At 34.1% G+C, this 144,179-nt stretch overlaps 12 protein-coding genes and 1 pseudogene across 13 annotated transcripts; 2 read left to right on the plus strand and 11 right to left on the minus strand.

Moving 5' to 3' along the window:
• Positions 1-6,477: 6,477 nt before the first annotated feature.
• Positions 6,478-7,713, minus strand: LOC145591690 (uncharacterized). The gene has a single exon (XM_081648196.1). The coding sequence runs from the start codon at positions 7,711-7,713 to the stop codon at positions 6,478-6,480; it is 1,236 nt and encodes a 411-aa protein (XP_081504322.1).
• A 4,703-nt stretch (positions 7,714-12,416) lies between these two features.
• Positions 12,417-17,446, minus strand: LOC145591691 (putative disease resistance protein RGA3). Its single transcript, XM_081648197.1, has 3 exons — positions 17,098-17,446; positions 13,433-15,871; positions 12,417-13,368 (listed from the first exon to the last, which is right to left on the minus strand). Exons 2-3 carry the CDS (start codon positions 15,763-15,765, stop codon positions 12,417-12,419), a joined length of 3,285 nt encoding a protein of 1,094 aa, XP_081504323.1. The 5' UTR covers positions 15,766-15,871; positions 17,098-17,446.
• A 408-nt stretch (positions 17,447-17,854) lies between these two features.
• On the minus strand, positions 17,855-28,877 carry LOC145591693 (putative disease resistance protein RGA1). Its single transcript, XM_081648198.1, has 5 exons — positions 25,524-28,877; positions 24,890-24,975; positions 24,555-24,606; positions 24,054-24,117; positions 17,855-17,958 (listed from the first exon to the last, which is right to left on the minus strand). Exons 1-5 carry the CDS (start codon positions 28,875-28,877, stop codon positions 17,855-17,857), a joined length of 3,660 nt encoding a protein of 1,219 aa, XP_081504324.1.
• Positions 28,878-32,202: 3,325 nt separating this feature from the next.
• On the minus strand, positions 32,203-35,136 carry LOC145592935 (uncharacterized). Of its 2 annotated transcripts, XM_081649454.1 has the most exons (4): positions 33,329-35,136; positions 33,005-33,149; positions 32,766-32,861; positions 32,203-32,669 (listed from the first exon to the last, which is right to left on the minus strand). In XM_081649454.1, the coding sequence occupies exons 1-2, from the start codon at positions 34,578-34,580 to the stop codon at positions 33,109-33,111; spliced, it is 1,293 nt and encodes a 430-aa protein (XP_081505580.1). In that variant the 5' UTR covers positions 34,581-35,136; the 3' UTR covers positions 32,203-32,669; positions 32,766-32,861; positions 33,005-33,108. The 2 variants fall into 2 exon arrangements, with proteins under 2 accessions (XP_081505580.1, XP_081505579.1); XM_081649453.1 differs by having other exon boundaries at positions 32,203-32,664; positions 33,005-35,136.
• LOC145591694 (putative disease resistance protein RGA1) lies at positions 34,591-36,790 on the minus strand. The gene is made up of 3 exons (XM_081648199.1): positions 36,139-36,790; positions 34,726-35,868; positions 34,591-34,595 (listed from the first exon to the last, which is right to left on the minus strand). Exons 1-3 carry the CDS (start codon positions 36,788-36,790, stop codon positions 34,591-34,593), a joined length of 1,800 nt encoding a protein of 599 aa, XP_081504325.1.
• A 2,068-nt stretch (positions 36,791-38,858) lies between these two features.
• On the minus strand, positions 38,859-44,909 carry LOC145592936 (nitrate regulatory gene2 protein-like). Its single transcript, XM_081649455.1, has 4 exons — positions 42,814-44,909; positions 41,309-41,466; positions 40,512-40,735; positions 38,859-39,743 (listed from the first exon to the last, which is right to left on the minus strand). Exons 1-4 carry the CDS (start codon positions 43,724-43,726, stop codon positions 38,942-38,944), a joined length of 2,097 nt encoding a protein of 698 aa, XP_081505581.1. The 5' UTR covers positions 43,727-44,909; the 3' UTR covers positions 38,859-38,941.
• Positions 44,910-51,332: 6,423 nt separating this feature from the next.
• Positions 51,333-69,089, plus strand: LOC145591373 (helicase and polymerase-containing protein TEBICHI-like). The gene is made up of 26 exons (XM_081647808.1): positions 51,333-51,529; positions 51,809-52,161; positions 52,458-52,701; positions 52,811-53,701; positions 54,024-54,088; positions 54,408-54,513; positions 54,622-54,822; positions 54,936-55,136; positions 56,427-56,588; positions 56,664-56,903; positions 57,109-57,321; positions 57,642-57,992; positions 58,872-59,024; positions 59,135-59,356; positions 59,699-59,917; positions 60,026-60,143; positions 60,946-62,057; positions 62,528-62,725; positions 64,381-64,640; positions 65,655-65,844; positions 65,949-66,059; positions 66,144-66,496; positions 67,255-67,363; positions 67,453-67,590; positions 68,040-68,136; positions 68,214-69,089. Exons 1-26 carry the CDS (start codon positions 51,494-51,496, stop codon positions 68,282-68,284), a joined length of 6,414 nt encoding a protein of 2,137 aa, XP_081503934.1. The 5' UTR covers positions 51,333-51,493; the 3' UTR covers positions 68,285-69,089.
• Positions 69,090-86,909: 17,820 nt separating this feature from the next.
• LOC145590796 (BURP domain-containing protein 6-like) lies at positions 86,910-89,113 on the minus strand. The gene is made up of 3 exons (XM_081647193.1): positions 89,075-89,113; positions 88,631-88,751; positions 86,910-87,973 (listed from the first exon to the last, which is right to left on the minus strand). The coding sequence occupies exons 1-3, from the start codon at positions 89,111-89,113 to the stop codon at positions 86,910-86,912; spliced, it is 1,224 nt and encodes a 407-aa protein (XP_081503319.1).
• Positions 89,114-91,106: 1,993 nt separating this feature from the next.
• Positions 91,107-93,251, minus strand: LOC145591695 (uncharacterized; annotated as a pseudogene).
• A 1,601-nt stretch (positions 93,252-94,852) lies between these two features.
• On the minus strand, positions 94,853-97,386 carry LOC145591696 (BURP domain-containing protein 6-like). The gene is made up of 4 exons (XM_081648201.1): positions 97,350-97,386; positions 96,824-96,961; positions 95,726-96,091; positions 94,853-95,674 (listed from the first exon to the last, which is right to left on the minus strand). The coding sequence occupies exons 1-4, from the start codon at positions 97,384-97,386 to the stop codon at positions 95,001-95,003; spliced, it is 1,215 nt and encodes a 404-aa protein (XP_081504327.1). The 3' UTR covers positions 94,853-95,000.
• A 2,142-nt stretch (positions 97,387-99,528) lies between these two features.
• On the minus strand, positions 99,529-102,427 carry LOC145591374 (BURP domain protein RD22-like). The gene is made up of 3 exons (XM_081647809.1): positions 102,272-102,427; positions 101,817-101,925; positions 99,529-100,808 (listed from the first exon to the last, which is right to left on the minus strand). The coding sequence occupies exons 1-3, from the start codon at positions 102,308-102,310 to the stop codon at positions 99,739-99,741; spliced, it is 1,218 nt and encodes a 405-aa protein (XP_081503935.1). The 5' UTR covers positions 102,311-102,427; the 3' UTR covers positions 99,529-99,738.
• Positions 102,428-116,625: 14,198 nt separating this feature from the next.
• On the plus strand, positions 116,626-118,174 carry LOC145591697 (replication protein A 70 kDa DNA-binding subunit B-like). Its single transcript, XM_081648202.1, has 7 exons — positions 116,626-116,644; positions 116,736-116,856; positions 116,950-117,079; positions 117,178-117,335; positions 117,423-117,549; positions 117,902-118,027; positions 118,169-118,174. Exons 1-7 carry the CDS (start codon positions 116,626-116,628, stop codon positions 118,172-118,174), a joined length of 687 nt encoding a protein of 228 aa, XP_081504328.1.
• A 14,275-nt stretch (positions 118,175-132,449) lies between these two features.
• Positions 132,450-134,375, minus strand: LOC145592937 (BURP domain-containing protein 3-like). The gene is made up of 3 exons (XM_081649457.1): positions 134,267-134,375; positions 134,013-134,121; positions 132,450-133,723 (listed from the first exon to the last, which is right to left on the minus strand). The coding sequence occupies exons 1-3, from the start codon at positions 134,309-134,311 to the stop codon at positions 132,861-132,863; spliced, it is 1,017 nt and encodes a 338-aa protein (XP_081505583.1). The 5' UTR covers positions 134,312-134,375; the 3' UTR covers positions 132,450-132,860.
• Positions 134,376-144,179: the final 9,804 nt, after the last annotated feature.

Genomic DNA, 144,179 nt, shown 5'->3' on the forward strand with positions numbered 1-144,179 from the left:
ATGTTGGTATCTATCTATCTATAATAATAACTATATACTAAAGGCGAAACCAAACATGACACGTGTCAACTTTTGGTTAAAAAATTTTCCGCCAAAACTTTTTTTTTTTTTTTTTTTTTTTTTTTTTTTTTTTGCTTTTTGGTTTTTTGTCAAAAAATCTTCTTAGAAAAGATTTAATATACGTAATACAAAGTATAATATTTTCATTCCTTTCTTACAAAAATAATACTTTTTCCTTCCAAAATAATCATTATGTTTCTTCCTTAAATATTATACTCAAATATTAATTATTTCATTATTTGATATGTTAAGTATCTTTAATTATATGTATAATTTTGGTTTCCTATCTTTATCTAATAACTACATATTGTAACATTATGAATTTATGATGCAACCAATGTTTTATTTTATTAAGCATACAATACAATTTTTTAATTAAAGATTAAATAAACAAACCTGTCAGATTTATATATACATTTATTTTTTTTGGATAAAATAAAAAATACTAAGTACGTAGGTAATTTTAAACATATATCATAACTTTTTAAGTATTTAAAATAGGAATTATATGGATTAAAAAGTATTCTTTTTATATAATATTTTTGCATCAATACACCACGGGTATTATGTTACACCACATGCCCAAAATATTACCACGGGAAATCTTATCTATAATAATAATAATAACTATATACTAAAGGCGAAACCAAACATGACACGTGTCAACTTTTGGTTAAAAAATTTTCCGCCAAAACTTTTTTTTTTTTTTTTTTTTTTTTTTTTTTTTTTGCCTTTTGGTTTTTTGTCAAAAAATCTTCTTAGAAAAGATTTAATATACGTAATACAAAGTATAATATTTTCATTCCTTTCTTACAAAAATAATACTTTTTCCTTCCAAAATACTCATTATGTTTCTTCCTTATATATTATACTCAAATATTAATTATTTCATTATTTGATATGTTAAGTATCTTTAATTATATGTATAATTTTGGTTTCCTATCTTTATCTAATAACTACATATTGTAACATTATGAATTTATGATGCAACCGATGTTTTATTTTATTAAGCATACAATACAATTTTTTAATTAAAGATTAAATAAACAAACCTGTCAGATTTATATATACATTTATTTTTTTGGATAAAATAAAAAATACTAAGTACGTAGGTAATTTTAAACATATATCATAACTTTTTAAGTATTTAAAATAGGAATTATATGGATTAAAAAGTATTCTTTTTATATAATATTTTTGCATCAATACACCACGGGTATTATGTTACACCACATGCCCAAAATATTACCACGGGAAATCTTATTGTGATATTATCTATGCGATAATATGACCTTTTTTTTAATTATATTTTCACATTTTAAAAGTGGTCATTTTTATACGGAAGAAGAAAAAAAAAAGATGTATATAGAGATATTGTAGATGGAAGGCTATATATATATATATATATATATATATATATATATATATATATATATATATATATATATATATATATATATATATATAATTATTATTTGTTTGTCAGAAAAAAAAAATAGTACATAGTTTGTTGTGAATTTTAAAACACTAATAGTCAAAAGACTATTTTTACAAAACTCATTTTGTTAATAAGCTCTTTGTACTTTGTTTGACTTTTCGTATTTTATTTTAGTAAATATTATAAATAATAAGAAAATAAATATATCGTAGTTAAATGTTTCATGTGGTTTAGAGTACTTTTTGACAATTTAATTTTTGAAATTAAATACGAATTATTATGTTACAAGCACTAACGATAATTATAATTATATTGTTACACCGATAAACGTCTTAAAATTACCGTGCATAGCACGGGAACTAACCTAGTAAGCCTATAATACAAAATAATCCCTCCTTTCCTTCTTGTTATTCCGGTTCAAAATATTTTATTTAAAAAGAAAATAAAAAAATTGTGCATGATTATTAAAATTGGTAACTGTTATCTCATACAGTCATATTCCAACAAGTTAAATAATGTTGGTAAAAAATAATTTCTAACATTACAATTTACAATCAGTAGTGTTTAGTTTCAATTAATGTAAAAGCTTCCAGTCAAAAAAAAAAAAAAAAAAAAAAAAAAAAATAATAATAATAATAATAATAATAATAATAATGTAAAAGCTTTAAATTTCTTTGAAAAATTAAGTCAAGATTGTGATCGAGTTCATATAATATTGTAAACTCCTTAGTTGACCGAATTATAGGATACCTAATGGATTGTCAATCTAGGATTTGAGACTTTGTTAGTAGAACAGGTACGAGTTATGGAGAAGTTGTGAAAAAGCTGGCAATCCAAACTCTGTAGACTATTTAAATGCATACATTAATACATTATATGGATCTATTTATAAAAGGCATTCAATAACAAACTGAGGGAAGTGGTGAATGCTGCTTAGCTCTTATCCACTGTTTTACCACCTTTGCTGCCACTCTTCTAAACATAGGGAAGATCATTAATCTTATTGATTTGGATGCTTCGACTTTTGTTGAGTCTGTAGGTAGAAAACCAGAGAATTGCAGAGAGCTCGTAGTAAATCTTCCATTCAGATGATGCAGCTGGCAAACAAGCCACTGAATTTTAATGATGGTCGAGTGCACATAAACGTCTATCATGTAGCGCTTGGCCAGGAAATGATCCTTGCCTAGGCCACTGAACAAGTTACCATTGTTAGCACTTGACTGAGAAGATTGAGATGCAGTGCAGTATGCTAGGAAAGCAGAAACAGCACTTGATTTTGTTTTACTGCCTCTACTTTCTGTTGAGGACAGGAGGTTGATTACAACGCATGCTAATACAAAACACAGCACATAACTCAGGTAATTCATGGAGCTCGACAACTCTGCATAATTGTGACTTCGAGTTGTGTTTCTTGTACTGACTTGGGGTCAGAATTGAGGTTGAAAAGCTCCCTCTATCGTTCTTCCCACAATTATGATAAGTTTTGCAATTTCATGCTTGGTGCTTCTTCAGACTCCAACTGCATTTATGATGTGCATAGCTAATATATCAGCTACCGTAAAATATGAGAAGCAGGCACATCATTTTGGGACAAAGGGAGTACAAATCACTCTACTTATAACAATTGATAAAATAATTTTAAAATACATCCATTGACAAGCAACGTTTTCATGCATGGAAGTTTGTCACATAACTACATAAGTCACAAGTTACAAAAATCATGGTTAAACACTTTGAATTACGAGAAAATACAAATTGAGCTTCATAATAAACAACAATTGTTTAACTGGTAGAAATATTGTAAATAAGAGCAAATGTTTTATATTGTTCTTGAGTAAAACCTATTTCATATGATATTATGATTTCACCCCCTAGATAAACACAAACCATATATCAAAACGATCCGTGGGTATTATGCTGCTCTCTTGAATTATTGGCTTTAAGGCCATACATTCGAATATGCAAAGTACATTTGACACTAGAAATTTACAATTATTTAGGAGGGCTGCCGAGTTTGACAAAGTTTGTCAATCTATTTTGCCATTTCAACAACTGAGCTTACACACTGATGAGTCAGATTAGTAAGTGGACATGTACAAGGAAGTAAAAAGGGAGTGTTGTGAGACAAAGTAAAGTGTCTCACAACTATTAAAAAATTAAAAAGGTACAATGAAGATAGAGAAATGTGGAGAGAGATAGGAAGAGTGAAAAAGGTAGTGTGGGCCCCACTTCACGTGCAAAACGGACAAAAATTCAACGGGACCACTACCACCGAGTCTATATTTTGTTCAACTGAAACTCTAGTTGAATCTTTTTTAGTACCACTGAGACTACATTTTATACTACTAAAAGTGTATTTTGTACCACTGAAGTTCCAGTGGTATGATTTAACGGCTCGATGAGACATCTCTAAAATGACGTATGAAATGCCTATATTGCCCTTACGAGACATAATTTCATTGTCTCACAATCCTCCGTTTGGAACACCTCCATGTAGGCATGTGAAATTGAACAACTAGGCAAGCGACCTTATGACGTCGGCAACATGGTAGGTTAACTTCGGCAACATGGTAATTGGTAAGTACAAACAACCTATCTACTACCTCCGTTAAATGTTATCTGCAACTTTTGCCATTTCGGGATGATCAGGGTTATCTGCAACTTTCCATTTTTTTTTCTATTTTTAGTAAACAAAAACGCTTGAAATCACCATTTTACCCTTACTTAAGTTTTTTTTTTTTTTAATTACTACCCTTATTATCTCCTAAACTAATCTTATTTCACTAACCTAAAACTAATCAGATCTACTCTAACCTAATGATTCCCTCCCTTTATTTTCCCATCTCCCTCCTTCTCTCTTCATTTACTGACATCCCCAACCACCAAAAATTAATTTCTGATGGTTGAGTTTCCCTTTATGTTGTTCAATCTTCTTCAGAAGATGAACCCTAGTTCATCGTTTCCCACCTTCTCTCTCCTCTTTTACCTCCATTCTTCCTCTCTTTCTCTCCAGATCTACTCCGCATCTCACCATTTTCTCAAAAAAAGAGTCCCCCACGAGTATGCCTAACCTCGATCCTTTGAAAGATGCTTACCTTGCGACAAATGATAAGGGTGAGGAGAATCTCATCAACCACTTCCTCCATTGTTTTAAAACTGGCAACCCTTTTCCTCGTGACTTCTACGAATCTGCTGAGACTGGTGGATACTGTACTCTGTACACATACATGGCTTTGGGTCAAGTCCTCAAGAGTATTGATGAGGAGGAACGTTTGAAGAAGGAGGAGGGGAAGTTGAAGAGGGAGGAGGACCCTGTTCCTATGGTGGTTGAATCTGGGTCTGCTGCTCCTGCTCCTGCAAATCTAAGCTCTGCTGCTCCTGCAGATCTGGGCTCTGCTGCTCCTGCTCCTGCAGATCTAGTGGCTGAATCTGCTTTGGGGGTTGCAGAGGCTCCGAAAAAGGCCAGATATAAGAGGCCTAGGTCACCCCCCAAGGTCAGATCTACGAGGAAGGCTGCGCGTGTTGCTCTACGAAGGATGCGTGGGCTTCCAGACCATGAGTACATCATCCTTTCTTCTGATGAGGATGAGGATATGGAGGAGGCTTCTCCTTCTCCTGCCAAGCAGCCTGAATCTGGATGCTCTTCTGTCCCTGTGGTCAAATGCTATGTGAGGCGGATGAACCGTTCGGTTCAACCCTCTGAGTGACTGCTTTCGTAACGATTCCTAACCCTAATCTCTTTAATTTACATTCATGAGTCCCTTGAGTGTGTTGCTTGGTTTGATTTGGTTTTATGCATGTGTTGCTTGGTTTGATTTGGTTTTACTGGATTATGTTGTTGGTGGGTGAATTATATGAGTCCTGTTGCCCATATGCTGGTGGATTGTTTTTTTTTTTTATGGATCTGTTGGATGAGCATGCTTGTGGCTTAATTACATACTATGTGTGGCTGGAATCTTGTTCATATTATGTTAAGTGGTTATATTGATGGTGATTTGGTCAGTAATACTCATGAATAATATGGTTATAATGAATGATAATGTTGCCTTAAGCTGGTTGTCTGATTGTAAGAGTGTTGCCTTGATCTCTTTGCCTTGATCTCTCTGTTTGTGTACTAAGAAAGTTGGAACAAGGGATTGTGATTGATGAATGATGAAAGCTTAGGTCAGTTTGGTTTGATTGTTTTATTGTGTGGTATATTCAATGTTCTCAATGATCATGTTTTGTAGAGAACAATGTCTATGGGTTGGTGTTGTTGTTATACCAGTGCATCAATGAGTCCCCCCCTTCTGCTTTTTGCCTCATGAATGTGTGGAGTCCCCCTTGTCTGTTTGAAATTCCACCCTTAGTGACTTATATGCTTCAAATGATGAAGGGACTCCATTGAATTTCACTTAACACATTTGAGTTGCTCCAACAATCTCTTGTTTGAGATTGTTGTAGAGGTAACAATGTTGTGAAGTGTAGTATTCAACACAATTGATAACCTTTCTGATGGACATGTATTTTCATAACACTTCAAAAAGTTGTCTTTGTCATTTCATTCACATAGTCATTACAAAAATTGATGCACATAAACAAAAGACTTCACATTTGACTGCCTAACATGTTAGTTCAATCTAAATCACCAAAATACACCTAACCACCTATTCATTAACAACAACATAAGAGAAAAAAAAAAAGTTAAGTGGTTATGTGTGGCAGTCAATGTTGTCAGTGTGCAAAACCTGGTTTGTGGCTTGAGTCCCCTAATCTGCATCCACTTCCATATCTTCTGCTGCATCTTGAGTCCCTTGAGTGGCTGGCCTAAACATTGTGTTTAGATACTCTACACTTCCCAGCACTATATCCCTTTGCACCTCCACCTTGTCTGGAAAAATGCCCAAATTCTCTAGCTTTTTCTTATTCATATGAGGAATTTTGTACTTGTTATCCCCTTCTGCTTGCAGTATCATGATCATGCATTTTTGCAAAGTGATCTAAATGTACTTGTTGACCTCTGGTTTGAAAGTGTCATAAGACTCAATGACCTTGTCCACTAGCTCATCCAAGTTGCTTGGAAATGATTGGTACTGTAGTGACTGAATTGACCTGAACAATCCTAAGTCTAGCACATTCAAGTCAGGTGACTGAGGTGGCTGAAAGACCAATTGAATGTTGAACCCATTTGCAGTTGTTGCTTCAATGAATTCTTGATCTCTTGGAATCTGGTGTGGTCTTGCATTATCCCATTGAATTGTGACATTTTTGCTTAGACTTTGTGGCCATTTTGAGATGATTGATGGTATGACTTTTGTGAGCAACATATCCCTAATGACCTGCATGTTCACATTTTGTATTGCCTTGGTCTCCCATGTTCCAGCAGGCCTGTTTTTGCTTGATTTTTTTGCTTGCTCTTTGACTGTAAAAGGAAAGATCCCATATTTCCCATCATGTAGTAGTTCCCCATTTCTCCCATACAATGGCTTTCCCACTACTGCCATAAACATTTCCTTGAGTTTGAATCTTCTTGACTGTTGAACTCTGTGTGGGTCTTCCTCACTTGGAAGGAGATAAAATCTCCTTTTATCTGGATTGAGATAGAACCATTTCTCATCTATGTGGATGACATGGTCCATATCTTCAAATGTAGGGTCTGAGTCCCCAATTATAGGATTAATGTGTGACAGAATCCATTTAATTCTTGCTACTTTGTGGTCACTTGTAAGAGCTGGCTTGTTGCTGCTTGTATGGGTTCTAAGCCTACCTTTTTTTTTTAAATTGTGAAGAGTAACATGAGATATCTTCAATGCTGCTGCATAACTCCTCTCTGTCTGCCTAAGGTGCAGAGGCACTGACTGTAGGAATTCATCAGTAAATTCCCTTGGTTTAGGCCCTGTTCTTCCATACTTTTTGGACCTGACATCAATCACATCACCTTGTTCCAACTGTTTTTTGATATCCTTGAAAACCCTTGTAATTGTTGATTTGTGTACATTGAATTTCTGTGACAATTCTTGCATGTAACCTCTTGGTAAGTTGCCATTGTGCATTTTGAGTAAGATTGCATCTACCATCTCCCTCTTCTTGTGCAAATCAAGTTGTTTTCTGCTTGTTGCTGCTTGAATGTTGGCTTGATCTTCTGTTTGTTGTTGTCCTTGTTGGTCATTGTCTTGCTGCCCCTGTTCTTCCATTACTTCATCATCAGATTCATCATACAAGCCATAATCTTGCATGTGTTCTTCATAATCATAGTACAGCTCTGCTAGTTCTTCTTCAGTTAACAGTTGGATCAACCTCCAAAAACACCCCTTCTTCTAACTCTGCCATGACTTTTACTACACATGAACTTTTTCCAGCTCTAGGTTGATGAAACAGGAGTCCCTGCTAGTTTTTTTTTGTGAAGAAGGGGCGTTCCTGTTAGGCTCTATGGATGATGGAGGTGCCAAGCCAATGAAGCGTTTGTCAATGTGAAGATCATGTGCAGCACTGACTGTAGTTAGGATAATTTTTTGGATATTTAGGGAATTAATCACTGTGATTAGTACTAACTTTTGGAAAACTAATGGTGTAAACTTAATATTTTCATGGCTTGTCTTTTGGGAGAAACAATGAATGCTTGTGTAATGAATGAGGCTCCTTTTATATGCCTCTTAAATGCTCTTCTTAAATGTTGAAATCTGTTTTTTTTTTTTTTAAATTTTGGTGGGAGTTTTGAATCTCCAAAAATTTCAAAAAGTTTGAAAATTTGGTGAAATTTTAAGAGGGAAATTTTTTTCCCTCAAAAACTGACAGATTTCCCCACTCAAATGCAAGTGGGGGGGGGGGGGTCAGCCTTTCTCTCTCCTCTACTTTAATTAAATCATCTAAACTTCCACTAATTTTCACCCCTCAAATTTTGCATCGTGAACCGTAATCTGCTCCAAAGTTGCAGATAACATTTAACGGAGGTAGTAATTGAAATTCAAATTAACAAAATTGCTATCAATTGAGTCACACATTTTACTCATCAATTAGTGCATTAAATAACAATTGTACAATTAAACAACACTGTAAATTGCTAATTGAAATTCAAATAAACAAAATAGCTTAGGGCCTGTTCTCTTACGTTGAAATTCAGTTCAGCTCAAGTCAGTTCAGTTCAGTTTAGTTCAGCTCCTAATTTCCTTCTCTTATAAAATATTCATTTCAGTTTAGTTCAGTTTAGTCCAGTTCAGCTCAGCTCAGCTCAATTCAGTTCAACTGAGTTCAGTCAATGAGAACATGCCCTTACTGTAGTATAATTATGAACTCATCACTTACTGAGTACAAGAACAATTCTATTGTAATACCCCTAATATTTTAGTACTCTATCTATATATTTTATACAGAAAAGTTTGATTTATTAATTTTTACTTTCTTTCAAATTTAAAAGTAAGTTATTTATCTAAAGTTTCCGGACGAAACTTGTTTTAAGGAGGGTAGATTGTAATACCCTAAATTTTAATTCTATTTTAAGTTTTGATGACGAAACTTGTTTTAAGGAGGGTAGATTGTAATACTCGAATATTTTATGATTTTATATTATATATTTTTTTTAAAAAAAATAGTTATTTTTATTTATTAAAAAACTTTTCTAATCTCATATTTTTATTTTAGAGTTCGGAAAGGTTTAAAACCCTATTTTAATTTAAATAGGACTCTATAATTTTGAGCGTATATAAACTATTTTTAAACCCTAATAAAGTTATTGTATTTTATTAAAAAAAAAAAAACAGCTGTTTTCGTTTCTTATGCGTGGGATTTGTTAACCAAACCCAAAATTGATTTTTGTAAAAAGATTCTATTTGATTCTTGTTCATTAACTTTTTGTTTTATTCTCTAATATCCATCATCATATGTATTAATTGTATTTGTATTATAAGATTAAAAGAGAAGGTGCACAATATATTTGGGAAATCAAAGCCGTGAACTGCAAGATTGCCAACTTATTTCGTCCATTGCAGTTCATTGAAAGGTAATCACACTCGGCCCTTTGGAGTTGTTTGATCACATTAATTATTATATATAATCACACTATATTTTTGAGATGTTTGTATTTTCGTATTGTTATGTGTGATATGATTTATTATTTGTACTCTTTGTATATATGATTAATTATTATGGTATTATATGATTTGATTAGATTTGAGTATGGTATTATTTATTTTTGTTGTATATATTGATTGTACAATTATTGTCAGGGTTTTAATGTTGTTGTTATAGGGAGTATTGTTTTATCAAGGTTTTAGGGTTGTTAATGCAGAGTATTGTTTTTGGGTTGAGATTTGATTATATTTGGGTTATTAGTATTTTTTTTTAAGAGTTGAGATATTGTGATCGAATTGTCATGTTATTTGAGAACTTGTGTCATTATTGAGATACTATTTATTATCAAGTATGAGGTCAAAAGGTTGAGAATTATTATTTTATTCTTGGTTTGAGGCTCGGCGTTATAGACCTTAATCATTGGCATGTTGGTAAGGAGATGGTAATCATGAGTTAAGAATGAGGTACAATCTTTATTATTTATTTTTCTATAGTCCCCTACAGTGGGAATTGACCCGTATGTGGTCTGGTTCAAGGTGTTTTCTAGTTATTGGGAGTATTCAATTTTTTGTACTTGTTGGCTTTATTCGAATTACCCATGTCCAAGGCTAGGTATAGAACAAAGAGCATGGCACACTATTAGTTACGAATTGAGTAAATGATTATTATTTGAGGTTGAGTCGATAAAGGTTATTTTTCAGAGTACAATGTGTAATGTAGTTTCGAACTACATTGTTTAATTGAGCAAGTATTGTCAATTATTTTATTATATACTCTATATACTCTAATATGTGATTATTACTCAGCTTTTGCTGACGTGTGTGATATTTTGTTGTGCTACTTGTGTTTGCGGCCATATCTTTTTCTTATGGTGGCCCTGCGACGATCTATTTTGGAATTTGTCCTAAGTGGTGAGCATTCAAGTTTGTATAAGCAGGTTTGATCAAGTGATCGTAGCTAAAGGGAACTCAAGTGATCGATTAGTATGCTATAACGAGTTTGTAAAGTTGTAAATAGCTCACTTAGTTTATTGGGTTGTAATTATTGGGATTTTGTAAGCCTTAACACTTGACAGGTTGTCAAGTGTGGCAGTAATACCTCCGATTTAGGAGTATGCTTCCGCAATTTTATTTAAAGGTTGTTTATTTTTCCTTTAATTCTTATTTATTTTCAGTTAGTAAATCGGGGGTGTTACATATAATTTATACACATTAGTATATTTGAGTGATAATCTATATTTAATATATAATCAAATATATCTTTTACTAATCCATAGTATTAACTTGACTTGAATATAAAATATATGGAGGGAGGGGGCCAGGGTGAGATCCACGAAGAAACTTGAAAATGTCATATTCCAGAAGTATAGTCTCAAGTTGAATTATTCAGGATAAATAATTGGTTGAATTGAGTTTGATAATATTAGTGAGGTTGGCAACAGAGCACAATTAGCTTCAACATCATTAGGAATGATGTTAGTAGCCATAGGAATAATGTGGGGAGGAAAAAAAATTAGGTCGAAGGAATAACCTGCTCTAATGTAGATGTACGTGTGCTAATAAGGAAACCTAAAATATAATGTACGGAGTGCAAAATAACAAAATATACTCTCCTTGAATTAAGCAATCTAAGGGGTTGTTTGGTTGCCAAAGAAAAACATGGGAATTTGGAAATCCTAAGAATTGAATTTTTTTTTTTTTTTTTTTTTTGAAGTTGTTCGGTTAACAAATTCATGGGAAATGGAAATTCATGAGGGGAAGTTAATTACCTAGGGGGACCTAGGTAAGTGGAACTTCCCATGGGAATTTCCACTTCCCTTAATTAACCAAATAACTTTTATAATTTTTTAAGTTCAATTTCATGGGAAATCAATTTTTCAAGGAATTTGCAATTCCTACATTCAACCAAACGAGCCCTAAAGTCAAATGATATGGACTAATATATGCTGAAAATCCATGAATAATATTAATTCAGAAACAATATTAAGAAAGTCAAGACTCAAGATATTATGTCGAAGTATCTTTAATAATCTCTGACAATTATACATTTTACCAAAAATAAAAAATAAAAAAACCTAAAAACAGGGACACATGGCAGCCATAGAGCTAGTGTACAAAGAGATAAACTAGAAATTGGTGATTATTTAGTACCTTGGTGACTCTGCGAGTTGTCTTTTTTGTGACTTTTCCATGCCAGTTTGGAATTTGTCAAAATCTTATTTGGATTTTACCATGAGCATGGTACACCACTACACTTGAGTGTATGATGAAAATTTCAAATCAATTCCTTAAGTCAAGGAGAGAATCGTTTTGATTGTTTTTTTTTTTTTTTCCAATCGTGTACTTTGTATTTGCACACGATGTTCTTTTCTCGTTTGTATAACTCTTGGGCGGGTGTATGATGAAAATTTCACCAAAACTCATCTGAATCTCTGTTAAAAAAAATAAAAAAAGAAAGCACACACTTAGTATAACTGGGATTATTTGTCCAGAAAACAATATTTTTAAGCTAATAAATGCGGAATAAGGACTTCTGTAGTTTTTGAGTTCAAAAACACCTTCGTAAGAACTAAAAGTCAATCAAGGCAAACTGACCAGTAATTCATCAAATACGATGTATTCTAAGTATTTATTTTTCCAATCTATGGGAATTTTACCTTTTATTTTCCCTCTAATAATCAAGAGTTTGTTTGAAGAAGAAACAAGATGAGCTAAGACTAAGAGATAAAGAGACTAAGATAATCAAGTCAGAGTTTGTTTTAAGAATTAAGAAGGAACAAGATGAGCTAAGAACAAAAGGTTTGCCATTTAAAAATAAATAAAAAGAAAGAACAAGTTGAACAAAATTTCTACAGAGTGTTGGGTTGAGGAACTTACAGATCAACGCAGGGGATATGTTGGACAAGGTGGCAATCTTGGCCATTTGGCTTCTTATATCTTTTTTGCATAACTGGACTATTGGAGATACAAAGTTTCTGTAAAGAGGTAAGGCTTAGTACTGATTGTGGAAGTGATGCCATTGCTAGACATTGCCTAATTTTCAGCTCACGAAGGAAGGAGAGGTTGCCCATTTCTTCTGGGAGTTTCTGTAAGCCACGGGAACGAATGGTTAGACTCTGAAGCGTAGTTAGGCAAGCAATACTTTGACAGAGCCCTTCTTCAAAACCATCACCGTCGATTTCAAGGGAGAGAGTTTTCGCTGATATGTTTTTCAAGCTTTTGCAGCACACTATTGATAGATGCCGAATGGAATTTGAAATCATCAAACTTGTCAATTCGTCGAAAAAGGCTATAGATACTCTCTGTAGATTAGACAACCTACTGCCGATTGATAGAGAAGCTGGTGATTCAGGACTGCGAGATAAATCCAGCTCTTTTAGCGAGGTGAAAAGAAGTGTTGAAGGTGATGATGATGACGTATCCTCGTCGTCAACTGAGGTCAAATTGCATTCAAACACCTTCCAATTGATATGATTGGTCTGTAATGACTCCAGCTTTGGTGCTAGAGGCAGAGCTGGAGGCATTGACATCAACATGGGGCAGTCATATACATCCATTTTCAAAAGACGAGAAAATGATAACTGGCTTGGCTCACCATCATCATCTTTCGATGGTCTTGTCCACCCCTTTAGAGACCTTAAACTCCCTAAAAACAAGAATTCTAAGGATGGGAAGTAGACATTGTGGGCTCCAAAACCACACTTTCTACTTCCATCTCCACCACCCACCCAGATGTCCTCTTCATCTTCTATATACTCCAGTCTATAAAGATACATAAGACGAAGTTCTTTGAGATGAGGTAGCCGACTCAAGTCAGGGAGAACTCTGCAATTATGACTTTTTATAATATTAATGCGAACGAGATAAGATACCGCATCTAACCATCTACCGTGGCATCTCAACTCCTTCATAGCCGTGAATTATAAGGTGGTAGAGATTTGGAGGCAGTTGCAAGCACATTAGCATTTTATCCATTTCACCTATATTAGGAGTAACTTCTGCTTCCTCTATGGATCTAAAATCCAATATAAGAGTCTTCAATTGCTGATTATTTTTCAAATTTGCCCTCTCTGCTTCCCGAACAGCATCACTTCGCCACTTGCAAAATTTAATTGTCAGACTCCCCATAAAAATAAACGGCGGCAATGAATCTATACCCTGGTTTTTCCCAACTATAAATATATCTAATTCTATTAAAGATGTCATTTTCCCAAATCCTGATGGCAGATCGCTCAACTTGCACCCAGTAATTTGCAAGTGCCTCAAGCAGTCCAATTTACAAACATCTTTTGGCAACTGTACAAGATCTGAGCAATACCTAAGGTTCAGTGTTTGCAAGTTCTGTAATCTTGATATGTCATCAGAAAGACATCTAATGGTACTCGATGCAAGATTAAGGTATCTTAGATGTCTCAACTTCCCTATAGAATTTGGAACCACGGAGATTTTTTTATTAGATAAGTCTAAGACACGCAAAGACTGAAATTTCAAAAACATCACTTCAAGAGATGACGCTTTTACAGCCCATCGATGATTGAAGCCAGATAGCATAAATGACCGTATCTTCCTAGCAGCAAGCAACGACACTGGAGCTTTCCATACATCATCTCCTGACCTATTTGGTACAACACTCACATGTACAACTCCATCAATAGATATTTGGTCTAAAGGCTCAACCAAATATTTCATCTCTTCACCAGCTATATCTTGAGCCAAGTCATGCACTAAATCATGCATTTTGCAGTATACATCGTCCTCTACAGCATATTCTCTCGGATCCTGAAATAAATTCCTTCCTAACAATTCCATAAAGTATTGCTCTCCGGTATCTATACTTGATGGATCAAAATATCCTTGCGCCATCCACATTTTCACCAGAAAATTTTTACTATATTCATAGTCCTTCGGGAACAATGAACAATAAGCAAAGCATTGCTTTAATGCCGGAGGCAGGTAATCATAACTCAACTTCAACACTTGCATGATGTTATCGTCTTCCTTCACTACCTTCGCCTTGGAGAGTCGAGCATCTCTGAGTCGTTGCCAGTCTCTCTCGCTGTTTTCAGAATAGAGCAGGCTTCCAACAACCCTGATAGCAAGGGGAACATTTCCGCAGCTATCAACGATTTCCTTCCCAAGCTGTGTCAAAATAGGATTACTGTCTTCTTGTCCCAATTTAAATGCAAGTTTTTTGAAAAGATTCCAGGACTCGTCTTTAGTTAGAAGTCCTAGGTTGTAGACTTCTGTTGTCCCAACAGCTTTTGCGACATTGGCAGAGCGTGTTGTTACAATAACTCTACTCCCACTTGCACCGCATTCTAGTAACATAAGGAGATCCAACCAACTATCCCTACTTTCATCCCATATGTCATCTAAGACAAGAAGATACTTCTTATCTTTGATAGATCCTTGGATGCCTGATTTAATCTGACCAACCAGGAGTCTATCAGAATCTTTATCACCGGTGAAGGATTGATAAACTCGCTTCATTACAGTATTTTGATCACCAACCTCAGGTACACAGACCCAATTAGTAAGATCAAAATGTTTCCTAACAATCTCATCATTGAAAACCAGTTGAGCAAGAGTGGTTTTTCCGAGACCCCCAAACCCGACAATTGGAATCACGGTAATCCTTTTCCCATCATCAAATTTGGGATCAAAAAGCATCTCAATAATATTGTTTTTATCATTTTCCCTACCAATGACATCTTCTACTTTCACAAAAGATCCTGTCTGCCTATTGCTTATCAAACGCTCCATTGGCAATGGCAGCCCAACAACAAGATTGGCGCTCAAGTTCAAGCTATCCATATTGGACTTGATTTCATCCAGTTCTTTCCTAATAGACTTGATCTCATGAGCCAATCTTCTATTATTCAAAAAGGGACTAGACTTTGAGAATAAGACGCCTACCTTTGCCAGCGTGCTCCTCTCAACCCGCGGATTCTGGCGATCCAGAGTGAGGACATCATCAAACAAGTCATCAGCTCGGTACAGCACTTGCTTCAGCTTCCGAAGCCAGAGCCTGATCAGCTCACTATTGTCTCCTTCTTGGCGCCTCTCAGCATCACGAACTCGAGCCTGGATAAAGGTCATGGTATTCTCAAGCTTCTTCAGTTCATCTCGAGCACCCCACCAGGAAACAGCCTCTTTAAACGCAGATTTAGCCAAGGATTCCAAGGCTTTTGCAGCTAAATTGGAAATAACTCCATCCGCCATTTTCGTGTTGGTGATGTTTCACTCACTTTTTCTCTCCCTTTTTTGTAACTTTTTATGGACTATGGACTTGAGTTTGTTGTGTAAACTTGAGTACTCAGACTGCTCACTAGTGAAAGTAGGGTGACACCAACCCTCAGTATAACAGCCATTTTTAAATAAATAAATTGTCTAGTGGTTTGGTCTTCACAATGGTAACTGTGAAGAAAGTGCCAGACACTTACCTTGTGCATGAAATAAAATAACAATATTCATCTAACAAGTTGACAAAACATCTGCATAAAAGATGGTGCTGAGCTACAGCAAACAAAGAGAAATTATGTACTTTTAAATCTTGAAAAAACATGTTTTATCAAAATTAATTCATCCACCTTCACAGCACCGTGCCAACAAAGACCTTCAAGTCTTAAGTCTTAGGGTCTGTTCTCTTTGACTAAGCTGAGTTGAACTGAATACTTCGTATTTTATAAGAGAAGGAAATTAGGAGTTGAACTGAACTGAGCTGAAGTGAAAATAAACGTATGAGAACAGGCCCTTAGTCTTAATATGGAGTAACACGGTATCAAACTATCAATTATACTAGACTCGTTTGGTTGAATGTGGGAAATGCAAATTCCTTGAAAATTTATATTGGCCTTGTTTGTTGAAAAGCTTAAAGCTGAAAGCTGAAACTATTGTGTTAGCTGATTTTGACTAACTGATTGTATTAAATGATTAAACTAACTTATTTTATTAGCTGATTGTATAAAAGTGTTTGGTAAATAGCAGGTTGCTTAAAGCTGATTGAGTATGTGAAATGACCAATAAGCAGGTACTTTATAAAGGATTTTTAAAGTAAATGAGGGTATAAATGTCATTTTATCATAATACTTGAATAAGCTATTTGTAAAAGAGCTTATTTAGTGGAATAAGCTCTTTGAATAAGCTTTCCACCAAACACTTTATGCTAGCTTATTTAATAGTTGATAAGCTAATATTGGTCAAATAAGCTAATTTTGCTCAAATAAGCTGGTTACCAAACACAACCATTACCATATTATTGGAATTCCTAGGAAATACTAAATTATGTTTGGTTAACCATGAAAAGTTCCACTAAAAGTCTTTATAGGTAATTAAATACTCTCATTTTGCAAGAAGTGAAAATTCATGTGAATTTCTTACTTCATGTGAATTTGTCAACTAAATCTCCAAAAAAAACGACACTTTCAAGTCTTGAGTCCATCGTAATCTCTTATCCCTATCACTCGTACCAAACGCCCCACAACACAATAACATATTACAAGTAATACATACAAATATCAAGAATAGAAGGACAAAGGAAAAATTTAATAGTACCAGAGTTATGTTCAGCAGCATTTTCCAACAAACGGGAACTTGAACCACGTACAATAATCCTTCGATTGAGCCCTCGTACATTTCCTCTTCATGTTTGAATTTTAAGGTGCCACGAAAAATCTCGCAAACATTCCTTTGACACTATAGAAGCTGAATTCCTGAAACAAAATTGCCCAAAGTGAGTTAGGGTTAGCTTGCAATTAGCATTACTGAAAAGCTCCATCAATCATTTGCTCAGGCCAACGCCAACCCAATTAAAAACCCTAATATTTTTTAAGGGATACCACTAATTTAATCCCAACGTAATTGTGGAAATAATTTGGACTAAAAACCTAATTATAAATTTGAGTTTGAATTGTATAGACGAATCTGAGAACAAATTTCTGGTTTCAGTTTGGAAGTTTGGGGGATAAATTCATAAATCACAGGAAACGGAGGGAAATTAAGGAAAGTTGGTTGATTTGGTGTTATTCTTTAACACAAAAAGTTTATTAACATCGGGTTTACAATATCAATATTGTAAATCAGCTTCTTTGGACTCGCACGTGAGCACCTTCTTCCTATCTTTTTCATTTTCTGAATCCTCATCTTCTTTGAGTGCTTTCTTCTTTCACTTTCTCTCTCCACTCTTACTTCCTCTTCTCTTCTTTTTTGCTGCAGTTCATTTCCTTCCATGATTTATCTCTATTGATTTTGAGATTCAAAGGTTTTTGCCTTTTATATTTATTGATTTTTGTTATTTAATGGAATTTCGCAGTTAATAAGCTTGAAGTGCATAGTCGTCGTCATCGTCATCGTCGTCACTTTGCTCGGTGAGATGGTCGGAAATGGTGGAATCGGCGAGGGTCGCTATCGGCGTTGCTAGCGAAGAAAGAATTTGAAGGTTTGTTAATGGTGGAAATGTTTAGTTTTGAGGAGAGATAAAGATACGGGATGAAAGTAGAGCCATTGGGTTAACTTTTGCATTTTGTGTTTATTTTTTTAATTTTAATACTCGTTTTTTTGTGAAAAAAAAGGGTCACTTTTGTGAAAAAAGGGTCACTTTTGTGAAAAAAAAAGAGTTACTTTTGTAAAAAAAACAGTCACTTTTGTGAAAATATGGATCACTTCTGTAATAAAAAAGGTCACGTTTGTAAAGAAAAAGGGTCACTTTTATATAGAAAAAGGGTAACTTTTTGCAAAAATGTTCGATGTACAATAAAATTATTGTAAATCGGGGGCATGCAAAAGGAAAAAAGGTTACTTTTGTTGAAAAAAAGTCACTTTTGTGAATAAAAGGGGTCACTTTTGTGAATAAAAGGGGTTACTTTTGTGGAAAAAGAGTCACTTTTGTGAAAAAAGGGGTCACTTTTATGAATAAAAGGGGTCACTTTTGTGAATAAAAAAGGTCACTTTTGTGAAAAAAATGGTTACTTTTGTAGAAGAAAAAGGGTCACTTTTATACGAAAAAGGGTCACTTTTCGCAAAATGTTCGATGTACAATAAAATTATTGTAAACCGGGGGCATGCAAAAGGGATTGATTCTTTAATATGGCAGAGTTTTTTTTTTTTTTTTTTTATATTTTTCGGCAGTGATTCTGTGACATTGTTGTCAACTTGTTAACTATCTACTCCAATTAATTTTGTACTCAGGTGATATTCAGCTTTTTATACTCCCTCAAATTTTTATTTATTTATTTATTTTTTTAATGTAAATTAGAGTTGGGATTTTTTATTATTGATATGTATCTTTTACTTAATTTTTATTCCGTATATAAAAATAAATTTCATTTAATAATCAATATATCTATACTTATATATTAAAAAGCGTTCTAACAAGTCTTAAGTTAAGAGTCTTACCATATTAGCCATTTATTAATTGTGTTTTCATGGATTGCTATAGAGTTGTTATAAAGTTGTTACATGGGTAAAATTTTGTTAAGTTAAGAGTCTTACAACACTAGTATATATATTAAAACTCAATGGAAAGACATGAGCACATCATGACTAGGCAAATGATGTGACGCCATGTAATTTCTTGAGTAATTCTTACAACCCTAATTTAAAAGGATGTTTAAAGTGACTAATTATCACCATTATTCTCTTAATAAGTAACTCTCATAACCCCAATTTAAGAGGATGTTTAAGGTGATTATTCACTTCCTTTGATGCTTGAGATTTTACTTCTATGTTTTTTCACGTATTTCTATAAATAGAAGAAGCCTTTTTTCCGATTTTTACACTTGAAAAATATATCAAGTACAATAGTCTAAACACATTCTGTATTGGGCATAAATTACTTGACTCAAACCTTCCACCTAAAAGTGTCTTTGTGTAGAATTTGTGTGTCGTTGTGTAGAAGTGGTGTGTTAACCATAAGCTTCGTGCCCGCGAACAAGCACCTTGGTTGTGCCGGAAATCCGTTTTCATGTCACTGATTTGCATCACAACGCACCGATATTGTTCCATTGTTTGTTAGATTTTCTTTATTATCTTACTTAAATATTTTTATACAGTTTGTACTAGGCTATTCATTTATTTACAACAAATGAACCAATTTACTCTATATTTGTATTTTATCACATACTTTTTTTTTTATCATAAATCCTCATTTATAATATACATATAATGACCCGGGGCATTGTCCGGGCCAAAAACTGGTAAAAGATAAAAATAAAAAGTAAAAGCTAATCTAGAAAAAAGAAAGAAAACAAAATGTGCAATTGGGAATTGCCTAAACTTGCCAAATAATTAAAGAACAACAAGAACTAATAAAGCATGCCAACAAATAAAAAAAAATTGGGAAATTCTCTTTGGTGAACTCCAAGTTTTTACTTTTCCAAGTGGTAAACGTTCTTAAATTTTATTATCAATGGTAAACCTAAATTATTGATTACCATTGATAAGTGTTATTTTAATAAAATTCCTTAACTATAGTTAGTTTTATTTTTTAATAATTAAATTATTATAGAAGTATTTTTCAAAAAAAAAAAAAAAAAAAAATCACCAAACCCCTCCCCCACCCAACCAGCAGCCCCGACCACCATCCCTCCCGACCACCAAACAACCTCCCAGCCGAACCCTCGACCACCGAAACCCCCACCCGACTAAACCCCGACCACCGAAACCACCACCTGACCTAGCCCCGACCCCTAAAAACGCCACCCCGATCCCCAAAACAACAACAAACTCCAACAAAACCACCGCCACCCCCACTGCAAAACCCTAATTGCAACGAAACCACCCCCACCTAATTTAAATTGGCCGGTCGCACTCCAAAACCACCACCTGACGAACCCATACCGCCCCTCCCCCTACCATATCCACCCTCTGAAACACCACGTCGAACCCTAAAATTGAAAGCCCCAAAATCGATTTTTAGGGCTTCGATTTTGGGGTTTTAAGGTTTCGCGTGGTGGTTTTTGGATGGGCGGCGGCGACGTGAGCCTGGGGGAGGGGACTTGGGCTACCGGCGAAGTGGATTCGGGTCAGGCGTCGGTGGTTGCGAGGAGGCTAGGTGGGTGTTGTGGGGAGGCTGTTGGGCTAAGGTGGCTCATGAGTGGGGGGTTAGAGGTGGTGGTTTGGGAGATGACGGGATGAGTCAGAGGTGGTCAGGCGTCGTCGGCGCCGGGGGTTCGGTAGGGGTGTCGGCCGCCGGCAGGGGGAGAGGAGGCTTGGCAGTGGGTGGGGGAAGGGGTGGTTGATTTTTTTAATTTTAGTATAATTTTAAATTGTTAAAAATAATTAAAAACCTAACTATAGTTAAATATTATTGTTAAAAAAGAAAAAAAAACCTAACTATAGTTAAATTTTTAATAAAATATAATAATTAATGTCATAAGTAATAAGTATAAAAAGTTAGAGTTTACCAAAGATAATTTTATAAAACTTTGTTTACCACTTAGAAAATGAAGAAGTTGAAGTTCACCAAAGAGAATTTCCCAAAAAAATTAACATTTCAATTAAAAATTCAATGAACAACAAATAAAAATTGAAATTTGAAACAAAATGTGCAATTGGAAAAGGCTAAAGCAAGCCATATAATCAAAGAACAGCAAAAATAAATCAAACCCACCAAAATTAAAGAAAGATAAAATAAAAAACCTGATCTTCGACACGATCATATTGAGGTAAGTAACTAGGTTGAGCTAAATAGGTTCTAAAAGGAGAGAAGAAAGGCAAGTTTATGAAGTGAACTTGTGGATGGTAAAACCCCTTTAAACCTCTGCATCTCTCTGTATTTGGAGGTTTGAAGATGTGTGAAACATTGTGGCTTCTGTTGTTAGGTTTAGCCGTTTAGGGTATGTTCACTTCAACTTAATTTCAGTTCAGTTCAGTTTAAAACAGCTCCAATCAGCTCAGTTTAGTTATGTTCTGTTCAGTTCAATTCAATTCCTAATTTCCTTCTCTCATAAAATATTCAGTTCAGTTCGATTCAGGTCTAATCAGTTCAGTTCATTAAATATGAACATGCCCTTATTTTAGTGGATTCTTCTCTTTCCTTTTTCCTCTCGCCTCAATCAGCTATGCAAGAAGCCTAGAAGCGAGGATGTGGAAGATTTATTGGATCGCGTCATTTTACTTTGGATTTGTGCTTACCCGCAATGTTTAAGTTCGTTCATTTGTATTCCAATCTTGATCCTTTGAAGCCAATTCGGGTCAGCGGATCGAGTTCAGGTTTGAGTTTGGATTTAGATTTGAGATGATTTTTGGTTATTAAAATATTTTTGAAATAATTGAAAAAAGATGTTTTAATACTAGTACGAGTAGTTGTGTAAAAGCTTAATGATACTCAGTATATAGTCAAATTGGGTTGAATTTGTGTTCTGCTCAAATTAGGTTATGATTTTTTTAGTACAGTAAATCCAAGTCGTGTTATCTGATTTGGGTTGAAAAGTGTGAGACTGTGAGTTTAGTCACTTAAGTGTGGATCTGAATGTATGACCATATTAAAATGGAGTAGGTTTTTTTTTTTTTTTTTTTTTTTTTTTTTTTTTTTTTTTGGTAAAAACATTGCAATAAGCATGTTCACCATGTGTTTTGACCTTTTGTACAAAATACTTCCTCCCTTCTTTTTTGTTTGTACCATTTGAAATACTTTATTAAAGAGAAAAAAGTATTTGTTCATGATTATTAAAAATTATTTTATTCGGTTAAAAAGATTTAACTCATACACTATCATACTCTAATAAATTAAATAGGGAAATTATCAATGGTACACCCAAGGTTCGGGCTTTTATCAATGGTACACCAACTTAGTTTTTGTTTATCAGCGGTACACCCAAGGTTTCACACGATTATCAACTATACACTTAACGTTAAACAAACGTTAAGTAAAGGTTAAGTTGGGGTTTAATTCGATTTTTTTAACCTAAAAAATTCCCTCCTTTTTTTTCCCTCTTCATTTTCCCTCCTTTATGTACTCTACCTACCCACCCCCTCTTCCTCCATATATAGTTTCCCTCCTTTCTGATTTTCCCGACCTTTTCACACACAAACATACATATATCTACTCAAACACACCCAATTCGAATTATTTGTGCAAAAAATACAACAATAAAGCAACAAATAATAATCACAGGCACATTGTGCATAATTTAAACCATAATTCGCTAACAATTGTACATGGAAACCAAAATTCAACCATTTAAACAAAAAATTCATAGACTACCAAAACTAGGCGAAAGTCAGAAAATCAAAGACTCAGATGAAAACTTACCTTAAGCGATCAACAATGAAGTGCAGAATTTGCTAGAATTTTGTTCAATTCGCCCATATCATTATGGAACCTCACAGCAGCAGAAAAAGGGGAGAGAGTGAGAAGGAAGAAGAAGATGAACGATCTTCTGACTTAGGAGTTTATAATATAGGTAGTTGAGGTTTGAAATGAGCGATTTAATGTATTTGGAGTAGGGGGGCAAATTAGTCATTTCTTTTTAGGTGAATTAACCTATAATTAACCTTTAATTAACGTTTGATTAACGTAAGGGTTACTGTAGATGAGTGTATTAAACCTTGGGTGTACCGCTGATGATAAACAAAAACTAAGTTGGTGTACCATTGATAAAAGCCCGAACCTTGGGTGTACCATTGATAATTTTCCAATTAAATATTGTTGGTAAAAATAAAAGTAGTATATTATTCTACTCCGTAGATTATTCTACTGCATACACTATATGATAACATTGTTCTTAGCTTGTTAAATAAATTCAGAAAAAAAAAATGGATCTATTTATAAAAAAAAAAACATTCAATAACAAACTGAGGGAAGTGGTGAATGCTGCTTAGCTCTAATCCACTATTTTACCACCTTTGCTGCCACTTTTCTAAACGTAGGGAAGATCAATAATCTTGTCTTCGGATGCTTTGACTTGTGTCTGAGTATGTAGGTAGAAAACCAGAGACGAATTGCTGACCTTGTTACGATTTTTCCATCCAGATGATGCTGCTGGCAACCAAGCCACTGAATTTTAATGATGGTCGAGAGCACAGAAAGCAACTATCATGTAGCGCTTGGCCAAGAAATGATCCTTGCCAAAGCCACTGAACAAGTTACTGTTATTGGCACTTGTCTGAGAACTGAGTGAACTGCAGTGCAAATTTTCATCAAGGCAGAACAGGTTCCCAAAGATAGGAAGAGAAAGAATACTTGGTTTTGTTTTGCTGCATTTATTTTCTTTCAAGGACATGAGGTGGATTATAGTTTTATAACTTTATAACCCATTCTAAAACAAAACACAGCACAAAGCTCAGAAGTAGAGCTCTCCAACTCTGCATTATCGTGACTGTGGCTTGTATTTTCGTTATTGACTTGAGTAGTGGAGCTCCCTGTATGCTCTTCTTCCCACACCATGACAAGTTTTGCAATTTTGTTTCACGGATTCACCTATTTTCATGCTTGGTGCATCTCCATTTTCCGACTGCATTTATGATGTGCATAGCTGGATAGCTAGTGTATCAGCCACTTCATATACTACCTGTATCTTGGTAAGAGAACCAATCCAAAATTTTCAATGGTTCAATCAGTGACTGCAATATGATCTATATGATGAACAACATCCCCATTATCATCAGTTCATTATACCAACTCCGATTTATGAACTTTTCAAAGATAACTTCTTTCTCCCAATTCCCAACTTAATGGCTTCCTTTATTCTAGCTTGTCTGCTCATGTCCTTCCCATCCACAAAAGAATTTAAATTGATCACATGTGCTGTGGATTTTGTTTATGGCGATATTTTCCAACAACTCAGATAGCAAGGGGAGCATATTCCCCCTTCAGTGTGCTCCTCGCCATTCACCATTTCTGACAGTCAACGGTGATGACCTCGGCAAGAAAGTGATATGCCTCGGCCTCCCCATCCACTTCTTAAGCACATAACAAGTGAAATGATATTGCAAAGAGAAGCTGAGGCATATCTCGTGAAGATTAATACAGTAATTTAATACATACAAAGGAAGGTCTATATAGTTTATACCATACACACCAAATGATAAACATGGGAAACACTCGCAGCAGTAGGAAATAATCTACATTGTGAAATATCAAACAAGCTACAAAGTTCATACTGAAGAGACAATCAATCATATATACAGAGTACCTTATTAATTTTCCGGTGTTGTATTTCATCTACACTTATTTACAGATTCAAATGTTCTGTCACAAAAAGTTACAAGTATACATAACTCATAAGCAAAGACTTTGAGTTACTAGCTTAATATCTATGGACCATAAATTACAATCTCTCTGTAATATTTTACAGTTTGATTCAAGTCCTAGAGCCTTATATAGTTACATTGATGAAGTATGTACCTCTGTGGCGCAGCAAGTTGTCTTGTTTGTGAATCTGCTATACAGCTAGAAAAGTGTTGGGAACCTTTAGTTGTTGAAGTCCGAATCTGTCCAGAGAAAACTTTGCATCAACCAGTTTATGGATTAGTACTTTGTATATTTTCCCATTTTTTTTCGTCCAAAAACACTACTGCATTATAAGAACAAAATGCCTAACACGTGTGCTGACTAATAATCCATACAATACAGTGTACAAGTATATTTATTCTCCTACATAGGCTATAGTAATTTTTTTGGGATACTTGCTCCAGACAACTTGAAATTTTTTGAAAAAGATATAAATTACTGAGTATAATATTAATCTGATGGATCAAAAATCCATTCTTCATATTACATGTTTAATGCTTATAAACTTTTAATTGCATAATATCCATTCTTGATTATAAAATTAAAAAGAAAGCAATTTCAACTAAATTTCTACAGTTACACGTAAATCACTAGATATTAAAATTCGACTCCTGACTTAAAAGGCCAACAGTTGAATATTCCATATATATATACTGTATTTCACATCACAATAAACACTCAATTAAAGCCATCATCACATGAAAAATAATACAGAGACTGTTTAGGGTTGAGAAACTCACAAGTGAACCTTGGGAATATGTTGGAGAAGGTGGCAATCTGGGCCATTCGGCTTCTTATATCTTTTTATCAGATCAGGACAATTGCAGATATCAAGTATCTGCAAAGAGGTAAGGTCTAGTAATGATTGTGGAAGTGATGCTAACTTTGGACAATTACAAATCTTCAGCTCATGCAACAATGAAAGGTTTCCCATCTCTTCTGGAAGTTGAGTCAAGTTATCAAAGAATCCAATTTCAAGTTTCTGAAGCGTGATTAGCCAAGCAATACCTTGCGGGAGCTCTTCTTCCGAATCTTTACCACCAGATATTACGAGAATCTCAAGGACAGATAGATTTCCCACTGATATGTTTTTCAAGCTTTTGCAGCTTGTAATTGTGAGATGCCGAACAGAACTTAAAGATTCTAATATCAAACTCTGCAGTTTCTTGAAATTGCTTATGCTTAATTTCTGTAGATCAGACAACCTACTACTGATTGTCAGAGAAGCTGGTCCATCGTCAATCAATGAAATATACAGCTCTTTTAATGAGTTGAAAAGAGTGGATGATGATGATGATGGTGCTTCCTCGTCAATTGATGTCAGATTCAATTCAAACACCTCCCAATTGATTTCTTGAGCACTTAATGACTCCAGCTTTGGTGCTAGAGGCAATGACATCAACTTGAAGCATTCATAAACTTTCAATTGCAAAAGACGAGGAAACAACAACTTCCATGGCTCACCAATATCATCATAATCCTTTGATGGTCCTGTCCATCCCTTTACTTCACATAAATCCTCCAATTGCAAAACCTCTAAGGATGGGAAGTAGACATTGCGGGTTCCAGAACCACGCTTTCTACCTCCACCTCCACCACCCGCCCAGATGTCTTCATCTTCTAAATACTCCAAGGCACGAAGACCAATCAGAAAAAGATTTTTAAGATGAGGCAGCTGGCTCAAGTGAGGCAAAACTCTGATATTATAGCACCAATAAATTCTAATGGAAACAAGACTAGATAGCCCATCTAACCATCTACGTGGCATCTCAACTCCTTTGTAGGATAAAATTTCAAACTTTTTAAGATTTGGAGGCAATTGCAAGCACATTAACATTTTATCCATTTCACCTAAAGTAGGAGTAACTTCTGCTTCTTCCATAGAACTAAAATATAATTCAAGACACTCCAATTGCCGATTATCCTTCAAAGTTGCCCTCTGTGCTTCCACAACAGCATTGCTTCGCCACATGCTAAAATCAATACGCAGAGATCCCATAAGATTTAAGGCTGGCAAAGAGTCTATACCATTGTTTTTCGTAACTATAAAATTATCCAACTCTTGCAAAGATGTCAATTTCCCAAAATCTGATGGCAAATCACTCAAACCACTCAGATGATGTGTCAAGTGCCTCAAGTTGGCCAATTTGTCAAAACCTCTTGGCAACTTATCCAGTAGGACGCAACCACAGAGGTCCAGTGTTTGCAGGTTCTCTAATCTTGTTACGTCATCTGGAATACTTCTGATACAATCATTCCATGCAAGGCTAAGGTATCTTAGATGTCTCAACTTCCCTATAGTATTAGGGACCACGAAGATCTTCATATCCATTAAGTTCAAGACGCGCAGACACTGAAATTTCAAAACCATCATTTCAAGAAATGATGCTTTTATAATACTCGTATTATTAATCCAATCGAAGCTAAATAGCCTCAAGGACCGCAACTTCCTAGCAGCAAGCAATGACACTGGAGCTTCCCATCCAGCATTTTCCAGCCATTCAACTTCAACACTCACATGCATAACTCCATCAGTAGTTATTTGATTTGACGGCTCAACCAATAGCTTCATCTCTTCACCAGCTATATCTTGAGCCAAGTCATGCACTAAATCGTGCATTTCGCAGCAAATAATGCTCCCTTCTTCACTAAATTCCGGATTATAAAATAAATTCCTTCCCAACAATTCCATATAGTATTGCTCTCCAATATCTGAACTTGATGGATCAAAATATCCTTGCGCCATCCAAAATTTGACCAAACGATTCTTATAATAAGAATAGTCCTTGGGAAACAATGAACAGTAAGCAAAGCATTGCTTTAATGGCGGTGACAAGTAGTCATAACTCAACTTCAACACTTGCATGATGTTATTGTCTTCCTTCAACTTTGTCTTTGAGAGTCGAGCATTTCTGATTCGTTGCCACTCTTTCTCGCTATTTACAGAGTAGAGAAGGCCTCCAACAACCCTGATAGCAAGGGGAACATTTCCACAGCTATCAACGATCTCCTTCGCAAATATAGTCAAAATAGGATTACTCTCTTCTTGTTTCAAGTTAAAGGCAAATTGTTTGAAAAGATTCCAAGACTCCTCTGTTGTCAGGAGTCCTAGATTGTGGGCTTCTGTTGTCCCAACAACTTTTGCAACATTAGCAGAGCGTGTTGTAACAATTACTCTACTTCCACTTGCACCACATCCTAGCAAATTAAGGAGATCCAACCAACTATCCCGACTTTCATCCCATATGTCATCTAAGACAAGAAGATACTTCTTATCTTTGATAGATTTTTGGATGCCTGATTTAATCTGACCAACTAAGAGTCTATCAGAATCCTTATCACCGGTGAAGGATTGGTAAACTCGCCTCATTATAGTATTTTGATCACCTACCTCAGGCACACAGACCCATTCAGTAAGATGAAAATGTTTCCTAACAATCTCATCATTAAAAATCAGTTGAGCAAGAGTTGTTTTTCCGAGACCCCCAAACCCCACAATTGGAATCACAGTAATCCTTTTCCCATCATCAAATTTGGGATCAAAAAGCATCCCAATTATAATGTTTTTATCATTTTCTCTTCCTACGACATCTTCTACTTTCACAAAAGATGCAGTTTGCCTATTGCTTATTAAACGCTCCATTGGCAATGGCAGTCCTGCTACAAGGTTAGCACTCAAGTTCAAGCCATCCATATCTGACTTGATGGCATCAAGTTCTTTCCTTATAGACTTGATCTCATGAGCCAATTTTCTATTATTGAAAAAGGGGCCAGACTTTGAGAATAGGATGCCTACCTTTGCCAGCGTGCTCCTCTCAACCCCAATATTCTGGCGGTCAAGAGTAAGGACATGATCAAACAAGTCATCAGCTCGGTACAGCACTTGCTTCAGCTTCCGAAGCCAGAGCTTGATCAGCTCACTATTCTCTCCTTCTTGGCGCCTCTCAGCATCACAAACTCGAGCCTGGATAAAAGTCATGGTATTCTCAAGCTTCTTTAGATCATCTCGAGCACCCCACCAAGAAACAACCTCTTTAAAGGCAGGTTTACCCAAGGAAACCAAGGCTTTTGCAACTAAATCGGAAATAATTCCTTCTGCCATTTTCGTATTATTGGTGTTTCACTCTCTTTTTCTCTCCCTTTCTAACTTTTTTGTGAATGATGGATGTATTCTGGACTTGGGTTTGTTGTATAAACTCTATGTGAGTGCTCACTAGTGACAGTAGGTGAAACCAACACTCAATCTCTCTTTTTCTAAATACAATTGTTTAGTTAATGAAGTTTTTAAACATATTAATCATAATTTAATGGTTTAGTCTTCACAAAGGTAACTGTGAAGAAAGTGCCAGACATTTACCATTTTCATGGGAATAATAAACAATATTCTCTAACAAATTGACAAAACATCTGCATACAAAAATTTTGAAGATTCAAGATTTATCAAAATTAAATAACCAAAGACTTTTAATAGTATAATACTACTTGTATTATCCCTAACCAATTCACAATCATTATTCATTATCCTAATCTCTTATCCCTATCACTCGTACCAAACGCCCCGCAACACAATAACATGTTATGAGTTATAGTTAGAGCTGTCAGTTTTTGACCCGAACCGTTAAACCCGACTGTTTCGAACCGATCCGAAAAGGAACTGAACTGTTTAAAACCCGTATTTTGGAAACCGAAAACTGACCCGACCCAATTTTTTTCCAACCCGAAACTGAACTGAACCGAATTTGTGCGAACCGTTACAAACCCGACTCGTTATCAAGCCAAACCGTTACAACCCGAAACTGAAAGCAACCCAAACCGATTACGTTTAAACCCGGTAGTAACCCGACCGGTTTTAAACCAAAAACCGTTAAAACCCGATAAACCTAAATCGTTCCAACCCGTAACCCGTTGTGACCGAACCGGTTATAATCCGTATGTAACCCGTTGTGACCGAACCGTTTACGACCTGTAACCCGTTGTGACCAAACCGTTTAAAACCTGTAACCCGTTATGACTGAGTCATTTACAACATGTTACCCAATATGATCTAATCTGTTTCAACCCACTACTCGATAAGCCCAACTTATTTATGACTTGACTTGATTATAACATGACTCGTTCCTACCCGTTATATGACTAATTCGACTCGATAATCATCCGACTCAATTTTAACACGATATGATTTGATTAGAAACCCGCTTCGAATTGGGTAAACTCGTTTTCAAACCAACCAAGTTCAATCTAAACCGATTATAACCTGAAACAATAATGATTGGACCCGATTTCACCCGATCTGTTTTGAACCGAAATCCATTTTCGAACCAACCCAGTTAAACCCAAACTGATTATGACCCGAACCAATTACGACCCGTCCTGATTAAGACCCGGACTGTTTTTAACCGAAACCCACATTAAATGGGCTAAACCCGTTTTCAAACCGACCCGGTTCAACCCAAATTAATTATGACCTGAACCGACTAGAACCCGACCCGATAAGGACCTGATCCGAATAGAAACTACAATTAAAAAATCCAAACCGAACTGACCCGATAATTTTCAAAACCGACCCAAACCGACCCGCTTATTTTTTCAACCCGTTATAAACTGACCCGTTATAACCCAAAACTGATAAACCCAACCCAAACCCGAACTGTTTAACCGAATTGACACCCTAGTTATAGTGTAATACATAAAAAAACCAAGAATAGCAGGACAAATGTAAAAAGATGAAAGTACCAAAGATATGTTGAGCTGCAGTTTCCAACACACGGCAACTTGAACCACGTACAATTATCCTTCAATTGAGCCGTCTCACATTTCCTCTTCAATTTTGAATTTTAAGGTGCCACAAAAAATCTCGTAAAATATTCCTTTACAACAATTAAAAGCTGAAAAACATTGCCTAAAGTGGGTAAGCTTGCAATTAGCATCAATGAAAAGCTCCATTAATCACTTGCTCAGGTCAACGTCAACCCAATTAAAACCCTAATATTTTTTCTGAGATACCACTAATTTAGTCCTAACGTAATTGTGGAAACTATTTGGACTAAACACCTAATTAAAATTTGAATTTGAGTTTGAATTATTTAGATGAATCTGGGAACAAATTTCTGAATTCAGTTTTGAAGTTTTGTGGAAGAACAGCAGAGAAAGGAGGGAAATTGGGGAAAGTTGGTTGATTCGGTTTTTTTTTTTTTGGTTCCCACCCGGTTCACTTTGGATTAATTCGGGTTCAAGCTTAGTTCTGGGTAATTGAATTCCCTCCCCTTCCAATTATTGTTGTGTGGGGGATTGAACACGCGGTGTTTTATGTAATTGTGAGTTTGTGACATTGTTATCTACAAACTATAGTATTACCTTTGTTTTTATTTAGTTGACACATTTTGACTTTAGCAATATTCACACACCTCTCTTAGACTGTATTTTTTGCTTTATACGTAATGAAAAATATAGTCATGTGAGATCTTGTTAGATTCGTCACATTATATACTTTCAAAATATCAAATTTTCATAATTTTGGTTATCGATAATTAAAGATATTAATGATTGAATAAGTGCATTGACAAACGTGTCGACTAAAAAGAAACGGATAAAGTATTTGTTAGTGTACTATGAAGTAACTATTTATTTTTTTTAATTAAGGTAATGAAAATTCTCTTGTAAGTAGAGTGGAAATTAAGAAACTCACTTGTTTGGGGTAAGAGTTAAACCCTCTCATTGATAAATAATACTCCGTAGGTATGTTGATGCAATGGGAGAGCCGGAGGGGGACTTGGGCAATGAGGTTATACCTACTTCTACTATACAGTAATGTGCATTCGTGCAGACGACATACGATGGATATAGCTTCAGGTAAGAGTCGATGCAATGGGAGAGCCGGAGGGGGGACCTGGGCAATGAGGTTATACCTACTTCTACTACACAGTAATGTGCATTCGTGCAGATGACATACGATGGATACAGCTTCAGGTAAGAGTGTAAGACTAAATTTTTTCATTATAAATCATTGTATCTTATATTTCATTATGGGACAGAGTAGCTTATTAAATTATACTTCGTATAAATCGTTGCACCCTAGTAAAAACGCAATTTAAACTATGGCCTTACGTCATTTTCAAGCTAGATATAACAAATCACAATTATCATTCTGAAAGTCTATACGGCAGAGTATTAATTAAACTATAGTTAAAATATGATTTGATATTTTGATGTTGCATATCTATTAAAACATAAAGAACAGTTAGTGCAAAAATTATGTCATGACAGATTGACAGCCATTATCATATATACGCCACATTTGGAGAGGCTTTAATCACCAAGCCAGTTCTTTAGAGAGAAATAGTTTATTGCTCTATGGATTATACACACTTATAACAACTGATTCAATATCAAAAGTTTAAAAATCCACACATCGAAAACCCATGCAAATTTTAATATATGAAGTTATGTCACTAAAATCAGAAGCTAGTCACTTGACTTATGTTTGTACATACAGCAAAGAGTGATTGGATTAAACACTTTGAAATACTGGCTTAGGTTCATATAATAGATTATACAGAGTAAATTTGACACGACCAAATATATCGTCTGAGTTGAAGCTACATGTGGCTCGAACAAGCTGACCACATACACCACGACAACCCCAACACTAGCCTGTGATTAGCATCACTGTGTAAGCTTTCCCCAGCTTCTAGGAAGGGTTGAAAAGTTCCACCAATCATTTGCTCATCAGGCCAGTAACAAACAGGGGCCTCAATTTCATTTCACTTGTTTCGAGCTTGGTGTATTTGCCGTTGCATGCATCAATGATGCACATAGCCTGACATCTCTAAAGAGCACTTAAAGTCGATCACCATCTTCACTTCAGTACCTAGCTACAGGCTACAGCATTCCTGCACTAGTAACTCAGAAAATTACTCAATAAACTTCAGCTAATAAAAGGCAGTAGGCGATTCATGTCTGAAATTTTAAAACTATAAGCTTGCAGGATCACCTGAGTGAAGATATCATGGATTACTTTTCCTCTGATTTGAGAGTATTGAGACTATTTTACAAGAAGAAACTTATTGTAATCAGCATATGGGAAGAGCTGCAATAAACAATACTAGTAGCAGTTAATGATTAATAATTTCAAGAGACAAATCTACATGAAAAGCCAAACAACAAAATGATTAGGGAATACAATAATGATAATTCCTGCTTGAAAGAACCAGGGAAGACTGGGATGCTTACAGCAGAATGAAATTGTCAGTCATGGAACCATTGTCACAGCATTCACCAATTGTACTGTGGTAATTCATCAGACCAAAAAAGCAGCCTTGATTTGGTTATCTCAATTAGCCATTAACTGTCCAATTGCAAAGTATCTGTGGAGCCTCTATTTAATAAAAAAGTTATTGATTTATTTACAAATATGTCATGTAATAAACACACTTTATTTATCACTAAATTAAAGTTAGATATAATAATAATAATCAAATATGACTAATATGAGTAATGAATAAAATACGAGTAATACAAAGACAAAGTGTAGGAGTGTGGGACTAAGAAACTCACGGAATTCAACATCGGGAATGTGTTGGAGAAGGTGGCAATCTTGGCCATTCGGCTTCTCATATCTTTTTTTCAGATCTGGACAGCCATCTATGTAAAGCTTCTGTAAGGAGGTAAGGCCTAGTAATGATTGTGGAAGCGATGCCATTTTTGGACAATTAAAAATCTTCACCTCACGAAGCAAGGAGAGGTTGCCCATCTCTTCTGGGAATTGTGTCAACTTGCCATAATTTGCAATTTCAAGTTTCTGAAGCGTGGTTAGGCAAGCAATGCTTTGAAAGATCTCTTCTTCAAAATCATCACCCACGATAAAATAATCGCCCCAGATTTCCAGTGTGTCATGGACGGAGTGATCTCCCACTGAAATGTTTTTCATCCTTTTGCACCCTTGAATTTTGAGATCTCGAATGGAATTCGAAGATTCTATCATCAAACTTGTCAGTTCGTCGCATTGGCAAATTTTTATACTCTGTAGATTAGAGAACCTACTACTGATTGATAGAGAAGCTGGTCCATCTTCAATCTTAGAAATATCCAACTCCTTTAATGAAGTGAAAAGAGTTGTTGATGATGAAGAAGCTGGTTCCTCATCATCAATTGACGTGGAATTTATTCTTTGAGCCTCTATTGACATGAAGTTGGGGAAGAAATGTGATGTCAGTTGCATAAGACAAGGAAACAACAACTGCCTTGATGATGGTGGTGAAGCTGCTTCCTCATCATCTATTGACGTTAATTTGGATTCAAACACTTTCCAATTGATACCAAAAGCGTTTAATGACTCCAGCTTTGGTGCTAGAGGCATTGAAATCCACTTGGGGCAGTTTCTTACTTCCAATTTCAAAAGACGAGGAAACAATAACTGCCTTGGTTCACCACCGTCTTCCTTTGATGGTCTTGTCCACCCCTTCAGAGATACCAAATCCTCCAATTGCAAGATCTCCAAGGATGGGAAATAGACATTGTGGGCTCCAGAACCACATTTTCCACCATCCACCAAATTGTCGTTTTCATCTTCTACATACTCCAAGCCTTCAATTCCGTTAAGATGAGGCAACTTACTCAAGTGAGGGAGAGCTGTGCACTTACTGCACAATAGAATATCAATGGAAACAAGCTTAGAAAGCCCATCAAACCATGTACGTGGCATCTCAACTCCTTGGTAACCTAATACTTCGATAACTTTAAGATTTGGAGGCAGCTGCAAGAACGTTAACATTCTATCCATTTCACCTAAATCAGGAGTTACATCCATGGATAGAAAATTAATCTAAGAATTGTCAATTGTTGATAGTCTTTCAAATTTGCCCTTTGTGCTCCCACAACAGCATCACTTCGCCACTTGTGAAATTGAATTCTTAGATATCCAGTAAAATTCAAGGAAGGTAGTGAATCTATACCATAGTTTTCCCCAACTATAAATGAATCTAACACTTTAAGAGATATCATTTTCCCAAATCCTGCCGGCAAATCACTCAAATCACTCCCAGAGATTCCCAAGTGCCTCAAGCTTTCCAATTTACAAAAATCTCTTGGCAACCCTCTAAGATTTAGGCAACCCACAAGGTTAAGTGTTTGCAAATTCTGTAATCTTGTTATGTCGTTAGGAAGACATTCAATATCAAAATTTCTTGCAAGATTAAGGTACCTTAGATGTTTCAACTTCCCTATAGAATTTGGGACAATGGAAATATCCATATCCTCCAAGTCTAAGACACGCAAAGATTGAAGTTTCAAAATCACCATTTCAAGAGATAATGGATTAGGAATAACAAAATTATCTCTAAATACTATCAAAGACCGCATCTTCGTAGCAGCAAGCAATGGCGGAGGAGCTTCCCATGATCCATCATCTTCTGTCTGTAACATTTGAATACTCACATGCACAAGTCCATCAGCAGAAGGTAGATGATCTAAAGGCTCAACCAATTGTTTCATCTCTTCACCAGCAATAATTTGAGCCAAGTCATGCACTAAATCGTGCATTTTGCAATATTCGTCACCATTATATTCATCTTCTCGGTGATCTTGAAATAAATTCCTCCCTATCAATTCCATAAAGTATTCTTCTCCAGTTTCTGTGCTTGATGGATCAATATATCCTTGCGCCATCCACAATTTAACCAAATGAGTCATACTGTATTCATGGTCCTTTGGGAACAATGAACAATAAGCAAAGCATTGCTTTAATTCTGGTGGCAAGTAATCATAGCTTAACTTCAACACTTCCATGACGCTATCACCTCCCTTCCCCTTTGCCTTAGAGAGTTGATGAGTCTCTCTAATTCGTTGCCAGTGTTTCTCACTATTTTCAGAGTAAAGAAGACTTCCAACAACCCTAATAGCAAGGGGAACATTTCCACAACTATTTACGATCTCCTTCCCAGTCTGAACCAAATTAGGATTACTCTCATCTTTCTCTGATACAATCGCAAATTTTTTAAAAAGATTCCAAGACTCCACTTCTGTTAGAAGTCCTAGATTGTGGGGTTCTGTTGTCCCAACAGCTTTTGCAACTTTAGCAGAGCGTGTTGTTACAATAACTTGAACCACAGCCAAGCAAACTAAAAAGATCTAACCAATGATCCCGACTCTCATCCCATATGTCATCTAAGACAAGCAGATACTTCTTTATCTTTAATTGTTTCTAGTATGCTCGACTTAATTTGATCCACTGAGAGTTGACTACTATCCTTACAATTACTCAAGGACCGGTAAACTTTTTCCAATTCTTGGTTCTGGTTATTTACCTCAGGTACACAGACCCATGCAGTAAGATAAAAATGTTTACGAACCCCCTCATCATTATAAACAAGCTGAGCAAGTCGTTTTCCCAAGACCCCCAAGCCCCACAATTGGAATCACGGTAATCCTTTTCCCATCATCATTATTAGGATCAAAAAGCATCCCAATAATAATGTTTTTATCAGTTTCCCTACCAATGACATCTTCAGTTTTCACAAAAGAGGCTGTATCCCTATTCCTAAGGATTCGGTCCCCTATGCATAGTGGTTCATCTCTATGTTCAGGATAGGGATTCAATCCTAAGCCAGCAATGTCTGAACTAATTTCATCTAGTTGTTGTCGAATAGACTTGATTTCACGAGATATTTTCCAGTTAAAATAAAGAGTGCCAGACCTCGAGAAAGTAAGACAAACCTGCTTGCGCTTGTTAACCTCCATCAGCTGTTTCTGGCGGTCAACAGTGAGGACTTCATCAAACAAGTCATCAGCTTGGTAAAGCACCATCCTCAGCCTCCGAAGCCACTCTTTGATGGCATCGTTTCCATCCTCTTCCTGGTGCCTCTCAGCATCTCGAAGTCGAGCTTGGATCATCTTAATGGTTTTCTCAAGCTTCTTCAGATCATCTCGTGCACCCCACCAGGAAACAGCCTCTTTAAAGGCTGGTTCAGCCAAGTAACTCAAGGCTTTTCCAGCTAAGTCATAAAGAACTCCCTCTGCCATTCTCTCTCTCTCTCTTTTTATTTTTTTTTATTTTCTCTACCTTATGTGAATTGTAATTCTTGTAAATGATAATGAATGAATTCTGAACATAGCTTTCACCTATATATATAAGCTCTATGTAAAAGTTGTGAATCACACTATTAAGTATTAACCAATAACGAAGGGTAATCTCTTTTTTACACTTGGAATAAACAATTAGAGTAACGAACAATCATTTATGTTGATTTATGCGCAAGGAAAAATATTACTTCACAGGTATTACTAAAGGAACGAATGTTTAGATATGGGAATAACATTTCTCTAAAGGTATTATCTAAAGAGTACTCTGTATTTTGATTCTATGTTGAGTCATTCGATATCCTCCGATAAATTTTTTCATCGTAATTTACATGTCTTTTGAAAATGTCTATTGAATCTTTTTTATTTTATTTTTTTTTTTGAAACAACATATTTTTAAAATTATGATAATAAGACATTTTGAATCATTTCTTTTAGGGATGTCTTTTTATTACAACAATACGTCTCGTTCTTTATCACTTGTAAAAATAAAAATACTTCGTAAATAGAAATAATCACATTCGGCATTCACATGTAAATTATTTTTCATACTTTACCAATCAAGCAACAAATTGGGACGGGTGAAGTAATACAAAAGGAGAGAATATAAAGTATAGAATATCTTCTCCGGAATAAATCGCAAATACGCGTACCTTGATTCAGTAATGCTGTAAATTTTCAGTCGACATTTCCTCAAACACCTTGCGTGCATTCCTTTGAATACTTTGATGTTGGGGATTGAATATTGTTTTTTGCTGCCCTTCATTTCTCCTTTTGTGCATCTTGCAACACAATTCTATAATGTAGCAAAATGATGGTAGTAACGAATCATAAAAGGTTAAAAGTTATGGATGGCTTGGAGAATAAAGTAAGGGGAAACAAGTAACATCCAACTATGAAAATCTAACTTGTATTTACTCTATACTTCTGTAATACAATTAAGGGGCGTTTGGTTCACGAAATATAGGTATGAGGTATGGGTTTAGAATGACTAAAACCCATACCATATGTTTGGTTGTCAAAAATATGAATTTCAAACCCATATCTCAAACCCATGAGGTATAGGGGTTTAGAAACCTTGGGGGGAGGTGGGTTTGGCTCATTCCATTCCCTTAGGTATCAAATAAAAGGAGAAAAAAGTGAGATATTCCATTCCAGAATTAAACCAAACACATGGTATTAAGTATCAAGTTCCAACCCCATACCACCTTAACCTTATTCCTAATTCCAACCCCATACCACTCTCTGAACCAAACGCCCCCTAAGATATATAAAATATTATGTTACTGAGTATAATAAAATAAAATCGATTGCTAACTTCATATAGTGACTCCAAATAGGCAAGATATTGTCCGGCTCCAAAAACTAGAGCGCGTACATTTGTAATAAATGGTTTATATATAAGAAAATTTAATACAATATATAAATTCCTTAAAATAAAGATGCATTTTGTTGATATGAATAGTACTCCTATCAAATCCTTTTTTAAAGTAAAACTATATGCAGATCTAAAGTAGTCAATGTATAGTCTTAAAAAATGAAGTACCTTTTATAAACTTTTTCTTATTAATAATTAACATTTGAATCATGGATTAGTAAACATGCTCAAAGTGAAATGTATCGCCTAAGATAATTAGATAAACAAAGAGTGTATTCTTTTACTTAACATTCAAGGGTTTGAACTATTTCACTCAATGTTTCTTAGGTTAGAACTATATACATTTTCACTCAATGCCTATTGGGTTTAAATTGTACGAACACAGTATGTTTTTATCCTCTGTGTTTTTGGGTTAGAACGGCACATTCTTTCAGATAGTGAGGTGTGCGTATTATTGTTGATGACCATTTTAAATACTTCGTAAGTGTTTAATAAACATTGTGCAGTCGGGTGCATAAACTAAACATTATCTAAAAGTTACCCTTTTATAAAAAATATACTACGCACCTTCACATAATCACACCTTTACTGTCTGTAGGTAGACTCAAAGATGCAAGATTTTGACGAAACAAAAGCAAGTCAAAACTCATTCTTACCCATTAAAATAACTTATACAGAAGCACAGATAATACAACAGTCAAAATAGTTTTACATTGTCAAGAAGGAACGCCATTAGAACTTTGGGAAAGTACAATGGCCCTCAGTTTATTATAAGCATCATAACAGGCGTGAGCATATTCTGACAAAGCTCTAAACAGCTCGGGCAACCGTGTTTTAAGGGTTCCAAGTGACTTCTCTCTAACTTGAACACAATGCCTCTGATGTTTTTCCTGCTCTTCCTCTAATCTCTTTCTTAAGGTCTCTACCAAAAACTGTCTCTCTGATACCGGATCTTTGCCAGGCCCGTCTTCACCTCTCTCAGGGTCCATTGCTTCAGGACCCTTTCGCTGCATGTGTTTATGATACCAATCCTCAAAAGCCTGATTCTTTCTTAAGAACTCCTTCCTCGTCTCTTCACATTTTTCCTTCAGCCTCATCTCCTCCTCTTGGTGCAATATGATGGTCTTGATCACAGCACTAAAAGATGAGATGGCGGTTCTGGTGACCTCATCGGGGAGCTTCTCTAGTGAATCGTGCCATGCATGGAGGAGGGTTTGAATTGGGGGGTGGTGGGCTCGGGGTGGGGAAGAAACCTTTTCCTTGAGGTTGCTTTCAATGGGGATGAGGTTTAGCTTCAACCAACTGTTGAGTGATCGAACATAGTGTTTCTGCTGTTCTACTAGAGTCTCAAATCGTTCTAGCCATTGTTGAATGACATTGGAGAGTTGGATGGTGCACTGATAGTGGGGCTTGCTAGTTTCCCGGGGAGCAAGCAAGACATCGAGAGATTTTAGTTCTGTAGAAACCTGCAGCTGGCTATCATGGTGTACAGAGATATCCTCCCACATCTGAGCCATTCTGCATTGATCATCACCAGAAGTCCGGCAAATTAGCTAATTATAACTGTCATTTGAAAAATAGATACCATAAACTATATCTTGGGAATAAGGTTTTAATCATTTGTTTGTTCATCTTGCCCACGTGTTAGAGAAAAATGAATTGAAACGATTACAAGGTAATGTAACATAATGGACTGGAGGTGAAGCAGCAAACTCTAGTATATAACGCAAAATTCAAGTGGGAAAATAATTAAGAGATTTTTTCAAGATACTCTGAAGTCTGAAAGTGCAAGACATCTATGATCAACTTGAGGTGGACTCTTAAAATCATCAAAATTGACAAGGGTGAAAAATTTGGTTTCCACTTCTAACGACATAATCAACTATACCTTTAAAGGGTTACTAGGGTAGTAACATATCAAATGTTTAATAATTGGCATTTGGCAGCCCAACAAAATCTAGAAATTCAAAACACCACATGGCAAATCTTGGCCATTTCAAACCTTATATGTACTGGTTCTCTTCTTTTAATGGTGTGCTCTCTCCTATCACTCATACGAACGAGCAAGGTTAATAGTTTTCTAAAAGGAATCTGAGGTTGATTGCTGTATTGAGAGAACTAGTCGATGTAAGATCTCTACAGGCTAAAATCCAATCAAACATCTCAATGTTGTCATTAATCTCAACAGGAAAGAAGCAGATTCATTGACCAAGCAACATAGGTGGCAACCTCAGATAGTGTATGAAAGATCCATGGTAAAAAGAATGCTAGGAAAAAAATATATACCTGTCAACTAACTCAACAAGTTTTGGGTACAACTGCTGATCTCGCAAATCATTTACTTCTGATACAGTTGAGTCCATGGACTGCATGTCAACAATGTATCGAGTGTGCAAATGACTAACGGCTGCTTTTGTTTTCTCCAATGAATCTGCAGTAGCACCACGTTTTTTCTGTCTATTAAGAACTGAAACCTTCCTCTGATACTCCAGCTTCATCAGCTCACCAGCCTAACAGGCAAAAGCAAGCAAAAACCATCATGATCTCAGAAGTATCACGATATCATACTGATAAAATTATACTGTACTCCTGTGGCTTAAGAGTGAAACACAAAAATGTTACACTAAACACAGGTGCATCAGATTAAACCTTTGTTAACTTATACTTTTGTTAATAATATTAAACTTCAAAATAGCACATTTTTTTTCCATACCAGAAGGGAGCTCATAATTATAGTAGTTAATCCCACAGATAGTAACAAGTTTCAACTTCAAAATTTCCAAAGGTACAAGGCTACAAAGCAGCAAGTTGCATCAAAGGCTTAACACCATGATTCTGTAACTAATTTGTTTGAAAGTCTCTTTTATTTCACACATTATACCAATATGCCAAATACAGCATGAGATTTAATCAGAGTTTTCACATGGATATTAGCAACTGGCTTTCATGCCAAGATTCTGTGTGGACCCCACTTTGATTAGAATTGGTTGGGTTCACTTTTATGTAATATTCACCACCACACATGTAGATATGACTCATATGAGATATCATTCATATCAATTATCTTGACATTAGAAATGTACCTTAACTTCTTCATATAGCTTTTTCTCCCATGCCAGCAGTTTATCCAAGACAGTGGCAAGTGACTCACTGTCATCGGGGTCAGTTTTTCCCCCATCAGGAACGCCCTTTGATGACCACGTAATGACGCGCATAACTCTGGCGGCATGATCAACAGGAACTGGAAATAGATTTTTAAAGAAAAAAAAATTATTAGCTTATACATAGTACATTCATGATTCATCAATAACCAAGAACTAGATCAATTCAATATAGGAGACTACATACAACTACAATGCAAAACAGCTCAAAAAAAAACACAGTTTATGTTGTTGGCTTTCAGCTTCTGGGGATAGTTGATGTCTATTTCCCATTAGTAGCAGCAACTAGATTTGAGCATAGTTAATATATATTGACATGCAAGCAAACTCAAACATTATTAAATATAGGGATTTAGCAGCGACTAAGTAATAAAGTTGGTCATTTTCGGATTTTCCAACTCCTATTAGCATTACCAGTTACCACAGAAAAACAACAGAGAGAACTAAAAGGGCCAATCATCAAAGCAATCTCGGTGTGGCTGACAAATGACCTAAACAAGGATTCTCCAAGGGTACAACAATTTTTCGGAGACAATGTAAATGAAAGATTAGGAATTGATAATGATGTCAATCCTCGTGACCAGTACCACATCCTCATTTACCACTTAAATGTAGCTCACATATGCTAGCTGAGATACAAGAAATGCATTGAGAAATAGATGAGGTATCAGCAAGAATATTCCGAATATGTATATAGAAGGAAGACCTTGACTAACATGAATTTCATCATAAACTGGATGTTTTTTACCAGAATAACAACACACCCTCACCAAACATGTACTCTTATCAACCTATTTGGTAGCCCAACTCACCAGAAGCTCAAGTCCAGGCTTTCTGTTAAGTTAAAGATATGTGAAGTTCACGAATTAATGATGCTCCTTCACACAACTTTGATGGGAAACAAAACACATTTGAGAAATACCTTCAACTTATAATAGAATATGAACTTCTTTAACTAGAAATGAGCATTGTCTAAGTTATATTTGGAAGACTCGAAACACAAGTATAATAACTCAAAAAAAGCCATCTCCAATGAAAATGCAGCAGGCTGCAGGTTAGATTTAATTTTTATCTGAGATTATTATAATTGCTAGAAACAAGTATACAAACAGATATAAACAAAGGGCACAACAAAAACAATCAAACGAAAGTGAAGACAAGAAATAATTATATTGCCACTAGATACTACAATCTCCCAAAGAAATATCAAACACTAATCACAACAAGCCAAGTTAATTGATCAAAAAAAAAAGCCGCAAAACATAATCAAACATCCAACATTATCAAGTATTATTGTTTGACATAAACTAATTAATTAAAATTCCATAAAATGGGACCACAGTCAACCACAATATATAATTCTCTCAACAAACCACAAGAACAAAAGGAACCAAACAAAATTAAAGACAAAGAACAAAGAATTAAACCTTTATTATCAGCAAAACTAGATTGATATTGAAACTTATGAGCTTCCAATAACTTAGTAACATTCTGTGCACACTCTGAAGCCTTAAGAAAATAATCATCAATTAATTCCAAAACCTTCATCAAATTAACCTTATTACCACCAATATTACCACTAGCATCAACATTCTCCACCTTACTACTCCCCATCAAAGCCTCCGACGGCGCGGAGTTAGAATGCATAAAATGCCTAACCCCGGCCTCGGAAGGCGGTGGGGGCGGCGTCTCCATCCCTAATTCAACCACCACCTCCGCCTTCTCGGCGGGTTTAAACCGATTTCTCACATTCTCTTCCTCCTCCTCTTCTCCTTCCTCTTCATCTTCTTCACCTTCTTCATCAATCTCATCTAATCCAGCACCACCCATCATATTATTATCATCTGACAAAAAAAAATAATCCCAAGCCATCCCTTTAATAGCACTCTCCTCCTCCCCCCTCCCAACCTTCTCATCCTCCCCACCACCACCACCGCCACCGCCACCGCCGCCTTCCACCTCCTCCAACGATCCCATACTCGAAACGCCGCGTTTCGAAGCCGAAAACTCCGGCATTGTAACGGACCGTTGGAGGGGGGAAGGGGTGAAAACGGGTAATGGAGGGGGAGGAGGAGGGAGCGGCTCTTGTGGCGGTGGCGGTGGTGGTGGTGGGGGCTCGGCAGCTGACACCGGCGGTGGTGGGGGTTCTGTGTCAGATGCCGTCTCGCCGTGCCCGTAATCGCTTAGCGCTGAACCGGCGTTTCGAAGGGCGATTGCGTAAGCAGAGTGTCCTACAACAAAGGCGCTTCGAGCTAAAACGGCTTCTTTCATCAAGATTTTGCGGTCTTTGCAACGGGATACTGCTTCTTCATTGTCTATTCTTGACTGAGCACACCCCATTTCTTGGTTTACAGTGAAAATGGGGTTTAAAATCTGAGCTTTACTATAAAAATGGGAGTTTTTTAGTATACCCAGATGAAGAAATTGACGGTTTGAGTTAAAACAGGTTGAGAAATTTAAGTGAAAATGGGTATTTATAGGTAAAAAAACAGAGCTTTTGAGTAAAAATCAGAGCTTTTGAGTAAACCCAGATGAAGAAATTAACGATTTAAGTAACAAAAAAATGAGAAATTTAAGCGAAAACCCAAGTGGGAAAACTGAAATTGAAGGTTTTTGGGTACAAAAGAAAGTAACTTTAGAATTTTAAAGCTTAAAATAGAGTTTTAATGGAGGTGTCTGGTTTAGAGGAGAGAGAAAGAGGGAGGAGAGAGAAAGAAACTGACAAAAACAGTGAAAAAATGGTGGTGATGGGAAGGAGAAAGCGGTGCAGAAGGTTATGGAAAAGCAAATCTTAATTCTTGTGTTCTTGAGTTTTAAAATTAGTAACGTACACATTTTTTGAGGCAAGAAACGGCGTCGTATTGAGGGGTTTAATAAAAGTATTTTTGTTGTTTTAGGGAGTTATGTCATAAAAATGGTGTGTTAATTGCTCAAATTAGGCAAATAAAAATGGTAAATAGTGAAATTTGTTGTTTTACCAAATAAAATTGTAACTTTTTCTTTTGACTAAAAACAAAATGGTACTAGGGATATAAAGGAAGTGGGGTGCTTATTTTCAACCAAATGGGGTGTGTAATGAATGGTGTGGTACACCCCCAACACCATTGTCACTTTGTTGAAGTATAACATAGATATATTTGGTACTTATGATTTTTGTCCTAAAAAAAATTAAAAAAAATTAAAAAAAAAATAAAAAAAAAAAAGTGAAAAGGAAAATAATAGGAGCTCATAGTTTTAAACTTTATTAGGAAGTATGAACAATAAATTGAAATTGATAGGGGTGAAAGTTCGGTTTTCGGTTTGGTTTTTAGCCGAACCACCATAATTCGGTTTCTTGATTTTGCAAACCACACCGCACCACTTTAGCTTTGAAACCGAACCAAACCAAACCACCTAAATTTCGGTTTTCTTAAAAAAAAACCGAACTGCACCGAATTTTCATATCAAACATCATAAACATCAAATTTTGCAAAAAAATCCAAACCAAAACACACCAATTAAAACCAAACCAAACCCATTTATACAAACATAATAAAACAAGTTTTAACCCAGATCCGCAAACATTCCTAGACATAATTACTATAATATCGAATTGCTATAATTTCGAAAAATTTAAGATAAAACCCTAATTTCATTGAACTAAAAATTGGAACAAAAATCATCGAAATATCAGAAAAAATTGGACAAAAATTAGTAGAAAAAAAAAAACACAAACCAAATTAAAAGAAAGAAAAAGAGGACAAACCTCACATTCCACAGAAAAAACGTCGAATTTGGGTTTTTAATGGTCAAATTCGACCATGAAAACTCTAGATCTAGAGTTTTCATAGTCGAATTTGACATGAAAAACCTTTAGTTGATGGTGTTCGAAATCAAAACCTTTAATATAGTTGATGGTGTTCGTTAATGGTGAAGCGAATTCGGAATTTATTAATCAAAAGCTCGATGTTTTCGTTAATGGTGGCGAGGAGAGACAAGAAAAACGAAAAGAAAAGAGGAGAATGAGACAATGAAAGCGAAGAAGAGGAGAGAGAATGGGCAATTGGGCGAAATCCGGGAAAGAGGAGAAGAGGAAAGGAGAGAGAAAGGGTGGAAAGAGAGAGAGGGAGGCTGAGAGTGATTAGGGTTTTCTTATTTTTCATTATATACCTAGGGTATTTAGTTTTGGGCCAGGGGTTTTGTAGGATTGGGCTTATAATTCGGTTTTGTTCGGTTTTACAATTTCCCGAACCGAAAACCGAATTTTTTTTATTTTTGACACCGAAACCGAACCACCCTCCCAAAAAACTGAACCACATTCCTTATTTGGTTCGGTTTTTCGGTTCAGTTCGGTTTTACACCGATTCACTTTCACCCCTAGAAATTGATATGTGACATGATAGAATATTGTCTTTATTAGAGGTGATCAAAGTTAGCACAAGCCTATTATGGACGAGTTTTGAGCATAATTTTTCGGCCTCAAATTGGGTCGGGCCCGGCTTAAGCCCGATTTTATTTTTTTTTGGCAGGTTTGGAAATACGTTTTTTATGCATTTTTAATTGATTTTTTTGGTCATATCCGAAAAGCTCGCACGGCTTGACCATTGGATTTAGCTTTGGGCATAAAAATCCAGCCCGACCCATGAAATGGGCTAATTTTTGGCTTTGGCCCGACCCGCCCATTGATCACCTCTAATCTTTATACAATTAGTATTATGTGCACCATGGTGCACCTAGAAATAGGTGCACCTTGCCCACACCCAACACAAGAAGCCCAAACGAAAGAAGCCCACGAAGTGTTTTTTCTTTTTAATTTTTTTTATTTTTTTAATAATAGTTCATCCTCTCTCCAACCGTCAAAAATATTTAAGTTCAAAAAAAAAATGTCATATCTATTTTTATTTCATTTTAAAAATTTTCTCTCTCCTCTCATAAATTAAAAACCTTCCTCAATGAATTCTTTTGTATTTTCTCTCTCCTCTCACCATTTTTCCCTCTCTAAAAACTTCAATGTACCATGACAAAAGACAAAAAATACATGAAAACACCTTCAAAAAAATAAACAATACTTAATTTTTTTTTATTTTCCTATATTTATGTTAAATAAATTTGCTAATATAATTCAACAAATTATAAAATTGAAACTATATTCTACTATATAATTATCTTTTTGACTTTTTTAAATTTTTTTTTTTTTTTTGGTTGAAAATCAAAATTATTTGCTCCTACGGAAGAGGATAAAGATGTGTAAGTAATTTATTGTTTAAGTTCGCAATCTGTTTTTAAATTGTACAATAAGTCAAATGTTCAACATCTGAACACCAAAAAAAGAAGGAAATTCGATGATGTATCTAAGAAAAAATCAATTGTTAAAAACTTCTGAACCCCAATTACAAACCACTGAACACCCTACAAAGCCTCTTAACCCCTACAAAACTTTTGAACTCCAACCACAAACCACTGAACACCCTTCATAAACTTCTGAACCCCTACAAAAACCTCTGAACCCAAACCATGCATAAACTACTGAACACCCTACGAAAACCTCTCAACCCCCTCAAAAACTTCTAAACCACAACCACAAACTACTGAACACCCTACAAAAATCTCTGAAGCACCCTACAAAAACTTTTGAACCCCAACCATAAAACACTGAACACCCTTCAAAAACCTCTGAACCCCCTACAAAAACTTCTAAACCCTAATCACAAACCACTGAACACCCTTCAAAAACCTCTGAACCCCCAAAAACTTCTGAACCCCAACCATAAACCACTGAACGTCATACAAAAATCTCTGAACTCCTTACAAAACTTCTGAACACCAACCACAAACCACTGAACACCCTTAAAAAACTTCTGATCTGAACCCTTACAAAACCTTTGAACTCCAATCATAAACCACTGAACACCCTTCAAAAACCTCTGAACCTCCTACAAAAACTTCTTAACCACAATCACAAACCACTGAACACCCTTCAAAAACCTCTGAAAACCCAAAAACTTCTGAACCACAACCACAAACCACTAAACACCGTACAAAAATATCTGAACCTCCTACAAAACTTCTGAACCTCCTACAAAACTTCTGAACACCAACCACTGAACACCCTTTAAAAACTTCCGAACCCTTACAAAAACCTTTGAACCACTGAACACCCTACAAAAACCTAAACTTATGAACCCCAAGCACAAACCACTGAACACCCTAGATGAACCTCTGAACCCCCTACAAAAACTTCTGAACCCCAACCACAAACCACTGAACACCCTTCAAAAACTTCTACACTTGAAGACACTGCTCAGAATGTCAAATGTTTAGATTTATAAATTATAAAGTATAGAATGCCAAATTTTTTAATAAAATTAAATATATATAGAGTTAAAACAAAAATAAGTTCATAAGTAATTTATCGCATGTTCAAAATTATAATAAAGATGTTCGAAATTTCAAAAATACATGTTATGTGTTTACAGAAAACGTATCATACGTTCACATTTTTAACTTAAAATGTTCAAAATACTAAAATATAATCAAATACAAAATGCACAATTATCACTAAAAAATCAAAAGAATATAAAAGCTACATATTTCGAAACTCAAACCTAGCCATGGTGGTTTAGAAAATGAAATCTCATGAAAAATAATCTCACCAACGTCTTAATCACCTTCTATTTGACGACGACGCCATTTTTAGCTTCACTTCATTGTAAAACTCCATTAACAAAGCTTCAAATCGAAGGTTGAAGAAAACAAAATTTGAATTTAATCTATTATAATGAAGAAATTCACTCTATGGTGATAAACAATATGAAAGAATTCAATTAAAAGGATGATGAACGAATTCAAGAAAAAGAAAAATAAAATAGAGAGAAAATAGAGGAGAGAGAAAATAAAAGAGAGGAAAAAAAAATCAGAAATTAGGAAAGTATGTAGAGGAGGAAAGAGAATAGAGAAAATATTTTAATTGGTGGTTCACATAGAACTATATGCACCATGGTGCATCTTATAATTTGCCATCTTTATACAAAAAGAGATAAACCCACATTACTCAATTTGAGTAACAAATTGTGTAACTCAAATGACAATTCTGTAAATACTGTTTCTTCTTTCCCTTCTTCCTCCTCCTTCCTTTCTCAATTATAATGACAAATTTTCAAGATATCATACAACAAGCGAACACCACAACAAACACAAAGCCAACCCCACCATTTTCGACGTCCATTTCCTACGGCTTTGCCGTCGAATTCAATGAAAACTCTAGGTAAGAATGGTGATAGAAAAGAGCATAGGTAACCCAAAAGGGTAGGTGTTTAAAGTCTTCCTACGGATCTAACCACAAAGTTTTTGCCACCACCACCATCATCACAGTCTTCTTCTTCCCAACGCCATCACACTAGTTGTAAATAGTGTAGGGTCATATCAACTCTTTAGGGAAAGCTTATACTTTGTGGCAACAATTTTATCATGGTGGTAATGATGTGCAGTTTGTAGAATAATTTAGAGTATGGAGACTAATCTCATGGTTGTAAGATTAATTTGCGAGGGTTCTCGACGAGTTGGGGTTACCGGATGGAGATTTCGAGGGTTTTTTAGGATTTCCAGGGATTTTGGACATGTGACCGGAAAGAGAGAGGGATAAGGACAAGTTGGCCGGAAAAGGGAGGTTAGGGTGAGGGGGAGAGAGTGTTTGGAAGGTTGTTTAGGATTTTTGGCGGGAGGGTTGGTCGGAACAGCGGAAAGAGAGTGGAAGAGGGAGAGTTTGGCTGGAAAAGGGTGGTTAGGGGGAGGGGGAAGGACTGGCCGGAAATAGGTGGGGTTGTCGGATAATTTCGACTTCCGAAATCCATAGGGGACTCAGGAGTGGCTTTGGGAAGGTGGGCATGGGTGGTTGCTGGAGTTTTTATTTTATTTTTATTTTTAGAATCCTCCTTTTTTTTGTTAAAAAAATTGAAAAAAAACCCTAAAGAACAGGTAACCGATCAGTTTGGCCTAATAAAATAAGATGCCCCCTAAAGTTGGGATTAATCAGCTATAATCAAAAGGTGGGATAATAGACGAAGATCGGTGAAAGATTAGATTAGAATCAATTTTTCCTTACAAATAGTGCACCAGAAACGATAAAATATGTTTAGAAATTATTGTTTTTGGTTGGCTTTTTAGGTATGAAATCTCATATTAAAAGAGTCTCTAACTCTACTTCATTCCTCTAACATTTCATACCTATCTCATCCCTTAAGATTCACATTCCATTTCACTATTAAAATTCATAAATAATTCCATGATGTAAACCAAACAATTTCAAACTAGTTTAGCTCATATCCCATACTATGAGATGTCATACCATTTCATTCTAGTTTAACAAACCAGACAACCCTAGAGAGAATTCGTGGTTTAGCAGAAGTTTTATAGGAGATGCTACTAGTGAATAATGTATATAAAAGATAGTAGAAAATATTTAATTGTAGTTAAAGAATGGACTTTACTAATATTCTACATAGTGACCCTCTAATATTGCATTTTTCAAGTTGTGCCTCTTCTTTTTGGAAGTTACACATTGTAACCCTATGGTACAATTATTAACTATACAGTGGTCTTACTATTATGTAGCCGATAAAGCGAGGTTACACTGTTATGTTCAATGACCGTTAGCGGGGCCCACTATCCACCTACTAATTTTTTGTTTTCAATTTAAGTGATGAAATATGTTGTGTTAAAAGTTTGTGTTAATTATTATGGTTTATATTGAGCTCGGATTTGGGAAAAAAAAGAAAAAAAAGAAAGAAAGATTGCAATTATTGTTCATTACATGACATTATAGACTTAACATAGATTCCTTAGTTCCTGCCCTCAAAAAAAAAAAAAAAGATTCCTTAGTTCCTTACATCTTATTGCGTTTTTACGTGAGGTCCATGTGTCCAACCACTTATCCACACCCGTCAAATTCCGTGGTGGTCATAGGAGACCCTTTTTTCTACCATCTTCAAAATCAACTTTGACATTTTGATTTGTGGCAACTTAATAGAGGCAGGGCTACAAATGCTAACACTGAAAATGGCCCGGTGCAATTTTGTTCAATTGGGCACTAAAATCATTTTTTTAACAAAAAATATTTTCCAAATTATAAAGTTTGTGATAAAATTGTGTAATAAATTATTGATAACAAATTTTCTCTTTATTTTGTAAAAGTAAATTTCAAAAACTGGGGCTCTTCTATAGTAATTTTACGTAGGGGCCCTATGCAATCGACTACCCTACACATGCTTAGAACCACCCCTGCAACTTAGTAACCTATATCATCCTTCATGAACATTGATAATAACATCGTCTTCATCCCACACACCTTTACTTGAACCAACATGAACTTTAATATACTACCCAAGTATTTGATGAAGTAACAACACTTAACACCCGAGTAGTAAGTTGATGACAACCCAAAATATTATTTCCTATTAAAGGCACTACACTTCATATTCAATTCAAAGCTAACAATGTGTTACAGGGAAAGGGGAAAAGCGAAGGGGAAGGGGTGGAGAGGGAAGAATATAAAGTTTTCCTTCAAAATCTCTCTAATGTTAGTGAGATTAATTTCTTATAATTTAATTCCTCCACTATATTTTTCTCTTTCATAATTCATTTTCTTTCTCATTTGTTATCCAAATTAAACTTAGGGTCTGTTATTTTACATTGAAATTCAATTCAGTTCAGTTTAGTTCAGTTCAGCTGAGTTCAGTCAATGAGAACAAACCCTTAACCAATCCATCCCCTCTTCTTCATTTCCTTCAATCCAAAATACTCCCTCCATTATATATTACTCGTAACAATTAAAAAATTAATTAAAAAAATTCAAACATCTAGCGAGAAGCAAACCATGTATTTCCCTCGACGAAAAAAAAGTCTTCCCTATACATTTTCTCTTTTGCTAATTTGCTCTACACTTGGACTTGGCTCCTTGTATATTGGGAGTAGGGACACTACACACTAGTTTGGTAGAAGATGGCGGTCTTTTTAAGGATTTGAAGTTTAAATGTCATCTCTCTACACTCACTCTCAAGGTTAACACATTCTCCTCTCTTCCCGACAATCTCCGATTTAGGGTTCCGGCGAACCCCCAAATTCAATTTGATTATGGATTCCGACGCACCTCGAACCCGTATTGATCAGGTCTTTCTCTCTCTTCTTGTCAATTTCAATTGTTATGCAATTCTTCGTTTATATGCTGTCAATTAGTCGATTTATTGAAGTATTAATGCTGGGAAATTGAACAAAGTGCATTTTTTTTAGTTCTATTATGAATCAAGATTGGAGGGTTTGGAATTGTTTCCCTAAAAAATTGAATTTGTAGAAGATTGGAATTGTTTGACTTGGATGGTCTCCCTAATTTGTGTTATTGTTGTCGTCAATGAATGCCTAGTTTATGGAATTTGGGGTTTGAATTTACAGTTTTTTGCGTCGAAGAAAAAGAAAACATTCTCACCTAAGACTGCTAAAGATTCATCTCCTAGTGCAAAAGGGACATTGGAAAATTATTTGGTGACTTCACAGAATGATTCTGTGAAAAGAAGTTTGGCATTGGAGATTGATTTATCTGCCAAAAATGAAAGTAAAGAGACCCTTTTGTCCAGTGGTGGTAAAGTTAGGGGTTCAATTTCATCTGGGGCGGTTCCTAGAAACGAGTCAGGGGCTGGAAATGCTAGTGGTGAAGCTGGTGGACGGGATAATTCGGACCAAGTTCAAGCTATTGAGAATCCGGAGCTTAAGCAGTTTCCTATGGACGTTTTGTCGTTGTATTGCAGGTGATAATTTCAACTGGATGCAGTCATGTTTTACATTTTTTGAATTTAAAAGGGTTAATTAAAAATTATGATGTTTGTAGTGTTTTTGCATTTTTGATTGGTTGTTTTGAGTATTGATGGTTTTTCGGTTGTAGAAAGATAAGCTCTTTGATTTTTGAAAGTTTGCTTGTTTCGAGGTCTTTCGTTCAAAGCTGTGTTTCTCCAGAAATGAGATAATCATGTATGGGATGGAGGGGTTGATTCTAAAGGAAAACTGCACAGTTTGTTGATATTTTATCATGTTGTATCATATGTAGCGGAATTCAAGCAAGCTCATTGTATGAGAAAAATATAAATGAGCATAAAAGATGTGGGAGTCCATCAGTTCTTGTTGGGGAAGGTGCAGCATCCAAGAAAAGGAATTATGCTGCTGAAAAAGAAATCTCATCGCCGGATCATCAGACTCCGAGTTCTGATAAAACTCACAAAAGGGCTCCTGGTCTTGTGACATGCAGTAATTTTTCTGAAAAGGTGGAAGGAGTTTCCAACTTTGTCACAAAGGTGAGATTTATCTGGTTGTAACTATTGCATTTTTTTTGGTTGGTGCAATTGTTACCTGACATGCTTTGATTTGATGTCACACTATCTAATGTCCTTATTTTCACAATAGGTTGACTGTGATGAAGATTCCTCTAAGCAGCAATCTGGCTTAAGAAAATGCAATAAAGCTACAAATTCCACGTCATTAGTGAATGACTGTTCCACGCCTGCTGCATTTTGTAAAAGTTTGAGTGCACGTGAAACTCCTGTATCAAGTCGTGGAAGCTCAATATTTTCACCAGGAGAAGCATTCTGGAACGAGGCTATTCAAGTTGTTGATGGTTTGTGTGCCCAAACTGCTAACAGTTTTTCCCAAGTTGCAGAAGATACAAGTATCACTATCAGCAAGAGACAAGATGAAGGGGCCTCCTGTCATTGTGTTGAAGGGAGTTCGAATAATAAATTTGATGTACCAGTTGGTACTGATGCTAGCAGTTCTAAGATGACTGAATCAACCACTATATTGCCGGACAATTATGGGGAGCCTTTGGAAATAGAAGCATCCCCATTGCCTGTTAAGCATTTTGATTTCTCGTGTGATGACAAAATTGCGGACAGAATTATGCCAAGTAATTTTTCTTCAGTAAAGAAAGAAGATTATAGTGATGAACGTGCTGTATGCAAATTTGCAGATCTTGATGGGCCACTAGATAAGAATGCTGTAACTGGCAGTAAAGTTCAGTTACGGGCATTAAAGCATAAAGTATTGGAGGACGCAGCTCCAGTACATGGAGCTGAAAAGAGGAGGCATAGTTTATTTAGCCTCGATAGTGAGAAAAACAATTCCGATCTGCAAAATAGGGAAAACGCGGAATTAGTGGCTCCTGGTGTCTCTGATGGATCTAGTACTCCTTCAAGTTCCATGCCATTGGAAGATCGTTTAGACCTCAGCCACTGGCTACCTCCTGCAGTGTGTAGCATCTATAGACAAAGAGGAATAGCTAAACTCTATACTTGGCAGGTAAGGCTTGTTACATTGTTCATTGTTCATTGTATCCATCTCTTTGTTAAATAGCCTGAAGGAAGACAGTGGAAAAAAAAAAACTTATTTTGATATTTTGTACAATGAAGATTATTTTCTTGGTAAACCAGTCATGTAGTTGCCTGGTCTTTTTTTATTTTATTTTTTTACTAGCTCTGATATAGTGATCACATATGCAGTTAGATAAATAGGGTCTTTCTGCATTTTAAATTTTTATAGTGAATTTGTGATTGTTAACTTGATCTATACGTTCCTAGAACTGTTTCCCCATGTATGTACTGACTTGTGCTGTACTTTCTAGGTTGATTGTCTTCAAATGGATGGTGTTTTGCAGAAGAGAAATCTTGTTTATTGTGCATCTACAAGGTAAGCAATCATTATTATGAAAAATTTATCTTGGCGAAAGGGAGTTTAGGTGTTTGTTAGATTAGATGTCATTACAGGGATATAGATGCCATCTGCATGCCAATTGCCAATCACGCTGTTCTCTGTTTTAAACAGACCTAAAAGATCCCTTTGGCATGATAAAAGAAACTAGAAAACCACCTGCTATATCATATAACAGTTGCATTTACTGTATTGATTCAAATGAACAGTAGATGATGATTTTGTTGTTCGTTATTAGCTCTAAATGTATTACATGTGTTATTGGGACTTTATAATTTTCCTTCTCCTTCTGCAACAGTGCAGGCAAAAGTTTTGTTGCTGAGATCTTGATGTTGCGACGTGTCATTGACTCTGGCAAAATTGCCTTGCTAGTGCTGCCTTATGTTTCTATCTGTGTTGAAAAGGTTATCTTTGAACTGTTTTTGTTTTATTATTCTGTACTTTTTTTTAAAGGCAGCATCATATGGATTGGCCATCCCTTTTCTTGAAGCATGAATGGTTATCTTTTGCAGGCAGAACATCTTGAGGTCTTACTGGAGCCCCTTGGCAAGCATGTTCGCAGCTATTATGGGAATCAAGGTGGCGGGACACTTCCTAAGGATACATCAGTAGCTGTCTGTACTATAGAGAAGGCCAACTCTTTAGTTAACAGATTGCTGGAAGAAGACAGATTATCAGAAGTGGGAATTATTGTGATTGATGAATTGCACATGGTTGGTGTTACTCTTTAGTGTACTACTGCACATCTGCACTTTATGTTATTTTTATGCCTCCTTTTTGTAAACCTAGTCTAAAGTTAATTTATGTAGAATTTGTTTTGCACTAGGTTGCTGATCCCAGTAGGGGATATCTGTTGGAGCTTCTATTGACAAAGCTTCGTTACGCAGCTGGTGAAGGTAATGGTGAATCATGCAGTGGAGATAGTTCTGCCACAAGTAGTGGTAAGGGTGATATAACTCATGGTCTTCAAATTGTTGGGATGAGTGCTACAATGCCAAATGTGGCAGCTGTTGCTGAATGGCTTCATGTAAGTATCACTCATCACTGTGTGTTTCCAATTGGAGTCGACTCTAGTCATGTGCATTAAACTTAATCATACAGCATGTATCATTACAAAAAAGTTGACCCCCTAGCTTTTCTTTGGTCTCTTAAGTGAAACATCATTTATTTGTTTTGCTCGCTCTATGTGTGTCTGCTGTTGTACAATCGAGGGAGGCAACAGAGTTAAAAGTCGTAGCAAATTTGGACCTTGATTCAGCTATCCTACTAGCCTTCAGATTAGTTATGCCTCGTTTGGTAACAGGTTGTAAACAATGGTAATGGTAATAAGTTTAGATGTAAATTTTTATGAAAATCCATATTTATTCCCATGAACGCTTAAGATGACCCCCAAATTTTCTGTTTTTCACCTAATACCACCTCTCAAGTCTCAAGTGGTAATGGATGGTAATGGAAAAACATGAAAAAACGCATGTTTGGGGGATGAGATTGTGCTCTCATGGAGATTATAGGTTGTTGTTCATACTAAATACACTTGAATTCATTTCCATTACTGGCTACCAAACAAGCTGTAAGGGTTTAAGGCTGAATGTGCTTGATTCTTGGTCTCAGACCCTAATTACGGTGGGAAATGTATTGGGTTGCACTAGCGATAGTAATAGTAGTAGTGAATTGGGTTGTACTAATGGGCAATGAAGTCCGGTTTCTGTCTTTCTGATGCAGCAATGCTTTAGCAAGTAGCATTACTTGTATGATTGAATCACTTGTCTCACTAAGTTTCTGGGCAAGTTTTCTTGTTGGATGCCTCTTATATTTTGCTCCTCCCATTCCGATGATTAGGAGAACAATATGATAAAACTTCATTATTTATATTAGCCTTGTTGTGGCAGTGTATAAAAAGGGTGCGCCCGAGACACGAGAAGATTTCAATGAGGCGTAAGGACTACCCAAGGAGCAACCCCCCCCCCCCCCCCAAAAAAAAAAAAAAAAAAAAAAAAAAAAAAAAGAACTTTTATCTATTTATATTAAGTGAGCCTCACTTCAATAAGGCGCTGAGGGATTCCGCCGTATTAAGTGAGGCTCACTTTGTTGATCTATTGATTAGATGATATGGTACAGGGATTGAAGTCTAAACCCCTGGTCTAACTAAAAAAAAATAGCTGTTTGACTTGGTCACACTAGAAAGATTTATTGTTTTACTTTGTCACTCTCCACTCTCTGGATTTTGGTTTCTGAGACCTGTACAGATGTATTCTTATCAAAGAAACAGTAACTTAATAATTGTTCGCACCTTATTTCTGCTTTCCTGTCCCTTTAGGCGGCATTATTCCAGACTGAATTTCGTCCAGTCCCTTTGGAGGAATTTATAAAAGTGGGTAATAATATCTATGACAAAAAGATGGAAGTTGTCAGGACAATACCTAAGTCAGCGGATCTCAGAGGCAAAGATCCAGATCATGTAGTGGAATTATGTAATGAGGTATCTTATTATATTCACAGTTGAGGTTTCCATGTGTTACACACTTTTTTAAATGATGGACTGAAATATTCTTAGGTTGTTCAAGACGGTCATTCTGTGCTCATTTTTTGTTCAAGTCGGAAAGGATGCGAGTCTACAGCTAAGCATATCTCATTGTATCTTAAAAAGTTTTCTGCCAAAATCCAAGAAGAGTCGAGTGAATTTAATGATGTACTCTCAGCCATTGATTCTTTGAGAAGGTGTCCTGTGGGTTTAGATCCTGTGCTGGAGGAAACTCTCCCTTCTGGTGTCGCTTATCATCATGCTGGCCTCACGGTAATTACTGTAGTACACTGTACATGTGCATATAAATGAGTGGCAATTGTTGTCTTAAGCTTATATATGGGTATGATGACTCCTGTTTGTTTGGTACAACTGTTATAACATTACAGGCTTTTTTTTTTTACTGATATATAGTCTGAGTTATTGACCAATTTCAGCAGTTGGCTTTCTGAAGAGTTGCATGTTATACTTTGTACAGGTTGAGGAAAGAGATATTGTTGAAACCTGTTATCGTAAAGGCTTAATACGTGTCCTAACTGCCACATCTACTTTAGCTGCTGGTGTTAATTTACCTGCTAGGAGAGTCATATTTCGGCAACCCAAGATTGGTCGTGATTTCATTGATGGGACACGATACAGACAAATGGCTGGTAGGGCTGGTCGAACTGGTATAGATGCGAAAGGAGAAAGTGTATGTTTTTACATCTTTTTGCTTGATCACTATTCCAATACGTTTGAGGCCTAGTTATCTAATTTGCTCATGAATATTCTTGTTTTTCTGGAGTTGTGTAGTTTTACTTTGGGGGAGAGAGAGGGAGGGTAAGAGGGGCCTCTAATGTTTGCTAATTTGATTTTTATGTGTGACGACTTCAGTTAATGGTCCATTTGAAGTGTCCAACGTTTGCTTAGCTTTGCTTTCAGACCCTAGTAAAATTGTACTTGCATATGTTTATAAACTGAATATGCCTGTTGGACTGTTGCAAATGATGTACCTTTTTTTGGCTGAGGCAGGTTCTTATATGCAGACCTGAAGAAGTTAAGAGAATAAAGGCCCTTTTGAATGACAGTTGTCCACCACTGCAATCTTGTCTTTCAGAAGATAAAAATGGAATGACTCATGCTATCCTTGAAGTTGTGGCTAGTGGAATTGTACAAACAGCTAATGATATTCACCGATATGTGAGGTGTACTCTCCTTAATTCTACAAAGCCATTTGAAGATGTTGTCAAATCAGCACAAGATTCTCTTAGGTGGCTCTGTCAGAAAAAATTCCTTGAGTGGAATGATGATACTAAACTATACAGTACCACTCCTTTGGGACGAGCAGCTTTTGGCAGTTCTCTGTCTCCAGAAGAATCTCTTGTAAGTACTGTCAATTACCTGAACATCTAGCCATCTTCTCTTCCTGTTAGACTTGCAAACCTTACTAGGAGTTGGCTTCTCCTACTGAATAATTCAAAACTGATTTTATAAAAACTATCTGGTCTTGACCCTGAAAACTGAAATGAACTGCTGACCGAAAGGTATTTAGAGTTGATTCTGACCTTTGCCTGTGCCTCCTCCAGCAATGACTCAAAATAATTCGTATGTTAAAGTTTGCTCATGTTTTTGCATGTCTACAATTTTGAAATGGTTCATTACATTTCTTTGTAAAGGGAACTTTTTATGTTTACATATTAATAGAATCAATACACTTACGCTTTGGATGGTTCATCAAAAGAATATTGATCTGAGCTGAAATTATGAAAACCTATATCATAATTGAAGAGCCAAATACCTGACAACATAGACACAGTAAAATTGTCCAATATTGACTGGATTATACATTTATATCCTTTCCTGTAGTGATCCACCCTGAAATTAACTGATCCGCAACATCACACTTAATTTACGTCTGAACTGAAATAGAGTTGAACTGAACAGCGTACAAAGTAGGCAAAATCGATCATATCTAGAAGGCCTTGGAACAGATCATTTTGACTAGGTTTCCCGGAAATTGGACAATTCAAGGTAATGATTTTGTTAGTGAAAACTAAGAGCTGCTGTTGAGGTTTTGTATATAAATTCAAATATCAAGATAAATTTGAACTTCTGCTCCTTCATTGTTTGACAGTTGATACTGTTGCTGAAAAGCTGTTTCTTTTTTTTAGTATTATGTTTTATTTCTTGTATTTTTATCCAGGCTGACTTGCTTACCTATTTGTGTTCCAAGTTTCTAAAACCTACTTCTTTCTGCTGCAGATTGTTCTGGATGATCTATCACGTGCAAGAGAAGGATTTGTTCTAGCATCTGATCTGCATTTGGTTTACTTGGCAACACCAATAAATGTAGAAGTTGAGCCTGATTGGGAATTGTTTTATGAAAGATTTATGGAGCTTTCTTCCTTAGACCAGGTACTTTGGGATTTTTTTTTTTCTTATATAGACGCCATTCTTGGATTGAACTTGGCTCTTTTTTTGTACATTGTTACTTACATGTTTTGTGTAACTGTCTTAATATATAGTCAGTTGGCAACCGTGTTGGAGTTATTGAGCCATTTTTGATGCGAATGGCACATGGGGCACCTGTGCGTACTGCAAGTCTATCTAGAAATGTTATCAAAGGATTGCATAGCCGAATAGATTCCCAACTAGGAGTTTCAAAAAGCAATACCCTCTCCGATGAGCAGTCTCTTCGTGTTTGCCGGCGTTTTTATGTTGCCCTTATCTTGTCACGATTGGTACAGGTAGTCTCTTTTGTCATTCATGTTTATTGTGGGATTCCCCTTTTTCTTTTCTTTGCTCTCTGCCTGGTCTTTTGTGCTATTTTGGGCTTGTGTTTTCTTGATGACATGTTTTCAATGTAGCATGTTTTATCACCGTCCTTCATTTCTCTCAACTTAAAGATTGATATTCACATTCTCTTTTCTTTTGTTTTTTTGGGTATTGAATATTATTTTTAGGAGAAGTAAGAGTTTGTGTTAGGTTTTTCTTTAATATCTTTCAGTAAAATAGACCTTTTATCTCTTCATTTCTTTGCTTATGATGTTTCATCTATTAATTTGTTTGTATATCAATATGTGGTTAAGGAACTACCAGTTGGCGAGGTTTGTGCAGCCTTCAAAGTAGCACGGGGAATGGTCCAAGCTTTACAAGAGAATGCTGGAAGGTTTGCATCCATGGTTTCTCTATTTTGTGAGAGACTCGGTTGGCTTGATCTGGAAGGCTTGGTTGCCAAATTTCAAAATCGTGTTTCATTTGGAGTGAGAGCAGAGATAGTAGAGCTTACTACTATTCCATATGTAAAGGTAGATATTGTGATGTGGCTCTGTATATATTGCTGTGGACTTATTATTCATTTTTTCTATGTGCTTTATAGCCAGCTATCTCAGATGTATTTTCTTTTATGAATCTAGGGCTCTCGGGCTAGAGCATTATACAAAGCTGGCTTGCGTACTCCTCTGGCAGTTGCTGAAGCCTCTGTTGCAGAAATAGCAAAGGCTCTCTTTGAATCATCATCTTGGGCTGCGTCAGGTGAGACTCTAAACTAGTTATGGTCTTTTTGGTGGACTATAGTGTCTTTATCTGGTATTCTGGGTGTGTGGATAAGTCAAATTACTTTTTCAACTAATCTTCCTTTTCATCTTAGAATGTCTTTCCCTGATTTTGTGGAATCTATATGAGAATTTTTTCCGATATTATTTGCATCACTTTATTATGCCAAAATCAGATCAAGTAGCAAAAACTTGCAATTATTTTCAAGCTGTTATATCCTTCATTTGTGCAAAATGCTTTGGATGTCATTTATCCTTACATAGTCACTGGGTTGTATTGTTTGCTTTATATAGTATATGAAATCACTTAAATCTTTTGTAAACCATACTCACGCATGATGAATGTATTGAATGACCTCTAGTCTGATTACCCTATTTTGTAAGATTGTACAATCAATTAAAGTTTCACAAAGCATATTTACTCAACTAGTTTTTTAGCAATTTTGTAATATTATTATAATATGGTACATGGAAGAATAATTTCATTTGTCCTCTTTTCCAAAGTTTTTACATGTTTAGATATCTTGAAAGTAGGTAACAGGGTGTTCTTTAAAAATTGTAACATTCAAGTTTGGGCATTGATTTCTGACTAACAGGAATTGAACATTGATTTGCTAATGGGCCTCTAGTCTGATTACCCTGTTCAGTTCAATTTGTGGGAAATCTTTCTGGGGGAATTAAGTGCTTGCTTTTCTGCTATCAAGCGTTCCGAAATTAATTTTCCTTCTTCACCTAGATACAAAACCTTCTGATTCTTATAATGGGACTTGACCAAATTTCAGAAAATCAAGCACAGCGGCGTGTTCATTTAGGAATAGCAAAGAAAATAAAAAATGGTGCAAGGAAAATCGTCCTTGATAAAGCTGAGGAGGCGAGAGTTGCTGCATTCTCGGCATTTCAATCACTTGGACTGAGTGTTCCTCAACTTTCTAATCCTGTCTTGCTACCTGCTTCTGGTGAAGCGACTCACTCTTCTGGAGAAAAAAGTACTAGTAGCTCTTCTCACCATAAAAGAAAGCATTTCTCATCTGAACTGATTGAAAGACAGGGGATTGAAGGTGCTCCAGATTCTGATGCTGGGAGGCCAGCAAAAAAATTAATAATTGGCTTGGAAAATTCAGCTGAGGGAAAGGCAGTCAATTCCTTGCCTGGTGCTTGTGCAATTCGTTCTTCTTTTACATCAGTTGAAGATGTTCCAGTCGAGGCCACAACATCCTCGCCTTGTTTGGGTCAGAATGATACTATGGCATGTGTAGGAGCTGTGATTGAGGGAGACCGGAGACAAGAGAGAAATAATGAGTGCACTGGTGGCAATAAGCAAGGTTGTAATGAAAAAGGTCCCATTAATGTAGCCAGTGCAAGCAGTTTAGATGCCCTTTTGGATCTTTGGGAATCTGTTGGAGATTTTTATTTTGATATTCACTTCAACAAAAAGTCAGAAGCAAACTCTATGATTGCTTATGAAGTACTGGGCATTGCCATTTGCTGGGAAAATTCACCCGTGTATTATGTAAATCTCACCAAAATTTTACAGAGCAGCAGTTTTGACTCATGTAACAATGAAAGTTCTGGGCAAATTAATTCAATTGATGCAAACATTTTGTCAGTTACAGAAATTCTCCGGTGGAATAGGATTGGTAGTTTACTAGGGAGGACTAGTCTTCGAAAATTCACTTGGAATTTGAAACTTCAGATTGTAGTGTTGAAAAATGCTGTTCTTTCATTGAATAAAAACAGCTTGAGTCAGACAATAAAAAGTACAGCCATTGAACTTGTTGACGGATCTTTCTTTAGGTTGCCTAAGGTTATTCTGCAAAATGGAATAGACATCTGTATTGTAGCTTGGATCCTTTGGCCTGATGAGGAGAGGAGCTCCAATCCAAATCTTGAGAAGGTAATTCTTTGTTGCACTTCCTTTATGTCAGTCAGTCCCCTCCAAGTAGATTACTAAATATGGCTGATGATGATGTATCACTCAGTCTCAGTGCAATATTAATTTTTTTTCCTAATGTTTTTCTTTGCTATTTAACAGAAATGAAAGAGAAGCCATTGTCAGTTTCAATTATTTTGATTATCTATAATTCTATAAAATGCACTTTAGTATGTATTTTGAAACAACCATGAATTTGAGCTCTGTGATTGATGACAAAAGGTCACTGCATTTCACTATTTTCACAACTATATTGTTATTAATTGTAGCTTTTCAGTTTCTATATGACACCGACACTGAAATTGTCTAGTGTTTCATGTTATGTGTCAATTATGGGCTCTCTTTAAGTTGGAAGCTCTTCTATCACACATTTACTGGAGGCTTGGTTTAATCTCTAGAGCTGTGCTTATTGTTCTATATCCTCTGTTAAACAGGAAGTTAAGAGGCGTTTAACTAATGACGCAGCAGCAGCAGCTAATCAGAGTGGAAGGTGGAAAAATCAAATGCGAAGAGCTGCACATAATGGCTGCTGTCGCCGTGCTGCTCAAACGCGGGCCCTACAATGTGTTCTTTGGAAATTGCTTGTTTCTGAAGAACTTGTTAATTCACTTTTGGGAATTGAACTTCCGTTGGTAGGGTTTATATTTGCAAGCTAATTTTTATTAACTTTTAATTTTAATTGGTTGGATCTACTGGTGTTTAATTTCCGTTCGTTAACTCATTTAACACAATGATAAAATACGTAAAGTCAGTGTTTGTTTTTGTCCTCTGAGGGATTTCTTTCTTCTTGACATACTCTCCTTATTTTCTTTGCTTCTTTCACCTTTCTGTATGGATCTTCACGAAGCCCTTGGCATTAATAATTTAATATGTAAGGGTCTTCTTGAATACATGTGCTGTTGTACTTCATAATTAGTCAAAGCCTGTGTCTGTTTAACTATCTATGTTTTGTTTTACTGTTAGGTAAGTCTATTTGTTAGCAGATTTGTTTGACCATATACATGGCTAGTTATATCTAATTTATATTTTCTTATTTAGTTATTTTTTCACGGTCTTCTTTAGGTGCAGAAGCCATATAAAATTCATTTTTTTTGAAGACTTGGCTACTTAAATTAACTTAAACTATAGGGTTTGAGCAGATGTTACAGGCAATCTGTTGTGGACTTGAATTATGATTGTCCCCGTGCCTTTGGAATACGATTGTCATTTACTCAAGGGTCAGAAGCTGTGTCAGAATTGAAAATGTTATACAATCTGTTGCTTTGAGAGGGTTTTGTTTTTGTGCTAGCTGTTTCTGTGTGATTGCAGCTTGGATGGCCTAAAATTTAGCAGTAGTTTCTTGTCACACACTCACACTAGATAGAGCTCTTAAAATTTGCAATCCATTCTCCTTTATGGTTGGTATATAGCCTACAAACCCCTTCCATACCTTCCACTAAGGTAGGCGGAGACCAGAGAGAAATAAGCATCGACATTTATCATTACTTTTTATATGGAAGGTTGTATCCAATTGGGTTTTGTATTAGGGGATTTGATTGGGTGGTATAGAACACTGATACAATCCTGTTAAGGGCTTTTAACCAGGTTTGGATGGGGGTAAAAACAATTATGAAATTCCAAGTAATATTGGTTTTGTAATTGGAGGTAAGTTTGCTGTAAGCCAATGCTGCAAAGAAAGGGTGAACTATCAGGGAGATGTCTCAGTAGAATTCAAGTTTCCTTTGCTCTCAGACAATCACTAAATATGCTAGGTGGATTTTTTTTTGTTTAACTTCCATGGCAAAAGGCCCAAATCTTTGGGGAGGAGAAGATTAGCATGGAGTATCTCTTCAGGCAAGCCATAGTATAAATTTCTGCTTCTCAGACGGTCTTAGCTGCCACATCCACTTCTTAGCTTGACCAGTTGGGCAATTTCTTGGCAGACCAAAGGATAGACTAGGCATCAGAAAAGTTGAAGTATGATTAAAATCCCAGAGAACATAAAGGATGGTCTTTTGATAGTGGTAGTTGGGATTGACATGGTGGGGATTTCCTTATTATGATGTGGAAAAATTTGCTCCAGGTGAGAGAGTTCCCATCCCATTTACTTAGAAATTTAGGGTAGGATAATTTTGTCGTGATGGTTGTTGATTGGTCTTTTTTGCTACTTAATCATATTGAAATTTGGAGTTTTCTCTATTATTATACCATTGTATAGAATTTGATTTTGTTTTGTATTTTTTTTTTTTTTTTTAATTTTTGTTTTTAATTTAAACTTTGTAATTGTTTATTTATAATTCCCCTGCAGGTTCATGTCCTTGCAGAAATGGAGGACCAGGGAATAGGTGTTGACATGGAAGGTTGCCTCAAGGCACGGCAAGTTATTAGTAAAAAGCTTAAGATTCTTGAAAAGGAAGCTTACAAACTTGCTGGCATGGTATTTTCACTGAATATGCCTGCAGATATTGCAAATGTGCTCTATGGACACTTGAAGCTTCCAATACCTGAGGGACATAACAAAGGAAAACAGCATGCCAGTACAGACAAACATTGCTTAGATGCGCTAAGGTACCTTCTTGGATCTAATCGTTTATGAGTTGGTTAACTATCTTTGAGGTTCTCTCTCACTGGTTTTGTAGTGAAATTGTAAGCTTTTCACTTTTGGACAGATTTTTTTGGCTGTATAATTCATTTTATTTTTTGTTTTAATTGCCCATCGTCACTAGTGTCTCATTCCTTCAAAATTTGTTGCTATTTCTTTTCTACCCTATTGTCTATATAATCTTCCCTATGGTAAACCCTTCTAAACATAGGGAATACTGTTTTGCTCTGAGATCTACTATTTGAAAATGGTGGTCTTTTAGAGTCTTTTCACTCTTTTAGTTTTAGCTAACACTTTGATGGTCATAACTTATAAGATGTATACTTGATAATGAATTTGAAGGTTGTGTGTCATTCACAGTGGTATCATGATATAAAGTGTGACTCTGATCCTTCAAAGCAGTATTTTCTCTTACGAGGTCTGCAAAACCGTGCCTTCAAAATTTATTTTCTATTGATTGTATTTGAATGGCTACTTTCTGTCTGCCACCATAATTTACAAGGAGACCTTTGTATTGCTGTCTATGCAGAGGCAACACTCTTAGGGATGATGCTATATATAATTTTGTGGGCAATCTATGGTAATGAAAGTAGTGATAGAAACAAGGTTTTTCAATCAGACTTTGCCCTTGAAACATTAATAGACATGGATGTGTGTTTTTTTTTTTTTTTTTTTTTTTTTTTTTTTTTTTTTTTTTTTTTTTTTTAATGTGTGTGTGGGTGGGTGGGTGGGTGGGTGCGTGTGTGTTAGACTATATTCGTGCAGTAAATGTTTTTAAAATATGTATATTGCTGCTATATACTTCCTCCAGAAAGAAAATAAGTTGGCATTAGACATGGAAAGATAGGAGAGAGGCATTAATCGATGCATCACTTTGTGCATATGTTTGATCTTAACAAAATGTTGAACTTATAAGACATTACCAAGTACTTTCTATATGCTTATCTTTCAGTGAATTATGCTAACTTTCTAATTTGCAGGCTTGAACACCCTATTGTTCCAGTGATAAAGGAGCATCGGACATTAGCAAAGCTACTGAATTGTACTTTAGGATCAATATGCTCTTTAGCAAAGCTGTCTATGAGGACACAGAGGTATACATTACATGGCCGTTGGCTCCAAACATCAACAGCTACTGGACGACTTTCAATGGAGGAACCCAACCTTCAGGTTCAGTATCCTTTTTCTGGTTGAATTTCTGTCATTTGCTCTACTTTCTTTGTCATTAGCATTCAAAAATTTAGCTGAATTGTTGGTGCATGGAAAATTTGCAGTGTGTTGAGCATATGGTTGAATTTAGAATGCATCAAAATGGTGATGGTCAATGTGATTCTGATGGTATAGATTATAAAATCAATGCGCGGGATTTTTTTATTCCAACTGAGGTGAGGCAGATGCCTATATTATTTCCTTTTGTTTACTTCTATCCGACTATCCTAGTATTGGTAGCAATTGACGTTTTCTTTCAGGAAAACTGGCTTCTCTTAACGGCAGATTATTCTCAGATAGAACTGAGGTTGATGGCTCACTTCTCTAAGGACGCTTCTCTAATTGAACTACTTAGTAATCCTCATGGTGATGCCTTTACCATGGTAGCATCTAGATGGACGGGCAAGCTGGAATCCAATGTAAGCTCTCAAGAGCGAGACCAAACCAAAAGACTAGTATATGGCATTCTTTACGGCATGGGTGCTAATTCACTTGCTGAGCAGTTGCACTGCAGTGCAGATGAAGCCAAGGCGAAGATTCAAAGTTTTAAAAATTCTTTCCCCGGCGTCGCTTCTTGGCTTCATGAAGCTGTTGCATTCTGCCGTCAACACGGGTACTAGATTATTTCCCCCCCTCCCACAGTTAGTAATTTGGTATCCATTGTTTTTATCTTGTCTTTCATTCTGCACTCATTTTGGACAAAGAAGATTTTCATTGGCATAAGAATGATGTCCTTGTATAATGAATAGGAGTAATATAACTACTATCAAACAAAGCAAACAATGATTTCCTCCCTCTTGGAAGAGTAATGAAGATTTCTTCACTTGTACCTCATTTGAAGGGCTATAAATAAAATCTTGAGTAATTTTGCAAAGAAAACTGTGTAATCTATGTAGTAATTTCTTCTGTGTTGAGATTCAAGGTTTGGCTAGAAAGTAGATGACTTAGCTTCTGTGTTAATTTTAGTAACTAGCATGCCAATATCCTGCTGTATATTTGTGTGTAACAAATTGGTTATATATATGGCCCTTAATCAGTGTTAACCCGTTCTAATTAGTTTTGCTCCACATGCTGTATTGCTGTCATAGTGTATCCGGCATCCTGAGTTTAAGGGTTCGTTGTGATGTTAGGAAAGTTTAAGAACATTGTTTATTTTTTTTCCTTCTGGCCTTCGTGGAGGATATAAAATTATAACCATTTTTTTTTTCGCCATTGTTTTGTTCATTTCCAAAAATCTATGTTATTAATCATGTGAAGCAGTAATTCATCTTTAGTTTCATGAGCCCTTAATTTAGGTCCTGCCACTGCTCCCCTTAGTTTCCACCTTGTCAGACATTGACAAGGACCACTTTGTCCTTCTTTGTGGTGCAGATATGTGCAGACTCTTAAGGGTAGAAAACGTTTCTTATCAAAAATACAATTTGGTGATGGTAAGGAGAAAGCTAAAGCGCAGAGACAAGCTGTGAATTCTATATGTCAGGTACCATCTTCTATTTGCTTGATCAATTCTGTTACCTTGCTTAAGGGAAAGGGAATTTATATTCTATAATCGGCATCTTTATTTAACAGGGTTCTGCAGCTGACATAATTAAGATTGCAATGATCAACATATACTCTGAAATTGCTGGATGCGAGACACATAGTTCTACAGATGCACATGTGACAAAATTTTCCATGCTCAAGGGACGTTGCCATATTCTTTTGCAGGTTTGCCATACATATTGAATGGTGTTTGATTTATGAAATCTGGAAATTTGAGTTAATAAAAGTACCTGAGAGTTGGGAGACTTTTTGTACATTTGTTGTACTAAAAAATTCTCTGTCAGAGTACCATCAATTAGCCTAGCAGTCTGTAAAATTGAACAAGACATTTCACATCTTTGGATCAATTTGGTTACTGACATATAGCCGGCAACCAGTGGGGTGTGTTTGGCTGGAGTATCTTGTTGGCACTCCCCATCATGCTTGACAGTAGCTCTTGTTGTCATATATGCTTCATCATCCCTGTCATAATTATGCTTTTACCTGTTTTTCTGTCATCATCATGCTTGTTACATTTTATGTCTTATATTATGTACATGGTTCTATACTAATGTTATCAATCTTCTGAGCATGTGTTCAAGATATATCATTCAAATGTTTTTCTTCACTGCCAGGTGCATGATGAGTTGGTTTTGGAAGTTGATCCGTCTGTTTTACGGGAAGCTGGTTTATTGCTGAAGACAAGCATGGAGAGTGCTGCTTCCCTCTTAGGTTTGCGTTGACGATTTGCATGATAGTAATATTGTTATCCAAATTTTAATACTCATCAGTATTGTATCGTGTTGCAGTCCCTCTACAAGTGAAGGTGAAGGTTGGCAGAACTTGGGGTTCATTGGAGCCTTTTAATGTCAATGACTAAAGAGGATAAGGCTGCTTTATATTCGAAGTTTCTCCATCTTGCCGGCAGCCAGTGGGGTTCAATTGTGGCGGGTGTATCTGGTTGGGTTTCAAAGGAGGTTAGATTTGTTCAAGAGATGAAGGAGAAACACCACCATGTGCCCTTCCATTGGCTGGGTATGGCCATTGTCTGGTGTGATCTCTGACCAGATGAGGCTAGTTGAGCTTGAGGCCTTGCGGGCTGAGAGAGATGGCTTGAAATTCAGGGATATTTTGCATGGAGGCAGTTGGAATCATTTGTATGGAGCTATTATTTGGAGCTGAAGGATTGGAAATTTGATTTCTGTTATAGCTCGTCCTCCATCGAGATTTATGCAGAATGCCTTCTGTGAGCCATTTTGCATGAGACTGTCTTTAACAACGTTGGACACCACAGATCTTCATGACCGTCTGTAATCAGTCTCGTTTCGTTGATGAGTTGCTGCCTTATTGGTTGATAATCAGATGCCTCAAGGGATTTCCCTGGGAACTATCTTGCTTTGTGCGTACATGGCTTTTTAGAGAAAAATGTCTGTCGATGCTGGAAGAGTCGCAGATGATTGACTTGCTCTCAATGTTGATATCTATGGATGTCTCTTAGTGATCTTCCACCTGTTGATCATCAATTAATTGCTGAGGTATTGTCATTATCCTCTTCATTTGTATATTTAGTGTAAAACTTTTACTGATGACAAGAAATATCTTTCAGACAACTATTCTAGTTATCAAAGCTGGCAAAATAAAGAAAAGTTTGAATAAAGATTACTTGCGTTCTTATGTAAAATGTAACATCGATTTATATCTGAGCCTATAAAGATACTTAGATACATAAATTTATCATTGAAATAAATTTTCATGTATTTTTTCTTGTCTATCACGTACTTTGTCTTCATAATCTATTCTAAATTTTATTCAGCGTGGATGGAGAGTGTAATGTGTTATTAGGTATTCAATCTATCTGGTTTCAGAACAAAAAAGTATTCAATCTATATACTAGTATAATGTTATTAAAATTCAAAGGGATAACATGCTACCGCCATGTGTCATCGTCCTTCCGTATTAATTGGCGCCACATGAACGTTATGTGTCACTTTATGTGTCATTATTCATCATCTTAAAACTCTTTATATGTGTAACCTTTAATTGTACTTAATTTTCCCACAAAATGTAACTCCTAAGTAATTGTGCAATTTTCTACAATTTAATTTGTAAGACTTTAATCACACACTAATGGTCATTGCCCGGGTCAATAATTTGTTTCTTTATTACAAACTAATCCTTTGATATACCTAGTTATATTTTATCTTTTGTAATTTGTAAATTGTAGTAGGTTGGGAAACTTTAGTGGATTCTTGATTCAATTTAAATTTTGATCCAATTATTTATGAACATATAGGCAAAAAAAGGTTTGGCACACCAAACCTTAGATTTAAAAACATGCATAAACCCTGAAGTTATATTTCACAAGAAGTTTAAGGGCAAAAAATGACCAAAGTTTGTATTTCTACTTTTCTTGATCAAACAAGCTACACCATGCCATAGTTGTACAAATATGCATTACACCCCGACTTCTGGCAGGTGGCAAACTTCATTCCTAATAGCTAGGAAATGAATGATGTGATTTTACGCATTTCCTTTCGAAATGACGACCTATTTAGCAATCCATAATACATCATCATCAAGTAGAAAATGGCAAATTGCGCATGTTTTTGGCTCAAATTGAAAGGATAGCGAATGAGCATGGTCATCTGAGTTTGAATTTTTGTGGCAAACTGCTGGTGCATTCAAAGTGGAGCTGTCCGAACCCACCAAAGTTGCTATGTACACATCCATGTTCTCTCTCTTTTGGCAATAGAACACATCACAAGGGAAAGGGATCTTATGGCAAGTTACCGCTTGAGCACCACATGGAAGCTTCTTGATACCTGTGACTTTGTACTCCATATTGATATCTTTATCTATGTTTGCCGATATTGCCTTAACTTGCGATCCTATCGTAGAGGTGGCAAAATCAACCATGGATTCCAAGGAGTAACAACACTTATCACCACCTTGTTCGTCCTCGCAATATTGTAGTGTTTCGTTCATCATGGTGGCCTCTAGTGAGTCTTGTTTTAGATTGAAATGTTTTAAGATTGCGGGTAAGTTAGCCAGGGAGAAATGTAGTTTTTCAACCATATCTCGAGATATAAAGGTGGTTGGATTAGTTGACTTCATGAAGTGGAGGTTCATTTTCTTCCCAAGGCTTAAGTCACTCTCGGAAAAGAAGAGAGAAGCAACAGCATCCACAATACTAGAAATGTCTTGTTTCATGGTTTGAGAGCCTTTGAGTGTTTCAATGGAGGAGGATTTCTCCATGCCTTTAGGTGATTCCATAGGTGCTCCGTAGCTTTTGCTCATGTCTGTAGCGGATGATCTGGGAGGGCCGTAAAAACTCTTACTAGAGCCTGAAGCATGGTTTGAGGATTGGGTGAAAGACTGACTGGATGATTTACTAGAGGCATGGTTGGATTGTTTATTAAAGGCATGATTGGAAGCATTGCTAGAGTGTTGTCCAGAGTTTTGACTTGATTCTTGGTTAGATTGATGTCTTGATGATTTCTTATAACCCTCACTAGACTGTTGCCTTGATTCAAAGTTGTGGCTTGAATGGTGTTTGGATAATTGGCTAGAATTTTTTTTCCGAGGCTTCCTTAGATGCTTCATTAGTTGGTTGGCTTGAGGCTTGTTGTGAAGCTTGGCTAGAGTGTTTGTTTGAGGATTTATTGGATGATTTACTAGAGTGATGGTTGGAGGATTCATCAGATGAATGAATAGATTTTTTGCTTGAGGCTTGATTATATCTATTATAAGAGGGTTTGTTGTATAATTGATCAGATCCATCATCCGAGTCTTGTCTTGAGGACTTACTTGAGAATTTCCTTGAATCTTCTCTAGAGTGTTGTTTTGATTATTTTTTATTAAGTTCTTGGTGTGAATGTTGTCTTGAAGTTTCACCAGATGCTTGCCTAGAGTTTTGGCTTGTGTCTTGGTTAGGTACTTGACTTGAGTGTTGGCTTGAATTTTGCTGGGATGTTTTGCTAGAATCTTGACTTGAGGCTTGTTGAGCATCTTGGCTAGTTGTTTGGCTCGGGGCTTCTTGGGAATATTGACTAGAGGGTTGGTTTGAGGAATTATTCAATGCTTCATTAGAATGTCGGTATGAGGATTTACTAGATTCTTCACTAGAGTGTTGGTTTGAGGCTTCGGTAGATGATTGGTGAGAGTGGTGGTTTGAGGTTTGATCAGATTCTTGGCCAAAATGTTGTCCAGATGCTTGATTTGTTCCATTAGTTGAGTGTTGATCTGAGGATTTATCAGAAGATTTCAAGGAATCTGTATTACAGTGCTTTTTTGATTCTTCACTTGATATTTTTCCTAAATCTTGCCAAGACTGTTGGCTTGAATTGTGGCCATTTGAGGAGTGTTCAGATCCTTGACCTAAATCTTGATTAGATGTTTGATTGGAACCTTTATTAGAGTATTGGTTTGAATGGTTACTTGAGATTTGTTCGGATCCTTGATTGAAGTGTTTTCTTGAAGCATTATTGGAATGATGGCTATATGTTTTACCAGAATTTTCATTAGAGTGTTGGTTAGAGGATTTGTCATAGGCTTGGCTAGAGTGGTTATTTCTTGAGGTTTGTGAAGATCCTTGACCATAGTGTTGACTTGAGGATTTCCCGGATGCGTGCTTGGCTAGAGTAGTTACTTGAGCCTTGTGAATATCCTTGATTAGAGTGTTGGCTTGAGGATTTCCCGGATGCTTGGCTAGAGTAATTACTTGAGCCTTGTGAATATCCTTGATTAGAGTGTTGGCTTGAGGATTTCCCGGATGCTTGGCTAGAGTAGTTAGTTGAGCCTTGTGAATATCCTTGATTAGAGTGTTGGCGTGAGGATTTCCCGGATGCTTGGCTGGAGTAGTTACTCGAGCCTTGTGAATATCCTTGATTAAAGTGTTGGCTTGAGGATTTCCCGGATGCTTGGCTAGAGTAGTTATTTGAGACTTTTGAAGATCGTTGACTAGAGTGATGGCTTGAGGATTTCCCAGATGCTTGGTTAGAGTGTTTGCTTGAGCCATATTCAGATCCCTTACTAGAGTGATGCCTAGAAGTTTTATTGGATTCATCATTAGCCTGTTGGTTTAAGGCTTCTCCAGAGGCTTGGCTAGAGTTATTTCTTAAGGCTTGTTTGGATCCTTGATTCAGTTGTTGGCTAGATTCCTAATCATATCCTTTATTGTCTAATCTTGAGGAATTTCCAGATGTTTGGTTACAGGAGTGAGTTGAGTTTTGATCTGATGCTTGGTTAGAGTGTTTGGATGCTTGGTTAGAGTTTTGACTTGAAGATTTATCAAATGACTTTTTGGTTTCTTCATTTGTGTTTTGGTTTGAATCTTGAGTTGAGGATTTCTCAAAAGAATCACCTTTTGCTTGACTAATGTTTTTGTTGGAAGCTTGACTTAAGGGCTTATCTATTGGCTGTATTGATGCATGACTTTGATTATGACTTGAAGATTTTGTAGAAGACTCATTAGAAGCTTGGTTGGAGTTTTGAATTGATGAATTCTCAAAAGATTTCTTAGATGCTTGATTTGTAGAATTATTAGAAGGTTGTTCAGACTCGTAATTAGAATCGTTATTTGATGATTGAGTTGGGGACTCTCTAGGGTATTGTTCAGAAGCGTGATTTGTGTAGTCCGTATTTGATTCTTGGTTTGATGACTTAGATCCTTGTTCAAATGCATGTTTAGAAGATTTGCTTGGTGCTTCACCTAATGCTTGGCTAGAGTTTTTGCTTAAGGTTTTTTCAAAGGCTTTGTTGGATTCTTTTCTTGATGGTGTATTTGGCGATTTCTCAGCTATTTGATTTGTTCCTTCATTTGAACTTGATGTTTTATTTGACAACAAAGCTTGATTTGAATCTTGATTAAAAGATGTATTTGGTGATTGGGTTGATTCTTGGCTTGTAGGTGTTTCAGGAGATATGTTAGAAGCTTTATTAGATTTTTGATCCGACTCCGATGCTTGACTTGAAGCTTTACTTAAATCTTGTCCAGAAGAATTTTCTGAAGATCGGCTTGATGATCCTTTAGACGACTGACCATTATCTTGGCTTAAGCCTTTTTTTGGACTTGGTGCTTGGCTTGATTCTTGCCCCGTATGCATATTAGAATATTGATTAGATGAGTTACTTGAAGCTTTAGCAGAATTTGATGTTTGACTTGATGACTCTGATGACCCTGATTCATGACTTGATTTGTGACTTGAAGATTTTCTAGATGTGTGACTTGAAGATTTTCCAGAAGCTCGACTTGAGGCATGGTGTGACCTTGAGAATTGGCTAGACGAATGGCTAGAATGCTCACTTGACCACTTGCTCAACGATTGACTTAAAGTTGATGAAGAACCAAAATTTTCACCATTTGGTGTTTCAGTGCCAGTATTAGCTCCACCATCTTCCATTTGTTTATTTGTGTTAAAATTCGAACCTCCAGAACCTTTAGGTCCAACATAACTTTTAAATTTAAGCATTGAGTTGCCATCCATTTGTGCATTACCTTTTAAGCTGTTATCTTCTACAAAAAGAAATAAATAAAAAATTATAAGATATGTCAAAGTTTATACAAGCATTATTTCTGTAACCGAACAATTTTTTTTATTATTTTCTTATTTTTTATTTATTGTTATGAGTTCAATTAACTTCAATTAAGCAAGACCTTCACAAATTAAGTAAGACCTTCACAAATTAAGCAAGATCAAGTTCAATTAAGCAAGAACTTCACAAATTGATTATATATTTTTAGTCTTTTACCATTAAACATTATCCTCGACATCTTTATTATATTATATCTATCAAAGTAAATAAGAAATTCAAATAAGATAGAAATTAGAGGAAACAAACAAGTAAGAATACCTTTTAAAGAATCTGTAACAGCCTTTGGCATTTTTGTATTTTCTCCTAAATGTTGTTTCCAATATTCTTCTTGCTTATGAAAATTGGTATAAGAACTTGACTCGGATGACGTATGAGACTCTGAAGAATATTCTGAATTGCTGTTAGTATTTTCCATTTCACTTTCTGATTGTGAAAATGTTACATGGCTTGTCATTATTGTTAGCTTCAATATCAATTAATAGAAAGTAGAAAAAAAAAACAATTAAACAAATGACATACTTTTATCAATTGTATTAGTTAAAATCGTTATTTAATACTTCCTCCTTTTGTTAGTTCTACCATATTTTGTTTTTGAGAAACAGTTCTACCATATCGACCGATCATTAATATCTATAACTATCTATCAGTAAGAAAATTGTAAATATTTGACGTATGCATCGAGATAAATCTAATAACAATTTGTTTTACATGTTTATGTAGGATATGGTTAGAGTGAGTATTATATAAATAATGAGGTAGAACTAAAAATTTAAACGGAGAAAAGAAAATTGAGATACAAAGATAGTGTGATTTACATGGACAAAAGTGACAATCAGAAGGATGCGTGACTCCATTAGAACTTTCGCAACTGGACTAAAGAAGATTCAATTATATATACATGTATATATGATGAAGAAATTAGAATAAAATTGAAATTAAGTTATACTCTTTATTTTTACTTTGTTTTTCTTTTTATATTTTTGGAATGTAATGATAGTGAGAAGAAATTAATGTGACTAAGATTTGAAGACACAATGAGACATAGTATTTATATAATTTTCAAGTGAAGTTACTCAATAATTCTCTTCCATTAATTTATTCAGAAAATTTTGGCCAATGGCATGGTTATGAATTTGTTAAATGTATTCTATAAATAAATATTGGGTAATCTTAAAATGGCAAGACTTTATATTTAGGAAGGGATTAGAAGGAAACCACTCCTTTTACGAAAGAATAAAGGAAGCACTGCCATGAAAACAGTAATTTGTTTCTTCTAGTTATTAATTTTTAATCCATTAATAACATTAATAGATACATATATATTTTTTGTTTTTTTTTTATTACAATTTTTTTTGTTTCATCAGTATGTCTAAAATTTTGACTTTTTCCTATTAATAACCCCCCCTTTTTTTTGGTACTGTTCTTATGTATTTAGCAATATTAATGGTCAAAGTTGATATGTGTTGACCTGCGTAAAAGTTCAAATATTGGCCCAATTATGCTCGGCATGGGGGGCAGCGGAAGGCATACATGTCATACTTGGCCTCAACTCTATATATCTATAATGCCTCGCCCTACAAGAAGTACAATGTTGATCTTAAGTTTTGATGATGACGTAAGGAACCTAAGCAAACCCATAAGGGTTTTAACATGTGTCTATTAGCTTTGATGTATTTGACAGGTTCTTATAGGCAACGAAGTTCTAGAGTCAGAATGGAGCATGGAACAAGTCTAAAGAATGAGCTATGGACGAGTATAGAAGACAATCAGAAACCAAGTTCCTTGAGTGAGGAACTGAACTCCAGAGTCGAAGCTTCACTGAGTTCCAAGAAGTCTATTGTATCTTTATTGTTTATTTTAGGCTTCTTGTATATTTGCTAAGTACATTGTTAATTGATAGGATTTTAAGTGGATTTAATTTCAGTTTATAAAGATTTTATTTTCCTTTGTTTAAAAAGATTCTATTTTATTTTCGGAAAATTATCTTTTAAGAAAAACTATCTTATTTATTTTAAAGATTTTCTGTTTTGATTTTATCCTAATATTTTGGAAAATCTGACTTGGTAAAACTAATTTTGTAAACGTCTTTTTACTGAGTCAAGGAGGTTGAGAAAATAAAGGAACCGCTTCCTTATTGTGTGATTCAGCTTGCTGCCCAAGCCTCCACGAACTGCACTTCCTTATTTCATGGAAGTTGTGGTGTAGTGGGAGTTAAGGCAGACGTGAGGTTCTTCAACTGATTTTCTCTTGTATAAATAGGATTAGTTTTCTGTTTTGAAAAATACACTTGAGCATTACAATTCTTAGCTTTTCTAAAAAGAGTCAAAAATCCACTTAAGTCCTTGAGTGTCTTTGTACTTAGCATCTTAGAAGTTTTAATCTTGAGTTGTATTGGGGTAGAGTTTGGGTAAACTCTAGAGTGTTTGAGTTGCTTTGAGTGAAGCAAGGAGAAAGAGAGAGATTAGAGTGCTCAATTGATTGAGGGATCAGTTGAGGAGGAACTTAAGTTCGTAGAGGAACTTGAGTTTAGAGTCTTAATTTGTAATAGGTTGTTTGCCCTATTATTATTAAGAGTTGAGTTTAAAATCCCTTGTGGTCGTGGTTTTTCTTCTTGATTAGGGCCAAGAAGTTTTCCACGTAAAATCTCTCTTGCACTTTAAAGTTTTTGTTTAAGTTTATTTAAGAATTTCGCAAAAATTACCCTAGTTCCTCCACAATACAATTCACCCCCCCTCTTGTATTGTTCATTCGAGTCAACAATTGGTATCAGAGCTAGTTCCTCGAAGAAATCAGGAAACCCTGACGAGTTAAGTTCCTGGAATCAAGATGAACAATCGCGAGAAACTGGAAGAAGGTTACTCTACGCAGCGTCCTCCTATGTTCAATGGAAAATTCTACACCTATTGGAAGAACAGAATGGAGATTTTTATCAAAGCTGACAACTACCAGGTTTGGAGAGTGATCGAAGTTGGTGATTTTGAAATTACCAAAACTACGAGTGAAAATGAGGTAGTACCTAACCCATGTCTGAATTTGATAAGGAAGATTTTGAGAAAATGGAAACTAATGCACTTGCTGTTAAATTACTTCATTGTGGTCTTGGACCCCATGAACACAATCGTGTTATGGGTTGTAAAAATGCTAAAGAAATTTGGGATTTACTACAAGTTACCCATGAAGGTACTAACGAAGTAAAACGCTCTAAAATTGACTTGCTTATGTCAAAATATGAACGGTTTGAAATGCAACCAAAAGAATCAATTCAGGAAATGTTAACTAGATTTACTAACATCATTAATGAGCTTGTTTCTCTTGGAAAGCAAATCCCTATTGATGAGCAGGTCATAAAGGTTCTAAGAAGCCTCCCTCAAGATGAGAGATGGAGAGCCAAGGTAACAACCTTACAAGAAACAAAGGACTTCACAAAGTTCAATATTGAGCAACTTGCTGGTTCCCTCATGACTCATGAGTTGCACCTAGGAACAAGCAACAGTGAAGGAAACCGAGGAAAAGGCTTGACTCTCAAAGCTGGAGAACAAGAAGAATCTGAAGTCGATGAAGAAGAGGCTGCCATGCTGGTGAGAAGGTTCAAAAGAATGTTCAATCGAAACAACAAGTCAAGGAACTTCACCAAGAAACCCTCTACTTCAAAAGATGACTCTGGTTGTCACAAATGTGGATCTCTAGAACACTTTATTCGTGAGTGTCCACTTTGGGATACAGAGAAAAGTAAAGGGAAGGCAAAGGAACAAGTTAAGAGCAACAACAACAAAACTCCTTTCAACAAAACAGACATTAGGAAGGCTATGATTGCTGCATGGGGAGATTCTGAAAGTGAAGATGAAGAGGAACAACCTGAAGAAGAAACAGCTCATATCTGTCTGATGGCCAAACGTGATGAAAAGGCCTACAATGATGAGCTTGCTAAAGAGGTATTCCTTGATCCTAATGTACTTAAGACTTATACTAAAGATGCTCTCATTGATTTAGTGTTTGAATTGGAAGATGACTGGACTCACACTAGTATACGTCTAGGAGAATGTCAAAGAGCTCTCAAAGTCTGCAAGGAACACAGTACGTGGATTGAGAATCAACGAACTGATGTTCAGAGTAGATTTTTTGAACTCTTTGACAAGAATCTTCTCTTAAAAGAAATGAATGAGAAACTCAAGTTTGAAAATATCATGGTTAATGTAGAACTGACTCAATACAAACTTGCTAATGCTGAAGTGTCTCCAAGTTCCTCATCTGAATCTTTGCCAAAATTTAATGAGGATTTTGAAAAATTAAAATATGATCTTGACGAGTTAAGAATTGAAAAGGCAAAACTGGAGAAGGAACTTGAGCTTCGAAAAGAAAGAAGCATTAGTCAGTTTGGAATTCCTAAGTGGATTGAGAATGCTCAAACCAAAAGAACTGAAGGTCTAGGATTCATACGTTCTAAGCATAAAGGCAAGAAAAATTATGTAGACCTGCCTAGTCATGAAGTTTGTACTTTCTGTGGTAAAACTGGTCATCTTGTTGCTACTTGCAACAAGAAGGAACAAACCGTTAACAAGAATGTTAGGCAAGTTTGGGTAAAGAAATCTGATATTGCTTCAACGTCCAAGGAACCCAAGGAAACCCAGGTTCCTGAACCTAACCATTGAGTTCTTTTGCAGGTCCTAGTGAGGAGGAACAACACGTGGTACCTCGACAGTGGTTGTTCAAAACATATGACAAGAGATAAATCAAAGTTTCTCTCACTAGAGGCCTATCCAGGAGGAACTGTGACCTTTGGAGACAACAAAAAGGTGAAGTAATTGCTAAAGGAAAAGTAGGAAGGTCCAGTTCTCATTCAATAGAAAATGTACTTTTGGTCGAGGGTTTGATGCACAATTTGCTGAGCATATCACAATTTTGTGATAAAGGAAACTCTGTAAGTTTTACCTCTGATTTATGCAACATCATTAATGATAAAACAGGAAGGGTTGTTCTTGAAGGAACTAGAAAAGGGAACACATACATTGTGGATCTAAATTCTGTTCCAAGGAACAACCTTACCTGCTTGAGTGTCATTAATGATGATCCTTTTGTAGGAGTTTATAGGTACTACGCAGTGGAAATAAACATGAATCATATTCATACAGTACCTAATCCAAGGATCTAATGCATAACACATAAAGCACAAATAATCGTACCTTTGAAGCGTGATTCCACGTGCGATCGAGCAAGAACAAAGGGAGATAAAGAACCCCAAGCGTGATTCCTCTACTTAGTCCACGGGCACAAGTTAAACCTCCACTAATGCTAGTTAGTTGTGATTGAACGCTTCAATCAACCTTCAACGGAGAAGAGAGACACGAGCTAACCACAAACCACCACGACGAACACCACGAGCCACCATGAGGGGCGCCGCACGTACGGACGTGAAGGGGAGAGAAGAGGGCCGTGTGTGAGGAGAGTGTTTTAGGGTTTTTGGGATTGGTTGCCTTGATGTCAAAATTCACAGTGTGTGAATTATGACTGCTTGCCCCAAACCCTAGGCATGGATCTTATTTATAGATCACATCTCTAAATAAGAGCCCATGTCAAAAGCCCAAAACCCTTATCCAAAACACACTACTCTAGCCCAATACTCTACATGGTATGTCATAATCTCATGAGGCCCATTAATGGGCCTCTTACTTGTTTAACCCAATACCCTTGTTGTGTGACCTCATAGGATCCATTCTATAAGGCTTTAGGCTATTCAACTAACCCAAAGATCAATGATCATATCTAGCACCAGATATTGACGACCCTATAGAATGAACTTATTATCTCCATAATAGTGATCCTTGATATATCTAGTAATTGCACTTATCGAAGACACAATTCCTTCACCTTTATTATGGCATAAACGTTTTGGACATGCTAGCTTCTCACTTATGGATAAACTTAGATTAAGGAACTTGGTTACAGGGTTTCCCCCAGTCAAGTTCCTCATACAACATATCTGTGATGCATGTGTGAGAGGCAAGCAAGTCAGGTCTTCTTTTAAAAGCAAAAACATGGTCAGCACTACAAAGCCATTGGAGCTAATTCATATGGATTTGTGTGGTCCCATGCGTGTTCAAAGTAGAAGTGGAAAGAAATATGTTTTAGTTATTATCGATGATTTTTCTAGATTTAATTGGGTGATTTTTCTGTCTAGCAAAGATGAAACTTTTGATGAATTTGTGTCCTTTGCCAAAAGAGTACAGAAGACAAGTGGAAATCAAATTATCCACATTCGATCAGATCATGGAACTGAGTTTGAGAATTCAAGATTCGATGACTTTTGCAAAGAAAATGGCATGGATCATAACTTTTCAGCCCCAAGAACTCCTCAACAGAACGGAGTTGTTGAAAGGAAGAACAGGACTCTAGAAGACATGGCAAGAACTATGCTCATAGCAAGTGGTCTTCCAAGGAACTTCTGGGCTGAAGCTATTAATACTGCATGTTATATCATTAACAGAGTTATGATGAGACCAATCATCAATAAGACTCCTTATGAACTGTTTAAGGGCAGAAAACCCAATATTTCTCACTTTCGAGCTTTTGGATGCAGGTGCTTTGTTCATAATAATGGAAAAAGGAACATAGGAAAATTTGACGAAAGAAGTGATGAAGCTGTGTTCCTTGGCTATGCATCAAATAGCAAAGCTTACAGAGTTTACAATAAAAATACATTGTGCGTAGAGGAAAGCACTCATGTGATATTTGATGAATCTAATATGTTTATGAATGTGCAGGAACAAGACAATATTGATTATGAAATTGGTATGATTAGAGACAGGGAAGAAGAGGAAGAAACCTCCAAGCAAACCAAGGATGTAAGTGAGGAACCTGAGCAAGAACATCAAGAAAATGCTGAAGTTCCGATCCTAATCAAGAAACCCTGGAGGAACAAGATCATGGAGAATCAGGCAACGAGGAAATTGTAGAAGAAACTGAAGAAGAAGTGCCTCAAATAGGAGTTCCTGCCAGAGAGTTTCAACCAAAGCCATTCAAATACCAAGGATCTCATCCAACAGACCTTATTATAAGTGATATTGGTAGAGGAACTCAGACCAGATCACAGATGAGGAACTTCTGTGCCTTTCAAACCTTCCTATCCATTATTGAGCCAAGAAATCATGAAGAAGCGCTAAAGGATGCTGACTGGATAATTGCCATGCAAGATGAACTCAATGAGTTTGAGAGGAATAAGGTCTGGCATCTTGAAGAGAAACCTAAACACAAAAAGGTTATAGGGCTCAAGTGGGTATTCAAGAACAAGCTGGACGAATATGGAACAATTGTAAGAAACAAGGCAAGACTTGTTGTGAAGGGATATAATCAGCAAGAAGGTATTGACTTTGAAGAAACTTTTACTCCTGTTGCTAGATTAGAAGCTATTAGAATGTTAATTGCTTTTGCCTCTTTTATGGGTTTCAAACTATATCAAATGGATGTTAAGTGTGCTTTCTTAAATGGCTTTCTTGAAGAAGAGGTGTTCGTGGAACAACCTCCTGGTTTTGAAAATCCCCAATTTCCTAATCATGTCTTTAAGTTTGATAAAGCTCTTTATGGGCTGAAACAAGCACCTAGAGCTTGGTATGAAAGGCTCTCTAAGTTCCTTCTTCAAAATGATTTTAAAAGAGGTAAAGTAGATAAAACTCTGTTTTTAAAATCTGAAGGAACTGATTTACTAGTTGTTCAAATATATGTTGATGATATTATTTTTGGAGCAACTAACGAAAACTTGTGCAAGTACTTTGCTGAGCTAATGAGTGGTGAATTTGAAATGAGCATGATGGGGGAACTCAACTTCTTTCTTGGATTACAAATCAAACAAACAGAAAAAGGTATTGCAATTCACCAACAAAAGTATGCCAAGGAACTACTGAAGAAATATAACCTTGACCAAGCAAAGACCAACCATACACCAATGGGAACAGGCACAAGATTAGATGAAGATCTACAAGGAACTAGTGTAGATCAAACCAAATACAGAGGTATGATTGGATCCCTTTTATACTTAACTGCTAGCAGACCTGATATTGCATTTAGTGTTGGCTTATGTGCAAGGTTCCAATCTAATCCTAAGGAGTCACATCTTACAGCAGTAAAAAGGATCCTACGATATCTCAAAGGAACTGACCATCTTTGTCTCTTCTATCCTAGAAGTGATACTTTTGATTTAAAAGGTTTTGCAGATGCTGACTATGCAGGAGATTTGGTGAATAGGAAGATTACTTCAGGAATGGTTCAGTTTCTCGGACCATGCCTAGTTTCTTGGGGATCCAAGAAACAGAATACAGTGGCCTTGTCAACTGCTGAAGCTGAATATGTGGCAGCTGCTGCCTGTTGTTCTCAAGTACTATGGATAAAACAACAACTAAGAGACTATGGTATGAAGTATAATTGCATTCCTATCTATTGTGATAATACTAGTGCCATATGCATTTCAAAAGATCCAGTTCATCATTCTCGTGTGAAACATATTCACATAAGGCATCATTTTCTTAAGGATAATGTGGAAAAAGGCTTAAGTAAGTTAGATTTTTGTGAAACTGAAAATCAGATAGCTGACATTCTTACTAAGCCTTTGAGCAGGGACAAATTTGAAAAGATGCGCATGGAACTTGGTATGATACAATTGAGTTAAGAAGACCTCAAGTTCCCCCAAGGTATAAGTCAATCATGCATGCATTGTATGTATCTAACACAATATGTATATGTGAAAACATAGTCCTACGCATTAGAATGTATGGCAATGCATATGGGATTGTGGCTGTATGTGAAGAAATCAAATTGCATTAGGCATGTCTGTGTTATTACAAACTATGTTGATTTGTTTCTAGTTCCTCCGAAATAATCTATAAGATTTTATTCTATCTTTTTGTGAATTAATTAACTAGTCAGTTGATTAATTTTATCTACTCAAAATCTTATCTTTTAAATTATTCCTCATTGCTTATCTTTTAAATTTCAAATTCACTCCTCGAAATTGTTGATTAAATACCCGTGACTGTTTGCATTCAATTCAAAGTTCCTGATCATAATTTTATTAACCTAAACCCTTCATGTCAAAACACATTAAAATCTGACCAAGTGAAAAGTTTATGCCATCCTTCATCAATCGACACCTACCCCATTCAATTAACCTTCTACACCATTCCACCGACCAATTTCACCCTTCTAAATTCAACCACTATATAATGAAGCCAAACCCTAACCACTGTTCCTCACCACCTCACTCCGTAAAATACACACTCATTTTTAGTGATACCTCTCTAATTCCCATGGAAATCTCACCCAAAATTCAAAACTCTCCTCAAAAAGAATCACCCATGGAAATAGAGACTGAAACCTCAGTCAAAACCGTTGCTGAAAAACCCCGAAACAAACCCATGGCTCGCAGTGATTCGAAAAAGAGAAAGATCGAGGTTGAAGAAGAATTGGACTATGAGGAACTGGGTGAACCAATTCAGGGGGAAAAGTCGAAGTCCGCTGCTGTCAAAAGACTTGAAGCCAGCTCTGAGCGTTTCATTCCTGGGTTTTGTATAAATTTAAAGTGGTGCGAATCGAGTAAGTACTCTGAACTTCTTGATATACTTGAAGCACAAAATTGGATTAAGCTGTTTAGTGAATGTTATGACAATGTGATTGCGCATGCACCTTTAAAGGAATTTTGTGCGAATTTTAAGAATATAAATGGTGTTTGTGTTAGTAAAGTCAAAAACAAGAAAATTAGTTTTGATGCTGATGATTTAGCTGCTGTGTTTGGAACCCCTAATGAGGGATTTGATAAATATTTTAAGGGAGAAACTGAATTAAGTGTTGAGGGTGTTCCCATTGAAAAGATTGTTGAATCAATAGGGGGTAAAGCATCCAAAGTTTGAACCAACCATAACCTGTTTTCACTTATTCAAAAACTGCTGTTTATTTTTGTTCATCTAGCTATCATTCCTAGAACCCAGCATAGGCACGAGGCAAATCATCTTGATATTGTGCTTATGTATTGTCTTGAAAACAAAATACAGATAAATTTTCCTTCTTTGATGATCCAGCACCTCACCCATTGTCTTGCCAATCACTTAAAGGTTGGATGTGCAAACCTAATAATCACTCTTCTTGAAAGTTGTGGAATTTCCATGACTAACTATGAATCCCTTAAGCTTAAGTCCAACCATTATGTTCAACCCAAAACACTTGAAGCCCGAAACCTAACTGTTGTTGAGGGAACTACTCAATTTCTCTCAAAATCCCTTCCTAAACCTAAACAGGATGAGAGTAGTTTGAAGAAAAAGGAAGATGAAGAGTTGGATAAATGGTTGGAGGAAGAGGACAGTGAGAAAGAAGGTGAACAGAAAAAGAAAGAGGTGATTGTGATGTCTAACCAGAAGGATACTCAAAGTTCTGGGAAGAGAAAGAGTACTAGGTTGGCTATAAGGCCAAGAGGGAAGGACAAGGCTGAGTCTGCTGCGGTGGTTGATCTGAGTGAAGAGAGAAACAGTGCTCCAGGGGATCAAGGTGTTCTTGAAGAGAAAACTGGTTCTCAGGGGGAACAGGGCATCCTTCAAGCTTCTGTTGAAAAAACTTTTCCTACAGGTTCAGGTTTTGCTGGGTTCAGCACTGTGAGTTCCACCTTGGAACTTAAGGCTCTTAAGGAGATGGTGCACAAACTAGTTGATGCTTAACCAGGGTTGATTCTAAGGATTGAAGCTCTTGAGAAAGTAGTGTCAGACTTGGTGAAAGCTTCCACAGAGCTCACCTCAGCAATGCACCAGAACACATCCACTCTCTCCAAAGGGCAGGCTGACTTGCTGAAGAAATTGGAGGACTTGGTCATTGAAGAGGTGCCAGAGAAGGATGCTGAAGAAGAGACCCAGTCCTCTGCCCCTAAAGCTTGATGTTTTTAAACTTTATTTTCTGGAACTTGATCTGATTTGAACTTGTTTCTTTTTGCTTCTTTTTGGTCTGTAAACACTTAAAACAGGGTATTTTCTTTTGTTTTGATGTTCTGGAGGAACATCAATTTGTTTATATGGATGTTGCCTGCTTGCTTTTATGACTATTTGCATACTATTTCTGCCTATATGTGCTTTGTTCTGTGCTTTGGACACAAACCATTAAAATGGTGTTGTGTTTAGATATATGTATTTGTATGCATTAATTTTGATGAACGCCAAAAGGGGGAAAAGAAGGCAAACTCAATTGTTGACAAGCTCTCCATCCGCTTAAAATAGAAGGTATAACTATTACATTTCATTCAGTTCCTTGTTTAATTTTAGCTAGTTCAAATTTTTAGTTTTTCTTCTTCTGATTGTCTTTTACTTTTTATTCTGTGAGTTTGCTTAGGTTTGTCATTCATCAAAAAGGGGGAATATTGTTGATCTTAAGTTTTGATGATGACTTAAGGAACCTAAGCAAACCCATAAGGGCTTTAACATGTGTCTATTAGCTTTGATGTATTTGACAGGTTCTTATAGGCGACGAAGTTCTAGAGTCAGAATGGAGCATGGAACAAGTCTAAAGAATGAGCTATGGACGAGTATAGAAGACAATCAGAAACCAAGTTCCTTGAGTGAGGAACTGAAGCTCCAGAGTTGAAGCTTCACTGAGTTCCAAGAAGTCTATTGTATCTTTATTGTTTATTTTAGGCTTCTTGTATATTTGCTAAGTACATTGTTAATTGATAGGATTTTAAGTGGATTTAATTTCAGTTTATAAAGATTTTATTTTCCTTTGTTTAAAATGATTCTATTTTATTTTCGGAAAATTATCTTTTAAGAAAAACTATCTTATTTATTTTAAAGATTTTCTGTTTTGATTTTATCCTAATATTTTGGAAAATCTGACTTGGTAAAACTAATTTTGTAAACGTCTTTTTACTGAGTCAAGGAGGTTGAGAAAATAAAGGAACCGCTTCCTTATTGTGTGATTCAGCTTGCTGCCCAAGCCTCCACGAACTGCACTTCCTTATTTCATGGAAGTTGTGGTGTAGTGGGAGTTAAGGCAGACGTGAGGTTCTTCAACTGATTTTCTCTTGTATAAATATGATTAGTTTTCTGTTTTGAAAAATACACTTGAGCATTACAATTCTTAACTTTTCTAAAAAGAGTCAAAAATCCACTTAACTCCTTGAGTGTCTTTGTACTTAGCATCTTAGAAGTTTTAATCTTGAGTTGTATTGGGGTAGAGTTTGGGTAAACTCTAGAGTGTTTGAGTTGCTTTGAGTGAAGCAAGGAGAAAGAGAGAGATTAGAGTGCTCAACTGATTGAGGGATCAGTTGAGGGGGAACTTAAGTTCGTAGAGGAACTTGAGTTTAGAGTCTTAATTTGTAATAGGTTGTTTGCCCTATTATTATTAAGAGTTGAGTTTAAAATCCCTTGTGGTCGTGGTTTTTCTTCTTGATTAGGGCCAAGAAGTTTTCCACGTAAAATCTCTCTTGCAGTTTAAAGTTTTTGTTTAAGTTTATTTAAGAATTTCGCAAAAATTACCCTAATTCCTCCACAATACAATTCACCCCCCCTCTTGTATTGTTCATTCGAGTCAACATACAATTTTGTGAGTTAGACAAAATAGAGCTGAAGCACCATCTAAGCATACAATGCATACACTGATACACAGTAGTACATTTACACTCTATATTACAAGCAGTAGTAGAGATACATAATATTGCAAATTTCTTATTGCAAACGTTACACTAAATGGTAAAGAGAAGTAAGGTGAATTTGCATTGCTTTGTTAAGGAGGCGGCACAAAGCCTACTTAACATGCTCTTTCAAATTCAATCCACAACTTATTTTTTCAACAAACAAAGATAGAATATGAAGCAACAAACTAAGCTCACATACAACATAACATCATCAACACTAACAAGCTCAAACATACATTATATTAGTACGCGAATTTTGTCACTTAGGCACCCATATAACTGTATCCTCAGCAGCCGGAAAATGGCAAATGTGTGTACTTCCCGGCACAACTTTAAGAACAATTTTCGCGTAATTGTCCAAGAAATCATTTGTTTCCTTGTGACAAGCAGCTACTGCCTCTATATTGCTACCATCTTTTCCTACTAAGGACACCATGTAAGACCTTAAGGTCTTTGTCCTATGGCAGAAAAACACGGCGTAAGGGTAGCCCATCTTGTGGCAAACTACGGTCTCATGATCATTTTTTACTAGTCTTTTCACCCCATTGATTGTGTACTCCATTTTCGAGTCTTTCTTTACTTGTGATGTAAGTGCTTTCACATTTGTACCAATCATGGAGATAACGTAGTCTACCATGGACTCGAGTGAGGTCACACATTTCTTCTCCACTCCTTCGATTGTAGGCTCCTCACAAAGCTCGATTCTCTTCGAGAGAACATAGGCTTCATTTGATTTAGGGTCCAAGGAAAGAATTTGGAGAGTTTCGGGTATCTTTTTAGATGAGAAAGGGATCTTGTTGGAGAGCTCTCGAGGTAGGAAGAAACCCTTTTTAATGCTCTTTTGAAAGTGCAAGGTCATTTTTGTACCAAAGCGAAGGTTTTTCTCTACAAAGAAAACTTGATCTTTGGTTGCACTATTAGCATTATCATCAACATGGACTGACTCTTTGGTATTAACAGATTTTGCGTTGTAAGATAACAAACCAATATAGCCGTTGGTAGATGCTAATCCTTTTTTATTGTAAGATAACAATCCAATATAGCCATTAGTAGATGCTAATTCCTTTTTATCACTGTAAGATAACAAACCAATATAACCGTTGGTAGATGCTAATGCTTTTTTATTATCGTAAGATAACAAACCAATGTAACCGTTGGTAGATGCTAATGCTTTTTTATTATCATAAGATAACAAACCAATGTAGCCGTTGGTAGATGCTAATCCTTTTTTATTATTGTAAGATAACAAACCAATGTAGCCATTGGTAGAAGCTAATGTTTCTTTTGTACTTCCTTTAAGTGGCATATTTGTTGGTTTAGCTCCTGCATTAGATTCAAATCAAAGAAAAAAAGTTAGACCTAGTATGAAGTAGTTTATTTTTATGGTAATTTTATCATAGAACAAGGTAAAAAAAGGATTTACTATACAATGCCTCTGATTTTTCATTGATACAACTATATAAGGTTATTAGAATTTATTCCCTTCAGATTTTTTAGAAAAACTTGTTAACTATTCTAGCCCAAAGAAGACTATATCACATCAGATTAGAAATATGATTTCATTTACTCTATATGTAGTACTTGTAATATTAGTACTACCTCCGTTACAGGTTATGTGCAATGATTAGACATGTTTCCTCTCTATTTTATGTCAAATTATTGCACATAACCTGCAAAGGAGGTAGTATATCTCTTTGTAGTAGATATTGCTATCTACTAATCCAAATCAGATTATATCACATCAGATAAAAAATATTAGTAAAATTATTGTTCATCCAAGGTAAAAAAAAATATTTTGTAAAGAAAAGGTTTTATTGTACTCCGTGTTAAAATTAGCTAGGGAATGAAGAAATCACTTCTTGTATTTCAAAATAATTGCAAGTGTGTAACAAGTTGACTGTCACAACGGTCAATACATTATGAAACAAAGGGAGTAAATAAAAACAAATTAAAGAAGCTGTATATAAGTAAGAAAGAAACCAGATGGGGGTAGTATGTTCTTGATGGATTGGAGCATGGGAGTGTAAGGCAGCTTAAGCTTCCAGTAAGCTTCTGGAGAAATTGATGCAGGAGCAGAGTTTCCCACTTCCACCAGTGCAAGCTGAAGCAAATATATTTCAAAAATGTTAAATAAAAATTCGTTATATGAAGACGAGTTAAATAAAATTCCACGTTTCTAGTCAAAGTAGCATATGTGTAGTGATAAAGTCAAAGTGTTACACTGTTACAAGTAAAAAATGAAGGAAATATATATGGTTCTAATTTGTTACCAATATTAAGAAAGGTGACAAATTATTGATCTTTATATCCAAAGATAGAATAAATTATTATTAGTTTTGAACAGAGAACTCCATTTGATTCTTTAACACCATCAAGAGGATTATAATAAAAGTAAGCAATGCATTTGCTAATTAGAGCACTTACAGTTAATAAAGAAAATAAGAGCAGATGAAACTTTGCCATTAAATAAGAACAACTTTTAAGCTTATATTATTCCTAATATTTTGAGAGAAGATAAGATAAGAAACTATTGTAGATAGAATTGCAGACTACACAGGGTATATATAAGCTAGGAGTACTTTGGATTCGGAAGAAAATTAATATATAATCCCTCCGTTTCTTATTGTTTTTTTTTTTTTTTTTTTTTTTTTTTTTTTTTTTTTTTTTTTTTTTTTTTGTGAGACAAAATTGGTCAAGTAAGAAAAACAATAAGAAACAGAAATATATACAATATAATATAAATACAAATTTGATGATGATCAGAATGGTACAAAGTTTTTATAAAAAACATAATAGTGATAGAGAAAACAAGTAGATAGCAATATAAGTATATAACAGTGTGACCATGCAAGTTACGTTGTAGTACAATTTCAGTTTAATGAAGGGGCAATTATTAATTTTGGACAAAATTACTGAGATGTGTGATTAGCAATTATTATAGAGGGTTGTATTATATTTAGAATTTTTTCGTTATGAGGAGCTACACGATGAACAAGGTATGAGTAAGCTTGATATTAGGTAAAGTTTACGGTACGTAGTTTGTTTGTGTCTCGCTCTGTCCCGAATCATATCTAACTCAGCTCTGTCCCAAATCATACATATGTAATTTCATACGCATAAAAATTACTCGTATAAAAACTTGATATTAATAATATATACAACAAGATGAATGATCTTTCTTTTAACTCAAACCATTAACTCGATTCTTTTTGTTTTACTCACTTACATTATCCAACCTTTTAAGTTTTTCCCATTTTCCTTTGACATGTTTGTCAATGTACATTTTAAAGCATTAATATCTAATTATATGTTAATATTGATATCTTAAAAGTATTTATTAAAATGATTCAAATAAGATTCCACTTTATATTATGTTTTAATCGAACAGGAATCTTAGAGAGACGTTCGGTAAGATTCGTATCATCATAAGCTAAATTGGATCTTTTTGTGATTAAATAATATCTTCAATCTTCATCAATCATACACAAAAAATATATAAAAAAATATATGTCTACTGTCGTCCAATATTTGTTTAGTATACCTTGGTCTTTATGGTCTTTCTTTTATTTATTTCTTCAAATACCTAAATTTGTCTGCACAACACTTTAATCGGATATGTTTGCCAATATAGATACCTAACTTTTACCATAAACATATTTGATCAGTATTCCGTAATATGGATTATACGGAGTAGTTTAATGTACATAGGTATTAGCGTATTACATAAATTCATAACGTACTAATCCCACAGCATATTGCATGTAATAAGTGCGTTTATACATACATAAGATGCATTCTTAAAAGTCTAAGCCACTAACATATATCTTCAAGCCTTTTAAACAACATTTTTATTGACTTATTGTACAACTGTTTGTACCACTTGCATGAACCAAAACTTTTTATATGTTTGTGTTATGTTCATCTTAGAAATTTTTAAGCGAGATTGTACTATAACATATACAACCAATTGTACCAACGATATTGAATGAGAATTGAAACTTAAAACGAAACATGTGAGAGGTAAAGCTCACTTCGTCTTGGCCAATCAAATTCATCAAATTAAAGTTTCAATTCTCACATTATAAACAAAAAAGTGAAAACCCCTTAGCTTGTGACTTTCGTAAAGGAAATTACTTTGCATGAAATGCCATCTTCCTATAGGTATTTAGATTTCACACAACAAAAAGAAAAAAAGAAAAAAAAAAACACTAGTAGTACATTAGTACTCATTTACTCAACAAGCAATGGAGTTACACACATATCACGCGAATTGCGAAGTGAAGCCAAAATAGGTTCATATATTCCTTCCAAATTTTACAACTTATTTCTTCAAACAAAGGGAGAACTTAAATCAACTACCTTGTCTAGCTAGTTAAGCTTAAGGTCACACACAACATCAATGGTTCGATCAACACCAATTACATACAAGCGTGCTTACATGTACGTACTTGCAACTCTACTTGGGAACCCAAATGACGGTATCCTCAGCAGGTGGGAAATGGCAAATATGAGTACTTCCCGGCACAATCTTAAGCACATTTTTCGCGTAATTGTCCAAGAAATCATTCGATTCCATATGACACGCGACAACTGCTTCTATTTTGGTACCATCTTTTCCTACTAAGGAAGCCATGTAGGATCTTATTGTCTTTGTCCTATGGCAGAAAAACACCGCGTAAGGGTAGCCCATCTTGTGGCAAACTACCGTCTCATGATCATCTTTCACGAGTTTTTTCAACCCCTTGATTGTATACTCCTTGGTTGAGTCTTTCTCTACTTGTGTGGTAAGTGCTTTCACATTTGTACCAATCATGGATATAACATAGTCTACCATGGACTCGAGGGAGGTCACACATTTCTTCTCGACTCCTTCGATTGTAGGCTCCTCGCAAAGCTCGATCCTTTTCGAGAGAACATAGGCCTACTTCGATTTAGGGTCTAAGGAAAGGATTTTGAGAGTTTCTTGAACTTTGTCGGATGAAAAGGGTATTTGGTTGGAAACTTCACGAGGTAGGAATAAACCCTTTCTAGTGCTTTTTTGGAAGTGTAAGGTCATTTTTTTCCCTAGATAAAGATCTTTCTCTACAAAGAAAAATTGATCTTTAGTTGCACTATTAGCATCATCATCATCATCAACATGGGATGACTTGGAATTATCGACATGTATACCTTTTTTATTGTAAGCTAACAATCCACCGTAGCTGTTGGTAGTAACTAATCCTTGTTTATTAATATCGCGTTTTTTATTGTAAGCTAACAATCCACCATAACTATTGGTTGTAACTAAGCCTTGCTTATTATCAATGTGTTGACCTTTTTTATTGTAAGATAACAATCCATCATAACCATTGGTTGTAACTAAGCTTTGCTTATTATCAATGTGCTGACCTTTTTTATTGTAATCTAACAGTCCACCATAGCTATTGGTTGTGACTAATCCTTCCTTATTATCGAGGTGTGAATTTTTTTTATCATAAGATAACAGCGCCCCATAACTGTTGGTACTAACTAATCCTTGTTTATTATCGAAGTGTGGACCTAATTTATTGTAAGCTAACAATCCACCATAACTGTTTACCGTCACTAATCCTTGTTTATTATAAGATAAATACTCGGGATTATTGGAATCCAAACCTTGTTTTTTGTAAGATAAATAATTTGGATTACTCGAGTCTAATCCTTGCTTATCATAAGATAAATATCGTGGAATAGAAGAAATTAGGGACTCTTTGCTATTGTAGGATAGTAGTCCAATGTAACCATTTAGGCTTTTCAAAGAAGCTTTGCCGTGAGATAACAACGTATCCATTGGTTCGCCTCCTTCTGCATAATATTCAATGTAATAGAAAAATTAATACGAAGTTCTAATCCAAATAATAAATGAATATACAACCTCCATTCTTTTTTGTTCATGTTTACGTTTTTTTAGTTCCCAATATAACTTTAAACTAACGGAAAAAGTAAAGTTTGGAATATACATTCGTAACATTTCAAACACAAAGAGCAAAAAAGAACAAGAGAGTATTTATTTGTAAAAACAAAATTTGGCTATGTAATTGAGAATTTTAAATAATAAGAAGAAAACGGATGAAGTAAAAAAAAACGGATGAAGTATTAATTAAAATGAAATAGATCGAGTATTGAGATAAACCTGATCTTGGGGGTCCTGCCACGATTGATTGCTGGATATATTTAGGCATGGGTGTGTAAGGCAGCTTAAGTTTCCAGTATGCTTTTGGAGAAATTGATGCAGCATTTCCCAATTTCACCAAAACAATCTAGACAAATAATAACATATAGATAATTATGTGAATTATACAAAAATTATACGAGTACTTCGTATATTATTAAATAACATAATTTGAATTTGTTGTGGCCTTCCATGTTAGAGGATCAAATTAACCAAAAAATTAAGGTGATAGTTCAAGTTCAGGCCGGATTAGTTATTATATCATGAATTTAGGAAATTATTGTACATAGATAAACAATTTAGATACTAATTTTTCTTGTGTCAAAAAAAAAAAAAAAAAAAATCTACAATTAATATGCATAGAAGACTTACCAAGAATAAATAAGAAAGGAGTAAGAGGTAATTTGCCATTATAACAACTATGGAACTATATATGTTGGAAAGTGTTGTTACAGGGAGTTTAGAGGAGATTAGATTGAGGCTTTTGTGAGTAGATCTAGTATACTCACACTGTTATTTATAGGAGTTATGTTACACATTGATATATCGATTCAAAAACAATTTAAGGGTTTAATTATATAGAACCAAATATAATAAGTGTTTGGTTGTGAATTACATATGCTAGACAGTATATAAATTGTTTTTAAAAGACTAGAGAAAACCATGACAAGTAAATTATGCATGTAACGATCCCATGTCTTGAGTATCACTTCCTAAATTTCTAAACAAATGATTAAATTAGTTGATATCCACATGATCACACATCATAGTAGTGTAATCCGATTGTCTTTAATCAATCACTTATCCCCTTCCTGATCACGATCACACATCATAAAATAGTTTTTCACTTTTGTTATCAGTTTTCTAAATTAAATACTCCGTACTTATGAGTTAAACTACAATGATATCAAACGATCCCTAAGAAAGTCGATCGATTTGTAATTTTTTTTTTTTTTTTTTTGGGTATTTGTACATTTCCATGGTTCAATAATCTATCACATTGGTCCGTCATATTTTATTTTAGATTTTTAGCTCTATAAAACAAAGTTGTTTAGATCAAGATGTGCTTATTCTGTGATAGTTGAGCAATAAACTGATTTCATTAAATTAATTGAACAGTATCACTGAATAGGCATCTTGATCTAATCAACTTTTTGTAAATCGATAATTACAATAATAAACTATGACGAACAAGTTGTCACAAATAAACCAAGATATGTGATCAGCAGCTTAATCTAAATTATGTGTATGACGGACATGCATGACGATTTATTTGTCGCCTTAATTTTGTTTCACATTATAAAAAGGCAATGATATGACAAAATACTAAGTAAGCAATTTATACATATGCGGGTTTTTTTTTTTTTACAAAAATAAAATTAAATTGTAAAATCAATTTTATAAATAAAAACTTACAAGGCATGTGCAAAAGAAATTTAAATCTAATTCATATCCTTTATTTATTTATTATTCTTTTGGTGTACTAGTATATAGATTGTGGATATCTTCAATCTTTGAAAAGATGGAGATCAAATTTTATACATTTATATTTAATGGTTTTTCCCTTTTCAAATTTGATTGCATTTATGTGAGACAGTGAGAGCAAGGAAAAATTTAATTATTGGTAGAGCTTTTCTCTCGATTCTAGGAGATCATGTAATTGATTCGATCTTATCACCCGCCCTAATAGCTTTCTAAACACCCAAAAAAATTAAAACCCCTTAAAAAATAGTGTTAGGGTTTGTTGTGTTTGAACTTGCTACTCGGCAAGGCCTAGGCGTAGGCGCAAGTTGAAACTTGAACAAGTCATGGGCAACAAGCTAAGGCACAAGTCACGGACACCAAAAATACATCAAAAAAAAAAAAATGGCTCAATGGGTACATCTTGGCTCGTCTTAGGGGAATTTTTGGAGAGACAAGGTACAATCATGAGTCTAAACATATACGAGAAAGAATATAATGAAAGTAATAAAACATTTGTTATTACATAGAGACTCTTGTCTCATCATCATACACATATAACTAGGCAAGTTATAGGTTGTAAACATGCTTAAAAAAATGCAATTCCAAATCAAAAGTACATATAAATCTTCAAATAGAAAAAAAGGAAGGAAAAAAAAAAAAAAAAAAAATCTAAGTCCTAATAACGTAAATTATAGTCTAATTTGATATCCATACAATGTGATCCTCAGGCAAGAAATGGCAAATAGGACAACTTCCAGGCTTGACATTAAGAACTTGAAATGCCAAATGTTGTGGATTCCAAGCACTTGTATCTTTATGACAAATAGCCATTGCCTTAGCCTTTGATCCATCCTTGCTAATCAAGGTCACCTTATACGCGGATGTGCCCTTACTCTTGTGGCAATAGAACACGGCATAGGCATACCTTTGCTTGTGGCACACCGCGGCCTCATTATCTTTAGCCACAATCTTCTTTGCTGCAATTGTATAGTTCTTGACCTTGTTGCCAATAATTTTGGCCTCGGTTGACATTGCCTTAACATTTTTTCCTAGAGTGTTTTTCGCGTAATCAACCAAGGACTCTAGGGAAGTGGCACAATACTTTTGCTCCCCTTGGATGCCCTTGTGTTTGCACCCTTCAATTGTTTCCTCGATAACCTTTGCTTCTTCTGTGTTTGGTTCGACTTCAAACTCATGAAGGATGTCAATAATCTTGTTTGTAGAGAAGGGAAGTGTTTTCGCCTTTTCTCTTGGTAAGAAAGTGGCGTCATTTGTTCGTTGTTTGAAGTGCAATCTCATCGAGTGTCCAAATTTCATGTCCTTCTCTAAGAAAAACAATGAACGGCCTGGTTCTTCTTGAAATTGTTCATCTGAATTATTGCTAGAATAATTGTTACTACTAGAACTAGAAGTGTTACTACTACTAGAATGTGAATGTGCATATCTATAATCAAATGGATTAAATCCGGGATGTACTCTAACGTAAACAGGCTTCTTTTCGTGGCCTGCATTGACCGTTACTCCTTCCATCCCTACGTTCACGTCGGCTTTTCCTCTTCCAGGCTTCCCTGTGTGGACTCCAACTCCATTCGTCGGCCCTACGTCAACGTCGGTGTGACCGCCCCCATTCTTTCTTGTGTGTACCCCGACTCCGGTCATTGAGTCAACGTTCACATCTGCGTCACCTCCTTCGTGCTCGTGGTGTCTATGATGATGTCTGATATGCCTTAAGGCCCTTCCATTGGCATGGAGGTGAACTCCGCCTTTTAACTCATTTATGTCTTCTCCTATTCACATAAAATATATAAGTTTCGATAAGTTCACATAATACAGACAAATAAAGATATCATCATAAAATTATTAATAAGAAATTAGTTATAAAATCTTATAATAGTATTCTAGAATTTATAATTTTATTTTACAAGATTTGGGGACTTGCTATTGCAAGAGGTTGGACAAGTGGAACCAAGGGTTGTTTACTTGTTTATAACATGTACTTCATATTATTTTATAATCTGGTCAAGAAACCCAAGATAAATTATAAAAAAAAAAAAATGTTTCTAAGGATGTACCTATGTGTTTGTTATTTTAATTTGGGGGGCGCCCCAAGCAATCAGCTTGATTGACAAAATTTGTCAGTCAATTGCTTTTGTGAGCCCCTCTTGCCAGACAAATTGACAGACAAATTGACGGAGATTTATAAGACGTTAGCTTTCAGTCTCATTTTTTTTACAAATTTTTTTTTTTAACCCATCTTCTCCAAACTACCATCTGGTCCACCACCATCACATATACTACCATCGGAACCCCATCACAGCCACCACCATCACATCGACTACCATCTGAAACCCATCACAGCCACCACCATCTCTCCTCCTTCCGCCGATCAAACCCACAAAGGCCTTCCACATCCTCATCTTCTTCCCGTCATCCTCCTCTTGTTCCTCAACAATGGCCGCTTCGCGGCAAAACAAAAAGACACCCTACTAGAAAAGAGTGTAAATTAGGGTCATAGCAACCCGTTAGGGGAATTCTTTCATTCGCATCAGCATTTTGAACTGCCATAGGCGGTGGTGGTGTGGAGGAAGAAGTGGGTTTTTGGGTTCTGGTTTCTGGCGTGGAGGAAGAACTGGATTTCTGGTTCTTGGTTCTGGGTTCTGGCATGAAGAATGGGAACAGTTAACGACATTGATTATCTAGCGTTATCCCAACGTTTGTCAAGTTATGTGTGCATTGACAAGATTACCCTTACTATTATGACTGAAAAGACAAAATTGACCCCTAATTTGCACAAATTGTAAATCAGGCTTATCAACAAGAATTTCCTCTTTAATTTGTAAGGGTATAACGATGCATGAACTTATGTTTACAAGTTTTATATATGTTAAATTATATCCTAAAATCTTTAGCTTATCTTGTACTAAAGACAACTCCATATTATACATGTACTATTATATATGTATTTCAAGTTTTCAACTATAGATTAATTTAACATATACTAGTATCATTATTATTACAAACGTTTTAGTATTGAAGAACAAATACCTGGCTCAGACAATGAAAGCTTAACAGCCTTTGGCATTTTAGTATTTGGCAACATTTTCTTCCAATAAATTTCAGATGGTAGAGATGCTTGGCTTAATACTACACCAATCTGTGGGGGGAAAAAAAAAAAAAAAAAACAGCTTAGCAAGAAAGATTTTTTTTTTTTTTGCACCATATTATTATTTAAAATATATATATCTAGGGGTTTTTTTTATAATATTAAATAGTCATAAAACATTGATAATAAAAATAACTTAAATATATATATTAACATACAATGATACAATATTATTGCATTTCAAAAAACTAATTAAATTGCATGCTCAAAAAAATTAGTAAAAAGGATTATTATATACTTATATGGCAATTTAATAATGAACTTACAGAAAAGAGGGTGAGGATTGGTAGAATATACAAATCCATCAGGAGAATATAAAACTCAACCTTAAAGAAACACAGAATATTAAGTGGAGAAATTTTCTTGCAATTCTTTATGGGGAAAAATGAAAAAGAAAGATTTTGTATTATAACCAGATTATTATTATTATTATTATTATTATTATTATTATTATTATTATTATTATTATTATTATTATTATTATTATTATTATTATTATTTTGGTCTATGTATTATAATAAATTGTAGTTAAAGCTTGTGACTTCTTTTAAATTTTTTTTTTTGTTTTTTTTTTTTTGTGTTTTTTTTAAAGGAAGTGAGAGTGGAAATGAATTGAAGTAGCTAAGATTTGATGATACAATAACATAACTTAGGGCCTGTTCTCTTCCGTTGAAGTTCAGTTCAGTTCAGTTCAGTTCAGCTCTTATGTCTAATGATATTGCTAATGATATAAAGCCAAATTTCATTCTTTTAAGCTCTTATTACAATGACGCAACAAATAATAATAATAATAATAATTATTATTATTATTATCAATAAATAATAATAATAATCATGAATAAATAATAATAATAATAATAATAATAATAACAATAATACTAATAATAATAATCAATAATTAATTATAATAATAATAATAATAATAACAATAATTAATATTAATAATAATAATAATAATAATAATAATAATAATAATATCGATACAATTCATTGTTCAAATGGTTCTATTTTTTTGATACACATTTCTATTGTTAATCTTATTGAGAAAATTAGAGTACTACACAACTTAAACTAATTTTCATAGTCAGTTAGTTCTTCGTCTTCTTCTTGTCCACCAAGCTCCTCCATTACCTCGGCATTCCTCTGAACTGACTCCCATATCTGATCAGTTATTTCTTGTCGGACAATATCCATAGCTGTTTTTCTGCTACATGTAAGTGTTTTGTGTTCTTTTGTCATAATACTATTTTATTTTAAAATTAAATAGTATATGTGTTTAAAATATTTAGAGGTTTCAAGTTTTTAATATATTTTCCATAAATTTATAATTATATTATAAATTTTATAATTATGTCATATGAAATAGTACATTTGTATATACACATAAGTATAGTAATATATAATCAAAGACCACTAATCCGTAGTTAAAAATCACTAATTAATCAATTCAGTTCAGTTCAGTTCAGTTCAGTTCAGTTCAGTTCAGCTCAGTTCAGTTCAGTTCAGTTGATTTCAGTCAATCAGAACAGGCCCTTAGTATATATAAATAAAGTTTGTGAAGCGAAGATGTTGAAAGTACGCATCTACCACTTGTTTATTATTGGAAAGTTTCAAGAATGAATGCATGGTTAAGGATATGCGAAAATTGTATTGTTCTATAAATAATATACATTGGAGGATAATTTTATATGGTAAGAATTTATATTTAGAAAGGAACCATAGGAAAACATTTCTTTACGGAAGGGAAACAAATAAAAGAATAAAAGGGGAAATGTCATAAATATTGGCAAGCATTTTTCTAGAATTTTACTAATATAGTTGGTAATCGTTGAAAAGAGAGAAAAAGTATCGGAAAATAATGTTAAAAGTACATAAAAATAAAAGAAAAATGATGACAACTCATCAAAAAGAATGTAATTTTGTCAAAAAAGTACTTTCTTTAAATAAAAATAGGTCATTAATTTTGGCTACCCAGAATTGGAATGTAGGCCACTAAATAAGGGACGGAGGTAGTAGTGATTAATGCTTATTCAACTTTTAAAATTGCATATATCATTCAAGTTAAAAAAAATGAAATTTTAGAAAGTTTAGGAGGTAATTAACATCAATACAGTATTATATGTTCTTATAACAAATGCATCTTAATTATTCAATATCAAACTAAGTATGCATGTAAATATAGTCCATAACAACCAGCCGTAGCCAAATTAAAATACACAAAGTATAACTCTTCAAGCCTCCATATGAAAATAAAACTAATTTCTCATAAGTCTAGTTGTTAGGAACCCATACAATGTGATCCTCGGGCAAGAAGTGGCAAACCGGAACACTTCCTGGCTTCACATTAAGAGCTTGGAAAGCCAAGTGTTTCGGGTTCCAAGCACTCGTATCCTTATGACACACAGCCATTGCCTTAGCCTTTGATCCATCCGCGCCCATCAAGGACACCGTATATGCAGATGTATCCTTAGTCTTGTGGCAATAGAACACGGCATAGGCATATTTTTGCTTGTGACACACTGCGGCCTCATTGTCATTAGCCACCTTTTTTACCGCGGTAATAGTATACTTTTGGACCTTGTCATCAATAGTTTTGGACTCAGTAGACATTGCCTTAACATTCTTCCCTAGAGAGTTTTTCGCGTAATCTACCAAGGACTCCAAAGAAGTTGCACAATACTTTTGTTCACCTTGGATGCCTTTCTCCTCACACCCTTTAATTGTCTCTTGGATAACCTTAGCTTCATCGGAGTTAGGCTGAACCGAGAACTCCTTAAGTATCGCCGGGGTTTCATCAGAAGAAAAGGGCAACGATTTCGCCTCTTCTCTTGGTAAGAAGGTGGCTGCATTAGTACTCCTTGTGAAATGCACGTTCATTGATTGTCCAACTTTCATGTCTTTCTCTAAGAAAAATAAAGCTTTAGTTGGATCATCATGAAGTTGGGCCTCAGAAGCTGCATAATTGTAATTAAATGGGTTTGGGCCTGGGTGTACTCCAACATAAACGGACTTCTTTTTTGGGCCTGCTTTAACAGTTACTCCTCCTTTGCCAACTCCTACATCTGCTCCTTTTCCGGGCTTTCCTGCGTGGACCCCAACTCCACCTTTTGGGCCGACATGGACGTCAGTGTGTCCTCCATTGGGCTTACTAGTGTGTACTCCAACACCACTTTTTGGGCCAACATTTACATTTGTGTGACCATTGGGCTTTCCTGTGTTTACATTGACTCCTTTATGAGGCCCAACATTTACTGCGGTTCCTCCTCCTTGTTTGGATCTTGTGTTAACGTGGACCCCACCTTTCCCAACATTTACTGATGTGCTTTCCTCTTCCATCCATTCTACAATTCAAATTAAAAAACATAATGCATACGTTCATAATTAAATCTTCTATGAAGTAACTTAGAATTCTAATACAGAGTAAAAATGAACGTAATGATCAAAGTTATACATTGACAAGTGTAATTTCAGTTGAACCAACATGGAAAAGGTGAGAGCATACACTATTTAGTGTGGCTGGGAGATATTACACTATTTAAAAGTATGTGGTGTTGATTGAATGATTGATACTTCTTGTTAATGAACTTTTCACTCCAACTTAATTTCAATTCAGTTCAATTCAACTCCAATAAGCTTAGTTCAGTTCAACTTCTAATTTTCTTCTCTCATAAAATATTCATTTTAGCTCTATTCTATTCAGTTCAATTTTGTTCAGTGCAGTTCAGTTCCAATCAGTTCAGTAAATGTAAACAAACTCTAAGTGCTTGAATTTGATTACTATTCCAAAAAAAAAAAGTACTTGATTTTAGCCCTTATATTTGTCAATAGGAACTTTGAGCAGTGATTTATTTGATTATAAGTAATAATCAATTATAAAGTATACATAGAGTCGATTTAACAAGTATCCACATGACTGTATATACTAACTATTGATAAAATATTATTAATTTGCCTTATGATTTGGCTTATAATGACATCTTACCTTCCTACATACATAAATAGAAATTATTCAAGCTTGACTTGTTGGTGTAGCTCTAGTTCTATCGTAGTGTCATACTGTACCATATATTGTGACTAATTTGAAAATATTGTAATAAAAGTTTTGCCATATTATATTACTAGCTAGTTCTGTCTCTTTCCTCTTTAAATAATCCATTAATTACATCCACTTCTTAATTTCCAAATATATTTTGATCAAATTATTAGAAGTAACATAGTACTTATAGTTAAGTGACATGACTAGCGCACCCGTGTACATAATAGACATTTTATCAGTTAAAAATACAAATATAAAAAAAAAAATAACTAGTCTTTTTTAATGATGAGAGCAATAGAAGAACAATCCATACCAGGCTTAGGCAATGAATTCTTGACAGCCTTTGGCATCTCAGTATTTGGCAAAAAAAATTTCCAATAGATTTCAGGTGGTAGAGCTGCCTCACTAACCATCAAAGCAATCTGAAAATAGAAGAAAATCGAAAGTACGAATTAATAAATATTAATAGCCAAAAAAATTAAGGTTTTGCTAGTAAATAATAAATGAAATTTTAATCAGTTTTATTAAAAATATTCCAAGATAATTTGAATAAGAAAATCATAATAATCGCAGTTATGATAGGTTGTAAATAGACTAACTACTTACAATAAAGTTCGACCCAATTATTATACAAAGTATATTATTATAATTTAACATAATATCGCGATATAAAGTGGGTGCTAACAAAACAATAAAATGCATAAAATAGAATACTCCGTAAAATTAAAGAAAAATGAAAAGTAGTTTAGTTTAATGAATCAAACTTACAGAAAGGAAGGCGAGGATTGATAGTAGACGAAACTCCATTTTGAATATTATTGCAAAATCTAATAAAGATTCCAAAGAAAGAAATTAAGTTGTATTGTATTAGATGAAGAAAATAAAAGTGAAGGGATCTTGTATTTATAATATGAAATATAGTTATAGTAAGAAATTAATTATGGTATGTAAGTAGTATCTGAATTTTCTTCAAGTGACACATCAACAAAACATTAAATGTAGTCTCAACTAAATCAGTTTGCTAGTAATGAATATGATGGAGCAAAAAACAGATGGGAGCTAGGAAGTTTGTATTTTTTTTTTTTGAAAAATATAGTGTCACATTTAAATGATTTGTGGGTTGATGATTTAATTTTGTGAATGTAATGTAAGGCGGCTTATTTCATATTCTTTGGACTTTATAAAATGGATTTGAAGTTTTAACGACCAACTACTAAAGATTTATTAATAGGACAACACTACACTAGGATTGTAGGAGGTTGGGGTGTTACAAGTTTGTATGTTATTCTTGAAGGAATAATGTGTGTTTAGACTACATACTAGCGGTTTCTTTCTTTATTTGCATTGATAAATTGATTAGAGGTGGCAAGCTAGGATACATGGCATGACATGATGAGTATGAACACAAAACTATTACCACAATTTTAAAATATGGACACGTGTACGGTAACAAATATAAAATACATATAATACATTTGATAAATGCATATATCACTATAGATTTTGTGTGTGTGTCTGACACATATTTGACATTTTTGAAACTGAGAGATAGTTTAAGTGGTTAGAGCTTCCTTTCTGATTTCAAGAGATCTTAAAATCGATTCTCACCCTGTCCTTGTGGCTTTCTAAATATCCCTCCAAAAAATATATCTCTGTGTCGGTGTCAGGCATCAGTTTGGTACATGTACTACACTTGGATAGTTGGATGTGATATAAGTGCTTTCTATATGGCAAATACTTCATACGTTGTATGGTGTTCACATTCTTCGCATCATATTTGATAGATTTGGGTTATATTTAGGTGATGAGATATGCAAAACATGTTAGGACTTAATGAGATGCAGTGATATTATTCTATTATAGGATATTTAAAATTGTGTTTACAAGGTTAATTAATTGGAATTAATCTGCTACGAGGTTAGTATCATACACAATAGGAAGGATATAATAAAGGTACGTACAACAACCATGAGATTGAAGCCTTTCTTTCTTTACAATCTTTAAATGCTACCGAGTTTAAGTCTAGTATAACTAATTCATGGTTGGTTGAACAAAAAGCTAGAGTTGCCCTCTTTAATTTCTCTCCACCATGTATTTCCTTTTATGTAAATTGCACAACTAAAGAACGACATCATTTATAATCAGTTACGAAATATTTGGATAAATGATTTACTACGTATTTTCTTTTCACCTCCTTTAAGATATATACGTATTTTTTTTTTAATAAAATCGGTTTTAAATTAAGTAATTTGTTTGTTTTTTGTAATTTGTTTATTGGATCGCACATATTATGGAGTGCATTATTATTCTATCACTAATTAATTACTACGTACGAACTATGAAGCATATATTATTGCGTGCATATAAATCTAGTGCTTAGTAATTAAGTGGACCATTATCATTTGGTTTGCTCCTACCTTTTACCAATCTATTAATTGAAGGAGTACTCTTTATTGCATTAACGAATAGAGAAGACACAAATTTTAACAAACAACTACTTAATTTATTGTGCTGTGCTACAATGTCAACAAAGATACATACTCGTAGGATTGAATATACTCCTGTTATTTTCTTGCACGTAATTATCTAACTTAAGGGAGAAAATAAAAATAGATATCATTACTACTCTTACAATACGATCTACTTTAATTGGTGTTCTTTCGTCTTAACAAATAATAAAACAGACAATAATCAAAGACTCGATCATTAAGCTAAATAGTAATAATAATAATAGTAGTAGTAGTAGTAGTAGTAGTAATAGTAGTAATAGTAATAATAGTAGTAGTAGTAATAATAGTAATAATAATAATAATAATAATAGAGATACTATCCCATAGTAGTAGTACATTTTTGTCCTTTTTTTTATTGTTATTTCTTTGTTTCACCAATATATATATATATCAAGAGGGAGAAATAATAATTTTTTAAAAATATCAAGAGGCCAATAAGCTCTATCTCTTTACTTTGTCTCAAAAAGCTTAGCTTAATTATTTTTATATTACCAATAAGTGAAGCTAAGGCTACCAATATACTTATTCATCTACTCATCTTAGATCTTAGGGGTGCCTGTTTCGGGGCATTTTAAACTCCTATTACTGACAAATGAGATACCAATAAGTGGCCCAATTACAAGCCAGCACATGACATCTTATTCAGCTATAAAAGGCCAATACAAGCATGACCTGTGGCCTAAGATAGACAACAAATAAAGAAGGGCTCAAAGCCCATAAAGGAAGAATATCTAGTATAAAGCATAAAGTAAATTGAAAATTCATTGTTTTACATGCGTTTAGATTGTAGTACCATCCTAGTGTTGCATTCAGAATCTATCTCCCGAGGGAATCCATGCCCCACTTTTAGGTATTCCAAAAATCCCCAAAACATCAAATTAAAGTACATTTTTTAATATTAGTATACAATGAAAATATTGTTGAATTCTATCATTAAAAGCTTTCAAAATGTAATTTTATATATTTAATTTGCAGGCAATGACTAAGAGAAAATTTAAAGGACCCTATATATTTTTGAATTTAACCTAGCATTTGAATGACTATTAGAGCATATAATCCTATTTCTTTTTCAACACCTATATCATGACTAAAAAAATAAAAAACATACTATTTTTTTTTTATTTCTTATGCTTTAATATAACACTAGGTAACAATTGATATACTCTTTCTAAAAAAAAATTAGTACATATATAAATTAAGAATAAGACATCGATATAAATGAATGAACCAATATTACAAAAAATGTAAATTTATTGAATCATAAAATAGTAGCTTAAATATATTGAACGAAATCACAATGTCCAAAATATTATTCCAAACCCTAGGATATAAGTATGTAGAAATGTAGGATTCAACATAATTATTGGTGCATGCAACCAACAATGCAAGTTAATTGTAAAATAGCGATCAGAGGTATATAATACAATTATATGCCCCTTGTATTGTATTTCAATCTATTCAGCTTTAACTAATAGTTTTCTAGATGTTTGAGTAGACGACGGGCTAGTTGGATCTTGGCATGTGCATTTTCCTGAGGATAAATTGCTTGAAGAATTTGAAGAAGAATTGTGTGATGAATGGCTTGATGATCTTGATTCATGACTAGAGAAATGAGTTGAACTAGAAGAATGCTTTGATCTTTTAGTTGAAGATTTATCATAGGCTTTGGTTGATCCATGTGTCAAAGTTGCTCCCGAATGGTGTCCTGTGGCTTGGTTGAGAGACTTTGAAGTTTTACCATAGGACGACTCTTTTGATCCTTTTGTGGAAGATTTTTCAGATCCTTGGTTATATGATTGACCTGAAGAATTATCTAACGAATTATTAGATTCTTTTCAATTCCCAAGATTTGAACCTTGTGTTAAAGAATTGTCGGTTGTTTGGCTAGAAGACTTACCTGAATTTTTATTATAGGTTAGTCCTGATGATTCACTTGCTCCTTTCTTTGAAGATTTTCTTGATAAATCTTCTGAGGATGTGCCTCCTTTATTACTTGATCCTTGTTCTACAGTGTTCTTTGCTGATTGATTGACTCCACGTGTTGAAGAATAGTTACTATTGTTGCTCGAAGTTTTTGCAGAAGATTCACTAGCTTTATTGCCTGGTGTATAAAATTGGTTATATTTCGTATTATAATTATTTTCCAAATAAATGACTAAAAGTATATGATAAAGATATAATAGATTGAAGATTAACCTGACGTTTGTTGACCTTCTCCTTGTTGAGAAGATTTCTCCGACGATTTGCCATATGACTTGTCAAAAGCTTGGCTAGGTGTTTTTCCTAAAGACTCGTTTGAATTTTGATTTGTTGTAGAAGATTTATTAATTGATTCTTTGCCTGAGGAATTTTCTGAAGACTTCTTAGATCCGTGATCTAAAGATGTTCTAGAGGATTTAGTATTTTGTTCAGATGAGTTTTCAGACGATCTGTTTGATCTTTTACCAATGCCTTGGTTTGTGTTGGCTTTTGACTCTTGACCTATACTTGAATTATGTGTTGTGCTTGAATGGTTAACATTGCTATTTAGTTGTGATTTACCTTCGCTAGAGCTTTTATATTGGTCAGAGCCCGAAACTCCCATATTTACACCATTATTGGAGCTTGAAGATCTTCCACCTTGTTTATAATTGTTGGCGTTGCTATCTAATTGTGATTTATCTTGGCTTGAGCTTTTATGTTGGTTTGAGGACGAAACTCCCTCATTCACACCATCATTGGAGGTTGTAGATCCTCCACTTTGTTTATTCTTGTTAACGTTGCTATCAAATTGTGATTTACCTCGGCTTGTTCCTTTATTTGAACTTCCACCATTTACACCATAGTTAGAGCCTACAGAACTTTCAGAACTTTTATCCATATTCCCTTCACCTGAACCTCTTACATTTCCACCTGTATTGACTCCTACATTAACTCCAATATGTTTGTCAAAATTAGAATTGCCTCCAAATTGTGCATTACCTCCTGATTGCACATTAACTTGCGATTTCCCGTGGCCTTCGAATCCCCCTCCAATATGTTTTTCAAAATTACCATTGCCTCCTAATTGTGCCTTACCTCCTGATTGTACATTAACTTGCGATTTTCCGTTGCCTCCAAATCCCCCTCCAACATTTTTGTCAAAATTACCATTGCCTCCTAATTGTGCATTACCTCCAAATCCGCCTCCAATATGTTTTTCAAAATTACCATTGCCTCCAAATTGTGCATTACCTCCGAATCCGCCTCCAATATGTTTTTCAAAATTACCATTGCCTCCAAATTGTGCATTACCTCCGAATCCGCCTCCAATATGTTTTTCAAAATTACCATTGCCTCCTAATTGTGCCTTACCTCCTGATTGTACATTAACTTGCGATTTTCCGTTGCCTCCGAATCCCCCTCCAATATTTTTGTCAAAATTACCATTGCCTCCTAATTGTGCATTACCTCCGAATCCGCCTCCAATATGTTTTTCAAAATTACCATTGCCTCCAAATTGTGCATTACCTCTGAATCCGCCTCCAATATGTTTTTCAAAATTACCATTGCCTCCAAATTGTGCATTACCTCCGAATCCGCCTCCAATATGTTTTTCAAAATTACCATTGCCTCCAAATTGTGCATTACCTCCGAATCCGCCTCCAATATGTTTTTCAAAATTACCATTGCATCCTAATTGTGCCTTACCTCCTGATTGTACATTAACTTGCGATTTTCCGTTGCCTCCGAATCCCCCTCCAATATTTTTGTCAAAATTACCATTGCCTCCTAATTGTGCATTACCTTCGAATCCGCCTCCAATATGTTTTTCAAAATTACCATTGCCTCCAAATTGTGCATTACCTCTGAATCCGCCTCCAATATGTTTTTCAAAATTACCATTGCCTCCAAATTGTGCATTACCTCCGAATCCGCCTCCAATATGTTTTTCAAAATTACCATTGCCTCCAAATTGTGCATTACCTCCGAATCCGCCTCCAATATGTTTTTCAAAATTACCATTGCCTCCTAATTGTGCCTTACCTCCTGATTGTACATTAACTTGCGATTTTCCGTTGCCTCCGAATCCCCCTCCAATATGTTTTTCAAAATTACCATTGCCTCCTAATTGTGCCTTACCTCCTGATTGTACATTAACTTGCGATTTTCCGTTGCCTCCGAATCCCCCTCCAATATTTTTGTCAAAATTACCATTGCCTCCTAATTGTGCATTACCTCTGAATCCGCCTCCAATATGTTTTTCAAAATTACCATTGCCTCCTAATTGTGCATTACCTCCTGATTGTACATTAACTTGCGATTTTCCGTTGCCTCCGAATCCCCCTCCAATGTTTTTGTCAATATTGCCATTGCCTCCTAATTGTGCATTACCTTCGAATCCGCCTCCAAATCCACCTCCAAATCCACCTCCAATACGTTTGTCAAAATTAGCATTACCTCCAAATTGTGTTTTACCTTGCGGTGTCACTTGGCCTCCGTATCCGCCTCCAATTCCACCTCCAATATGTTTGTCAAAATTAGCTTTGCCTCCAAATTGTGCATTGCCTCCAAATTGTGCATTGCCTCCAAATCCGCCTCCCCCTCCACCTCCGAGTGAAACTTCCTTACTTCCACCTGCATTGAATCCTCCTCCTAACTGGTGATTGAAGCGAAAGTTGCCACCTAATTGACCTTGAAAAAAAAAAGAACAAAGATTTAGATGTGTTAATATCACCTAAAATCAATATAAATGTTTGTAATTTGTAGTAAATAATACAACTAAATCTTATAGGACCTTATAAATTACAATATTTTTTAACTGAATTCATAACTTCCATTTTTTTTTCTTAAACCTCATAATTTCCATTTAAACCTGCTTGTAAATTAAAATGCGAGGGAAAATAAATTAGGGGAGTAACAAGTAATTAAATAAAGTAATTAAACATATTTTCACTAATTCTTACCTCCATGATGGAGGCCCCCTCCTAATATGGCTGGAATAAGAAATGTTGCTTCGGCAACTGTTATTGCAATCTACATAAAGTGGACAAAAAAATTTAAGAAATTAGTAAATACAAAGAAGAAGTAACTAATTATATCATTAACAAAAAATAAATAAAAAAAAAATAAAGAAGAAGATAAAGAGCATTACATAAAGAATAGCAGTGATCTTTAGGAAGTAAGACGCCATTGAATTTATTCTAAATGATCAAATTGTATACGAAAAATTGAAGAAGAATAACACTACTCTTTTTATATTTTCTACTTTTTTTTTCTTGTAATTTTTATTTAATAAATGAGATGATATTAAGGTAAGAAAATTCAAATTTTTTTTTTTTTGTGAGATAGAGAATTAGGATGGGGGTATATAAAGGCATTGGGAAAAATGAGATGAGTGATTCTCCACCATACGTTAATTTGCGGAAAGTTTTAGGATGGATGCATGGCTAAGACTACAGTGTAATTTACAAAGAAATGTAACTGTATTTTTACTCAATTTAGTAATTAAACTAAAAATAGCTATTGATTTTTAGAGTTAATGAGTAAAATGGAGAGCAAAAAAATTGGGAAACTACAACTAATTCAAAGAAGAAATTCCAACAGTTGGGTAAGGGTGAGATATTATTATGGGGTGAATAACACGTAAAGAAGGAATAAAGAAAAAATAAAATTCAAATTGCGTAAAGTAAAGTATATTTTAATTGGATTTATGAAGACTTTATTTTCTACTTGGTATGAATTTAAATAATTTGTATAAGAAATTATTTTTTAGATTAGTGAATAAGATGTTTATTTTTCCTTGCCTAGCTAATTATTCTCGTTCCAAATACCAATTCATGCATAAATAATGTTGCTTGAATCTACATTTAACATTTTATTAACTTGTCATGTGGTTCCTAGGCCATGACCATTTGATATAATCATGTAAAATTAACTTGACAAGTCAATGATCATGGTAAACTAGGCCATGACCATTTGATATAATCATGTAAAAATTAACTTGACAAGTCAATGATGATGGTAAACTAAATACCACCTCTGTTTTTTATTATTTATAATAAAGGGATATTATTAAAAAAAAATATTATAAATAATAAGAAACGGAGATGGTAACTTAATTACTCGTTGTTATTCATCTTACATCGAAAAGTTAATTATTAGATATAAAATATTGTGTAAATTTGTAATACATTGGTGCACGTGACGAAGTATTCAAATGAGTAGTACTTTTCAACTCTTGGATTACAAAGAGTTAGACACTCCACTATCACCACTGTGACTAGAGGTGTCAATTCGGATAACCGAATGAAGTTTGGGTTGGGTCTATTCAGGTCGGGTCTGTTCGGGTCGGATATGTTCCGATCAAAATTATCCTTTTAACTCGGATCGGGCCGAATCGGGTCAAATTCGGGTCGGGTCAAATTCGGGTCATGGTCTGTCGAGTCCGGGTCGGGTCAACTTCATATCGATTCACTTTCGGTTCGGATATATTTGGATCGGGTTTAAAACGGATTTAGCCGGGTAACTTCGGGTCGGATGAATTTGGGTCGGGTTGATTTCGGTTCGGTCAAGTTATGTTCGGTCAATTTCGGTTCAATTCCTTTTTGTGCTTGGCTGGATTTTGGTCGAGTTGACCAAATTTATATCCAAATAAGGTTATTTTTAAACTAGAGATATTGTTTAGTTTTTACCTTATTATTGGGTCAATATGATTATTAATAATTACGAAGCACGAAGTTTTAGTTTTCTCATTTGATCAAGTTATGTGTAATTTTTATCTTTGAGGAAAATTGAGATTGAATAATTATCGATAACTTATCATACCTATATAAGTGAGAAGTGAGACCGAGCTAGTGATATATTGACGAATAATAGTTACATATATATGGTGATATATACAAAAAAGTATGTCATTTTTTTTTAGGTTATTACAAGTTTACAACTCTTCGATCATCAATTGTATAATCATATGAGGCTATAAGTTCTGTACTATTAGTTTAGTTTATTACTGATTCAATTTTTTAAAGATATTTGTTAAAGTTGTTAGAATTACTTTATTACTAATTTAATTTGTATATTAAAAACTTGACATTATACATATTGATAGTTAATTGTTACTATGTAAATTCTTTTTATTTAAGCATAAATTATTGCATAGGTAAGTAGTGAGTATATAACGTGCGATGTATAACGCCTATAATTTTACAATAATGCACAATTGTACTCCGCACTTTTAACAAATAACTTCAGTTTTATCAATATAACATATTTCTAACAAGTTTAAAGTAATATTAATTAGTATATTACGAATCATATGAGTTATCAAACTAAACATTAAATGATCTATAATATACAATAATTAAGTCTATAAGGGTGTGTTCTATTCATCTGATTTTCACTAACCTGACTTATCTTAACTTACCTGAACTTATATGAACTTACTAGACCTTATTAAAACTTATTATTTTAGTCTTAATTTGTACTTGGGTAACCTTATTAGAACTTATTAAATATGAAGTGAACTTATCACACCTGAAATCGTAAGTGAAAATAAGGTGAACAGAATAGATCCTAAGTTATGACAATATATATACAAAATATGAAGTATATGAAATGAATTTTATCACGAGTTTAGTTAGCAGGAAAGTAAAGCACAAATATACAATCTATGTTGATAGTGAAAATAATAGGGAGTGTAATTACGGATTTTTTAATTGGTAATAATAATACTTTTGCTACCTCTTAATTATGTTTATTAATTGGTTGTAGGTGTTAGAGAAAAGAATTATTAGTTCATTAAATATAACAGAATGGGAGGAAATTCATTAAAAATGACAATAGGCTTTAGGGAGCATTTAACTAGAGCTTTACAAGCAAATCAATTAACTCCCGCTTAATGTTTAGGTTTATTAGATCTTGTGGCATTTATTAAAGCTTAGAAAGTAAATTAATATAATTGATGTATACATGAAGTAAACTAGACTCCGGATTATTTCTTTATAGTCAAAAAGTTAACTTATTAATAATTAGTAAATATATAGTATAAGAACTTGAATAAAAAAAGTAAATAATTAATTATGATCGGGTTAAATTCGGATCGGGTAAAAATAATCAAATCGAGTTAATCGGATCGGGTTAATATCAGTTCGGGTCAAAACAAATCGGATTAGATCGGTTATTTTTCGGGTCAATTTCGGATCGGGTTGAGCTCGGGTTGGGTCAAATCGGTTCGGTTTGAGTTTAGGTCGGGTCAAATCGGATTCGGGTTGAGTTCAGGTCGGATCAAATCGGTGCCGGGTTAAGTTCAGATCGAGTCAATTTCGGATTCGGGTTGAGTTTAGTTCAGTTACAGATCGGGTTTGGGTCTTGAATTTCTCAGATCAAATCGGATCGGTTACAGTTCGAAACGGATAGTTTTTTTCGGGTGTGAAATTAGGCAAAGTGGGGTGAAATTAGGCAAAGTGAGGTGTAATTAGGAAAATAGGGGTCATGTGCGTCGCACATGTTGTAAACACGTGGTCAACGCCGGAGAATGGTGAGTCAATGTCGGAAAGTGGGTTTTGGCTGTCTTGAACAAAAAAAATAAATTAAAAGGTTTTCTTTGGCCAAAAAAAATTTAAAAGGTTTTTTTGGACAAAAATGTCCCTTTAAAAGGTTTTTCCTAACAAATTTTCCTATGGTTAATCATAGTAACGAAGTGTGTGACTCACTAAATTGGGTAATGAAAAATAAGAGAAATTGTCGTAGTACGGGTTTATCAATTATATATTACTAAAAACGAATCTAAGGGATGCTTGACAATGCATTATTATTTAAAATATAAGTATTATATAAAAGGTTGCATTTAGATTATGACTTTTATTTTATATAAAATTTGAAGTAAACTTCGTGAAATATCAACTTGCACATTTTAAATACTTTGTATTATATATTTAAATATTAATACAAAATAACATATTTCAAGCGGTTTAAAATTGATCGAATTGATTCATTTTTTTAAAAATATATAATTATTATATTTTTATTATAATTATTCAGCATCTGTGCATAGTACCGGGATTAACCTAGTTAACTTATTAAGTGCGAAACATAATGATACTTAGTGTTTTTAAATAGCAATTTAATGTAATTAATATTTCCTCCTTTATAGTATTATTTTAATGATAATTAGACTTTTTGCACTAAACATAATCACTTCGATCTGATTTACCGTATATTTTAGGGCATGTTCACATTTACTGAACTGAGATGAGCTGAACTGAACTGAACTGATTGGAGCTAAACTGGACTGAACTGAATAGAGCTTAAATGAATATTTTATGAGAGAAGAAAATTAGGAGTTGAATTGAAATGCACTGAACTGATTGAAGCTGAACTGAAATTAAATTGAATGAACAGGCCCTTAATATGTGCTATATGAATTTTAGTCATTCGGCGTTTTGTTAGATTCGTCTCTTTATATACCTTCATTATTTTTTTGACGGAATAATATACCTTCATTATGGTGACTTGTTAGATTCGTCTTTTAATATAATTTCATTATGTGAACTTTTTTTTTTCTTTTTTAATAATGTTAACTACGAAGTATTATATAACTATTATTTCAAAAATTAATTATATAATTAAAGATATATCTTTAACATAAAATGTTTTAGAATGCGTAATTTCATTCTTGTTATAAAATTACTAAATTGTAAGAAAAATTTATATATTATAATTATAGTTAGAGGTGGCAATGGATCCTGAATCCTATCAAATACCAATGAACCGCCCAGGTCTATTTTATAGTACATGGATCTCTAATTTTTGGATGCGGCGGAAAAAGAATCCGGATTCAATTTTTAATAAACTAGACCTAAATCTAGAACCGATTTGAATTCAACCCATGAATTCGACCCATGAATTCACTATTTTAATTTTTTTGATATCCTATTTTTTAGATATAGATCCGGTGGAATGATGAAAGGCAAATGCCAAAAACTTTATTTTTTCTATAGAACCCGTCATTAAGGTGCTGTTTTTATAATTCTTCTTCTTCAAAAAAAAAAAAGGTGTTATTTTTTTAACAAATTTAATTCAAGGTAATATTTGACCAAAAAAAAAAAAATTAAAGTATATGGTACCGCGTCACAAATAATAACCTTAAAAAACAAGGTTTATCATAAGAATTTTGCCTTTTTTTTTTATTATAATTTATTGTGAGAACTGTATAGGCGCAAAAAAGGGCAATAATATAAACATGAGTTGATCCTAAGTTTTGGGTATCACCCGCTTCCCAAGATTTTAACCAACAAAGATACACCCTTGGTTTTTATCTAAGTGCCCCAACTTGACTTTGTAACTATTCACATATACTGTTTTGACTTTTGATCAATGTTTGTGCTTTATATGTAGGATAAAATATAATTAATGAATGCTTGTTAGAATCGTCTTAAAAAATGATTTTCAAATATCAATTTTTTTTTTAATTGGTATTTAATAGGGCATTAGAGGGAGTCGTTAATTGGCATCCACTGAAAAATGAAAGGGGACACTTTTTTTTTTTTTTTTTTGGGCGTTCTATTAATTACGTAAATATCAGATTGGCTCATGTCATGAGATGTGATAAAGTTTTACATTAGCTATTATTGGCCTACTGAAACTCTTCTCCTTTATCCAGCCTTGGGACTGGCAGCGGAGACGGAGTTTGATTGATTGATTGTTCTATTAATTACATTGTATTACATTTAACCCATAGCAAATAAGAACTTGTAAAGTTTTTGTATTACCCCCAAAACTAATGATCAACCTATCGAAATTGATTGTTATTGAATAATCTAATATATATAAATAAAGTAGGCATTTTTGGAGAGTATTGGGAGCGCCATGTAAGCAAAGGTAGATTTTGGACCAATGAAAAATTAGATTTCTATTTTATTTTAGAATTAAAAAATTCACTCGCCAACTAGATAAAAGTGACGAATAAGATTCGATATATCTCCAATTTTAATGCCATGTAAATAATTATCTTATTTAATTGCATGATAATATAAAGTTATAAAATTCTTTGAAATATCTTTAGTTTAAATATCATATGATAGTAAACACCTACTACATTAAAATATAGAATTTTAGATGGTTAAAAACTATCTTCACCAAAAAGAGCCATGCATATCATATGATAAATCTTCACCAAAATAGGGCCGTGCATATCATATGGTATTAATCATTCATAATTTATCAATATATTCTATGATAATAAATATCATTATTAAATATCAATATAAGATGGCTGTAGCATCACCAACCTCGGTTTGAATCCTTCCAGCCACACTCCTCAGCCAATCATACCTCATTCTCACAAGCTCCGGACTCTTGCATTGGAATAAAATATATAATTTTATTTTCAATACAATACAATACAATATTATTTTCAATATTAGGATTTGATAATCATAACTATCAATATAAGATAAATTTTTTTTTTAACAATAGCCCAATAATATAACTTAAAAATACTTATAACCATATCTTAAAACATATCTACCATTATACGATAAATTTTTGTTACCTACCATTATAAATTGACGATCATACATCACCAACAAAATTTCGTATCAATACAAAACCAAATCAATCAAATTTTGTGTTAGTAATTGTGTCAGTTGTAGATCATCAATGGCTGGGTAATTCTTTGCTCTTTAAAAAAAAAAATTATATTTGTATTTGTTATGTACATTGTATTTATTTTGGGATTTTTGTTTTTACATACAGATCAAATTTAATTAGAGAATTAAATTCAAGCAAAAATGATTGGAAAATCAAAGTACGTGTTTCTCGCCTGTTTGACGTACGTACTGAATTTTCGCAAACAAGATAGCTTAATAAGTTTGGATATGGTCCTATTGGATGAGGAGGTATTTCTGATAAAATATTACCTCTATTAATTTTTTTTTAGAGGGATATTAAATTTTTAATTGAACCTCTTTAGTTTTTATTATAACTAATTAACTTAATTTCTTATTTTTAATAACAGGGTGATTACATTCACGCCTCAATCAAATCCAACTTTGTTCAACCCTTTCGTCCGAAATTGATTGAAGGAAAAGTTTACACCATTAGATACTTTTCAGTCGTTCCAAATAAGAATCAATATCGCATTGTCAGTGACAACAAAATAATGATTCAATTTTTTCAAAACACTGTTGTGCGAGCTATTGGAGATGATGAAAAAATACCAATGCATAGATTTGATTTTATACAATTACATTCTTTAGATCAATTTGGCAACAACTATTCACTTCCCGGTAAATATATTGGTTTATTTTATCTAAACGTATAGATTGTTTTATATCAATTTTATTTTTTCTAATATTTCAGTGTTGTATTTTTATGTTAGACGTAGTAGGTATGGTTGTAAACGAAATTGGTGATTCTATCGAAATAGAAGATAAATGGTATGATTGTTTTTTTTTTAATTATTTTTTACATAATTCTTCTTACGTATATTTATTATATTTATTTTATGTGTATCCAATATTTTTTTTTTTTTGTAATTAGGGGAAAACGAGTTCAAATTAAGCTTTGGAATAAAGTTTTTACTGAGTATACAAAACAGAAAAACCAACTCAATGATTCACTAAACCTTTTCCTATTATAATAACGTCAACGATGGTGAAAGAGTTTAATTGTAATTTTAGTTTATTGTTGTTTATTATTTTACTAATTATTTTTTAATTATTTTTCTATCTATTTATTTTTTATTATTACTTAATATGTAGGTAATTTTAATCTAACCTCTTCGTCATCGACCAAAATCTATACAAATGTAGAAGTTCCAGAGGTTCAGTTCTTAAAAGATATTTGGAAGTATGATTTCTATCTTTCAAAATTCTTATTTTGGTACATAGCGTATGCTTTTAACAATAAATTGATTGGTCCAAATTAAAGTTATAGTTTATATTTCTTAAGTAATTTTTTTATTTTTTATTATAGTGAAAAAACAGAAAATAGTACTATTGGAAAACTTGAGATACAACGTACTTCTACGGACTCACAAGAAATTATCTCCAAGAAGATTGATATCTCAACTCTTATGAATCACATCCAAAAAACCGTTGAAAAGGTATTATATTAAAAATGCTATTTCAATTATTTTGAATCAATATTTATAGATTTAATTTATATCATACAAAATAATTTCTAATAATTTTGTAAATATAGGATTTAATATTCTACTGTAAGGCTAAAGTGACTGATATTATGGGTGAGAATGGTTGGTATTATATCTCATATCCGGTTTGTAAAAGACGAGTCACTCCAAGATTGGCGGATTTTTTATGCATCCTTTGCGAAAAATCAATTGAAAGACCAATACCAAGGTTAGAGATCTATGAATAGTTTATAATTTAAATGTTAATCATATTTAATTTAATTAGCTATTGATTTTTTTTATAAAATGCATATAGGTATCGTTTGGAGCTTGGTGTTGAAGATCATAGTGGTTCGACCATATTTGTTATATTTGATGAAGAAGCTAAGAAGTTAATTGGTCAAGATGCGAGTACTATTTTTGAAGCTCATATATATGAAAAGGTTATCCTTTTTTAAAAACAATTATATATTATAATGATCATTCAAAATATTGATTATATAAATATTATATTTATTGTAAAATCATTTTTTGCAGGCTAATAACAAAGATGATGCTAGCGATAATGACGAAGAATCAGAAATACCAATGATAATTAAAAATATCATTGGGAAAGAATTGATTTTTAAAGTTAAAATCACTGCATATAATCGTAAAACATTGCGACAAACCTTCACTGTGATGAAATTTTTTGAAACAATTATCCTTGAGGTATGTTTTAACTTTTTAAAATTATTAAAATTTTATTAAATTTTTCCAAAGAAATAATTGTTATACTAACTATTTCATATAAAGGATGACAAAGAAGCTACAACAAATAAAGATGAAGATACAAGTAAGGATAATGGAAAACGGACTCATAATGAATCTGATAGGAAAGATGATAAAGATTCAAGCAACAACACATTTAAAAAATCAAAGGTATCTATCTAATTTTTCTCAAAATTAGCTATTTTATTTTTAAAATAATAAAGGTATCTATCTAATTTTTCTCAAAATTAGCTATTTTATTTTTAAAATAATATACTAATTAATTGTTTAAAAAATATATTTATATTGCAGGCTTAATTCCATGATCAACATAACAAGTTTCATAGTGCGAAGGGATATTCAAGCTTCGAAATTATCATCCATCCATTATGTAGTTTTTATATACTTCATTAAATAATCATTGGTTATTTTAGAATTTCATTATTAAGTTAGCCATTAGACTATTTAGCAATTTCTTCATATGATTTTAAATTATTATGTACTCCAATATTTTAGATTTTACTTTTATAAGAGATCTTATACGTTTTATTATTAATTATAAATTTGAGGTATTAAAAATTTGATGTGCAACATTTAGTAGTGATATGAGTAATTTTTGTTATCCCATATCCTACTCAAAGTAAGCTCGCCACACCAAGGAAACGTAATTTGACAATTTGTATATACTCAAAGTAGTACAATAAGGCTGTCACCATTTTTAATTTATTTGACCGTTCAACCATAGTATATATTTTAAGATAAAAACTAAAAAGGTGAAAAAAATTAAAAGATAATCTATAATCTAATCCTAACCCAACTTTAATAAAATAAGTATCAAACTTAGATTTTTATTTTTTATAAGAGATCTTATACGTTTTATTATTACTATCATACTCTATAATCTAATCCTAACCCAACTTTAATAAAATAAGTATCAAACTTAGATTTTTAACTTTTATAAGAGATCTTATACGTTTTATTATTACTATCATATTTCGTGTATTGGAGATTGATATCTCAACTCTTATTTTTTACAACTAAATAAAAAAAAAAAAAAAAAAAAAGAATGGGTAGTTCTCAACTTTAAAATAAAACCAAAGAAATTGATACCAATTTGCAATTTACTCTAAGAGATACCATGAACCAAGATTTCATTAAAAAAGCTTTGCAAAGAGAAAGAAGGAAAAGGAGACGATTGATACTCAATGAGAAAAAAGCATGAAGACAACTGCATATAGGACCAGGTAATTAATATAAAACATAACTTGCTCTTTCTAATAAAATTAATCAACGTATTAATCTACTGTGACTTGATGTATTTGTAAAAAATTTTGTTAAGTAGAGAGGGGGGCAATGGGAATGTCAGGAAGTTGATACAAACATCAACCACAGCTCAACATGATGAGGGATGCAATGGAAAACGAAAATACTGCGAGGAACAAAGACGGGAAAAGAACAATCTTGCCACCAACATTCTTCGGAGACATAAGATACATGTACCAGAATTATATAAAAAGAATAGACACTACATGCTACACACTTGAGATGGAAAAGGAGAATAGAGTAATTTTGCCGGCATCATTCACGGGAGGACCAAGATTCATACACCACAATTACATAAGCAAAATATACTCTCCATAGAGGAGATGAAAATAAAATCCGTATGAAACTAGCAGTTTTATTTCTAATTATGTTATTAATAAAAAGTAATATTTAATAAGTTGAAATAATTATATTTTTTCTTTGTAAAGAATTGCAATATTATATCGACTAAATTAATAATTCATCTCTTCATTATTTTAAATGTATTTGATTAATAAATATTGAAGAAAATAATTAAAATAAAAAGCTAAAAATAAACCCGTGCATCACATAATTATAAATAATAATACAAAAAGTAAAAATACTAAAATAATAATAATAATAATAATCTATAAACTAACCCGTGCATCGCACGGGCTTCACACCTAGTCTTAATTAAAATAGGCATAGCTTCACCAACACATATGATACAAAATAGTTTAAAAACGTAGCTTAGTTTGATCATCTTCAAAAGACTAGACTTTCAAGACTTCTAAAATCTTGTGTACTTTAAAACTTCAAACTAAAAATAATTGTCTTGGAGGGTCAATGATCTTTAAAAGATTACATACATTGCATTCAGATCAACCAAAATCAAGATATTCGCCCTTAAATTAATGTCAATATTCTTTGCAGTAATTCTGTTTCATATTATTAGTAATAAAGGAATATTTTATGTCTTGTAAATAATATCCCTACATTACAAATAATATGAAGTGAGAGTGAGGGATAGCTCAAGTACGTGGCTAGAGTTCTCCTCCAAGTTCCAGATAATTTTGGGACCGATTCTCATCACTCAGCCTTGTGACTCTTTTAACATAAAATAAATAAATAAATAAATATGAAGTGAAAATAGAAAACAAAAAATTCTTATTTTATCACTGAGATAAGTCAAGTTTTACTAGTATTGAAAGATAACTTCCCTAAATTTCTAAAAAAAATACTCAAGTAAAATATTATCTAATGCTATTCTAGCTATAAAACTTCATAGTAAAACATTTCCTATTGAGAAGTGATCAAAAGTTTCCTTGATCCTTTGAATGTTTGTTTACTAGAAGATGTGTGGCTTCTTGATGACTTCGAGGTAGAATGAGATGATGTTGCTTTCCTTGAACTCTTGTTCGAGTTTATTGTAGAACCTTTGCTTGATGATTTACGACTTGCTGATTTTTTAGAAGATTTTCTAGATACTTTACTTCGCGATTTTTTAGAAGATTGTTTTGATTCTTGTCTTGAAGTGCTTCTTGTAGATGTTTTTGAAGTTGCCCTTGATTTGTATCCCTTAGAACTTTTAGAAGATTTTTCTAAAGAATGTTTAGATGCTTCACTTGAAGATTTTTTAGACGATTCCTTAGATGCACGAGTTGATGAACTCTTGGTCGAGTTCTTTTTAGAAAATTGAGATGATGTTTGGTTAAAGTACATCCCGGGATAGTTACCAAATGAAGAGTGTTCGCGACTAGAGTTATTGTTGGCTGCTTCTAACGACGGTATACTGATGGGTAATTGGTTAAATTCGCGACTTAAATTACTAAAACGTAGATCAGAGGATTTGTTCAAGGGAGGACCAAATGTGTTGCCTAAAGATATATTGAAAGGTTGATTATTGAGTCCTTTGCTTGTAGTGTTTCCAAAGGGTAGGTTATCAAATGTGTTGTTCAAAGGTGTTAAAGGATGATCATCAACTGAAGACATGTTAAAATTTTGGTTGAATTCAGATGTTTTTCCTTCTGACTTTTTCTCCAATGATTTTGGAAAAGATTGATTGAAATCTTTGATTATGGAGTTTCCAAATGGTTGCCCCGAACTTTGCTGGCCTGAAATTTTGACCAAAAAAGATTAAACCATGTTGTATATATTTTCTCAATTAATGTAATTAAACATTATAATACCGTGTGGCTCCTTTTTATATTTTTTTACAACTTTGAGGGATTATTTGTGAGATATAAAATATTCTAAAGTTGCAAAAAAAAATATGAAACGGAGGTAGCAATGGACAAAAATTTATCTCAAATCTTAAGCATCATACGGAAATCAGTATTAAAATAAGCGAATTGGCATGCATGCATGCTTACACAAGGATATGTTAAGACATTTCGATTTGCATTGAACGTGTGTGAACTTTACTACTTCCCTAGTTTTAACATACATATGCATTATCATTTCTAGAAAAAAATGGCTTAAAATAATGGTAATTTTTTATTATTATTTTTCAAAAAGAGGTATATATTGTACTAGTTTTTGGATAACTAAAATGTTATTCCTTCCATTCCCCAAAAATAAGTCATGGTTGGTGATTTTAGAAAGCAATGCTAGATATCGCATTCTTCAAATAGTAATAGTTATATGAAAGTAGGTAAATATTGTTGTAATAAGGGTATAGTAGTTGTGTGGAAAGTATGTAGGTATGTATGAGGGAAACAAGTAAAAAAAAAAAAATTATTACTCCATATTATTTTTATCGAAAAAAATAATTAAAACGTAATCATTAATTGAGAATACGTAAAATAATAAACGTAACCCTGTTTTAAGAACAGAAAGAGTATTTAAATATATTCATTAACCTTTCTTATCCTGAGCATTTGTTAGACCCATGCCAAATCCTCCGAAAGCAGCTCTAGGGGCTAATGAGTTTCCTCCAACACCCCCTCCTGCAATTACACCTCCTATAAAATGTGCTTCACTCATTATTATTGCTATCTGCAAAAATTAAAATAAAATCATTAAAATTAGGTATATATGTATAACTTTATCATCCAATTTCGAATAAGAAGAAAATATTATGTACTCTATAATTATTTTACATAGAAAGTATTATTTTCGTATAAAATGAAGAAAATATTAATTATGTTTTACATGGAGAAGTGCGAATATGTTTAAGCTGTGTGATCCCATTGAAAGTACGTAAGAATAAGTGGATACTTCAATTTTGATAGAAGAAAGGCGTTTTTTTTTTTTGTTCTTTATTTTATTTTTTTTTCCTGTTTTAGGAGAAATTTGGTACAGTATTAGTAGTAAATAGGAAGAAATTAAAGAAAAAAAGGGCAATGAGAGTATTTATACCATTATCCAAGTTTATTAATTGGAGGGAGAAATTATCTCCACCCTTAGTATATTATTGACATTAATGCAATGGCCTATAGTTTTGATAAATTATGTTCCACAAAAATGTAACTGTACTTGTTCTCTTTTCTAAATTAAACATACCATATATAGTACTAATAGTAGGTATACATGGAAGGAATTAAGAGGCTAGTAGAGAGCATAAGAAAATTTACTATTTTAGGGAATAAGTAATTGAAGAAAATAATTGCAACAGAAATCAACATAACATTTTTTTAGACAATTAAATACGTACTCCATATAATTTTGTTATTACAAAGGGAAAAGATTCCATGTAAGCTCAGTATATGTACAAAATCATCTTGTATACCAACAATTAAATTATGCTAAGTAAAAGTCCAACTAAGTATGTATTTAATTAAATACGAGATGGTATTTGTTGCAACAGGTTCCAGTTTAGGTTCTTAGTTTTTGGAGTCGAAACCTATAGAATACCTAAAAGTATCATTTAAGTTCAAATTATACACCAATGCTAACCTATGTAGGTTCCAGTTCTCACTTTTCGGTTATTATTTTGAAGAACTTACTTGTTGCAATAGGTTCCGGTTTTAAGAATTTTAACAAGGTACTTGTTATGCTCATATGTTGTGAGTATCGGACTTTTTTTTGTGTGTTCCACCCGGTTCACGACCCTTTAGTTAGGCTAATCCAAATTCAGGGATCAGTTTTGATTTGGTGGTTAAGTTTCAGTCCCCTCTCAATTGTTATTGTAGGGGATCGAACACGCGAACCTTCCTACCAAGTGCAGTCCCAATCACCACCACACCAACAGACAATTAGTCTTAAAAAGTCTAATTATGATCCTTTTGTAAATTATAATTATAACACAAAATTAAAAAAACTTCCCATGCATAGTAAAATCTGCACCTTCTCTCCTTCCTAGTGTGAACTTAACGGCTACACGCTATCACGTTGCATCACTTAGATAATTTGGAATGATATTTTTTTTTTTTTTTTTTTTTTGTGAAAGGAGGAGAATGATATTAATGATGTTGAGGAGATGTTTGAGAAAACTAGTAGTTTGGAAGGGGCTGTCGTATGTATTTGATATGAAGGATAAAGCAAATGACCTATTCAAATTGAAAGATAGATTATTATAGCTTAGTGCTGCTTTTTTGTGTTCTACAATAAGGGTAACAAATACTTTTCTGTTATAATATATTAATATCTAGTGATGATCCTCATATATGTGAGGTTAGTTAGTCTTGGGGTGAAGGAGGTAGCTATTAGTTTGCATTTGAACATTGCGGCTAGTGCAATTACTTTTTGTTGTCTGGTTTTGGAATCTAATTAATATAAGAAATGTGAGGGCCTTGTTTAGAAGAGGATATATATAACTTTGGAGAAGGCATATGAAGAATTTAAATCCGCATATGAGATTGAACCAAATAACAAGGAAATTGGGAAGGAAGTATCAATCAATCAAAGCTTTAATCTTATAATTGAGAAGAAAATTCGGAAAGAAATAGCAAGATTGGAGAAAATTATCTTTAGGAATCTTGATGGTGAAGAGACTAAGACCCTGTTTGATTCACCTTAAAAAAATAATATTAAGTAAAAATAATTTCAGTTCAATAAAAATAACTTCAGTTCAGTAAAATTAATTCCAGTTCAGTAAAAATAATTTCAGTTCAGTAAAAATAAGTTCAATTCAGTAAAACTCAGTTTTCTTAAAGAATAATTATAATAGAAAATCAGTAAAAATAATTTAAGTTCAGTAAAAATAATTTCAGTTCAGTAAAATTAAGTTCAATTCAGTAAAAATAAGTTCAGTTCAGTAAAAATAATTTCAGTTCAACAAAATTAAGGTGAATCAAACAGGGCCTAATTTTGAGGAGAAAACGATACTAAAATAACCCCAGTGTCAATTATCAATGAGTTCCCATCTCATCAGCTTAAATCTCACTAGCTTAAATAAATGAATAATATAAATATTTTTTAATTGGGATAAGTGAGTATTTAGTAAGTTTTAGAATATATACTGTGTGAAAGTAGAGAGAGTCTTGTATGAATCTAGATGATCAATAAAATAGTAACTGAAAATTAATCAAAATATGATATAGTTAAGAGAATATTAAAAATGAGTATGAGTCTGAGAATTGATTCAAGCTATAGGAACAATAAAAAAAATGCTTAGGCTCTAATAATTCGAGTTCTAGAGGATTCTAATGACGCTTAGCTTGTTGGTATTACTAAGACATCAAGATGGTATCTGTTTAAATACCAACATAGAGTTCTGGTGATACCAACAAATCATTTTGCATGCATTTGTTGGTATTTAATGAAGATGTAATTTAGTATCATAATAATAACAATGGGCATTATTAAATGATCGATGGAGTCCAAGTTGATCTCAGAGATTAACATTCCAGTTTATCTCCTCTTACAACTTTATGCATTGATTTATGTGTCACTTCGTTATTTTCCTTTTTCATTTAAAAAATGAATAAAATTGAATTGTAAGAGAAGATATATTCACATATTTATCTCAAAAAAAAAAACTTGAATTTACCCTTATTAAAATCCACTAAGGGTTTGTTCTCATACGTTGAAATTCAGTTCAGCTCAGCTCAGTTCAGCTCCTAATTTCCTTCTCTTATAAAATATTCATTTCAATTCAGTTCAATTCAGTTCAGCTCAGTTTAGTTCAATGAGAACAGGCCCTAAGGCTCTAAGACTCAAGCTTATTAAAGCACAAGCTACTAGAACGTTAATAAAGTTACAGCTCCGTATTTTTTTTGTATTTATGTTAACCTAGAATAATATCAAACTAAGTTTATAAACGCATGACAAGATTCATTTAGTAACATAAGAAAATAAAAGTAAAGTTGCACATATATTTCACATATATAAACTTAATACAAAATCAATATTACAGGTGCTTGATAAAAACTTCAATTTATGTTATTTACTTTGTATATACTCGATTTTGTTTAAAATAAAGGAAAAGGTCAAAAGAGTTCTGTTATGGTCCTTATTAATAATATACTCTGATTTGTAATACTTTTGGGAAAAATTGTTAGGAATATTATGACCTTTCCAAACCGGTTCATTCTCTTTTCTTTTTCCATTTCCCTCATCGACTGGGAGTTCAATGGTCCGCTTAAAATATAATGATCTTTGAATTATCTTGGAATATTACGACCTTTGACCCTGATGTGCCATAAATGGGACGCAATCGGTTGGTGACCTGTTTAATGGGTTAAGAGTGACACTTGTAGGGGTGAAAGTTCGGTTTTCGGTTTGGTTTTTTGCCCAAACCGAAACCGAACCACCATAATCCGGTTTCTTGATTTTGCAAACCACACCGCACCACTTTAGCTTTGAAACCGAACCAAACCAAACCACCTAAATTTCGGTTTTCTTAAAAAAAAACCGAACCGCACCGAATTTTCATATCAAACATCATAAACATCAAATTTTGCAAAAAAATCCAAACCAAAACACACCAATTAAAACCAAACCAAACCCATTTATACAAACATAATAAAACAAGTTTTAACCCAGATCCGCAAACATTCCTAGACATAATTACTATAATATCGAATTGCTATAATTTCGAAAAATTTAAGATAAAACCCTAATTTCATTGAACTAAAAATTGGAACAAAAATCATCGAAATATCAGAAAAAATTGGACAAAAATTAGTAGAAAAAAAAAACACAAACCAAATTAAAAGAAAGAAAAAGAGGACAAACCTCACATTCCACCGAAAAAACGTCGAATTTGGGTTTTTAATGGTCAAATTCGACCATGAAAACTCTAGATCTAGAGTTTTCATAGTCGAATTTGACATGAAAAACCTTTAGTTGATGGTGTTCGAAATCAAAACCTTTAATATAGTTGATGGTGTTCGTTAATGGTGAAGCGAATTCAGAATTTATTAATCAAAAGCTCGATGTTTTCGTTAATGGTGGCGAGGAGAGACAAGAAAAACGAAAAGAAAAGAGGAGAATGAGACAATGAAAGCGAAGAAGAGGAGAGAGAATGGGCAATTGGGCGAAATCCGGGAAAGAGGAGAAGAGGAAAGGAGAGAGAAAGGGTGGAAAGAGAGAGAGGGAGGCTGAGAGTGATTAGGGTTTTCTTATTTTTCATTATATACCTAGGGTATTTAGTTTTGGGCCAGGGGTTTTGTAGGATTGGGCATATAATTCGGTTTGGTTCGGTTTTGTTCGGTTTTACAATTTCCCGAACCGAAACCGAACCGAAAACCGAATTTTTTTTTATTTTTGACACCGAAACCGAACCACCCTCCCAAAAAACCGAACCACATTCCTTATTCGGTTAAAACCGATTCACTTTCACCCCTAAACACTTGTCACTTTGTAATAGGTTAGGTTTTTTTGCTTTTTTTTTATTTTTTTATTTACAAATTTCTTGTAATAAAAATTAAACCCACAACCACCACCTTATGTCGGAGCCACCCTCCCACCCCCACCCACGTCAGCCCGACCACCATAAAACCCCACGTAAGCGCCACCCGACCCCTACCCTTGAACCGCCGCCTCCTCCTTTCCTTTAAATGCAATCTGCAACCTCCTAACCTTCATTCTACACCTGAAAAAACCCAACACCGATCAAATTAAGGACATGACCTTGGGGGCTTTGAGGTGGGGCATGGTTTCGACGAGGGGGTTATGAAAAAGTACGACGAAGGGGGAGGAAGTGCTGGAAGAGGGTTGTTGCTCGATGTCATGGGAGGGTGCGGTGGGTTAGCGGAGGGAGGAGGTTGATATGATTTGAACCCGACAGGCGGCGGAAAATGTGATGAATGGGGGGGATTATCAGTGACAACCGGCGGTGACTAGGTGGGGTGTTGTATCGGCGTCGGTCGGCCGGCGGGGATGGGGTGAGGTCTGCAGATACGGGAAGGGGGGCTGGGTTTTATCTATTTTTTCCTTTTTAAAAAAAAATTAAATTTTTAAATCATTTTTAAATCTTTACCAATCCAAACGTGCCACGTGTCTAGGTTAACCTGTTTAACAGGGAGATAATTTTTTATCCTATTTATGGCATATCAGGGTCAACGGTCGTAATATTCTGGGATAATTCAAAGGTCGTTATATTTTGAACGGACCGGTGAAAGGTCATAATATTCCTGACAAATTTTCCATACTTTTGTTATATAAACTTAAACTACTTTTTTTTTAGATGCAGTAACATTTTTGAAATATATATCTGCCTCATTATTATTATTATTATTATTATTATTATTATTATTATTACTACTACTACTACTACTTCTATTACTATTACTATTACTATAAATAATAATTATTATCATTATTATTCTATTACTATTATTATTGTTGTTGTTGTTGCTACTGCTGATGCTGCTATTATTGTTGTCGTTGTTGTTATTATTAATATTGTGATTGTTGTTGTTGTTATTGTTGTTACTGTTGTTGTTGTTGTTATTGTTATTCATATTATTGGTAATAATAATAATAATAATAATAATAATAATAATAATAATAATAATATTATTATTATAATAATAATAATATTATTATTATTATTATGTTTATTTTTGTTTAGAATAGGTGTTTTCACTTAAAAAATCCCAAACAATTCTCAAACAATCCAAATAAACATGATTTTATCGCCAGCAATGGCCTTGCAATTGGCCAATTTTGGTTTGTTATGTGGAAAGAGTGTTAGAGTGAGTAAAATGGGGTGAAAATCATGGAATACACATCATGATAAATAAGTTCATTAATTTAGTTCAAAATGCATGCATTATTCGATACAACAAGCACGTCATTTAACATACACTATTGACATTTAATAAACATTCAATTAAAAAGATAGTGTACGAGAAGGAAAAAAAACAATAATAATTTCATTTCTCGATCTCTTACATAAAAGTGGTCACATGCAACTTAACTAGCTACCCTCATTGAATAATTAAGGTAGCTCACAATCTCATAAAAAATGACATTATCAATAGTTATAACTTTATGAATTCATGTCCCTTTTGGATTTAATCTAATGCTTATCTCAACCCTTGGCTTAAACTTGAATCCTCAACATTTTGACTAAAATTATTGGATGCAAAAACCCCAAACTTATTTCTCAACTTTGATCGAGTTCATTGTTCATTGTAGCTAGTTGGCCATGCCAAGTCCCTTAAGTTGCCCCTGCCGCTTGGCTTAATTTTGTCCTTCTGTTTTACCTGCCCCAAAATCGTCCTTGTGTCCACCGAAATTGAACCCTTTAGAACCGTAAGCTTCCTTGTTAAATTTAAAGTTACCACCAAAATGTGCTTGGCTTTTTTCTACTCCTTGTGGTCCCCCCATTGCATGGTTGTCAGGATAACTTTTTTCTTTCCTTCCTCCAAAATCAAACCCTCCAGATGCATGAACATCCTTTTTAAAGTTATAATTGTTGCCCGATTGTGTTTGGCCTTTACCTAACCCTTGAGCTTTTCTTTCACCTGAAAGATCCTTATTTCCTCCAAAATTGAAGCCTCCTGAACTTTTACTCTTTTTATCAAAGTTAAAGTTGGCTCCCATTTGTGTTTGACCTTTAACTGCTCCTTGATTTTGACCGGTTGTCGAGCTAGATCCACCAAAGTTAAATCCTCCTGAGCCTTTAACTTGTTTATCTAAGCTCGAATTAGCATCTGACTGTTCTTCCCCTTTACTTGTTGCTTCAGTTTGTCCATTTGTGTTACCTTCCTTATGTCCACCGAAATTGAACCCTTTAGAACCGTGAGCTTCCTTGTTAAATTTAAAGTTACCACCGAAATGTGCTTGGCTTTTTTCTATTCCTTGTGGTCCCCCCATTGCATGGTTGTCGGGATAATTTTTTTCTTTCCTTCCTCCAAAGTCAAACCCTCCAGATGCATGAACATCCTTTTTAAAGTTATAGTTGTTGCCCGATTGTGTTTGGCCTTTACCTAACCCTTGAGATTTTCCTTCACCCGAAAGATCCTTATTTCCTCCAAAATTGAAGCCTCCTGAACTTTTACTCTTTTTATTAAAGTTAAAGTTGGCTCCCATTTGTGTTTGACCTTTAACTGCTCCTTGATTTTGACCGGTTGTTGAGCTAGATCCACCAAAGTTTAATCCTCCTGAGCCTTTAACTTGTTTATCTAAGCTCGAATTAGCATCCGACTGTGCTTCCCCTTTACTTGTTGCTTCAGTTTGTCCTTTTGTGTTACCTGCTCCAAAATCTTCCTTTTGTCCACCGAAATTGAACCCTTTAGAACCGTGAGCTTCCTTGTTAAATTTAAAGTTACCACCGAAATGTGCTTGGCTTTTTTCTACTCCTTGTGGTCCCCCCATGGCATGGTTGTCAGGATAATTTTTTTCTTTCCTTCCTCCAAAATCAAACCCTCCATATGCATGAACATCCTTTTTAAAGTTATAATTGTTGCCCGATTGTGTTTGGCCTTTACCTAATCCTTGAGCTTTTCCTTTGCCTGAAAGATCCTTATTTGCTCCAAAATTGAAACCTCCTGAACTTTTACTCTTTTTATCAAAGTTAAAGTTGGCTCCCATTTGTGTTTGACCTTTAACTGCTCCTTGATTTTGACCGGTTGTCGAGCTAGATCCACCAAAGTTTAATCCTCCTGAGCCTTTAACTTGTTTATCTAAGCTTGAATTAGCATCCGACTGTGCTTCCCCTTTACTTGTTGCTTCAGTTTGTCCTTTTGTGTTACCTTCCTTTTGTCCACCGAAATTGAACCCTTTAGAACCGTGAGCTTCCTTGTTAAATTTAAAGTTACCACCGAAATGTGCTTGGCTTTTTTCTACTCCTTGTGGTCCCCCCATTGCATGGTTGTTAGGATAATTTTTTTCTTTCCTTCCTCCAAAGTCAAACCCTCCAGATGCATGAACATCCTTTTTAAAGTTATAGTTGTTGCCCGATTGTGTTTGGCCTTTACCTAACCCTTGAGCTTTTCCTTCACCTGAAAGATCCTTATTTCCTCCAAAATTGAAGCCTCCTGAACTTTTACTCTTTTTATCAAAGTTAAAGTTGGCTCCCATTTGTGTTTGACCTTTAACTGCTCCTTGATTTTGACTGGTTGTCGAGCTAGATCCACCAAAGTTTAATCCTCCTGAGCCTTTAACTTGTTTATCTAAGTTCGAATTAGCATCCGACTGTGCTTCCCCTTTACTTGTTGCTTCAGTTTGTCCTTTTGTGTTACCTGCTCCAAAATCTTCCTTTTGTCCACCGAAATTGAACCCTTTAGAACCGTGAGCTTCCTTGTTAAATTTAAAGTTACCACCGAAATGTGATTGGCTTTTTTCTACTCCTTGTGGTCCCCCCATTGCATGGTTGTCAGGATAATTTTTTTCTTTCCTTCCTCCAAAATCAAACCCTCCAGATGCATGAACATCCTTTTTAAAGTTATAGTTGTTGCCAGATGGTGTTTGGCCTTTACCTAACCCTTGAGCTTTCCCTTCACCTGAAAGATCCTTATTTCCTCCAAAATTGAAGCCTCCTGAACTTTTACTCTTTTTATCAAAGTTAAAGTTGGCTCCCATTTGTGTTTGACCTTTAACGGATCCACCAAAGTTTAATCCTCCTGAGCCTCTAACTTGTTTATCTAAACCCAAATTATTAGCACCCGATTGTGCGTCACCTTTACTTGTTGCTTCTGTTTGTCCGTTTATTTTACCTGCTCCATAAACTTCCTTGCGTCCACCAAAGTTAAACCCTCCAGAACCGTGAGCTTCTTTATTAACTTCCTTATTAAAGTTCAAGTTACCACCGAAATTTGCATAACCTTGAAAATTGACATAGCATATAAAGATTTATATGAAGAGTTAGATATAAAATCTTAAATGTAAAGTATATCACGTACTAATAAATTAAATATTACTATCATTAATAATTTTATGGAGGTGTCTTTGTATTCAAAGAGCTTAAATCCTTTTTTGTTTCTCTATTGAATGTTGGCAAAATATGAAAGGTTATGATCGAAAATGTGGAGAGTAAAATTACTAAATTAGCTAGTATGAAGTAAAGTACCAAGTAAAATCTTAAATAGTACTTGTATATACCTTTTTTTCCAAAGTGTCCTCCTGGAAATATAAAGGTTGCTTCGGTGGCTATTATTGCTACCTGCATAAAACAAAAATCAAAACAATGTAAAAAAAAACGCATTAATCAAGTGAAAAGAAAATATATAAAGTTTTTTTTTTTTTTAATTTGAATAAAGATATTGTAACTTACATAAAGAATAGTGACAATTTGTAGTATGTATGACTCCATCGGAAATTATTCAAACTGAATAATAATTGATATACGAAGATTGATTTAAAGAATGGTGAAACTCTTCCTTTTTTTGTTTTCTAATTTTTTCTTTTTATATATATATATATATATATATATAATTATGATAATAAGCTAATTAGAAACTTTTTAATTTATGTTTTTTGGTAAGAAGTGAATTAAAATGGGGTATTTAAAGGCATGAAAATGTTGTATTGAGTGATTTTTAACCATATGTTTATTTGCGGAAAGTTTTACGATAATGCATGACTAAGACTGAGTTGTGATTTAGTTCACACAAATGTAACTAAAATATCCTCAATTTGATCACACACGTGGTAGTATGTAACTATGATGAGATCTAGCTCACAAAAAACGTTACAAATGTAATTGTTAGAATAATATTAGTTGATTTTAGGGAAAACAATCTAAGACTTATGGAGAGAATAATAAGGATGACCAAATTCATACTAATATTATTTATTTATCTATCTATTTTAGGTAACCAAGTGCAATTCGATTATTTTTATTTACATATATATATATATATATATATTCTGTAAATTAAATATAGAAATCACTCATGCCACTTGTCACATTCTTTGATTTAATCTTTCATGGTTGTATCCAAGGTTAAATAACAAAATAACCTAGAATTAATTCAATACATTTACTTATGTTATCGTTAGTTCATTTTTCACCCAACTTATCTTCCACGAGTATATTTAATAATCACAATCCCAAGTTACCTTTCTAATTTTCTAAACTATTGTTTTTCAATAAAAGCATATTATATATATTAAAAAATAAAAAATAAAAAAAAAAAAAACTATATAAGAACTATAATAGTACATTTTACATTAAAATTATATTATCTGTAATCCATACATATATATCCATGAAATTACATCATATCGCCAAGCCTAAGTACAACAATCATGCCAAAGAGGGACATTAAATTACCAAATAAACAAGTGCTATTTATTTTTTTGTATGCACACCAAATAACAAAGGTAATTTAATTAAATTAAATTACATGACATATAATAAATACTATAAAACTATATATATAACTTATTTGGAAACCCAAACAATGTGATCCTCCGGAAGGAAATGGCAAACGGGCACAGTCCCTGGCTCAACCTTAAGCACTTGGAAGGCCAAGTGCTTAGGGTTCCATTTCGACGTATCAACGTGACATATAGCCGCGGCCTTAACCTTTGTACCATCGGCGCCTACCAATGAGACCATGTAAGGTATTGTTGTCTCGGTCTTGTGACAATAATATACACCACAAGCGAAAAACACCTTGTGACATATTATTGCTCCCTTACATGGTACCTTTTTGACACCCATAAAATCGTACTTTTGCATCTTATTATCCTTCTCTACATAAGTAGAGACGGTGTCCAATTTTTTACCTAGCTTAGTAGTAGCATAATCAACCATAGACTCTAAGGAAGTCGCGCAATATTTATCTTCTCCTTGGATGCCCTTGGCTTCACACTCCTTGATAGTCTCCTCCATGTCTTGTGCTTGTTGTGAGTTCGTTTCCACGTAAAACCGGCTCAATATCTCAGGCAGTTTCTTCGACGAGAAGGGAATTGATTTAGCAACTTTACGGGGTAACAAGGGAGCTACGTTGGTGGTTTTGGTGAAGTGTAAGTTCATGTGAGTTCCGGGTATAAGGTCTTTTTCTTGGAAAAATAGGGCTACACTTTGGTTATCTTGGAGTTGAGTCTTGGTTGCGGCATATTGGTAAAGAAAAGGTGATGGTTTTCCTTTGTGGTGGACGTCGACTGAGGCGTGTTTCCCCTTTGGACCGACGTCTACGGATGTTCCGCCTTTGCCAACGTGAACGTCGGCTGGTCCTTTGCCTGGTTTCCCAACATCCACATCAACTCCGTTGATTCCTACATGAACTCCCGTGCCACCCTCTAGTAACAATAGTGTATGTAACAACCATGATATAGGGTTGTAGATTAAAATGTCAAATAATAATAGGCATGAACATACAATCAAGATATGTGTACGTGATAGGCTCGCAATTTTAAAATTCACAGGTAACATATATATTCAATTTTTTGTTTGATAATATGTATAAATAACGATGATATATCATAATGTTAACAAAAGATTACAGTACAACTATATTTTTTAACGTTGTAATAATAATGTACAAGGTATTATTGAAATCAATTAACCTGTATATAATAATATACTAACCGGACTTTAAAGAGTCCTCAATGATCTTAGGCATAGGAGTGTTAGGCAACATCTTTTTCCAATATTCTTCTGAGGATGAAGTTGCATGACTTCTAACTCCATATCCAACCTAAAAAAAACAATTAAAGGATTTCAATTAGTTTCTCTCTAATATATATATATATATATATATATATATATATATATATATATATAGTAACATATAGTACGTATAACAAGTATACGTTTTAAAAGGCTAGGATTAAGAATATTACAAAGAGAACAACAAAAATCGATAGGAGACGGAAGTAGGACTCCATTGTAGTTAAGGTTAAAAAGTTTAGAAGAGAACAAAAAGGAAAACCAAAAAAAACTAAGGTAAGGTTGAGAAACACAAAACAACAATCTTTTGAAGAGTATGGCTATTAGCTAAGGGAGTGAGTGTATTTATAACAATTATTTGGGACGGATCGAGTAGTTTAACATAGGTTGTATTGATTTATAAATATTTAAGTGTCACATTCAATTATGTTTAATCAATATAATTGTAGAAAAGACCTTTTGCAGAACTCTCTAGCAATCAAAATAAATGGTGGGGCGGATGTCAAATTGTTTAGCTGATTAAAGTTGGGAAAGTGGCATTAACGTCTGCATCGTTATATTGTTGTTTGTGACTCTCTCTACACAAAAAAAGATGAAGGATGTGATGTTATTATAGCGGTATGGCCGATTTATCTCAAGAACTTCTAGAAGTTAATTAAGATTTTATTTTCAATAGTTTGTTGGATGATTAAATTGGGTTTTAATTATATATAGTTAGTAGATTATCTTTCAAAATAATTTAATTTAGTTGCCAATTTGCCATGCATGAGTATATGGACCTTTGAATTAAATTATATACTTTGTGGCTTATATATTTTGTTATAGCATGACCTTCTTAAACGACACATACATTTAAGGATGTTGTACGGTTGAAAGAAGAAAGTATTAAAAGTGTTACACTTTATAATAAAGGCTAAGAGACTACTCTTATTATCATATGCTTTTGGAGTGGATCCTCCCTTAGTCTTATGAACTGAGTTCTTTTTTGGTGATATATGTGGCTTAGCTCAAACCCGTATTAACATGGTATAAAGAGTCGTGTGTGCCCATCATTTTGGATTTTCTTACGTTATGATGTTAGTTTATTCTTCATTCAATTGGATTATATCAAACTAAGCTAGCTTCATGAACAAACAAAAGAATTTTTTGTGTGTTTTGACCTACGTTAAGGTTATGGGAATATGATAACCAATTATCCCTTACTATGATGACTTAGTAGGTAGCTATGTGCCTGACCAAGCTCATATTACACACTTTTTTTAAAAAAAAAAAAATATTGCACTACTAGTCTGAATCGTTTTAATTTAAAAGTACTATTATGTAGGTCGTATAAAGAAAAGAAGGGAGTACATAGAGATCGATTGAGAGGCGAAGGGAATACTATTCCAACAACTTGAAATCACAGAACAACGAGTCATTAAATTTCAGAAGCTAATAGATGCATTATTGATTTATATCCTTTTCAATAACAAATTTTGGGTGACTTGTAAAATTTTAGTAGTCTACGTGCATACCATTACAACGAGCACAATTTCAACATAGTTATTGTAAGTTTCTTATTGAAATGGGAGATGATGAAAAAGTCAAAGACTTGTACTATGGTTAAACTTTGTATAGGGTTAATCGAGAATTAATTTAATTACCATTGGTTGCCTCTTAACTTGCCTTGTTTAGAGCTTAGCTACGTAAATAGAAAATTATTAGCTTCTAATTAACCTATAATATGATATGGACATGTATATTATTGGTAAAAGTTTCAAATATTTGTTGTAATGTGCAATCAATGCTTAGCTTGGCAATAGTCCTAATGGACTCCATAAGTCAATACACAAAGATAATTTGTTCCTTTATTACTTTGTATAATTAGTATTATTATTATTAAGTTGTGACAGGGAAAGGCGGTCGCCAGAGAAGAAGTTTTTTTGTTTTTTTTTTTAATTTTTTTTTATTTTCTGAAAACGGGCTAAAACGCCCAACTTTTTCGAGGAACTTAGGTTGTAACGCCTAGATCTTTCAAATAACCGCCTGGTTGTTCGAAATTTCTGGGCGTTTCATCTCAACTGCCCAGAAATTTCGAACAACCAAGTGGTTATTCAAAAGATTTAAGCGTTTCCGCTTAGGTTACTCAAAAAATTTGGGCGTTTTTTCTTCTTTTTTCAAATTTGTTTTTATATTGTTGTTGTGGTTGTTTAATGTTATTGTTATTATTCTACTTTCACTTTCAAAGGTGAGCAAGATTAGAAAAGAAGAATTATGCATTTTGATGGCTGTGGCTTGGTCAATTTGGTTTTGCAGGCACAAGAGTATTTTTGAAGGAAGAGCTTGGGTGTGCGTGGTCTGCCCCCTAATATTACCATAAAAATTAATTATGATGCTCATGTATGCTCTGATTCTGCTGGAGGTATTAGTGCAGTAGTAGGGGATAGCAATGGGCAATTAGAGTTTGATTATTATTATTGTTGCTGTTTAGTTATACGAGTATTATTGTTATTGTTATTATTATTAGAGTTTATAATTATTATTGATGTTGTTGTTTATTACAGTATTATTTGTTTGATTTTGATAATTACAGTGGTTGGTGGTTGAACGTGATCGTTGGTGGCCGGTAAACACTAAAGAGAATGGAATGGTTAAATTTTTTGTTCAGGGTAAAAGTGTTAAGTTGAGGTAAAATTAATTACCGAGTATTTTTATAACAAGGTTACATACGTAATTTTAGGTTATTTTGTGGGCGTTAGTTAAAGATTTGAGGACGACGTTTAGCTTTCCACTAATAATAATAATAAATAAAAAATAAAAAATAAAAAAACTGGGAACCCAATATCTTTTTGGACCGAGTTTAGGAGCTGCGGTCGATGAGTTGATGCCATTCTTTCACGCGCTAGTGCGGATGCAAAGGCCCATTTCAATCAAATGAATGGGCCTTTGGAGGCCCATATTATTTAAGTTTTAAAATATTATTGGGCTTAACAGTTTTGTTCGTTATCTAAGTTGACCAGCCCAGGAGCCCTAATAATATTAACAGTTCTTGCTAATACTGAGTACATAATTTGATATAATTACTTATATCAATTATCAACTTTGTGAATTAGCAAGTATATAAGTTGAACTGTTATGATTACTACAAGTATATATCAGAGGAAACATAACTATTCAAACCAAAACATTTAAGTTGCATTTGGTTATTGCTAAATTTTACGTTAACACTAATTGTAAAATCTAATATTTAGAAAGAACACATCAAGATGAGTCTAACAAAAACAACTTGATAATTTTTTAATGCATACTTCGTATATGTTAACTAACAATCATGATTTAGTTCAATTAAACCTAAAGATAAGCTTAAATAGGAGCAAACTAGAGAAATTTAAACTCAAAGACTCTAATCCAGGTGAAGAAAAGGTAATCGGTTCACTCAGGTTGGGGTTTGGGTTGGGTCATTTTCAATTTGACTTGGGCTAAATTGGAATAATTGAGCATTGGTCAGTTTTGTTAGGTTTATATATATACTTATGTACCATATATAGATTATGATATGAGCATTGAAAGTTCAATCAACTCTAGAAGTATTTAACTTTAAGTACTTTTACCATTTATTTATAATTTAATTTTAGCTTACTGATTAAGTAAATTATACGTAGTATACGAGTATTCTAAAGATTCACGCTTCATTATTTGGATTAATGGTTGAAGACATATCATATGAAGTCAAAAGGCTACAAGTTTATAAGGAATTTTACTGAAATTGATCTTGCATTGAAAATAATAAGGAATATTTAGATAAAGCAAATTAAATGAAAATGTTAAGATTTGTGTAATGTAGAGCTAGTCCGTATTATCAAAATGAAGATGTTCCTTCAAATTGGTATATACATTTTAAATTTACCAACTTAATGTTTAATTAGCTCTACCGGACAACATCAATGATTATTATAAATGATGCTTAGCTTAACATGGAATTAATGTTCTTGAGTTCGTTCAAATGTATGCTAGAAGTTTATTATATGTTCCTCATCTTCACATTCCTTCTTCGGGTCAAGTTCAATGAAAGTTGGAATACAAAGATATATGGTATGAATATTTCATAAAGCATGTTCGAAAATAAATAATTGAATTTTCAACCAACAAAATCAGACGAAGAAATTGGTTGTTTTTGTAACAAAGGTGCCCTAAATTTTAATATTTTCCTTGGTTTATATTTTGAAATACTTTAATTTTGTGATATATGCATATGTAACAACAAAATGCTTTAAAATTGGTCTATTTCAAACTTTCAATAGAACATAGGCTTGGTTAAGCATACGTGTATATGCATGCGTGTGCTAAAGTCGGTTGATATTGAAAAATCAAAAGTTGTAGTGACTAGTGAGCCCCTAGTTAGGTGTACGTATTCCTATATGTTACTCCAAAAAAGAAGTGCAATATTCCCTTATAAAATTCATGAGTATGCAATTATGTTATTATACATAGCCACTCTATTACTAGGTGTACCACGTGTATGTTAGAAGCAAAAAATGTTAGTTTTCTACCGAATTCTTTCGTATCAAAATATGTGATTTATGTACCAAAGTGGTACAGATTTAGGGTATCTTCAAATTTACTGAATTGAGCTGAACTAATTGGAGTTGAATTGAAATGAGCTGAATGAATATTTTATTAGAGAAGGAAAATTAGAAGCTGAACTGAAGTGATTGGATCTGAACTTAACTAAACTGAACTAAAATAAATTGAAATTAAGCTGAAGTGAACAGGCCCATACTACCTAGTTAAAGATTAAAATACGACATCCCCTATTTGTTGAATGAAAAAATATTTCCAAAAAACCTTAAGTTGAAAGGTGTAGACAAAATTCACGTATAAATTTCTTTTTTTCAAAAGTAATTTGTATTATCCAGTTAGATTTAAGATAAATCTTTATATAACTTTCATTCCGATTTTTATGAGATAGGCTCAATTAAAGTCCAATGAGTCAGAGGGCCGAGACCAAATTCTAGCCACAATACCATGCAATTCTTAGCAATTTAGGTGTGTTTAGAATCGAAAATGTTTAGGGCAAAAATATCCAAGGCCAACACCTAAACCAATCTCAAGTTAACCCCTGACTCGGCCCCAAGTAGCCAACAAGAGTGTGAAACGTGCCATTAGAAAAACATTTGATGGTGAAAGACTTAAATGCCCATAGAACAATATAACATTGTATGAGCAAGGCCCTTGAAAATATGTGTTCTCTCATTGAGCAGCCAATTAGGGCACGCCTTTTACAGAAACGAAACCCTATAGCATGTATTCCAAAACATTAAAAATACCTCAGTCATTTATTAATGAGATAGGTTATATCATTGCAATTTCTAGGGCAAAATCTCAAAAACAATCAAACTTCTCTCTATTTTCTCTCTTTAGATTTTTCATTTGCGGTCATTGACTTGATCATTGGATGGAGCTGATATTCCGGTAAACAAAATATTAATTGTGTTTTGCAGTGATCTTGCATGCGACATTACATCTTCAATAGTAGTCTAAAAACAGATTTTGTACTAGATACTTATATTTCCTTTCCATGTTACTAATTAATCTAAACTAGGCTCATGAAGCATTTATTTTGTAATAGATACCTATATTTCCTTTCCATGTTGCTAATCAATCTAGACTAGGTTCATGAATCATAAATGCATCACAATTCACAAACTTATTGCTATAATCTTTTGTCGTAATTTGTAACATTACATTACATGAAGTAGATAGTACATATATACTTTATGCTAACTCATGTATCAATTGAGCTACATGTAATTGGTCTCAAACTTAATTTAGCAATACTTTGTATTACATCATCATATAGCTAAAAATGTCAATACGTTGATTTCATCAAAATGAGCTTTATTGCTCTAATGAGATTTCCTCTAAGTGACGGTGGTTACAAATTAAAGACCTCATTAAGTTAACAAATCATTAATTTCATTTAATTTATTTTTGTTTTAGTAGCACTTAGCTTATCTTTGCACTTGATTGGTTGGCTAACCCCACTTTTAATATTCTTATTATGTACCTCTTACTTCATTTATGCATTTTTGAACCATTAAGTTAATATTTTGTTTTTAGATTTGTCCTCTTCTTCCACTAAAACGCCCCCTCTTTTACTTATTGAAAAATTATTTATTGACCTTTTCTCGCAATTTTGATGGGGATTGTGTCATCCACTAATTATTAAATAATGTTAATTAGCAAATAAATTGATTGCAATTGTAGTAATTTACATAATTGTATTGTTGGGATTTTAGTGCATTGGCTCCATGTGATTAAGAATAACCATATTATATAGATGGTGTGAATTTTAGAAATTATTTTTCCGAGTTGCTACAATACTTGTTGGCTACTATGCGATGTTTATTCTCACATTTCCCTAAATACATGCAAGAGGACAAGATTTTAAAATTTTAACAAAAAAGTAATGCGCAACATAACAAATGTAGAAAAAAAACATAAATTATAAAAATTATAGTCAATTGTAACAAATAATATAGAACTCATTAACCATTAATTTATCGGGTGCATGTATGCTTGCAAAATCCCTTTTTTTGTTGGTGGCAAGTTGATTTGGATCCTAACAATCCACATTTCTGAAAAGAGCAATCTATGCTTAAAATTTTGTATGAACTTATTCTAAATACTAAAGACATTAATATTACGTAGTACATGGTGAAAGGGTGAAATTCTATAATTAAATTTAATAAATGACTAGCTACTAATTAAAATAGTTAATTAGTGTCTTGATGATGAAAAGTATAAATTTATAATCTACAATCAAATTTCATCTATATCAGTTGTCATTTGTGACTGTTTCTACACTATAAAATAGACCATTTTACTAACCTCTAACAATTTTTATTGGCTGATCAATTGTTATGTTGGTCCACTGAAACAATAAAATAGTTTTCCTATATTTCACAAAGTAAACCCATATTTTTGTATTTTAAGAGTACTATTGTATGCTCTCTTCAACAATAAATAAAGTAATCTATTACTGTATTACTTAGACAAAGTTTCAATCAATAAAATTCATATTTAATTTGGAAATTCAAGTTATTAAAGGAATAAATATAATTTCTAATCAATAAAATCACAAAAGCAAACAAGGCTAAAGTTAGTAAGATGGATGTAAACTCTTTAATAAACTACCAAAGCCAAAATTTGTATTGAAGTAAAAAACATAAAACCTAGGAAAATGTACTTGGAACCCTGGTGGATGATGGCAAGGGTCGGACTCAGAGCGGATTATGCTAATAATCCGACTCCGACCCTACAGGATGTTGGAGGCAAAATCCGACTCCGACTTCAAGACTCCGACTTCAATATCCGACCTCTGACTCCGATCCGACCCGACTCCGAGTTTTTTATTTTTTCATTTTTTAATATATTTTGAGAAATTGGGCTATTTGGGCCTTTGCAACCCACACCCAATGCCACCATGACCCACACGAAAGTCCACGATCTATCGGAGTCGGAGTCGGAAAATCCGTCAGAGCCAGACATTTGTCTGAGTCAGATTTTTTTCTCGGATTTTTTATAGGATCCGACTCCAACCCTTCTCCGATTCGGAGTCGGATTATTTTAACGGAATTGAACTCGGAATACTTTTTTCTCGGACTCGTAGCGGATTTTTTTACCTCGGATCGGGGCAGAGTAGGGTCAGATCCGGATTGGATTGCCATCCCTAAACCCTGGTCACCTAGCTTAATTCAAGGTTGGTGTGACGATTAAGGTTGTATTTTAATAAGTTGGTTTTCACTTAATTTTCAAAAATTATATGAACTCTTAATAAGTTGGTGTGACGATTAAGGTTGTATATATATTTGATGTATGTTGAGCTTAATAACATAGCCATTTTTCATAATTTAAATTTTCTTATATGAACTCTTATTTACACTTATTTTTCTAGTAGCCTTTGAGAGTATGTAAAGCCTAAAAGGCTAAAAGAACCTTGAAATGATTATGAGTAGTTTATAATTTAAAATAGAGCTTGATTTGTAAAGGTTAGAATAGAATCAATTACTTAATCAAAGAGCAAGCTAGTATAAAACGCAACTTAGCACACCATTTGTTAGTTAATTCAGTTTGCTTGTTTTCCATTGGTTGTAGCTCAATTACAGCTACTAATTTAGTTTCTTTTGTGCTATTTAGATTTAAAGATTATGACGGCTATTAGCAATTATCCTCCACCTCTTTCCACTAGTAAATTTGGGATTTATTTGAACGCACTATTACTTAATATGGTTTCCAATTTTAGTAGTGTTTCTTCACTGGGAAAAAAGCTCCATTCTTGGATGATATATACTTATAAATGTTAATTATTTTAAAAATATATAATAAATCAAACTATAAAGTTAATTCATCTTAATGTTTAAATTAAGATAATAGCTTAATAAAGATAAAAAGTTATAATCCCACCAATGTCTAATCAACCTTTGAACTCAATTAACTAAATGATCTAATCAACAAGAAGTTGTATCTTTAATGTAACTATATTATCAAAATTAGGTTTCTTCAAGAAGAGTAAAATGCATGATTCCCATGTATTATTATTTTTTTTTTAGTTGATGAATTATTTTTTGTTTTACATGAGAAGAGATCAAGAACTAGTGGAAATTACAACTTTTAATGCGTAATTAGTGTTAATATTAATATTAGTACGAGTAATAATTAATTGATATAATTTGTACGGTATGTAAAGAATTATTTTGTGTCAGTTGATATTCCGCTTAGGCATCCAATCCAATTCATCTTTATCAAGTAAGATACTTCATTTGTTGCAAAACGATTCTCTGGTGGAGTATAAAGTTCAATTTTTGTTAAAGCTTTGGCTTTATAAGAGTTTTGTAAATTTAGTTTTTTTTTTAAAAAAAGTTAAAGCATAGTCAAAAGGTAGAATTGAAATTTATATTACAATTTTAAATTTTTAAATTGATGTTGAAAATAAGTTATTTACGTATAACCGTATTAGGCTTGGGGTCGTCGGGCTTCCAAGCTAAGAGAAGAATGAACTGATTTTAGTCGAATGGAGGAAGTATAAGAACTCTTCACATACATACACATGAGGAGAGTGAATGATACCTCAAGTGGTTAATTAGAACTTCATCTCGGTTCTAGGATATCTCAGGATTGATTCTCATGTACCCCTTAAGTTTAAATAATGGTTGATAAGTTTAGATAAAATAAGTTTAGGAAAATTAAATTCAGATAAGTTGTAATAATAAGGATTAATCAGAGTTACCTAAGTTCTAATAAGTTATGATAAGTAAAAATCCCAAAAGAAGATTTTTTATAATATAAAGTATTATTGGTAGGAGAGAAAATAATAAAAGAGTAGTATAAGTGGGGTTAGTAGAAAGATAAATTATACGCGTAAATTATTTGTGAAGTGGGTTAGTGGGAGCGAGTAATTATAAAATGATGGTGGGTCCTTCCAAATATAAATGTGTTGCAACTTATATATAACGGATGTAGAAGGAAGGTATTGTGATTAATGCAAAACGGAGGGAGTAAGTGTTTGTTCCGATTTATTGAACTGAAACAGAACTGATTGGGTTAGTTGAAGTGCTGAACTGAACTGGTGGGGGGCTATACTTAAATGAATTGTTTATGAAAGTAGGAAATTAGTAACTGAACTGAATTGAAATTAAGCTGAACAAAACAGTCCCTAAGTGTGGTAGTTGGAGTATTAAAAAATTGTAAAAGAAAGATAATGTGATTAATAGTTTATTGAATTGCTATGCATGTGAAAGAGAAGAATTAAAATAATAAAATGAACTGAATTGAAATTAAACTGAACAGAATAGTTCCCAAGTATGGTAGTTGGAGTATTAAAAAATTATAAAAGAAAGATATAATGGGATTAATAGTTTATTAAAATGTAATGCATGTATGTGAAAGAGAAGAATTAAAAAAAAAAAAAAAAGTAGTTGTGGGTTTGATTAAGGTCCAAAAATATGTTTTATACTCTATCAAATATATTATTAAAATATTTGTTAAAAAAAAGCGTGACACTTATTTAAATACGGCCGCATTTAGTAATTGTAACACTTATTAAAA

The sequence above is a fragment of the Chenopodium album genome, chromosome 18 (genome assembly GCF_948465745.1).
Source record: "Chenopodium album chromosome 18, dcCheAlbu1.1, whole genome shotgun sequence".
NCBI classification, from domain to species: Eukaryota; Viridiplantae; Streptophyta; class Magnoliopsida; order Caryophyllales; family Amaranthaceae; genus Chenopodium; species Chenopodium album.

What these genes read in the sequence shown, in the direction of transcription:
- LOC145591690 (XM_081648196.1), bottom strand. Translation starts at nt 7,713, where the DNA reads ATGCAAGATTATGGCTTGTATGATGAATCTGATGATGAAGTAATGGAA.
- LOC145591691 (XM_081648197.1), bottom strand. Translation starts at nt 15,765, where the DNA reads ATGGCGGATGGAGTTATTTCCAATTTAGCTGCAAAAGCCTTGGAATCC. An exon ending in GAAGGAGTTGAGATGCCACG is followed by an intron (nt 13,369 to 13,432) that starts GTAGATGGTTAG and finishes TCATAATTGCAG; the next exon opens with AGTTCTCCCTGACTTGAGTC.
- LOC145591693 (XM_081648198.1), bottom strand. Translation starts at nt 28,877, where the DNA reads ATGGCAGAAGGAATTATTTCCGATTTAGTTGCAAAAGCCTTGGTTTCC. An exon ending in CAACTTGCTGCGCCACAGAG is followed by an intron (nt 24,607 to 24,889) that starts GTACATACTTCA and finishes TTCACAATGTAG; the next exon opens with ATTATTTCCTACTGCTGCGA. An exon ending in TTTATCATTTGGTGTGTATG is followed by an intron (nt 24,118 to 24,554) that starts GTATAAACTATA and finishes TTCATCATATAG; the next exon opens with ATCATATTGCAGTCACTGAT.
- LOC145592935 (XM_081649453.1), bottom strand. Translation starts at nt 34,580, where the DNA reads ATGGATGTAACTCCTGATTTAGGTGAAATGGATAGAATGTTAACGTTC.
- LOC145591694 (XM_081648199.1), bottom strand. Translation starts at nt 36,790, where the DNA reads ATGGCAGAGGGAGTTCTTTATGACTTAGCTGGAAAAGCCTTGAGTTAC. An exon ending in GAAAACGACTTGCTCAGCTT is followed by an intron (nt 35,869 to 36,138) that starts GTTTATAATGAT and finishes CTGTGGTTCAAG; the next exon opens with TTATTGTAACAACACGCTCT.
- LOC145592936 (XM_081649455.1), bottom strand. Translation starts at nt 43,726, where the DNA reads ATGGGGTGTGCTCAGTCAAGAATAGACAATGAAGAAGCAGTATCCCGT. An exon ending in TAGTTTTGCTGATAATAAAG is followed by an intron (nt 41,467 to 42,813) that starts GTTTAATTCTTT and finishes ATCTATTTCCAG; the next exon opens with TTCCTGTTGATCATGCCGCC. An exon ending in CTTGTTGAGTTAGTTGACAG is followed by an intron (nt 39,744 to 40,511) that starts GTATATATTTTT and finishes TGATCAATGCAG; the next exon opens with AATGGCTCAGATGTGGGAGG.
- LOC145591373 (XM_081647808.1), top strand. Translation starts at nt 51,494, where the DNA reads ATGGATTCCGACGCACCTCGAACCCGTATTGATCAG. An exon ending in TAGATGCGAAAGGAGAAAGT is followed by an intron (nt 57,322 to 57,641) that starts GTATGTTTTTAC and finishes TGGCTGAGGCAG; the next exon opens with GTTCTTATATGCAGACCTGA. An exon ending in CCAATCCAAATCTTGAGAAG is followed by an intron (nt 62,058 to 62,527) that starts GTAATTCTTTGT and finishes TCTGTTAAACAG; the next exon opens with GAAGTTAAGAGGCGTTTAAC.
- LOC145590796 (XM_081647193.1), bottom strand. Translation starts at nt 89,113, where the DNA reads ATGGCAAAGTTTCATCTGCTCTTATTTTCTTTATTAACT. An exon ending in TCTTATTTTCTTTATTAACT is followed by an intron (nt 88,752 to 89,074) that starts GTAAGTGCTCTA and finishes TATTTGCTTCAG; the next exon opens with CTTGCACTGGTGGAAGTGGG. An exon ending in GAACATACTACCCCCATCTG is followed by an intron (nt 87,974 to 88,630) that starts GTTTCTTTCTTA and finishes AATCTAATGCAG; the next exon opens with GAGCTAAACCAACAAATATG.
- LOC145591696 (XM_081648201.1), bottom strand. Translation starts at nt 97,386, where the DNA reads ATGCCAAAGGCTGTTAAGCTTTCATTGTCTGAGCCAG. An exon ending in GCTTTCATTGTCTGAGCCAG is followed by an intron (nt 96,962 to 97,349) that starts GTATTTGTTCTT and finishes TCTTCATGCCAG; the next exon opens with AACCCAGAACCAAGAACCAG. An exon ending in TGAAAGAATTCCCCTAACGG is followed by an intron (nt 96,092 to 96,823) that starts GTTGCTATGACC and finishes TTATGTGAATAG; the next exon opens with GAGAAGACATAAATGAGTTA.
- LOC145591374 (XM_081647809.1), bottom strand. Translation starts at nt 102,310, where the DNA reads ATGGAGTTTCGTCTACTATCAATCCTCGCCTTCCTTTCT. An exon ending in CAATCCTCGCCTTCCTTTCT is followed by an intron (nt 101,926 to 102,271) that starts GTAAGTTTGATT and finishes TTCTATTTTCAG; the next exon opens with ATTGCTTTGATGGTTAGTGA. An exon ending in GAATTCATTGCCTAAGCCTG is followed by an intron (nt 100,809 to 101,816) that starts GTATGGATTGTT and finishes TTTGAATTGTAG; the next exon opens with AATGGATGGAAGAGGAAAGC.
- LOC145591697 (XM_081648202.1), top strand. An exon ending in ATTGAAAGACCAATACCAAG is followed by an intron (nt 117,336 to 117,422) that starts GTTAGAGATCTA and finishes AAATGCATATAG; the next exon opens with GTATCGTTTGGAGCTTGGTG. An exon ending in AAGCTCATATATATGAAAAG is followed by an intron (nt 117,550 to 117,901) that starts GTTATCCTTTTT and finishes TTTCATATAAAG; the next exon opens with GATGACAAAGAAGCTACAAC.
- LOC145592937 (XM_081649457.1), bottom strand. Translation starts at nt 134,311, where the DNA reads ATGGAGTCCTACTTCCGTCTCCTATCGATTTTTGTTGTTCTCTTT. An exon ending in CGATTTTTGTTGTTCTCTTT is followed by an intron (nt 134,122 to 134,266) that starts GTAATATTCTTA and finishes TGTTTTTTTTAG; the next exon opens with GTTGGATATGGAGTTAGAAG. An exon ending in TGAGGACTCTTTAAAGTCCG is followed by an intron (nt 133,724 to 134,012) that starts GTTAGTATATTA and finishes TATTGTTACTAG; the next exon opens with AGGGTGGCACGGGAGTTCAT.